Raw genomic sequence first — 144,179 nt, 5'->3', positions numbered from 1 at the left:
TGGAGCCATTCATTAGACAGCTTACACTGCCTCTCCTGTCTGCTGGGTAGCTGAGTATACATCACATCACACAACCGAAGAGTTTCACTGAATTACATCAAATAATTACTCAATAAACACTGTATTCACACATCTCTCTGTCTCACACACTCTCTCGCCAGCCAGTTGGTTGGTTAAATGAATTTTAAGCAAGTATCATCAGGAAACCACCACACTCCTCTATAAATCTATTTTAGTCAGGTCACCAAAGCCTCAGTGTGTGAGCTGCTTCCCGAAATGGTGAGGAGGTTTTCTTAGTTAGGGATGTGTTTCAGCTGATTAGACAGTAGCAAGTTAGTTCAAAGTGATGAATAGGATTTCAGTATATGAAATATCTATAATATATCTGTCCTAAATATATTGGAGTTTTATTCCTTGAATCCCATGGACTTCAAACACAACCAACAACTTCGGGCTTGTTTTTGTTCCTCTCTCCTGAAATGGTGACTCAATGCTATTCTCAGTGTATTTGTATTTAGTGGCCTGAGCAGGGTATTCAGCCTCCTGCATATGAGGCCCATTGTTGGCTGGTAAAGGCTGACGGCCGACACAGAGGCCCATTCCCCCCACATGCCTGCACACATATAATGGCCATTTCACAGCTCGTCTGGGGGTAATGGAGCCTGGCTGGGCCTACCGAGATGGATCACCCCCAGATGGGGATGAAATGGGTAATCTGGCAGAATTGACGACGCCTAGAGGTGCTTTTAGAGGACCTTGTGACCAAAGTTAGTTATTCAAACCCAAACCTCCTAATATACATAAGGATGGTGGCAGGTTTCAATTTTTTGTTAGGGTGTGTGATGCATATGTCTCTCTTCGTGCACATGTCGGTCCACTATAAAAAAACAGAAAATGCAAAGCTGAACTGACTCGTCATTTCAGTCACTGAGACCACAACATTACCTGAAGCTTTTGCTCCACTCACCCTTCTTTTTCAAACTCCACCAAAACACAACATGACTGTGCTGGTATTTCGACTGGACCTTTGAGGCGAGCGTCAGCCGACGTTATAAATGGCGTGTGGTGGATAATGTCAATACTCTGTGATTGGACTGAGACTGCTGAGTCGCTAAAGGTCAGGGAGGAGCACATTGCTGATTGTTTTCCAAAGACAGCCCATTGAAGTTTGTCTGATAGGGGTCATTTAGTTTAAGGCATGCTCAGAGGCTAAGTTATCAGTCTGTGTCATGCTCCCTTCTCTGGAACTGCTGCTAATTTAAAAAATAGATACGTTTGTCCTTGCTTCTTAGCCAACTTTTTCTTTACAAATGGTATTAATTTAATCAAAGTAGATCATTCAAATTAAACTGTCACAAATGAACAGGTTGTTTTTCTTCATTTGCTTGTAAAGTTAAAGGAGTTGTGCCATATAGGTAGGTAGCACCATAAAATGAATGGTGTTTTCTTTTATTTAAAGTCAATATCAAGCGGTTTTACTTAGTTGTTAATTACTATATTTATGAAGTAGAAACACTCCACATGTCTGTTATAAAGAACCAAGTGAACTCTCTTCAAATAAATAAGAAAGTGTATACTCCCAAGGAAATGAAATTGTGCAATTAGATCAGGTTAATTCCTTTATTTGTTGCCATGGAATACATCTGTCTTCGCTACCTCATCTCATATCCTCTTACAGCCTTTAAAGACGCTTTAATCTCAGCTGTCTTAATGTTCATTAAAACACATACACCACTCCAAACACATGTATGCTTCTATTATCGGCTGCTAGCCAAAGCTTTTAGGTCTAATTTCATTGACGATGCTCCTTTTGTGGTATGTCCATGAAAACTGATCTGAAAAACACAAGATGCAAATGTGGATAGTTGCTATCCTATCCACCCACATCATTTGGAGGGTTGCTGTATGCATGTGTGTTTGTGCAAGGTGCGTACATTTGCGCTCACGACACCCCTCGCCTCAGCGCCTCTTCAAAGGCATTGAGTGGTGCCCTTTGTGGCCCCCGCTCCCTCCCCTTTTACTCTCCCTTCTTTTGTCTTAGCGTTTCATATTTAATAGAGCTGGCTCAGAAACAGAGCAAGGATAGGTACCTGAGGCTGAGGGCGAAGGCCTACTGATGCCTGGGTGAAGTGTCTCCTCTCTCTCTCTCTCTTCCTGTTCCTTCCTGTCTCTATCTCGCTCTCCCCATGATCCTTTCAAGAGAAAATATGAGCAGCAGATCAAAGAGACCCACAATGACGTCCCCCTATTCTGTCCGTACAGCATGGTTGTTGAGTCCCCCCCTCCTCTGTATGCACAGACACACTTGCCTGCTTTTAAACAGGTGTCTTGACTGATAAGTGATATGCAGCCAGAGTGTCAAAGAGAGATGGAACACAAATTTAGGAGCTCTCCAGAACTGAGTGCAGACCCTCTGTTTCACCTTCATCTCTGCCCTTCTCTTCCTTTCTACCTATAGCACAGTTGAATTGAGGACACTTATTTTCATAGAGCTCATTTTGGAGGTAGAAGCATCTCAACTAAGCTTGCAAAAAGCAAGAAGAGTCTTCCAGGGTCTCTCTTTTTTTCCTACAGTGAGGTGATGAGAGCCCATTGGCATCTGTCAAACTATCTGGCTGATTTTATAGCTGGCTTTCAATCACCTGCCTTGTAAAGAACAAGAACACATGTTCCATATTGATCCTCAATCAATGATCAATTAAGCAAGCCATTTGTCCAATTAGAGCATAGGGTCCATCCGGACCATGGCTTATTTAGCCGTTTGATTGGAAGGGAGCAGGGGGAATGGATATGCTTGCATAATTGATCAGGACCAGGTCTTTAAACACTTATCTAAGTCAGATAGTGAGGCCAGGCAGGGTGCTGTTGGGGAAATCTGTGGTCTATCACAAGAATCAAATGTGTTTCCAAAGGAGGAGCCATAGCCTTCCAAAGGAGGCTATGGCTGGAGCAGATGTTACAGTAGACCAGTCTGATGTTTGTAGCATTAATTGGGGGTTACTTAGTTTAGCTTAGTGTCTTTTGTAGATGTAATAAAAGCACACATTGGGCAATTGTTCTTGATGGCACTGCCTTCTGTCACAGTGGTGGCTGTGGCAACAAATACTATATATAATAGTATATTATACTATTATATAGTAAATAACATAAACAACATATGTGTTGATTTTCCTGCTACTAACATTGTCTTAACAATTATCCCAGCACATATTCTGGCTCTCTTTTTTGTACATTTTAACATCATCCTGTTTATTTATTTATTTATATTTTTATGTAAAAGACAGAGTTTTGAGATCACTGATGGGTAAACTGAATTACTTACTAAAAATTCACAAAGCAATAAACAGCTTTGTCCCTGCCAGGTAGCTTTTTAATGTCCCAGGAAACACTTTCATTGTTATTTCAGCTCTGTGCCTACAGTGTTTCTGTTTGCTTGTGGTTCTGCATGCATTTGCAGTTTTATTATTTGGTTATGATGTGATATTATGCATATTCTTAAATTGCTGTGTATTGTCTTGGCCACAGTACACATGTTTATATCATAGGGTTCAACGTTGTTATGTTGCTGACATAAGTCCAAAGTAGGCGGATATTTATGTGGTGCTACAGGGCACTTATGGCCTCTTTTATTTCATGGCCAATTTAACATCATCAAATTAGAGGCCTATGACTTCAGTTACCTCTAACTACGAAACAATGTCTCTTGTTTTAAATGGGTCATTGGTCAAATTTGTTTAAAACCCAGCACTCACGAGGAGCTTGCCATTGCTGAGGTTGAATGTTTAGCTGGAAAGTCCTTTTATATTCTTTGATGTTCACTCTTCCTTTCTCTGTGATTGTTCTCTCTCCTCCTACAGTACTTACTGCCAAGGTGGCGCTCTCTTACCATCTCCACCCGGTACCACAAACTCTCTGAACCCTCATTCGCCTCCTCCTTCTCTTGCCACTTCTTTGGGTGGACAGAGATTGTTTATTTGGGTCAAATAGTCAGTTATCTCAGGGAAAAAAGAGGGGGTGTCTTCTAGCTCTGTCATCCCTTTTCCAAAATCCTCACCCTCCTTCTTTTTCTTTTCCACTTTTTTCCACCCCTGGCCCCTCCATTTTGGTTTTCAGCCATTTAACCAGTCAGCAACAATCAGAGCTGACAGAGTGATGGGAAACAATCGAGGCGGGGTCACTGGAGGGGTGACCTCACAGGGTTGGGGGTAGGGATCGAAGGGAGGCCCGGGCAAAAAACCGCCACCCCGGTGCAATGTCCCGCCTGGCTCTTTGTTGGAGTTGTCCAGTGAGAAAATGGGGACACTTTAGTTCTCCTCTGTATCCACTCTCCTTCACTATCGCCTTCTCATTTGCTCCTCCTGCACTCTTTTCTTGTTCCTCTGTGTTATCACCCAGAGCGGCAGAATGGAGGGGACAGACAGTTATAAAGTGAAGGACGGGCCACTTTTCCTCCGATATTTTCATCTTCCCTTTCTGTTGCACAGTGTCTGTGACTGCATGACACTCGGGTCATTGATTGACAGGAGGCGTGGAGGTGTGTGCGTGTGTCTGTATCTTTAGGAAGGGGTGGCGGGGGAAGCAAAGTGACTGCTTGTCTTTGTGCATGTCTGTCTGGACGCTTTTTTTAGTGGGGTGGGGGGGTGCGGTGTTGTGGGAGTTTTTCGAGACTGAAGTGGTGTGAGAGGGAGGAGGGTTGATGGTAGGTTGGGAGAGTCTAGGGGATGAAGTGTGAGGGTGAAGAGAGAGGAGGGGGTGGGGGGGTAGTTCATCCACTCATTCTCTCACCCTCTCCGTGACAGTTTGGAGGTTTCACACTTAGCTGCCCCTGCATTTGTTTGTCTGCACGCCTCGACCAGGTTCCCACGTGAAAGTGCGCTCTTACTGTCCTTGTGCACTCATCTGACCGTTGGGCATCACAGCAGTCAGAACCAGAGCTGAGATGGACATACTCAGACTGACAGCTGGGCCCAGGTCTGCAGACACAGGGCATACAGTAACTCAGAAGGACCCCCTCTGGTTCCCATGCTGCCAGCCTACTAGGTGAACCAAGGTGTTTTATTTGCATGTGTCTCAGGGACAAATTACACAGCATGTCATCTGCATACAAGTTATTATTATTATTATTATTATTATTATTATTATTATTGTTGTTGTTGTTATTATGTAGGTATACTCATTGAACTAATGTCTTAGTGGCACATTTTAATGCTCTGTCATTTTATTGTAGTAGTAATGTCTGGCAATTTGTTAAATAAATTACAGTCATTGTATGCATATCATTGCTTTATCTACTGGAAAATGTCAAACTCGGTTGACTTCATTCTCTCCAAATATCAAACTAATACACCGATACGCATAATTAGAGGTCATAGGCTGGCAATTAAAACAGTATCCCTTGTTCTCACTAGGCTCATCACAAATGTATGATAATTTAATAATTTTGCCACTGGTGTCATATATGGATGATTGATTAGCGATGGAGAGAAAGGGGAGAGAGATGGGTGGAGGCGAAGTGAAACGAGGCAGAGTGGGAGGGAAGGTGGGAGGGAAATGAGGGGGGAGTGAGGGATGAATTAGTGACGGGATGGAAGGAGAACAGGAGGGAAGAAAGGAGAAAGGGGATGGGGATGGTGGACCTGGGGGTAGGGGTGGGCGCATTCCTGGTGATTCAGCACGGTATAGACCAATGTGAGGGAGGGACGGCGAGTGGAAGGACAGAGGGTGGGATGGATGGATAGAAGGGACAGGAGGAGGGGTGACAGGGCTCCCCTCTAGCAAGTGCGGCGACAGGGACAGATGGCGTCCCTCGGCGGACAGAGTGAGTCCCAGTTTTCACCTGCGGCCCCATGGGAAAAATCCGCCTTCCTCACACATGCAGCCATACAAGAGGCCCTGGAATGCTTGTGCAACACTACAGCAAGATGAAGGATGTACTCGGAGGAGGGGGGTGAGGAGAAGGATGGAGGAGGCAGGCTGAGAAGCAGGTCAAGGGAACAGTGATATAGGATTGCCTGAGAAAACTTTAAGGGAGGAAATACTACAGTGGGAAAAGGAGGGATTAGAAGATTGTGAAAAGTAGAAATTGAAGGAAGCTATAAAAAGGAGGCAGTAAAAATCAATAAGCACAATGTTTGAAGAAAGGAAAGCAGCAGGGAAGGCTTCACACTGTGAAAACTATTTGACAGATACTTTCCGACAGACTGTTCAACACCCAGGCAGATGCCTCACGTTCTCTATCCCTTCACTTCCCTCCCTTCTAGGCCGTCATCTCCTTTCTCCCCGCCTTGTTTTCTTTCCTCTTCTTGCCCCGTCTTTCTCTCTCCCACTCCCTGACTGTTGGGTGATACAGATGGTGCTTTTGAGTACTGTGAATGGGGTCACACCGGGTCGGGAGGGGAGGGGGCGCAAGAGAGGACCAGACAATAATGTAACGATTTGGCCGCCCCCCCTTGGACCAGCAGGGCCGTGGAGGAGAGTGAAAGTAAACAATGGTCCGTAGCTGAGGGGGTCAGTGGGAGGGGAGAGAGAAAAGGGGAAAGGGGTTCGCAAGGGGGGTCAGTCTCCCAGGGTCTTGACGCAGGCCGCCGTTGGGAGGGGGTCGAAATGTGTGTGTTTGTGGGTGTACGACGTGCAAACATGCTGGCTGGAGGGGCGCATAGGTCACAAGATAGCAGCACTCCAGTCTTGGCATGTGGTCTGCGTATGTGAGTCTGTGTTTTGGAAACTCATTACTGCCCCAGTTCTTTAGCCTACTGCCTTTGTTGTTTGTAAGTTGTGTCTTGACATCCTGGAAGATATACCAACATTCCTTTAGAGTGCTTTCCAGCAAGGACAAATTGAAGAACAATTTTAGTCAGTTATGGCGGAGCTCACTTCAGGATATGAATATTGTCAAAATGTGCTCTTAGGACAGCAGAGTACAGTATGTCTGTACCCTAAACCTATAAATAATGCAGTGACAAAGGATATTACCCAACCTTCACTACTACACAACTGTTCTCTAAGTGTAAAACAGAATCGCTATATCAATATTTTTTTTTTGCCTTCAGCCTGAATATTCACAGAACATAGTAACTTCAATCAATGTTATTTCTGCTCTGTTTTGTCTTCTCCAAATTACGGAGATATACTGTATGACTCAGTAATAATCCTTCATATCTGTTATTAACCCAGATAAAGTTCACTTAATTGTAAAATTGCAAAAAACATTCAACCCTTTGAAATATTCCCAAAACTAACCAAATAATTGATATAAAAATACATACCAGTGGCCTACATATGTTGTAACATTTTTAAGGCCTAATTAAAAATGAAAAATACATACACATGAGTGTCGGCCTGGATATATATTCTACAGGATAGGACCTCGTTTACGTTGAGTGCTCACAACCATTTTACAATCAAATACTATATTTATAATTTATTTGTTTTTGTTATTATTGTGTGTGTGTTGGACACCATGTGATTAGAAAACTGTGTGTCAGATACTGTCAGATGTATTGGGGCAAAGATCTTTAATCTCCCTAGTCTCTCACTTTTCAAATTTTGCCATAGAAGAATGTCATTTTCATGGGCTTCATTCAATTCTTTATACTCGTTTTGTTTATCAGTTTCACATTATTGTAGTGAACTGTATATGTTGCCATATGTGCACTGGCAGCAAGTGCTGGAGTACAAATCAAAGGGATAGTGGAGTGTGACAGTTGACACATGGCTAAGCAGGCCTAAAGATGCTCCATTGATCTAATTGACTGGAGAGGCAGGAATCAATAGCAGTGATCAGCAGTCCCCCAAAGTCCAATAACTTGCACAATGACTTCACTTCTCCAGCTAGCCAGATGTTGGTCTTTTCAGCTGCATAAAGGCACTAATTTGACCTCTCCTCTCCTCTCCTCTCCTCTCCTCTCCTCTCCTCTCCTCTCCTCTCCTCTCCTCTCCTCTCCTCTCCTCTCCTCTCCTCTCCTCTCCTCTCCTCTCCTCTCCTCTCCATAAAATGAAATGCCATATGTGCACAATTCTATTTGTGGTATTATTTTAGTAGTCGGAGTTTATAAGATGCTTATAAGGATGATAGCCTTGTGTTTTGTTACGATACATTTTTTCATATATCATAAATGATATATGGATCTACAAGACACCTGGCTACAGCTTGCATAGCTTTTAAGAACAGGGAAAGAGACTAAAATTGTTTGTTGTATATACTCATGTAAACCTAGGACTTTTCCAATGACTGTGTGCAGGGGCTGATTTACTTTTAGAACTAGCCTTTTGTGGCCACCTAAAGAATTGCAGTTTTTGTCACTAGCTTCATTGTTCAACTCATGTTGTGGCTTGAATGTAATGATGTTCATTTACAAGTAAAGGTCCTGCACTTTACTTTCCTGCACATGACAAAAATCCATTTTGTTCTGTCAGACACATACATACACACAACTGGTAAACACCTCCTGCCATCTGAAAACACAATTTACACATAGCCTGTCCAGCCTCTCTACTTTCCATCTGTGGCTTTTGATTGACAGCTGCTGAGAAGTGGAAAGGGACTTTATGTGCAGAGATGAGAAGGTAGGCGGCAGGGGTCGAGTCCCCGGGCCCCAGGGGCTTGCTCCCCCCTCCTCCTCCTCCACATCTATTCCAGACCAAGGGGCCCATGCAGAGGGCCAAGAGATGCTGATCGGAAGCCTGCATTGTCTCTAAGGCCCTTGCATGTCAATGCTAAAATCTAAATAGTGCTGTGACAAAATGTAAACGACAGACATGCAGATGTCTGCTGGCAAGGTGTACACAGATATACCCATGGTGCATCAGGGTGTCTGTGTGTGCACATTTGCTTGGGACACATAAGACAAATAAACACACCCACACACTGCACACTACTCGCTGGAAACCACTCTGTTTACTACCACTCCTAAATCTGTCCCTCAGCTCTGAGCCAGGTGCAGTAAATGATGAGACTTTTAAGGGATGATTGCCTTGTAACTTGTAAGTGTGTGTGCATGTCTAAATGTGTGTGTGTGGTCTATTTTAGCCATTCTTAAGATACCATTGTTATATAGCCAAGTAATAATGTAATGAGCAGATTCTGTGGAAAGTGGAAATGTCCTTTAGGATTAGGGCTAGGTTTAGAAAAAGGATACATTCAGGGCTACATCTGACAAGGCTACACCTCAAAGGAATCAAATCAATTTTATGTTATTGTGTATTTTTCTCCATTTCTCTTGTTGGTGTTCCTTAACCTTTGCTCTTTGGTTTAGCCAGAGAGTTTATCATTCTTTACAAGTCTTCCAGTTGGTATAATTCATTTATTCATTATTATACAGACACATGTCAGCTCAGAGAAGGAATCTGTGTGGTGATGAAGTGAGTTTAAAGAAAGCAGCAAATAGAGGGTAAGAGACCTTTAACATAAAGGTAATTAAATTCTGGCAATTGCATTATCTTTGACCATTGGTATTTAATAGATGTGTGGTGCAAATGATTAACAACTTGAAGATTTTGAAGTTCACTTATAGCTGGTTCAATTGGACAATTAAACAATTTCTCTGTAACCCTAACATCTACTACCTTACTTTTGTGCCTGACTCAGAAGAACAATATTATCCGCTAAGAGAGGTAATCTTGTATCAGCGGGGCCCAGATATGTGCATGAATATTGCAGGAGGGTGGCTGCAATTGCAGCTGAGACAGCAGTACAGAATCTGTGCCCACTCAGTTTATCTCAGGAGGAAACAAGGAGACTTCTCAGCACCTGGTGAAACAACTGGATAAAAGTCATTACTCCAACTACTTGTCAGGATCAGTGTGGGAGGCGGACACAAGGGCGAAGACACAAGGCAGTTACTAATCAAAATAAGGTCTTTTATTAAAGAAAGAAACAGGAACTAAACAAAACACCAGCCCCTCAAAACAATCATAGCTGAACACGGAACAAACACAAAACCCAAAACAAGGAAACAAACCCCAAAAGAACACAGGATCATGACACTACCGCTGGCTCCCAATCAGATAAACCAGTTCTCTTCATTCATGGGTAAAGATCTAAGGTGGCAAATAATAACATGTAAAGAACCAGCTGAATCACAACACAACACTGACATTGTGGTGTTCTGATGTGTATTGCTTTAAAAAAAATCTTGCCCATGTGAAGAGATGATTTACAATGAAGGCCAGTGTCAACATGAAGAGAGCATACCAAGCAGTTCTCATTCAAGCTATTTTTCAACGTTATTTTAAACTAACAATGCATTCCAGTAAAGAGGACCTTTTTTTGTAAACTTTTGAAATGGTGGTTGACCAGTGGTTTGACCTTTAAAGCAACTTTAAACACAGTAGCTTTTGATCATGTACATACACTGAGTAAAAGTGAGTTATGGCCTTCAGTGTAGAATGGACGGATGTGCAGTGGGGCCATGGGCAAACCATGTGGAATTGTGTGCAGAGAGAAGCAATATAATGATGTGTGGATATTGCTGCTGAATGTCATGTCACTTGCTCCTTTTCCCTGTGAATACAGGTTAATCTCTTATTTTTCCTTTTTAAATACTTGCGGCAGTTTATTTTTGCACATATCTTGATGTGCCACATGTTCTTTAGGTGAGTCACACTCGTGCAGTTAGTTATTGTTGTTTGGCTAATAAAGACAAATGATTTGGTTTGTCTGTCTTAGTTCAAAGCTGTGCATATTTGAAGTAAAACTTTGCTGTTGAAAAGAAAACGTCAACATCCTGAATACATTGGGATTGTTACGCTCCTGCTGCAAACAAACACATGATCAGGGGTATTAATGTAAGAATAACAGTGGCAGCTAACAAAGCGAGGCAGTGTATGTGCATGTTTTTAAATCAGTAACGTTGCCGTTGCCAACAGCCTGTTGTTGCTATCCTTCTTGCTTAGAAATGTTTTACTTTGCTAGCTTTGGTTAATATTTTTCTTTCATGGACTCCCTGTGTGTGGGTCACAGCTTTTGATTAATGTCAAAATTGCTTGTGTAAACTTATCTTGTTGCTGCACTGAAACTCCACTAGTGGACACAGTACTTAGCACAGCATTGTTTTACTAGAAAACACTGTATTGTGATGCTGTAGCTCCTCATTCTTTTTATGAATTTAAAGACGAAATGAGAAAATTGAGAATTAGAGTTCACATTTTCACTTCTCACAGTTGGAAGAAGTCACAGTTGATGAGATGTGACAACTGATCATAGTACACAGCAGCTACTTTCTTGTATCAGAGACAATATTATGTATGTGTCTGTGTTACACCTGCAGGGCAAAGGAGACTAGGATATTGGTCTCATCTAAAGGAAGAGTTTTATAACAAGTAACAAAGACACAAAATTGGGTTAGAGTGATGGATGGCCAGCATATAATCTAACAATAATGAAACCAGTCAGATGTGTAAGTCACAATCTAATTTATGAACTGTCTTTTTCAATTATGCTGCATGCATTTGCAGACATACATTTACTGCTGTACAAAAGAGAGAATTTGAAGGACAAGTGTCAGGCCTGTCTAAACATTTTTATGATCTGAGTGGAGAGCCAGATAGCAAGGCAGGTAACATCTCACATTCTTCCTGGTGCAACATAGGCAGATAGATGTCTTTTCTAAATAAAAAAATGAAGAAACCTCCCAGGATAGATGCCATTTTTAACTCCAGACTCTCGAGGACTCTCAATACAGCAGGGAAAGTGTTTGACATTCTTTCTGCCAGATGCCAGGCCAGTCAACTGAAACCTGAAAAGGCTCGCTCGACTATGGCTGCTGGCATGTATGTAACTGTCAGACAACAAGTGTTGTCTAAACATCACGAACCATCCCATCAGCGCAATAGGCAGGAGTGTAAAAATGTTGCAGTGTTCTGAGGGATATAGAATGAACTTAGTAATCACAGACAGGTACCTGGAAAGTTGTAGTCACATATTGTATTGATTAAAGAAGAGAAATCAAAGTTTCTAAGTTTTTCTTTAGGTCCATGGAGAATACATTATTATTATTATTGTATGTTGAAGCATGGAAGAAACAGATATTTAACAGTTTCAAAAGTTTGAAATAATCTTTTTTGTATGTGAAAATTGCAAGTCAGCATTGTCAGCATTTGTGCAGTCACCTGCTAAGGGTGTGTAATGGAGGTCCCTGACAATAACATACAACTGGATCTGGAATGGTACATTTTGTAAGACATTACTTAAAATCTTCCAGGAAAATGTAACACAAGGTTTTTTTTTGGACCATGACCACATGATCCTGGGAGCGTTTTTCTCATTGAAGTGTGTTAGATTTTGTGAATTTGTGTTTTTCAAGATGATCTTTTCCTAACCCCTCACCCTGTTTTTAAAGCTTAACCTTACGCATTAGTTTTTTTTTATGGCAAATCTAGCAAGTTAATTGTGGGCAAAAACGAAGCTTAAGACGAAGCGTAAATGAAACAACTCCCAGCGTCAGGGGCCTCAGACCTCAGTCTCCTAAGTGAAAGTCCACTCCGTTGGATACCCATCCACCATCTTCAAACCACCAGTGTAGTCACACTTTTGTGGCTTTATTATTATATCAGCCCTTAAAACCATATGTTGAATTTCCGTGGCCCTGCAAAGCATTGTGGGAGAGTGACCTGCATACTTGCAAACATTTAGCTTACTGCTGGTGCAGTACCTTCTCACATATTCCTTGGTGATCAAGTGTCTCTGTCTTCGTCAAGGCTCACATGCAACATGTGGATAGAAAAAGACAAGCAAAGTGCACTGCAGCGCTGTATATCCTTGGTCAAGTTCTTCATCCCCCCTGGTTGAATCTCTGTGCTTTTAGTTTGCTGTGATTGGCAGCCACAAGAGCTTTATGAACACCCAGCTCTGTCAAAAAGGATGTGCAATTCACAATCTGGTTTTTGAGCAGCTTTGCCTGGCAACAAAGCTGAGAAAGAATCACACAGAGCGAAAACTCTGTGGGCTGATCCTACCCATCCTTCACCTCTCCGCTGAGCCTCAGAGAGAGTGACAGCAGTTATGTGCATATGTGGTGGCAGATTCTCTGTGTATTATTGGGGATTGTATTATATTACAAATGTGTGTGTCTGTGCTCGTGCATGTGTAAACTACAGGAGACATGTAAAGGATGTGAAGAGGTAGAGGTGCAGATGAAGAACACATGGGAGAGCAAGGAAAGCGACACTGAGAGGGAGAGTTGCAGGGCTTTATAATGGGGCACAGCAGACACCGGGCCTTGGCCCTAATTGATCTCTGGGTAGTGCAGAGGGCCCAGCCTCGGGGGCCACTGGAGGGGTCATTAGAATGCAAATATAACAGTGTGTTCTTGCTGCACACACTAGACGGACACACTGACAAAGGAGGGAGTGATAGAAAGAAGAGGGACAGGGGAAGTGAAGAAATGGAGTCTGCCTCTCCCTGTCATTCACTTTCTGATCTTTTTCCCGCCTTATTGTCCATTACCTGCTGTATAATATAGTATAAGTTTGTCTTTTGCCTCTATCTAAATATGCTGCTCTTTTGGTAAGATCTCACTTTGAGATTCTGGCTGACATTGAGCCAAGAGGATATATTTTATTAAAATAAAAAAAAAAAAAAAACAATTCAAGTGATGGGGTCCAAGGACTATGGGAGTTGTGGTTCTGGCATTATGAGCAAATGTTTAAATGCATATACCCCCCAAGGTCTTCAGGTGTTTTCGATTGTTGGAGCAGATCACAACAACTTTATAGAATTGTGATTCTATAGGTTGTGTGCCCTTAAATTGATTGTTTGGAAATGGTTAAGGAGTCAGAGTGTGAAATAATGTTTATTTAACAGGTGCATGCCAGATGCTGCATGCCAGATTTTGGTGTTTTGTCGGTCAGGGGTCAGAGGTTGTTGAATAGACATGAAAATCAATAAGATGCAGGTGATGGAGAATTCTGATATTAATATTCCACAGGTTTTTAGAATATACTGGTGCCTACTTTTAAAAATGGAATTTAATTACGCAGGTAATCCATGGGCCACATTTTAATAGATATATGTATAATTTTTGAAATGAAAAGGAGATGCTGGGTTGGAGACGATGGTCAAATAGATAAAAATGCAGATAAAGATGCACATCAGAATTGCATTTCTTTGTGGATAAAAGCAGCATCACTTTGTCATTAATGCTTATCGTCTTTTTTAGTAAAGAAAAAAAAACACAAAACAATCATGCACTTCCACTGAAACAAACCTAGACCTCTGCCCTTTTCAGAATGCATGCTGCTCATCCAAATGCTGGTGCCCCGCTCCTTGTACACATGTCTCTCATTATTTGTCTTTTTCATGTCTCCATTTTTTAAGACAAAAGCTGAGGATATCCATGGCAGGGGTTGGGGGCTGGGGGCCAGCAAGAGTGGGGATCGTTTTTTCATTCTCCCCTAATTGACGTGAACAGTTCTTTTGACCCTAATTAGCGCTCTGTAATCTCTCATTTGCATATCACAAAGGCAACATCATTTGCATATTTGTAAACGAGATGGGCCCTGCATCTGCATGCGTTCCCTTGTTTCCTTGTCTTTCTTCTTTGCCCCTCGCCTTTCTCTCTGTCTCTCTTTCTCCCTCACCATCTCTCTCTCTCTGCCTCACATGGGTACAATGCCAGCAAGTGGCAGCGACAACAGGGCAACATGCAGGCAGGGACAAGAGGCAGGCACTGGTTGCTTGGCACGAGTCTTGGCATGGCCGCTGACAGGGAGAAAACGAGGCAAAAGCGTTTGCAGGTGCATGGAAGTTAAGTTAAGGATGAACTAATGAGAAACAAAACTGGGTTGGGACAAAACATTTTGATAAGATGCTGGGTAAGGGGATGAGGAAGTGGAGAAGAAAAGCATGTGCAAATCACTGGCTTGGTATGTTTGTTACCTGCTTAAAAAGAGAAGGGCAACCAACCAAAAGCAATTCTGGGTGAACTGGCTACATTTGATTGACTGCTTATTTTCTGCTTTACTTTTCACAATAAATTCTTGCTTGTTCAATAGGTCAGTGCATTTACTAAAATACCTGTATCTCAAGGTGACATCAGTGGAATGCTTGGCCACATGTGGTCCACACAGTGAAGGTCTCTGTCCCCCTTTGCCCTTCACTGTTCTCCAGTTATACCAAAGATTTCACCTCCCAACAGCCAGTGACTTTGGCCTCCCTGTTTTTTGGCCGTAATAGGGACTGACATTGCTTAGCCTTCAGGTACACTGACATCTCTTTTTCTGTCTCCCTCTCACTCACTCCCTCTGACCGCTCTCCTCCTCCCCTTGTCAGTCTTGACCCCAGTGACGCAGTGCTCTATTACTATGGTAATGGGGGCTAATTGAATGGCCAAGGTGTAATGGAGAAGACAACACAGCCTACATTATGATAAGAAGCCTAGACAATAGCCCTGCGTCCAGGGTCACCACTCGCCAATAAGGTGGGCTTAAAGGGGGATAGATGTCCTACCTCCTTCCATTTTTCTGTTGCTCATGAAAATCCTGCATCTGCAAGATTTTAACCCCAGTGTTTATCATTCAGGATTGTCATAGAGTTACTCTGCTAGAGTCAAGGTTGTAGGCACAAAATGTAAGGTGCGAGTAGGTGTACTGTAGGTAGGTGAGATGTGCTGCGGCATTCTCTCATGGAGGGCGGAAAGGTGGATGTCCGCTCACGCAGGTGTGATGAAAAATGTAATGGGGACGAATTGTTGTTTTCCATCCCGGCTGCTGCGATGCCTGGGTGCTGGGGAAGTGAGCGGGCATTCATTTGCTCTCACTCTACGGGTCCTCTAATGTATTCAACAGGGAAAGGTACTCTGTCAAATGTAAAAGCGAGGGGGTCTGCTGGTATTGCCTTTTTTTGCATATGTGAGATCATCTCCTGATTGCTATATTTGGGACAATGTAGATCTAAATGTGGCATTTTCACCATTTTGACACTTAAATATTCACATGGAAATACACACCAGACATGCTATCAATGAAAGCATTGAAATAAGTAACCACATATTGCAGGGGTGGAATGAGAGAAAGAAAATTCTGTGCTAAAGAAGGGGCATGGCCAGGTGTAGTCAGATTGATCACAGGGCTCTTTTTCCAACACATTCTCATTCATTAATAAAGGAATAGGTTGATTGCTAATGATTTTAAAATGACATCTGATGGTGTGAGGTAGTTAGAAAACTGGCAATGTCTGAAAACAAGAGAGGTGAGGTCAGGAGTTCATGTTCTCTGAGCATTACTGAGCAAACTTCTCACATCTGCCACCAACCTCTGACATTTTCCAAGCAACCAAAACCACCATGGTCATGTCATCATATCAGTATTATTATGACCTGTGAAAATAGGCAATATTTTGAAACGGTTACATGTGTACATATGCACAGTGTGCATCAAACTCTGTGGAGTCAGCCAACCTTTTCTTGATTAGTGTTAGTCTCCTCTGGAGTCATATCCCACAGGTGCAAACTTGGAAAACTTGTCTTTGGAAACATTTTCTAGAGACTTGACTGAGATGACATTTGCAAGAACTGGTTTATAAAAATAGAAACAGTCAGGGATCGCCTGCTCCAAACAATGACAAACAAACAGACAAACAGCTCCATCTAAATAGGAAGCTTACATGTAAATCAATGGGTTACAGAGTCATGGCATCATCTTTTAAACCAAGATGTGTATGGTGAGACAAAGGAGTGTGTAAACAGAGTTAAGTTTTTGGAGGGTATTATATTATTTATTGGAAAATATGGTCCTAAGATTGGGAGCATGTATGTGCAGCTGTTTTATATTAAATCATGTATTCAAAACTGCACTGCCTGAGCCTTGTCATTTTAAACCTTAATTATCTCAACTATGATCTAAGGTTTGAGTGACGTGTATGCTTTGTTCTGATATGTAAAGATAGTGTTGGAGATAGTGACACTTAAAAATGTACATTTTGCAGTTTTCCATCAGTGGTAGATGTTGTAGAGGAGACCTCACCAAATATCTATCTTTCCTCATCTATCTATCGTTTGAAATGGATATGATTTGGCAAGCAATTAGAATCCCATTGATATATGTTACTTTGGAAGCTGTGGAAGAGCTGGTGTTTAGATAAGAAAGCTGGTTAATGGTAATGTGGGTCTTTAACAACATCTATTGCGTTTTTTTTTTCTTGAAAAGGAGAACAATATGGTGTTTAAGAACCATCTCTGTGAGATGGACCCACATTCATGTTCGTGAATAACATTAAAGAGAGCATGTGGAAGGGAGAGAGGGTTGCTCCCTTTGATATTGTGTATGTCCTGGAAATTGCATCGCCTCCACAATTAGCCTGGTGCAGTGTGTGAGTCTGTGTTTATATGTGTTCTTAAGCAGATAAAAGAAGAAGGTGAGAGATCAGAGAAGGCGGTGGTTTATTTGCGAGACCAAGCTGCTGCCCAACTCATGCAACCTGTTCTCCTTTGTTTTTCGGATAATAAATCTTCACCACCATCACCACTCCCCTTTTTATTTTACTAGAGATTGATCATTAGGCATCTGTTGCAAACCACAAGTGGCAAGATGTGCATATTAATATTAGTCTCTTCACTTGAATCGTCTTCACGCTGGTTAGTCAGGGTCAGGATAGTCACCAGGTCAGTCATCTAAAGATTTACTCTCGGTCACAGGCTGCTTTAATTTTTACTTTGATTAATTAGTCACCTGTTTCTTATAGTTTAACACTCCTTGACATAAACCAAATAGATGGATACAATTTTCAATGTACAAAATACTATTGTTTGCCTTTTTTGTTCTCATCATTACTGACTGAATTGCCACTCAAATCCGCAGCTTTTTACTCCCTCCCCCCACCCCTACGCCCTCTGCCAGTATGCCTCTCACCTTTAGCCACCCTCCACACTTTGTTGATGTGAAACTTCCCGACCTGAGAGACTCAGCGGCCATGCATAAAACATGTCATACACTGCTCGGGCTTCTACTCAGGGCTAACCATGTTTTCCTTTAGCATTTATACAAAGTGGTATCTTCTTTGACTTCTCGAACCCACAGAAACAACTTTCAGAAGTCAGGCTCTGCTTTGGCCTGTAGGTAAGTTAGAGAGAGGCGACAAAGCTTGTGTGAAATAATGACAGAGAGGTGGACAGAGGGGGGTTTACTTAAAAAACAGCCCCCCCCCTAACCAACACACACCTTTACAGACACACACATGCCCTGTGTGTGGTTCAAACCCCTGCTTCGTCACAGCAGCAGGGTCAAGTTGGTGGCATTTCCCAATCTCAGCACCACCCTGGTGAGAAGAGCATAAGTGAGGAAAAACAGAAAAATACAGAGATGAGAGTAGCCAGAGAGATGGAGGTGAAGATGAGGAATAGAAAGAAGAGAGGGAGTTGGCAAAGCCATTTGAGGCTATCTCCTGTCGGAGGTCTGGGCATTCACCACCTCTTTTCTCCACTCTCCACCTCCTCCTTGTCTTCATCGTGTTGCTGCTGTTTTTTTTTTCACCCCTGCTGAGGGCCGACTCACGCCCCCCTGCCTCAACCCCATATTGGATCTCAGTGGGTATTTTGTGCTTTTAAATGAATAGGCAAATGAGAAACGGGGTCCAATCGAAGTAGGGTGGGTAAGGGTAGAAGAGGGGGAAACAAGCAGCAGGGAAGCGGAGGCAATCGGGTCTCTGGGCGGAAACAGTAGCCCCCCACCCTTCACCCTAAACACTCCACACACAATCACACACATACACATGCACCCAAATGTCAGGGGTGGCTAAGAGCCTGGGGGAAGCCACCTTATTTCAATATGGCTTCCTGCCGGGTGCCCCTGATGCAGCAACTGGGAGACCCCCACTCCGGAACCTACTGATCTGTGATGAAAGCTGCCCCTGCATCCTCATCATCCTCTTCCAACTTCAAAATCCTATTCCGACTCCTCCAAATTGCTTATTGGTCTTTTTTGTCTCGGTACACTGCACCCTCTAAAAACTAAGACAATTGTTTGAGGTTACATTTTGCTGGCCCTGCCCTCATATATTCATATATTATCATATATTATGTAATGTGGTAATTGTCAAATGGACAAAGTATTATAATCCCACAGGCTGTAATTATTAAGATATTGTTTTCCTAACCTTATTGTTATAGCTATAGTGGATATTTACACATCCACAGTGCAAAAGTCTGTGTAAATTCATCACAAGCATGACTTCATGTTCCTATTAATATTTGTTGTAAGGCAGTTAATTTCAAAGACATACGTTGTGGCAAGGACTACAAATTATATTCAAGATTATTATGATACTAAAGTGCTTGAATTTAAATGAGCAAGAGGCAGGGTACACCCTAGAGATCCCAGACCCCACCAAATTACCAGATCACAGGGGCGACACACCTATGACCACGGCCAATTTAGAATCGCCAATTAATGTGGAAAGTGGGAGGAAGCTGTTGTACCTAGAGAATGTGTAAATATCCCAGCTAGCCTAGAAGCAGAAACCTTCTTGCTGTGTGGTGACAGTGCTTAACCACTGCACCACTCTATCGCCCCAAGGACATTTCACACCTTACATCTTACAGCTGCTCAAGAAACTTTTTCTGTATTTAGAAGCCAAAGTATCCAGGTATCCAGTTACTTTACAGCCCTTGCAGTGACCTCTCCATTAAACTGTCTACATTTAACCTTAGACTGTAGTGAAACACAAACCTGAAAAACAACAAATTTGTGATGGTCCAAATACTTACATATGATCTGAGCTGATGATTTGAGGTATGAGAAATAAGACATGAAGGTTGGAGTAGCTTGGTGAGCTGATGTACTACCAGACACACCTGCCATGGTGGTTTGGTTGAGCTGGTACAGAGGTCTCCAATAAGGTCCACTAAAATATTAATCCTTTCCCCTCCTTCAGCTGGAATGTGACACACACACTAACACACACACACTTGCATCAACACACACAGTAGCTCCCACTGGCTCCCGCACCAAGCCTGCAGAGGGCCCTGAAATATTAATGTACAAAGTAAATTAAAGCTGCAACAAAAAGAGATAGGGGTTTCTCTTTCTCTTCCTGTATATCTGACTGTCTCTTCTTTATGACTGGGAGAGGGGGTGGCAGTCAGTGGGTGGATGAATAGAGGAAAGGAGTAGGTGAGGAAGTGATAAAGGGAGCACGACAGGGCTAATGATGAAGGGCATAGAGAGGTTTGTGCTGTCACAAGTTTGGATGATATGGATGAGCTGGACGACTTTAAAACTTGCAGAGCTAGATGAGATGAGGAAGAGAAACTCATGTAAAGAGCAAAGACAAACATTGGAAGGGAAAAGAGACGAAGTTGAGAGGAAAGTTGAGAAAAGGGTTGAAGTTAGCTCAGTGTTGTTTTGAAAGGGTCTGGGGTCATGTATGCCAAAGCTGAGAAAGAGAATGAATTGAAGCAGGCTTGTTAGCATGTATATGCATACTTTGGCTCCTTGTTTGTGAATGTTGGCTCTTCTTGCCCTTTTGCCTGTAATAAACCTGGACTGTGAAACAAGCGAGAGGGCGGAAGCATCCTCAGACCCCCATGCTGACCCTCTTGACCTGTTGGACTGGTAGCTCATCAGACATCTATAATGTGTCTGAGAGAAAATATCACAAACACCTGCACACACACTGAAAATCACACCTGCTGAAAATCTACAAAGCCTGTCAGGTAACACAAACAGAAAGACACACTACTCTGGTACAAACATCCTCTCACTTACTTTTGTTCACACTGTTTCTTGTCTTTCAAACGCATACTCACACATACCATGGCCTCAGTTTCTAATGTACATTTCCATATTTGCTTGCCTGTACAGTATTTGCTAATCATACCTTGCCAAATGTACCAATCCCCAAACGTGTTCGCACAAAGACTAATCCTAACAGCCCCAAATTGCCCCCTGATCAAACACTTGCATATGGACATTGATGCAATCCATAAATCTTTCTTTGCCTCATTCTCTTTCTTTGTTACACAATCACACACACACACAAACACACGCTGAGCAGTAGCAGCAGCATAGACTTTATCTCCACCATCAATTTCCGCTTTCTGCATATGGCTGGAGCTGCTTATGCATGTGCCGTGGTGCTGTACTTTATCAAAGGGCCCGTCCTGGGCTTGAGGCCATGCATTATTAAACACAAGCCCCACACACACACACTCATACACTCACTCTCACTTTCACATACACACAACTAGGAAAGAGCTTGTTGCAAGGCCTGGCCAAACAGAGACATACACACACATACTCACTCCAGCATTTGCATTGACCAGGTGATGGGGGCACTCACGGCAGGAGCTTATTCAGAAATTCAGCTGGACACATAATTTAGCACAGATACTGTTATATATACATACATGGTGCATGAATTATATCTTACACAAATTAAACACTTGGGCATATGAACATATAGTTTTATTGTTCTGCAGTTACTCCTTTTCAGTAAGCAACATTTGCCGGGCTTGTTACCTTTAGTAATGAAGAAAATGGAGCAGAAACTTGTTCTGGTTGTGTTTGTCTGTGAGCTGTGTGATTATGCCAGGGAGATTAAATGAATAAAATACCTTGAACCCTTGTAAACACTGGTAAAGATTTATCAAATAGAATAAATCTGCTTTTTGGAAAGTGAAAGGGCCCTTGTTTGGTTTTGGATTATATTGCTGATGATTTTTTGATGGGAATACCAAGGCTGTGGCGGCCATTACTGCATTCTTGCATCAGCCGTTTATTACAGGCCATTAACACTGTAATATAGTGTGATATGTGCCTCTTTCTTTAACAGGTGTGAGAGTCAGCCAAGGTAAGCAGCTGTTGGGTCGCCCTCTCTCTCACCTCTCTTACCCCCTCTGTCTGAAAGAAACTGGAACACTTACAGCGTTTGTGGCAGGAAGTACCATAGGTGTATTAGTGTGTGTGTGTGTGTGTGTGTGTGTGTATGTGTGTGTTGCGATATCATACCCAGCCTCACCCAAACACTGACATGCCTAGCAGGTGTGTGAGGAGACTCTTGTGATCTTGGAGACCTTTCAAAGTTTGATATGCAGAGATTGGAATTTGATTTATTGCTTTATTGGTGGGTTTATATATCATTCAGAAAGAAGCTTCGCACCCATCTCATAGCAGAAGAAAGATTCCAACAAAGGAGCAGGTCGATCTCTTTGAACAAGAAATTATCAAAGAAAAAAATCCCCTTCTTTACCACCTCTGTCCTTATTGGTTATGATAAATTTCACCCAAAGGGCCACAGAACATAAATGGTTAGATACACGTTCCACACCAGACAAAGAACCCATAAAAATGATCATAACCTGTCCATTAGCTTTGCCAACTCTAAAGGACACTTTTGCCAGTTTTGAACTTGCTTCTACTTTAATCTAATGTCTCTGATTGGTTGTTTGTAGTAGCCAATGGCCATGGTTTTAAGGCAAAAAAGAATCCCACAGTTTATTTTCCCTCTGTTCTCTGTTTACTTAGAACATGTTTTATTCACCTTTTTACTCTAGAGACAGTTTTATGACAGCTCTATCTCCAGCAGCAATATGTCACTTTAATCCTGTTATTTTCGGTTGCACAGGTATATCCGTGCTAGCACACATAAAGGATGAATACCAGTATTTTGGCTACATTTGTTTTCAGTTTGACTTGAAGCTTAGTGGTTTAAATAATATAGCTGATGTGGAGACGGTGATGAAAGGTAATGTTTTTCGCTGTAATACAGTTGTATTCATGTGTTTACCGTACATGACCATTAGAGACTTCTCTGCTGTTCCTGCCAGTATCATCAGCTCCCTTCAGCGTTCCACCTTCCTCCTTATGTTCTAAGCTTTTGACTTTACAAAGATGCACCTTTCATGTGTGTGTTCATTACAGGGGTATTTTCCCCACAGAATCCCTGTTGCTGCCCGGATTCTTTGACAGCCCCTCAAAGATCAGAGCCGTTAAATCTAACATTAAAACCTTTTGGAATCATTAGTCAGTTCCTTGGCGTATCTGTGACTAAACTGGTAGTCTGTCTACAATCTGCAAAAAAAAACCTCAGACTGTATATGTTGTGTTTTCGTTAACTAGATGACTATGGTATAACCATTATAGGTTCACAGTTATGTGACAGAAAATAAAAAGACAAAAGAGAAAAACGAATTGCAGTGTTCCTGCAAGCATTTGTAAGAATAAAATAACACAGGTGGTAGTTATGTGTAGCAAAAACATACGGTGTAAAAGAAGAAATGAGTCATTTCTGGATGTGCTGCAGTTTTCCTCTGTATTTTTACTGATATTTCTGTTTAACCTGCAGAAATGACAGTCTCACTACTTCTGTCACAGACGATCCTCTCTGCAACCAATGTTTTATTTTATGGCACTGTGAAACAGTGGAGTTTTATTAATATTTAGCACAATTCCTGCACTTTAACAGAAAGTGTTAGGTATACTGATGAGCTCATATTGTGAGCATTCAACTCTGACCCTCGCAGCAAAGACATGAGAGTGGTCGCTCAGGGTGGAGGGAGCATACAGCTGTAAACCAGTGTGTATCGGTCATCAAGGTGACTGGAGCGCGGAGAGGGCAGCGGATGACCGCTGTGTTCTCCACCCCACATGTCTGTCACGCCTCGGACCACCGTCATGACCGTAGCCTTTGCAAATGAGGAGCACAGAGGTGATGGACAAAATGCATGAGGTGTGATGGGATAGAGTGTGAGAGGTAGAGGAATGCCGAGATGGAGGTGCAGCACAACACCTTCCAAACACGTCATGTATATTCAGGAAGCGAAGTGACTGCAAGGGCTTCCAAACCCTGCCATGTTCAAGAATGAGGCGTGGACATTTGGTGTCCCATTGCAACAAGAACATTTACAAGGATATGTTGTAGGTTATGACCCAAACTGAGATGCGTGTCCTCTACTGCAAAGTCATAGAGAACCAGAACACGGAGGAGTTGATAGGAATCACTTGTGCTCTTTATCAAGCTGCAGCTTCGATGTAGTGATGAACTACTTCTGATGGTGTGAGTCGAACACATCAAGGAAGGTTCACAGAGGTTGTTAGATTTTGGCATTCCTTCACCGTTTGTAGCTTCAGCTGTCAGGCTGGACTGCTGGGATGCGTCTGTGACCTGTGGCATCATGTAATGTGTTTGACAAGCATTTCCGCCCTGAGAGGCGCAGCATGGATTATGATTGCCAGCTTTTGCTAGCTCTGGCTCATCCCTCTATGGGGTGATGCTGGCTGAGTTTCCTCACTGGATCCCTGGCCAAATTTTCCAGTTTATCAGTTCCTCTTCCTTAGAATAATTAGATGTGTTATTACCCGACACGTTTTGCAACTTGCAAAATGATTTCAAGCACATATTGTTCATTTATTTTTTTTTTGGTTTATTTGTGTGTTATAATTGTTTTCAAGGTGCCTCTCAACCGTCACAGCTGACGGGTGACAAGCTAGAAGAGCAGTCTCACGCATTCTGTCTGCCTCATTGCACCCGCGCCCAGCCGCAACATGCTTGCTTACCCCAACAAAATGAAAAATCAATACGTGTCTCCCATCTTCCCATCTTTTGCAGGACAATTGACCCTGACACCATGATCTCTCAGTGTGAGTGATATTATTTCCACTAGATTGGACAAGAGATAAGAAGCACATTTCTCAACAGGCAAGTAGACCACCTCTGATGGCACCTCTCTGCCAGCGGCCAGCAAAGTCAATTGCAGGCCAGAGAACAGATAAATAGTTTGGCAGGTTTAGGGTGTTCAAGGGCCTGATTAAACACTTTTACTCTTGATTGTAAAAACTTCAACTTTCTGTTTAAAAAGGTTAACATTGCTCAAACCTTTAAGGTTTGCTTAATATATATATTTGCATTTAAGACATCATATCTTACTACCAGCGCATGAAGGCAGACAAACTTCCCCTCAGATGTACTTTTCTTCTGGATCTAGCTGAATTCCTCAGCATGCAATAACTCAGAGCCAGGGACACACAGGCTTCCTGCTGAGGTGTCGTGCTTTGAGCTCTCTCAAACACAGCCATGTTTTAATGTATCAAAATACACTCTGTCAGCACATTTCAGAAATTATGGGCTAGATTAAACGGCAACTTTGACCCACCTGTCAGAGGATACAAGCTTTTTTTGCTGAGAGAGATTAATGCTTTGCTCTAACATTTTCTCCTGAACCCCCCAGAATGTTAATCAGAACCCAAGAGCAGCAGTAAGGAGATTGGTCATTAGGTGAGGTGGAACACATTGATTTTTAATTTTGACATGCAAATTTGTTTGCCACCCTATTTGTACAGTAAGCTGACCTGCTTGTGTTCTTCTCAGCACTTCCTAGCATCATGGGATACTTTGTTTCAAAGTGAGTGATTAGTTTACTTTCCTGGCAAGTTGTGAGGAGGTAGTAGCTTTGTTTTCCATTTGTTTCATGCTACAAAAAAGGCAAATCTAATCATCTAAATTTGATTTAATGTTCTATCGACATAATGTTGCTGTAAATTCTAAAATGTATCTTAATTTTATAATTCAGATTTTCACATCTTTTCAAATTGCATATGTACAATTTCCAAATCTAGTCACCAAGCTTCAGAATAGAATTCGGCAAAACATAATTATGATATTTTATAAAAACATATGAACGGTATCAAATGTGGCTTCAGATAGTTGCTACCAGTAGATGTGCCTCTGCATAGCCAGCCCAGTGGACCCATTTTGAAAACCCAGTAAGAATGAAGTAAGAAGCCTGATGATGAAGATGGATATCTGACAGATAAGAAAGACAGCAGGTCAAAGTCATCAGGTCACAAACTTAACCCCATTTCTCAACTGACCATTTCTTGCCCTGAGTACTTCCTGAACCATGTGGACAGCAATCGATGCAGGCTGAAGAGGTGGCCATGTTTCTGACTCTAATCCCTACCTCCTTAACAGGACTGAGAAACAGGCCTGGAGGCAAGCCGGGATCAGGCCCCTCAGGAATAGTTTACCAGTGAGAGGAATAAACAAGAGCATAGAGGAAACAAAACAAAATGCTGGGAGTAGAGAGAAAATGAGAGGCTGTGTACAGGTCCAACTGATCCATTCAACTTCCCGCACACCTCTGACATCACTTGCTGTCTCTATAAAACACCTGCTGTGTGCAGGTTTCGTCTTTTACTTGACCAGATCTGCATCTGTTGTCTGGTTTGTGTCACTCCTTCTGTCTGCGGTAGCTGTGTCTGATTTGTACAGGTAAGGGGCATCTTTATCTTACACTACTCCTGAACCTTTCTTCCAGCCCCTAGTGTGCCTCTGCTTGCTTCATTGCACAGCCCGACAAGTTGTGGCAGCAGAGTGACTCTGCCTGCCACTGTGATAGTTGCTTAGAAGCATGTTAGCCACATCAGGGAAGCAGATAACTCACAAAACCTGCACTCTGTCAAGGCGCGTCACAAATTTAGCTCAGCACGCAAGAGCGCCTGTGGCAGTGTCAGGCGGAATTAGAAAAAAATTAAGACATCTATTCCAGAGACATCCAGTAGAAAGACAGAAAAAAAGAGAGACAGGCACCAGTAGATTGACATATTTGCCACATATTCATTTGAGCGTGTTCATGGGAGCACAAGTGGTGTCAGTGACAGCACTTTCTCACCTCAGTGACAGTGAAATAGGCGCTGTGATCAGTGCAGTGGAAGGCGCAGCATGGCGGAGTTGGATTAGCTGTGATAATATGATGACAGTAATTGAGCTTGTCATAATTGCTCAATCACTGAGCCTTTCCCCGGGGTCTGAGAGGCAACTGTTAGCACTATACAAGCCTTCATTACAGGGTTGTGATATCAGGATAATTCACTTACAGTAGGACGACTGGTGCAGAGATCATTTTGTGTGCGTTACCAGATTAGGCCACAGAAGATGAAACTGTAGCCGGGGATTTGTGATATAGATCGGCTGGACTAAAGAGTGATTGTTTTAAAAGTTTGTTGTATTGTAACATTGTACTGTGTCTTTATATTATATTACTGATCTAATCAGTGTTAATCGACTTAGTATCAATCAAAGGGCCATAAACAAGCACATCACACTGACCACATCTTTCACTGCCCCTCAAAGACAAAGGCAGAAGAGGATGAGATGGAGGGCAGCAAGGATGGGAGGAAGAGAAATATTGGGACAGAGAGGTGGTGACGACAGGACCACCTCACGGCTGAATTTACTGTCAGATTTTCTCCGCGAGACTCTGGACCCAAATCCCCCTTGCCACAAACGAGAGGACGAAGACGAGGGAAAAAAAAGAGGGAAATTGGAAAAAACAGCTGAGGGTGTAAATAATTCATGCAGACAATATGACTTTTTTATGTAAATTCAGTGCATTAACCCTCTATTATAATGATGGACGACAGATACGGGTGATGTTTCCTTGGTAAGAGCTAATGGATGACCATCATAAATTCACTGCACATTTTATTGTGTTGCCGGGAAAATTGTGCCTGCAGGCAACGTTGTTTACTTTTATGTCAGGGAGGAGGAGAAAAATCCCGCCGTCTTCAAAAGGAAAGAGGGGAAAAGAGAATGGGGAGTAAAAATAATGGGGCCCACACAGTGTGCCTTGTTCCATACCTTCTGCTATGTTTGGAGCAAGCGATTCCCCAACTGCCTCTGTGTGTGTTCTTCCTTCTGCTTATCCCTCTGCCTCTCCTTCTCCTCATCTTCTTCCTCCCCTCCAGCACTGTCTTCCTCAGAGAACAGCGGGGTCTAGTCGCATTAGCGGCGCTGCACTCCTCCACATCACTCCGATTACAGATTACTCGCTTTTGCCACTCTAGAAATTTGGGGAGGTAAAGGGACATCATTTTTCATTACTGTCTTCTGTGAGCAACATAGTACTTGCTGGGCAGTGTGTGTGCATGTGTGGCAGATGATCATAAGACATTTTTGAGCAGCAAACCCTTAAAACAAAGTTTCAGCCTTTACGAGATCAAAAAACACATAATTGATTAGCTTAAGTGACACTTGATAGTGTTTAAGACTGACTTGGAAGCGAATAAGTCTGACTTAGTTTTGCCACTTTAGTTGTTCGCTATTGATGAAAGAAAGAGAGCAGCACAGGCCTGATCAACGTCTGGTTAGCCAGTCTATCATTCCCCTTTCTGCCCTGTAGGCTGCCCCCAGGCCCTGCTCAAATCAACACCCTGCACTCCCCTCTCTCTCTCTCTCTCTCTCTCTCTCTCTCTCTCTGTTTCTCAATCTCTCTTTTCCTCCCTTCCCTTTCCTCCTCCTCTATCCCTACTCCCTCACCTCGCTCTCTTTCAACCCTTCCCTCCATCTCTGATTTATCTTGTAATATTGGCTCCTTAATTAACACTAGAACCGTATGTCTCATGTGTCTTGTTTTGGGTGGATTTTAGCATACCCCCCACACCCTCCCACAAACCTACTCCTCTTTTTTTTTCCTTGCGCCTGTTAGATAGAGTAGACTTGCTCAGAGCAAATTATTAACAACCAAAGAAAAAACTAACATACATAGTCTAGTTTTTAAAGGAATACAGTACATCGACTGTTTTACTCACAATAAAAATGAATAAGCCTGTTTAAAAGCATTTTTTTTTTCAAATCTGTGTACATTTACATTTATGCTTGATGTATATAATAATGGGTGAAAAAGGTAGATTGCCAGCACAAGGAAAAACACACAGATCCAGTATATCCACATTCTTGAGCGGCTGATGAAGAGGAGCAGCAGATGGTGGGAACCAGCTGTTTCATACGAAGCTGGCAGTGTGCACACATGGAGACACACACACACACACACATACACATCTGGGCCCCCTGCTCACCAGGCTCCCAGCTGGATCTTTATGAGGTCACTCTCACCTTCCCCAAGGACATCAAGTTACTCTCATTCACATGCGAGGCCACCTCAGCCACCCTGGCACTGTGGTACGGGTCGCACACCTGCATTACAATCCACCAGGATGCCAACTATATGGCTGACTTGCCAGCAGCTGCAACAAAAATCCACTGCCTGAAGCTGCACACCGCTTAAAAAATCCCACTCACACATACACACTGTCACACACAGCTAAATGGGCCAGCTAAGTGGTTAAAGCAGAAGTCATATATGTTGCCCTGAATAAGGGTGCCTTGCTAAACACATGATGATAATTACCACCCAGCTGCCTGGTGCCATGTGCCATAATAGGTCTTGCCTCTTCTCTGGTCCTCTGAGACTTTCCCTACCCGCACATTGCTAATTTCTCAATTTGTCCGCCACATTTCCTTTCTCATTTTACCATGCTTAACCTTTTCTGTTGGCTAATGTGGACCTTCTCAGCCTTTTTGTCAAATCTGGGCTAAAGTGATGCTTCCTAATGATTCACTATCCAGCTGTTATTCTGTAGACTCAAATGAAGAAACAGCAGCTCAGATCTCACAGGGGAATTCGATTAATAATGCCATGTACATAAGAAATTGATAAAGTGAATGAATAATATGCTTTGTTCATTGTGCAAACGGGCCTTGCTAGGTATTTAGTTGATTTTGTTTGTGCTTAGAAGTTCCATCCTGTGCCTCTGGCAAAGCAGACACTTTGTACAGTGAAGGACCACGTTACAGAGCCCAGTAAGTGTCTGGGGAGCCCATCTCCATTGCAATTGCTGGAGGAAAACCAAAGCTTGGCGTGGTTTCCCCTTTTGTTTGCGGGCACTTGGAGGGTGTTTATCTAGAAAAGAATAACAACTTGTTTTATTCATGTTGGGGATAGAAGACACTTTGCCCTCCTGAGAGAGGGGGCTGATGGGTATATGTGGAAGAGGGATAGTCACTTTTACAGTCTCATACACACATGTGCAAACACATTTGCCGTCATTTCCTCATAGTTTGGTGGAAAACTGATAAATTAATAAGTATAAGAACTATTATATTATATTATATTATATTATATTATATTATATTATATTATATTATATTATAAGTAACGCGATAACATGAGCTGTAACTGTTTACGACATTTCTTTCTTGTGCACTTACATGTAAAACCTTGTGTTATTAATTTACTCATTTTTAATTAAGAGACATTTCTGTCTGCCCTAACTGTTGAATCTGTCTGTGTTTGGCCAGCGCTTCTTAAGTCAGTGTAAAAAAAAAGCTTGTCGTGAAACATGACATGCTTGACATTTTAAAGCAGAGGACATCCGCCTCTGTTCTTGTAAAGCTTCACTCTCAGCGTGAGCGGTATTTAATCCGTGGCAATTAAAATATTAATCATCTTACTATTAATTAAGGGGTTAAGTGGTAGTTTCGGTTTTATTAGTGCTGCCATTTGGTAGTATAAGTGACAACCCTAATGGGGCCACTCTGAGAAAAAGACGGTAATTGGGTTTGGCAATTCCATTTCCACCACCGACCATCCTCTCACCCACCCGCAAGCCCATCAATAATTTATCTAATTACTGATATTGTGGCATGAGTCACTCTCAATTTAGGAGACAAACATGATTATTTAATAATAATAATGCTCCCAAACATATGCAATGTCTCCTGGCCAGCCTCACTTCCCTCAATTTTTAATGACTTGTTAACACAATGGGCAAAAGAGACCTCAAACAGCACAACAAAAGAAGTCCATCAGTGACCTTTACAGGCTAAATACCAAGAGGAAAATTACAATAATACAAGCTGCAAAATACAGAACCACCTCTTTCAATATGTGAGTGTGTGTGTTTATATTCGCTTTATTGAGAAATAGAAGCTGGAAATAGGAAATCTTTGGTAACCTTTCAGGAGAGGTCTTCAGGATTCAGAACTGCAACAAAAAGAAGAGGAGGGGGAGAGGGGCATCTGAATACTATCCACATCCCATAATGATCTCAATAATAACCCTGACAACACTCATGGACATAAAAATAGTGTGTGATATGGTGATATGAGTGCAAGTATATGTGTGTGTGCATGTGTGCGGTTGGCTTGGATTATGAGGAGCAGTAAAACACAGAGAAACTCAGTGAATATGCTGGAGGTAAATGAAGTCCCACGGGGGTAATATTCACCTCGCCATAATAATTCTGCCACTGTCAAAAGGCAGCTAGCTTTGCTGTAAGTGTGTGTGTGTGTGTATTTGTGTGCGTACTACTGAAACTAGCACACACTCTCTCTCTCTCTCTTTCCCCGCCTCTGCTTCGCAAGCCAAATCCAACTTCTCTTGTTCTTTTTCTGTCTCGGTGGCAAACTCGACAACTTGGAACTGCACCTCAGTAGTCAACTGAGGCAAGCAGGAGGAAGTAGTCATTCATCCAGTGTGTGTCAACCACAAGTTGACTATGAGAATGAGCAGGGAAGCAAAGCGATGTCTATTTCTGTCTCGGATGAGTGGGAATGGTCAGGGAGGAGAGCGCAGGCTTCCCACCGAGGGAGACACTGGGATTCATTGTGAGCTCCAGGGCTATAGGGAGCAGTGATCGGAAGGATGGATCTGTTGAATATATGTGGAAGTGTGTGTGTGTTCACTTGCACGTTTCCTCTGCACCCAAATGCAATGAATGGCACTCATTAGCCTCATGTTAGCCTTTGTTGCTGCAATGCCCTGCAGTTATGAGGTCACATACAAGGTCATGACTTGATTACATGGTAACACACTTGCTGACATTGGTGTGTAAGTAACACTTTCTTCCAACATCTTCCTTCTACCACAGTCTTTATCCACAATCTTCCATTTTCAATACTCTGATAGATCAAAAATCATTACACATATGCAAGTTTTCATTAGATGTCGGGTTGTATTGTTGTCTGGTAATTTATCAGACCAGAAGTAAAAATATTGTATTGGTCTTCTTAGACCTAAAAATGTTGACGCCATTTGGTCTTACTGATCCATCGCTCACTTCTTCTTGCCAAGCTGCCATAAAATTTATTGTTGATGTTTGTGGTCCACAGGGGTAAATCTAATGTATTTGGTGACCCTTGACCTTGCTTCATGTGCGATGATCATGCCAAAAATTCCACTTGCATTTTAGGAATATGTATGATATTGACTGAGCACATGCATGCTCTCTAGTGGACAATCCCTCTCCGTTATGACTGCATGAGATTTCCTCAGGCTGACTCTTTGGCCCAGTATTCGAAGTCCAGAGTATGTCTCTGGATGCTCTCATTCATCCAGGTCATAGTCTAAGAGTTTAAATCGAGGCAACTGGACTCATAGATTTTTTTTTTTTGAAAACCTTTCACTACTCGCCCGAGTGGCTTCTTCAGTTCTTAGTAGATCAATATTTTCAACATGTTTGTTCTTCAGTTTAGGCTGGCACGATACGCAGCCTCCAGAGGCCCTTATTCTTGTATGCTATATTTGTAAAAGAAGTGACTATGAAGTAATTTAAATCAATGCTGGGGAAGCCACTTAGAGGTAAAGTACAGTTTAACACTCCATCACAGCATATTAACATGTTTTAACAGTTTTATTAGTTTTTATGAGTGTAACCAGGGGTTTATGTGCTTGGGTGTGGATGGGCATGTGCTAGCAGGATGTATTGGTAAATGAAGTAAGCCTGTGTGTGTGTGTGTTGAGGCTGTTTAAAAAAAAAACAGGAATATATGTTATCTGTAGGTCTCTTACAAACTCATCCTGTAATTTTTAGACATATATATATATCTTTGTGTGTGTCTGTGTGTGTGTGTGTTTAGACCTGAACCTAAAGTCCTCTAACTCAGAGTGTCGGTGAAACAGAACCAAGTCTCTACCTAAAATTAGTCTCTGTGGGAAGACAAGAGACATTGCTAAGGCGTTTTCTTTTAGCTGGTTGGCCCAGCCCACAGCTGCCCAGCCACTGTCACACTGAGAAGCACATGTCATTGAAAGGAGACATTAATTGCCTTGGTGCTATGGCAGGATGCTCACTAGCCGAGCTCAGGTGCACCTTTGCTGCTGCCTTGCAAATGAGATGCAGAGTGTTGGCTACAGTACCTCCTTCCCGGGGATAATTGACCCTGGGGATCCGCCTTGCAGTCCACCCACCCTCCTACTTTCCTTGCCTACCTCCTCCTCTTCTTCACCTCCACCTCCTCTCTTCCCCCCTCCGTTGCCTCCACGAGAGCACAGGACACCTCCTGATTGGTTGGTAGTCAGCAATATGGGGTTGGCCCTTTGACCCACAGCCTCCCTTCCCTTTTTCTGTGCCGCTCCCTTTCTCTTCCTGTCTTGAGCTCCTTCGCAAGGGCATTCATGGTGATGTGGCTAGTGGAGACAAGAGTAGAGGGAGCTGCCTGACACGGTTATTGCCCAGGTCAAACTGCAACTTCCATAGGAGGTGGATGCCCCCCACCTTCTTTTTTTTTAGTGCCCCACCTCACTCACCCACTGCTTACTCATGTTGTTTTTGTTGTCGCAGCTCCAAGTTTTAATGAGGTAAGACTCTTTGCATACCGCTGTGTTACTGGCTGGACTTCAGTAGGCAGTGCTGGTTATTTACAGCTAAAGGTCTGTGCCGCTAAACCTTAATTGACCCATGCATCGCTAAATCACATATGGAAACCAAAGGCCCACCTGTGTACCTGGGACAGTGCTGTGTGTGTCATCCTGCTCCTTGCACATTCTGTTTGACTTTTATGTTGTTTGTTCTCTCCTCACACTGCTGCTTTCACATTTTCTTCTCTAACTGCCCCTCTTGATTGTTTGCCCTGTCCTCCTTTCAGTTTGGTCTCTCTCTTTGCTTTTCACCACACGGCAAAAGCAGTTAGCACACGCCTGGTAAGCCATTTGCAGGAAGCCTGCAGCAGAGATTGCAGCCTCTAGAGCATAATACACAAGGTGTGCCAGAGAATGACACTGTTAATCTTGAAGGATTACTTTCTCATGGTGCAATTTGTCACAGGAAAAGTCTATACTGTTTACGTATGTACTCTGTGCATATGCTCTGGCCTGTGTTTCTTTGCATCTGCTAATGTGCGTGTGTGCACTTGCGTTTGTGTAGGTGTTAAAATGTTGAAAAACTGATCAAGTGTAATTGAATAGTGGGCCATTTACTTAGATGTTTTTTTTTTTTTGCAGACATGTCTGTGCATGTTTTCACATGTCTGATTTAATCGTATATACAGGGGCATATGTGTGTTTCATCTATAGCCATTAACTGACTGGAAGCCCCCACTATGGTGGAGAGGCCAGCCATGGCAGAAGAGGGCTGTGCTCAGTGCATTTCATGCTTAATTCTGTGTCAATTAGTTGACTGCTACCTTCCCTCCAGCAAAAGAGCATGGAGAGAAACACAAGCCCACAGAAATCCTATGGCTTTGACAGGCGCAGTGTTCAATCATTTATCCCAAGGCCCGGGGCCACGGAGCACTGTCAACAAACATTCCATTGAAATCATATCAAGCCTCTTCTGTTCCCTCATTTTTGTACTCTCTCTGCTCTGCCTCTCACTCTTTCCATCTCCCTCTGCCTCTTTATCTTGCTTGTTCTTTACCCTCTGCTTCCTCTCTCAATGTGCTTTTACCCACCTTCGCTTTTCTTTCTGTCTTCCTCCTCACCCCTCACCCTCTAGGGTTTCTCGATCTCTGTAGCAGGGGTTTTAGTTCTCTTTTATAAGCCGCTGTGCCTCTTCCTCCCTCCCAGGACTTGGCAGCAGAGTGGTAATTTGTTAAGCTGTTCCCTGTTTGTGCTAGTTTCACACCCTTCACACTTGGCATGTAGTCAAGTTGTGGTCAGATCTCACGATGAGCATATATACCAAGATCACAGAAAAAAATAAATATATATATATTCAGCTTGAATTTGGTTCAGAGGACATTTTTACAAGGCATCGGTGGGTGAGTCATAAACATCAGGGACCACATATGAAGTGAAGCTGTAAATGCAAATGTACATAATAGCTCTTGACCCTTATCTTTTACATCGTAACCACATATACTTAAAACCTATATGCATACGTCTTTGCAAATGCTGTGGTTATCAGTATAGGTTGAAGTTGAAAGGAGACTTTGATCACAGCATGTGGCTGGATTGAAAATCTATGATCTAACAAATATTGAAGCTAAGCAGTGGTATCATGCACCGTGCCACTCTTCAGCTCACTCTGAAACTAATGAACCACTATAGACAACAATTAGAATATACAGTACACAGATTTCATGTTCATAAGCTATTCAAAAGAAAACAGGAATTAGGCTATTTGGAATGTGTCGGCCAATTAGCTTCGTACCCCCCCCTTTCTCCAGTTTTCCCCCCTCTTCGCTTTTGGCCCTGTGGAACTCTGGGAAATATGCTGATGCAGAATATTTTGCAGGTAAGGTGGACAGAGGCCAAATCTTAGTTTTTTTCTCGGCTTCCTCTGCTCTGGGCTACAAACACTGAAGCAAAGCAAGAGATAGACGAGGAAAAGGAGAGAAATCTTCCACTGCCTTGTCTCCCCTGAGCTTCCATCCCGAGAGGAACTCAACTCACCTGGGTATCTCTGTGGTGGAGAGTAATAAATAAATGTATTGGGTTAATTATTAAAGACAGCCTAAACGAAGATAGATACAATCCTCTGAAGGCATGGTGTTCCACAAGCTTGAACTCAGATGTTGTTGTGATTACTGCTTGTTTGTCCCACTGGTGGTCAGGAGACATATGCCTCAAGTATTCACACTTTTATTCTGTCATTTTAGACACATTCCTATATTTATCCTAATTTTATTGGCCCCATTTTGCTAATCCCACAAATACAAACAATACTTGCAATGAAGTAGACAATTCCTAAACATGATAGTAGGCAAAAAATTAACTACTTTCACCTGCAACAATGCCTCAAACATGAATCTGAAATGAACCTTGAACACATGACAACTCTTATAAAATGGATCAAAGGGCGTAACCGAATTGGGTCTTACTCAGTTCAGACTTGAGCCCTTTGAACAATGTTTGGTGGGTGCATTTTCTTACTCAGCACAAACTTAGCCACCCACAGTAAAAACATTGTGAAGCAGCCCTCATAAATCTAAACTTTTTCTTTGTCTTTTTCTTTTTAAAATCTTGATCGGTGTCAAAAATGAATTGTGGAGAAATGTTAAACAGAGATTACTTTGTTTATGCTAAGCAAAATGTGTGGGTTTTTTTTTCTTCTTTTCTTTGCACATGCTAGCCAAACAGCCAAAATCCTCCTCCGGCTATATTCAGGTCTACCTCCCATAGAAGGAGTGCCTTTTGACTTGACGCAGAAATCCAGAAGACAACAACAAGGCCCTTGTATGAGTCCCTGGACAAAGCCAAATTAATATTTAAAGATCATTACTAATGCCCTGAAGTAAGAAAGCAGAGACTAGGTAATTAATTGATTGAGCTGCGTGGTCCACAGAGAGATTAGACCGGATGAGTGTTGTTTATCTCTGTTGTTATTGAAGTATGTGCGATTGCTTTGAGCAAATGATTTCCTATTGAATGTAAAGAAGAGGGACACGGTACTGTATGTTTGACCTGTAAGGCAAATGCACCGAGTTCATGTTCTTGGAGTGATATAATCACGTGGGGATTAATTGTCCCCTGTGCTTTCCCACAGTAGTGTAAATTTACAGAAAAAAAATATTATACAGTGCAAAGTGGGTCTTGTAGACCTATTTTCACAAGCTTATACAACAAGTGGATGGATCCACAGCTGATAATTGCAGATGCACTTGGCAAGACAATAGGTTGTGTTCCACATCGTTTGGCTGACTTCCTGTATAAATTGCTGGATGTGTATACAGTGTCAGCGGAGTGCTAATTGTTGTTCGGCATTTTGATTTATCGCAGACACAAGCCAAGGAAGAACATAGGATGATGTTGCATTTGGCAGACTGTCTCCATTTCCCGGCAGCAAACCGACCAGTTTCTATTCCGCTTCCACACAAATAGAGTCATACTTTATATTTCATTTTTGCGTTTCGAGACGTTTTTATATCATAACGTTTACCTGACAATATTGTTACTTAACAGGTGGAAATTTAACTTAAAATTAAAAATAGTTTTTTTGGCCACTGATACTGATTTTTTTGGTGCTTCGCTTCAGTAGTATGACATAAAGCATTACAATCTAGCTTTTAAAAACTATTAAATTGTGACTTAATGGTGTCAAAAAGCTAAAATGTTTTTACTTACTCACGTAAGTCTGTAAGCAAGTGCACTTTAATATGCATGGAGGAATTTTAAAACTAGCTTTTTCAGTTTGAATCATATATTTCAAACATGGATATGAGTAGCATGTAGCAAATTATAGCAACAGTGGATATATGCAACATTTTACTCTTTTTCTGTCTGGATTCTTACAGCAAAGTAAATGTGAGAGGTGTCATAGGGAAACAAACAAATGTTTTGGGCAGCATTTTTGAATAAACTTTTCTAAGTTGCCCTAAATGTCCTTGGTTTAGAACACAAAAAGGTGTTCTTTCTTTCTCTCTTTCTTTTTTCTTTTTTCCCCCCAATTGAAAGCATCTTGTGAAAGGAGCATTGAAGAATCACCAGGTTTTTCACAAGTTTTTGGAAATGCCTGTCATGAATGAACATGGTGCTGTGTTCCAGTGCCAGCTGGCAGAAGAAGCCTAACACGTCCCAGAGATGAGCGAAGGGCCAGCTGGATGCTCGCCGAGAGCTTTAACATACTCCTCACCATTGCTGCAAACTCCATCAGCCCGTCCTGTTAACTGACAAAACACAACACTAATTGTGCATTAATCAGTGGGTTTAGTTACCCAATCCCATGAGCCCGTGGTGCGTTTCAGTGGTTGTGAAGCCAAAGTCTGATATTTGAGTTTCACTGTTCCAAGTTTCTCAGGAGACCTGATATTGGCTTGCTGTCTGGTGTGTGGTCAGTCAGTTTGTTAAACCTTTTGATGAGTATTTTTAATAAATGTAGGGTCAAGCCTCTCTCTTACATGATTTCAGGGTTAAACCTCTCATGTACTCTGTTTTTTTGTGACTCCAGTTCCCTTAAATAATAATACAGATTGAAAGCATTTACCCTAATTAATAATTTGCGAGTACAATAAGTGGCAAAGGTCAAACCATAGTCTTGTATGTAGAATAGTGAATGTGATGCAAATGAAAGCATTTAGCCTTTATTTGACTAAAAGACGCCTGACATACAGCAGGTCATGGCAGCATGATATAGACAGAAGTGTGAGAAAATGTTCATGACACAAACATTACTGACTGGTTTTGTGCTTTGCTCATTTTTCTGCTCGGGGCGGTAATCAATCATCAAGTCATTTATATCTCACTGGTGCTGAGTTCCTTTTATCAACTGCCAGACACCCTCAGCTGCACTGTGTTACTGAGGGCAGGTTTGTAGGCTCACTTTGTCAAAATTACCAGTATATAATAAGTCAAGTTCCTTTATCTACCTCTTTATCTTATGATGATGTTATGCACAATTAAAGGACATGGGCTTTTTGTAACTGCGGTTACCGAGAGGTTGGGATAGTGGGGGGGGGGGTTCAGGACACTAACTTCCTGAACATCTTTCTGTGAAACACAAACTGAAAATGAGACTTTACCAGCAACACTATTGTCATAATTTACCCTCGTTTCTGTCCTCTTGGGATGTTGAGATGCAGCATGTCTGGCCTGTCTCCTCTGTGGGTCAAAGCCGGCTGTGTCTGAGGTTGGTAAAGCACTGAGGAGTGTGTCTGTGTGTATATGTGTGTGTGAAAGAGGGGGGGGGCTTGAGTACGGGTGCATGCAGATGGTTCACAAGCCAACCTTTCAATTAGGCCCAGAGTATAAATATCCGTGGCTGATTGGAATGTGGCGGCTGCTGGCACAAAAGGCTCGGCTTGGCCCTGCTCCAGGACCCCGTCGCTCACTCACTCTCTCCATCATGTTGGAAGCCGCCCAAGGTTACTTCGTGATTGGACGCAATGATTTCTAACTCCTTGTGTGCATTGTGACCAGCCTCTTTTTTTTCCATCCTTGTTTTCTATCCTTCCTGTTTCAACTCCAGCCAGCTCCATAGCTAACTTTACATTTGAAAAAGGCCTTCAGTTGAACCCATTTGGAGGTTTGATGTCCCCTTTTTTTGTCCTTCATATTTTTTGTGTATAAACCCCATTTTGAAATCCCGATTCTAAATATGTTTTTAGCTTTGAATTTCTCCTATGTCATGTTGTTTATAAATATATATATTTCTGCCCATAGCGAGGGTTTGGGTTCCAGTCCAGCTCCTAATCTTATTTAGCTAATGCTGCAGGTGAACAGTCCCTGTATTCTGCCTGGGGAGGCCCTGTATATCCTTCACAGATTACAGGGATGAGCTTCCAGACAACTTATCCCTCCGTCCAAAAAGACTGTCACCGTAAGCTGTCTGAGAAATTATCCGCACACCCAGACACGTGGTTGTGAGGGTATGAAATGACAAAGCAGAAATGTTTTGGGAGAAGGATATGTTATCACTGTCGCAGAGCGATTTTGAATGTTGTGCGGTGCGCAGCCTGCAAATAGGATTGGAATGACTCTTGTTGCAAGGAAGCCATAAGCTGTGGTCTTTTTACTCTTGATTTTACTTTTAATATTTTGAGTTCAGGAACTTTTATACCATTATTATTATTTTTATTTTATTATTATTGTGTGTCACTAAAAATTGCCTCATTTGCAAAAAGATTTGTCATTTGTCCTTCACAGTTTCTCACAGCATACGCCCCACTAACAATATCATATGCCCTTTGTTAAGATTTCTCTTCTTTTATCCCTTCACCCCTCCTCTCTGTAACCCACCTACCCAAGCTGTGTCAGGGAAGCCCCCCAGTCTCTTATGCATCCCTCTGGAATCAGGAGAGATTAAAAATTAGGGGATTAGAATCCCATCCTAACCCTGTAATCCAACAAAACAATGCATTCTAACGTTGAGCAAGAGCTCTTGAGGCGTGGGTAAGTCCTTCATGTCAGTTATTCCTTATGGAAGGATTCCCTCGGAAAAGGCACACACTCCCTTTCAGTCTCAGACCCCAACCCCCTCTTTTTATGATCCAGGACGGTAATGAGGCAACATGGAAGATGGGACCTAATATCTGCTAATAGGGTCAATGGAATAAACTGTTTTATAAGGGTCACTGTTGGCACAAGGACGAAGAGGCTCCTAAACGCTCGCTTCCTCTGATGCTAGCTGTAACTGTGAGTTTTTTTTTACAACAATACAGTGTCAAGCAGTAATAATGATTCCGATAAGACTGGGGAGCCCTGGTGATGTAAGACAAGCGTAGGCTACTGAATTAAGGCCCTGTTTTAAATATGTCAGTGCCACGCTCAGGCTGAAGCTATAGCTGGCCATGGGATGCACTCCTTTAATTTCATCGCTCTGTCAGCTTTTATTAAAACCCATTTGTCACTAAGAGAGAGGGAGAAAACAAGAAGGAGAAATAAAAAAGTAGTGAAGGGGGCAGACGCCGGAGAGTGAGAGGGGAAAGAAGCGAAGAGAGAGAGAGAGAGAGAGATAAACAGAGTAAGAGATGTAGAGACAAAGAAGGGTGACTTTCCTGAGGTGCTAGATAACAGAAATTGTTGTTTTGAGGAGGGGCAAGTGTTGCGGGTGGTGTTGGTGGTGGGAGGGGGGCAGCAGGGATGAGTTGCCATCACCTTGGGGAGTGGGTCTTATAGGTGGAAGACAGGGGTGGCAGGGCGGAGTGGGAGGGTCTGAGGAGCTCAGCAGGAGTGATTAATGATGAATCTGGGATATAGTGGACCGATGGGACTCCCCATCCCCTTCTCCCGCTCATCCGCATTCCCCCCACCTCTTACCCAATCCCCCAGTCCTCGCCACCCCACCTTCATGCCCATTTGTAACTGTCTTGGGAGGGGCCATCAAGGACCTGCTGATGTGCCCACTCATTTTCCTGAAGACAAGAATGAGAAATGTGTCCAGAAATGTGTCATATCCAAATCCAGCTCTCTGGATTTCTCTTGGACGGCTACAGTTTATTAATGTCATTGACTCATGTCTAATTATTCTTCCACACTTGTTACAAGAGGAATTCCTTCAGATCTTAAGAATATGTTCAGACACACAGAATGACTCACAGGCTATTCAGCGTAAAATGAACATTTTGATGTTTCCTTTATTAAAATACAAACAGGATTACGTCCAAACTCTTGTCTTTCATTTTGAGGGTTTGAGGAAACCAGCATGTGCCGGAATTTGTTTTCACCAGGGACCAAGCTGAGGTTTCAGCCAGAGATTTAATGTGCCTGTGTTTGTGTGTGTGTGTGTGTGTGTGTGCACTTGTGCGTGCGCTCATATATGTGTGTGCTACAGTGTGTGGCATCCACTATTTTCTCACTCTGTCAAATAGCTTTGACTTGGCTCAGACTTCTGAAATGGCATCAAAGTGGCCCGTCGCCACATCTCAACCCCTTCCTCTGGTCCCTTACTCCCAGTCTTGTACCTCTAAACCCACGCACCCAGCACCTACAATCAAAAAGAAATTGAATGATTAATTATGTCTCCCGCCTTCTTCACAAAGTAAAAACATGAAAAATAAAAGACAAGAAAGGGCTTTCAGAAACACTTGTACAATGCTTTTTACGTTCTTCTGCGCTCGCCTCATTTCTCTCTTTCTAACTGAATAGTACATGATGGCACTTGACGGAGTAGAGGAGCAGGAAGAAAAGGAAAAGGCAGAGAGAGAAAGAGTGAGAGAGGGGAATAAAATCAAGTGTGACAACATATGAATTTCAAATTTCTGAGGAGACATCAAAGTGCGCCATCCGGGGTGTCTCTTCGACAAGGACACTTTCTGATTTTTAATTCCTTCCCCTGATCGTATCGCTGAGGCCCTAACGAAGAACGGAGGACCAACGCCAGAGAGTGGCATCAGGCAGCAAGAGATAGAGCAGTGAGGGAGGGTAGGATGAGGCGGATGAGGGGAAAGGGGGGTAGAGTAACTGAGGAGAGAGTAACTGAGATCAGAGGGGGTTAGAAGGAATAGATAGAGAAGGAGGAGGAAGGAGAGAAGAAAGGAGAGCCTCATCCAAACACAAGCGGCTGGGCCCTTTGTTGTCGAAGCGATCATAGCTCCTCTTTCATCAGACAGAGAGATGGAGAAGAGAGAGAGGAGAAGAGACACTGAGAGTGAGAGTGATCCACTCCTTTTTCCGCTGGGGTGACAGGGACATGGATAGAAGGAGGGCAACTTTTTTCACCCTTCGCACATATCACATCAAGGCCCTTCTTCCAAGGACTTATCATGTTGTGCACACTTTGAGAACAAAATGCTTACAAGTATGGCTGGGAGTGCATGTTAACCGTATGCTCACTTTAACTAGAAACAATATGTCTGTTTACACTCACTCGATTGACTATGTCAACACACTGTCAACACAAACTGGTGTACGCTGCTAATCGCTGGTCCTGTTCGCTCTTCCTCTGCTTTACAGTTCAGACGGCAGCTCATTGCAGCAGCAGTCTAATTGCCTGGGAGATTCTCAGCGGGAATGTGGCAGGCTTCTGGCATTGCCTTTCCTGGCAAAGCTGTGTGCCAGGGCTGCCACAGTGCCAGCATGCCCTGCCCAGCATCCACGCCAGGGGTCTCATAACCCAGAAGGATCCCCCATGATGTGTGCTCCCCACAATGCTTCTTTGGAAACGGATGGGAAACCCCAGGGAAGAAGCCGAAAGGTTGTAAAGGTCAGACCGCTGGCATATATTCACATGTAGTGCAATCTCGGGTATCTCTTACCTAGGCGCACACACACAGTTTCTTTCACTTGAGTGAATATCCCTTATAGACTTCTGTCTTACTCCTTTACACTGACATTTTTATATTTTATGAATAAGGACATACCATTTTTGATGTCCCATTGCCTTTATTGTACATGAGTAAAAATAAAAAACAGAAAATAACTCCTTGAAATCAGAGATTTTAAGGATCAGAGGTAGCAAGCTACCAAATGATTTGAGGGGTAATTTCTGTTTTTTAACAAGGAAACAAAACCAGTTGAACTGGAGCCATCAATCACAGGAGTTACACATCTGGATCAACACAGAGTGGAGGACAGAGCCGCAGGCAACAGCAGCAACACCCCTTAGATTTATAGTTATGTGAGCATCACCTGTACCAACACACTGTACATTATCTCTATGCTTAAACAAGTTCAAAGGAATCAAAATATAATGCCTATGCCAAAAGAGAAACCCCAGAAAAAAAATCATTCAACTGGGATTCAATGTAGAGTGCCAAATAAAAAATGACTTGTGTAAAATAAAATATATACATACACTAAAAGGCTGACAGGATATCTAAAGTAGTGGAGTGCACACATCTAGAGACATGCATCTATAAAATCATCTAAACAAACTTTTAACCAAATGGTAACATCCTGCAGTTTTAACAGCTCATGCCATGCAATCCACGCTGACACACACACACACTCACACTCACATGGGCCCCTCCTCGGTCATGGAGAGGGGTGCATGATGAAGCAGCTGGGAGACGTGGAGCCACAATGGCCCTTTAGGGCGAGACGGCCCTAATCCGTCCTGCGTCCGACAGCGTTAGTGAAAGGCGCCCTGTCAATCATAGCGTGGCACCCTCGGGTCTTAGAGATGGGCGTGCTCAGATGTAGGATTTACTGTACCCCCTCTTTTTTGTCTTATTAAAATCTCTTTGCAGACAGACACAGATACATGTGTGCCGCACCTTGTCTGTCACAGCTGAATAAGATATGTTTGTTTGTGAGCACATGAGTATGGGTGTTTATGAATGTGATTGAAGAGAGCAACACATTTCTAAATAATGCAAAATGATAAAGAAACAAACTGTAAGACCTCTAAAAATTCAGCATTAGACAGACTTTCATTCATATTTTTTATTTAGATTATTTTACAGTCATTACACAGTTAAATTACATATATCACACTTCACTTGTATGTACATATGATAAGAACAGTATCGATTCATAGGAACAGTTGTACATCAAGGAATTACATGCAGCCTATGTTAATGTTGGAGACAGCCATGTAGAAGCAGGAAATGGGTGATATAATTTTGGATATATTTCACAGGCCTGCTGTCGCCTAGCATGCCCACACACACACACACACACACACAGAGTAAACCGGTGGAGAGGCGACCATGCAGGCAAATAAAATGCATTGGCCAACACACATGCACAGATATACACACACAAACTCTAACACACACTCATACACACTGAAAGTAAACACTTATTTAGAGGTGTCAGACACTGCATGTAATATCCTCTGGCACAGTGGCTGTATGTGTGCATGTGTGCGTGTTGCAATGAGCCGTCAGCTGAGCTGAGCTGTGCACTGTCCGTTGCAGTTGGGTGATGGTGATCAAATCTAACAGACAGTGAGGACCAGAGCACGCTTTCTGCCTCAGAGACATAGAGAAAGAGAGAGAGAGAGCGCACCAAGACCGCCTCTGGCCACCATTATCTCTTCAGTGCATGACTGTGTCCATGTGAGTGTGACAGTGTGAAAAATAGTGTTTGTTTGTTTGCTTGTGTGTGTGTTTGTGTGTGTCAGTATTTGCTTGTTCACGTGTGTGCCTGTCAGTGGATCCGAATGAGTGTGTGTTCAGTGTGTTCATATTTGCTGTTCAATATGCTGAAGCCCATATAACTGACTAGGGGATAACTACTGAGCCAGATGACATAGCGGGAAGATACTTCTTCTCAGACCCTAATTCAACCCCTCCAGCCAGGGTTAAAGCTGCTTAAACTTAGCCCTGTTTCTCTCTCATGGTCGACCGCTTCATTCATTATAATTGGACAAAAGTGGACAAACTTCTCTCCAGCTAGACTTATCTCTTGTAAAATGAATTAAACCTCCTGCTACGAGGGGGCAGCAGAGAAGACCTCCAAAACAGCTGACTGAAAGGTTGTAGATGGCAACAAGGGATAGGCCTGAGGTGGGATCAATGGCTGAAATACACTGATTGTCTTAGTAGCGCCGATAGGATCAAGAAAAGTTGAACCGCCTCGATTTGTTTTGGGCACTTGACTATTATATATACACTGACACTGTGGCCTGCTGGCTCATAATAAACATTTGTGACAAACATTGGCTATTTATGGTGTGCTTACAGCTGAAAAAACAATCTTTAAATATCCTGCCAATTGAAAAACATATTTTTTTCAGTATCTTTAGTGACGTATATTAATGTATTTTTTGACATTGTGTCATGTTTTTAAAACTCAGTGTTCCACCTTAACGCTTGTTTTGCTGTCTCTAAAATGAAGAGACAAGAGGTTTATACAATAATGGACTTGTCTCTCCACCTCCCTATATACTTGTGTTTGCAGTGCAGGCATAACACAATAAAAATTGCCATAGGCGTCAGGATAATATTATTTTTTTAACTCTTTTTTTGTCTTTTTTTTTGTACCTTGACACGTCATATGCTCCTTTGTCTATTGGGACAAAGTTAATCAAACTAAATTCCATAAAGCAGTGAATAGTCCACTGTGGGATGTTACTAACAGAAAACAACCTAGAGCTGGGTTGGCCTAGAGACCCACATCATTTAACATGCTGCCAACACCATTCCGCTGCTGTAGCCGGAGCGCCCCACACACTCCATCCACACATCAGTCACCGCTTGCTGTGAGAGTACATGTGTGTGTGTGAGTGTGAGGGAGAAACAGAGATGAATGACCGTCTAATCACTCACACAATGCAGCTAGGCTCCCGTAATGAAAACCGTTGATAAGAAAAATTAACATAAAACCTAAGTGGTACAGAACGAGACAGTGGACATAAATAAAGAGGCCTCATGCCCCATAAATCTAATCCATAAACACAAATGTATTAGACAGACACACGTAACTTAGAGACTTCCTTGTTCTTGGCAGGAAGAAAAAAGACCCTAAAGCATATGTACACATATCTGCTTCATCCTCATTTTTTGCCAGTTCCTGCAGAGCTGGGTCCTCCACTCATAGCACGGTGCAGTAAGTTTTAATGGTAAATCAACAAAGGGCCGACATGAAAGAAAGGCTAGCTTTCCAGTTTGCAGGGTGAAGAATTATTCATCAGCACTGTAGTGTTGCACTGCAGGCGAAAATCCTGCAGCAGCGCTCCATTTTAATTGCCAGAAAATGACTGTAAATGATACAGAGAGAGAGGGAGAAGGGGGCAAAAAAAAAAGACAGAGCGAGAGAGAAAAGAAAAAGAGAGTCAGAATTGGAGGTATAAAGAACGGGCGGAAAAAAAGGACACCCCCACTACCAACAGCTGCCCCCCAAATTGAAGGCCATGGTGATAAAAAGCTATGTGGCAATCAGAGAAGTGGAGTGTCCCCCCAGCAGCCTAAAAGAGAGATAGTGAAGGGAGAGAAAAGAGGAGAGGAGGGTGAGGGGGAGTGCCATCAAAAAAGGAGTGGTGGGATTAGGTCTGAGAGAGAGTTTACTACGCTCTTTTTGTGCGCCGAACCTGCAGGATTAGAGATAACAAATGTTAGCCGAGGACGGGCACCTGCTGTGAGCCGGGAAGGAGGAGGAGGTGGAGAGGAGGAGAGAGGAGAGAAGCTAACCCACTAAAACAGCAGAATGGGCTTTTGTAGCCCCGTGCAGAATTAGAGGAAAAGAGGGCTGAAGGGGGGAGACAGAAGAGGATAAAGAGGGAGGGAGCAGAGGGGCGAAGAAGTGGATGGAACGGGTACAAAGTAAATTTGTAACTGTCAAACAGATGAAGAAGCTGAGATTTTGTGAAGGAGTAAACATTGAACTTGCTAATCTGTGAGCCTCAAAGCCTGCTCTACACACACTTTTCACCCATATGCATCTGTTTGGTTGAATTGTGTGGCCCCTGTAAATCCAAGATCAAACTTCAAATAAAAACTGAATAAAGCACAACACATTTTCTTACTTTTTAAAGTGTCTCAGCTCTTCTTCATCCTTCTTGCCATGTCCTAACTACCTTTCCGCCAACCTCCTCTCCATCTCTGTCCGCCCCCCTGCAGTGTTTGGGTGTGTGTGGCTGAAATTGCCGCTGGGGCCTTGGGACCTCCCTGCCTGCTCTCTGCAATGACCCCAGCCCAGGAAGCACTCAGACTGGTCAATCAACAATTAAAAGCCTGTCTGTAGCCACTAACTCAATTCAGCCACTCAGCTTAGTGCTCCGTTAGAGCTGAGGCACCCAGACAGAACCGAGACAGACTCAACAGCGTTGACCTCTCCTCCTGTCTCTCTCTCTCACAGACACAGTGGTCCAAGCTGGTGTGGTCACTCCTACACTGCCTTACCCATGTTTGAACCCCTCAGGGGTTAGGGTGTCTCGAACGAATTCTTTAAGCAGCAGTCCACTGGATGCACACATGACAAGAGACAGGAGCAATTTACCTCAAGGGCCCGGCCTGGACAAAAAGGTCACAACCTCTCGCTTATGAACGTCTTGGTACCTGCACTTCAACCTGAGGGTTTAACCCCGCTTAGTGTTCAATACAGAGTTTGACCTTTTCTTAGATCAGACTTAAGGCATTTACTGTAGTGGATTGTGGGTCAGGGTGTGTGTCTGTGTTGTGATGCACTGACAGGCGAACCATTTTTAAAATGAAATCAAATCTAAAAAGAGGGGACACAAACATATGGGTGTGAGCCTTCACTAACAGGATAACACTCCTTAACACACACACAGCCTAACGCTTCACTCACTCCGTATGTTTCTAGAATTTACTGTTTCATCATTCACTCACTGCTTGGGAAAAAAAAAGACTTGGAAATGTAATATAAAAACAAAAGCCAGCGAATAACTGCAGGGGCTGGTAAACGAAGCATAAAGACCCCGAGTGACCGAGGGGAATTATTTGGCTCCATTAAGCAGGCATTAACATGAATTACTATCTAATTAAAATTAAACAGCTCATTAATAACTTTGCGGTGGGGCCTTAGTGTGGAAGTTCTCTGGAGTGTGTGTGTGTCTGGAGTGTGTGTGTGTCTGGAGTGTGTGTGTGAGAGAGAGAGAAGCTGTGTTGTGTCGTGGCCAAGAGAGCAATCAAGTGGGATAAAACTAAGCAGCTGCCCCAAAGGAAAGTCAGGGCCTCTGAGAGCTCACCTGTGGAGACACACTCCTCTGTAAAAAGATGTTCTTCGACAAATAAAGTTAACTTTATCCACTGTTAAAATCTGCATCGGTAAAACACTGTTAAAATAAACGGACACCCCTGTGGTTCAGAGGTAAAGGTGCCAACGGTCCACCGTGTGGTTTACTGTGCATGCTGTTTGTTTTCTATCATCTCTGCATTTAGTATTTTTATAATTTACACTAATGAAATTTTGCTCACACGCAAACTTGTAGCGAAATGTGTAATTTGGATAAATGAATGTACATTTATGTACATCGTTTGAAGCCATAAATAGGTAAAACCTTGACCTTAAAGAAAAACATGTCCACTAACACACACACACGTGTCGTATCAGTATGTGTGTTACGCGACGACTCACTCCTGCCATGTCCTTTTGAGGTCGTGGCCTTCTTGTTGCCGAGCCGCCCAGCCTTTCCGGGTCAGGAGAGAAGAGAGAGAAAAAGAGAAACAGAGATGGTCACTGTCTGAATCACCGCGTTACCAGTTGACAACTTAAGAACAGGACACTGTGGAAAGGGGAGAATTGCAATTTTTAGGGTTGTTGCGTAACAGGTATACTTGCTGTGTATTGCCACAGTGTTCAACTGCAACCTATAACCTACACTGATTTTATTCTTCAAAAGTGCAGCATCAGCAATGGACAACCAAAAACTTCTGAGCCTATAAATCAGGTTTGTGAACATCCTCACACTTCCTGTATATTGATAGTAAAACCTCATCTTCCAAATCCTCGAGATTGTCCAAAGCAAAAACTCGACAATCTAGCAACAAAATAAGGTGAAGTAATAATGACAGATAGTCCTCAGAGATGCTGACTTAATAACAGAGAGAGAGGGAGGGATATGGAGTTAGTTCCCAAATGTATGCCTCTGCATGCATCAGCCACCCCCTCCACCTCTCCCAGCCCTTCTCCCTTCTCTTGGCCAGGAGCTGTTTACCTCTCTATCAGCGGTGCTCTCTAAAAGCAGGGACCCCATCCATATTCACCGGCCTCAAATTCCTCTGCTTATCTCCCCCCAACCCTTGAAAAACCTCCTCGTGTTCCCCTCTGCACATACATACATACATAAACACGTCTTTATGGAGGCAAGAGGCAAACGCACTGGGCCAGGAGGGGGTCGGGGATAAGGATCACCTTGAATTCAAAGCGGAGGATTGTGGGTCCTCGGCGGGCAGACGGACAGGCAACCAGGCACACAGGCTGAGGCTCACACACTAGTATGACACACAAACCACTAGACAGGTAGACTGAGTCTTTAGGCAGCAGCTCCAGATGTGTGCACCTGAGTCCATTAGTAATTCAGAGGATTTGGAACAGTGAGGTGTGATGCTTATGAAATTGTGTGTTGTGAGATGATGCATGTCATTAGGTGATAGGTGCATGTGGGGGATATGTGTCTGCAAGCGCGCGCGCGCACACACACACACACACACACACACACACACACACACACACACACACACACATTGGTGTGTCACTGTAGATCTATAATTGAATTTAAATTATGTTCAAATGTCAAAATAAGTGAGTCAAAAAAAGCTTTACTGACAGCAGAAAATCTGTTTTAGTCACTTTGGAAGTTATTGAGAAATCTAATTGGATTAGCTGTTATTTCCAGTATGAAGTGGACACATCAGTTAGGATGGAGGCTGCTTTGAAAGGGGGGGGGGAGCAGGAGACTGGCTGATAAGAACTAAAAGTACAAGTGAGGGCTCAAAGAGTGCTTGAGCAGAAGCGGAGACACATGGAGTAAGGGGGGACCGGTACCCTGTTCCTCTGCAAGCTGCGTTGTTTGGGGATTGAAGTTGGGAACTCTCTCCACTACTAATTGCGCGCCGGTGCTTTTCATGAATATTCATTCTGGCGTGTTCAGACCCCACCTAATTAGCCGAGAGATAGAAGAAGAAACTCGCACCTTTTACCACAAGAGAAGCGTTTTTCCCCCGTCGCATTCTCAGGGGGATGCTGGCAGAATAGCCCAAGTTCATTAGCCAAAAAAAGAAAGGGAAAAAGTTACCTGAAAAGCACGGGACGATTCGGTCTTCAAAATGGATGGGCAAACAAGTTTTTTTTTTTTACTACTGCATATTTAGTGCCTATTACGCATGTCTATCAAAAAAAGTGGAAACGAAATACAATTATCTGATTGAGTGAGTTGGTGGATATTATTCTACTCGCTGTAGTTGCGAGGTACATCACATGAATTTTAAAATCTAAACATAGCTTGTGGCAGGTCGAAGTGCTCCCCCTGGAATTGAGGAAGACTTGTATTAAACATCTAATATGAGGCCGCGGCTGTTTAAGGATGTGCTTTATTCCAGGTACTTGGGCACAATAAAACTTTATTTTGAAATTCAGTGATGGACTGTTCTCTGGAAAAAGTCTTCGAGTTTTTTAAAAACCGAAATCTCAAAATGTTTTGAGATAAATACGTGTTTTGCATTGTTTAATATAATTAGATATGATAGAAAAAACTGTATTAGTGTATTAGTTTTTAAAAATAGTTTTGTGCATCCTTACTGTAGGCCCACTGACACCAAGGCAGAGGGGAAATAAGAGGGTTAATTAAAGGGTCGATGGGGTCCTATTGGCTGAGTTGCGTCCTGACAATAACTGCTGCATATTAAGTAGATGAAGGAGGAAAGATTAACACGTGAGTGACTGAAAAAGAAAAAGGCCTCTAATCGCAATAAATAAGCTCTTAAATTAGAAGTACAGCATTTCCCCAAAATTAAATGTTATTTTGTTCAAATATGTTTTGGGAATTTTCATGACATGACATGACAGGAAATAAACCAGCGATAGAATCAAGAGTTCTGCCCCCAGTGTGACACAAAGAAGACTTATTTCTGACTTATAACTAAAAAAAAAGAGAAAAGAGAGAGGTCACCCAACTTCCTCGACACTCATGTGTGCGGTTCATACTCAGTGTGCCTCGTAATTTCTCTCTCTCTTTGTAAACTCCATCATATCGCCTTCATTTCCAGCCCTCTTCCTGTACGGCCTGTCATTCACCACTAAGTTCTGTGTGATCCCTTTCATCGAGCGCACCATGGAAACCTAGTGTGTCCTGGCAAAAATGCACCTCAGCGCACACAAGGCCATATTCTTTACAAAAAAAAGGGCCACAGCATCTGGATCTTTCTTTTTCAGCAGCTCCTCGCTGGCATGGCAAAGCACAAGACTGGGTCTGTGTGGCAGAAACCACTGCTTTTTATAGACTGGGGAAGACAAGAATGACTGAATAGCTAACGCATCTTCATTAACTGGGAGCTGCATGGAGCTCCGGTCTCCCCTTATAGCAGTGACACGCAGACCACTGGGGTCTCTCAGGAGTTTAAGGCGCAGAGAAAAGACACTGGGACAATAAGAAATGTCCTGGCTGGCTTTTCTCATTAGAGGAGCATTGTCCATCATTGTCATACGTCTTACTGTTATTTTTATCTAAATCTCACTGTATGTTTTTATCAACTTAACAAGAATTTAGTTCAATAAATGTAACTACAATGATTTTAATTCAGTTTTATGAGAAAATTACGCATTTTAAAATTGAGTTTTTTTCAGAATTAAGGTGAAACATGATAGCAGAGTTTCTTCAGATAAAGATATTAAATAATATCAGCATTAAAATGTCATCATAAATCTGAGAGTTTCTTACTGATAAATTGCTCTAAAATGACACGCGGATAACTCGCGAGGACTGTCTCCCACTCATTCCAAATAAATATATAAAGGATGGGTGGACAAAAACCACGCCTTTCAAGAGATGATGACGAGCACCTGTGACCCCGACAACATTTTCCACACACGCACACACACGCGCGCGCAACTACATTGTTAACGCCGCAGACAAGAGTACAGCAAGGACGCAGCCACGGCAGAAAGGAGACAACTTACCTTTTAGTCATGTAGTCCCGGATTAAAATGAACAGTGGAGTTGACTCGTCCTGTAAATAGAAAGAGAATAGTCGCATGGGGAAGATGACAACAGACAAACACGCGGCAGAGATAAAAAGGCAAAACATTGCTTTCAGGTAAATGATTAAAATGAGACTGTTGCGCCTGAAAAACCTTCCAAAAAAGCTCCTGTTTTAGAAGGAGCGGAACATGTGCCTGATTGCAGAGTTTTAGGCGAATGGAACGGGAGAGATGTAAGATTTGTTTAAAGCCCCGCATTTCCATTTAAGAACGTGATTGTGTTTGCAAAGATCCCTTTCAATCTTCGCATCCAGCCCCCCCTCTCTCTCTACCCCTCAGCGTCTCTGAGGCTGCTTTGCAATTCATAGAATTGGTAATTTGCTATTGGGACAAAACGTGAAGGGAAAAATAATCAGATCAACCGGGAGAGGTAGTGAGGAAGGAGCCAGGAGGAAGAAACACAAGGTTTCTCTCTCCAAGTTGGTGCTTAGTGAAATGCTTCAAGGGCTAAATGACATAAGAATACAGCCTGTTTTATTTTCTAAAATCTGTTAAATGTGAATTTCTAAATTAAATCAAATGTTTTATAATATGGTATAAATTATCAGATACGGCAGTCACTCTTTCAGGATGTGAAAATAAGACACTGAATGATGTGAATAAACTGTGTATAATATGTCACCCCTGTCACCTGCATGTGCATGTTTGATGGGGGATGGGGGGGGGGCATGGAAAGAAAGAGAGACAGAACGCATCTTGGCCTATCATAACTAAGTGGGTGGTGATGATGAGATCATACAACACTGAAAATTACCGAGACAATACAAATAAATGACAGACGCGGAGGCTTTGAAATGCTTTCAAATTTTCACACATTTACAACAGCATTCATAGAAACATCACATAGGCTTATTTACACGCCTCTTGTTGCGTGGGTGGCTTGCAGAGCTGGAGCATCGCACCTTATAATCTATTTAAAATGAGGAGCGCTATAATCATCAGTGACCTATTATAAAGGTGCACAGTGTGTGTCTGTAAGTGTGTGTGTGTTGTGGAGGGGAAGGGGGGAAGGGGGGGACTTCAAAAAGATCACCGTACTCCCCCACGTGGTTATTTGCAAAACAACCGATCCAAGCCTAATCAAACCCCGCTGCTGCAGCTCTGCTCACCTTACTTGGAGAGAATTGGAGGGGGAACCAAATGTAATGGATAGACAGGGACTGTGAGCAGGTCCGCGAAACGAGAGGCATCCCGTTAAAAACTCAAAGAGACATTTAATAAATAGAACATATGTTTTTATAACATATGTAAGCTCTGTGCATGGTGTGCGAAAAATGCAGTACACCATGCACTGAAACCCTGCGCCTATTGAATCTGTCCCTAGTGGGCTTGAATCGGAGAGGAGCCAATACAAGCGGAGGGGAGGCGTGTCTTCGCGCTTCCAAGACCTCCCAAAGCAGGTTGTTGCGTTTTGGCTCTAAAGCCTGGAGACCTCCGAAGTACTCGTCAGTTTTCAGTAGGAGCCATGGCGACAACAGCTCAGTATATTCCGCGGAATAACTCCTTACCGTCTAACCCGCTCATCCATCCGGATTCGGATAGGATGCACCAGGGGACGACCTACAGAGAGGTGCAGAAAATGATGCACCACGAGTACTTGCAAGGGCTTGCGGCTACCAACACGGGACACCCGATGAGCCTGACGCACCACCAGTGGCTGCCCACCTCCAACACCGACTGGTCCAGCGGCACCCACATCGGACAGCAGGAGCATAAAGCCAGCGTGCAGGCGAGCAGGGAGGACCTGAGCAGCGGCTTCCACCACAGATCTCACCTGGTGCACCAGCAGACGCAGAGTGGCCACCATGGCTCCTGGGCGCCCACCACAACGCACCACTTATCCCCGCTGTCCCCAGCATCCAACGGCCACCAGTCACTTGTCTACTCCCAGCCTGGATACACAAACCTCAACGCAATGCTGAGTCCCCAGCCCGGCACCCTGCACCATGGCATGCGGGACCCACTTCACGACGATTCGGGCAGCCACGACAACCAGATGGAGTCGCCCCAACAGGCGTTCAGTCACCACCAGGATCACTCGGACGAGGACGCGCCCAGCTCCGACGACCTGGAGCAGTTCGCCAAGCAGTTCAAACAGCGGCGGATCAAACTGGGCTTTACGCAGGCGGACGTGGGCTTGGCATTGGGCACCCTGTACGGAAACGTCTTTTCTCAGACCACTATCTGCAGGTTTGAGGCGCTGCAGCTCAGCTTCAAGAACATGTGCAAACTTAAGCCGCTCCTTAACAAGTGGCTGGAGGAGACAGACTCAAACACGGGCAGTCCCACCAATTTGGACAAGATTGCTGCGCAGGGCAGGAAACGAAAGAAGAGGACCTCCATTGAAGTGGGGGTGAAAGGGGCGCTGGAAAATCATTTCTTAAAATGCCCAAAGCCATCTGCTCACGAAATCAGCACTTTAGCCGACACTCTGCAGTTGGAAAAAGAGGTTGTCCGTGTTTGGTTTTGCAACAGAAGACAAAAAGAGAAAAGAATGACACCAGTGGGGGTCCCTCACCCGAATATGGAGGACGTATATTCCCAAGCAGATACCCCTCCTCGACACCACACACTACAGAGTCCTGTGCAGTGACTTTTTTCATGAACAATCCGAGCATTTCCGCGGGGCTAAAGAAAAAGGGAAAGGGACAATGGAGTTTACAGTATTTAAGTTTGGCTTTTGTTTTCTTCAGAGAAAAGAGACATGGAAGAGTTGAAAAGATCAGTTTTGCCTTTAGTATTCGGAGATGTCCAACAAATAGAAAGGAAAGAGAGAAAATGTTAAGAAAAAATCAAGAAGAAAAAAATATTCGTTTTACTGATTCTGTGCGCATTTAAAGTGAAACAAAGATCTTTATTTACCAAAATTATATGGAGGAGACATGCATATAAAGTAAAATTTGATATTCAATGGCTGCTCCAAAGGGGGAGAGTAATTAAATGTGGCAACTGAGCCCATCTCCTCCTGGTGTACCATGAACTGTTGGCGCTCACCAGAATGGGGTGGTTGCCTGAAAATGATCAACACTGGAAACGAATAGCCTACACTGAATGAACTTGCTTTTTTGTTTTCTTTTTTTCTTTTTCAGGCGTAAACTGATTAACCAGATTTCTGAATATTAGTGTATACTTTCTTCGTGTGTATACTTTAAGTGTGATGTTTTGGTTTGGAAATACTTTAACTTCAGTGTCTGTCTTTCTGCAGAGTGTCTCTATATGATTTCGTTTCATTATTTGCTATACTGTAACTCATAAGAGCAGCCTCCTCATTTTTTTTTAATCAGTGGGAGTTGATTGTGGAGAAGTGATGGAAAAATGTGTCACACACATAAATAACGTTAGACACATTTTAGAGAGGGGGAAAAAACCGACACTGTCCAGTGCAACAGGACGTCCAAGTTCTGACTGCATGCCTTAAAAATATTTAAAGCTTTGCAGCTGACCGCACCAGACACTACAAAGGACAATTCTAAACTCGCATTTTCTTCTTTTCTTCATGGGGGGGTTGATTGTTTTCAAATTATTGTTTTTTTTTTCTTTGCATGGAGCACTTATTCTTTCGTTAATATTATTATTATTGCAATTGTATGTCTGTTAATAAAATTGTGAGTGTAGTTGATTTCATTTAGGCTTTAAACACAACGGCCTGAATCCCATGTTTACAGGTTCCTTATCACCGCAGAGCGCTCTCAGCTCACAATGCTTACTGCCTGTCCTGTTGTATTCCAAACATTTCAAGAGAGATTGGTACAAATACGAAATGAAAAGTAATAACTCAGGTAACTTCAGTGCCCCATGTCGGAATATCACGCCTGTACATGTTATTTTTTAATTAATATTGTAATTTTATTTTATTTTGTTGTTGTTTTAAAAATCTGGTTAGACCGTTTCCTTTGTTCAACATACCCATTGTATTATACGAAAACGCTGGAATCGGAGAAAAGAAAAATAATAATTCTTAAAGGGTTAAAACGATGAAGGGATTTACTTTAGATATATTTATTTCCCCCCCACCCCCAAAAAAAACCTGTAAGGAAATGCGTTGTGTCATGTCAGTGTTGGACCAGTCCAAAAAGCCAACAGCTGTGCTATTCAATACAGACGAGGGAAACTTTTTTCTTTTTTCAGGAAAAAAAATAATAATAATAATGTTGATGATTAAAAAAAAAAGATTTTAGAGAAAATGTTGCCAGGATTATTTCCGATATGTAAATATGTCCAATATGTAAACATGTATTTGTTCTGAGATATTGTTTTTTTTTTGGTTTGTTTGTTTGTTTGTTTCTTTATTTCTTTCTTTCCGGGCAGTTTTGTACACTTACTAATTCCAAGAAGATATTTTAATATGATTTCATTTATGAATCTGACCATTTATATATATATATTTATTTCTTTAAAGTGTTTGGAGCTTTTTTGTTTAGCTCTGTTAATGGTTATGTTGCAGTGGATTACAGTATGTTTTTTATTTTCATGTTTTTTTTTGGTTTACTACATTGGTTGTATGTTACTTGCTAAATGTAGACTGCAAAGTCACATTTATATTTATGTTATAGTAATATTTTATTACTTACATAAAACATATATACAAGAAATGGTCTGTTGTCTTCATTAAGATCCAAACCACTCACAGTCCTTTGTTGCTGTCTTATTGTAGCATCAGCAGGCAAACAAGATAAACATGGTCATTAAAGTTTACTGCTGTTCAGTGTGCTGGGCATCGGGAGGTGGAGAGCACCCCATGTGCTCATTTTTAAATAGCAGTTATTCGTTATGTAACATGGGATCGTTTCAAATCAGAAGCTGTGTACATGTGCTGTTAAAGGGGAATAGACAACAGTATTTTACCTCAGGCATTCCCTGCTAGGTTCACAGTCTGTGACGTTGTTCACATCTTTGTGTAATCGCAGTATTAAATTGTGCAATATTAATAACGGAATTACTGTCTTTTCATTGAGTGGTTATTATTAGGCTTGTTGTTATTTAAAACGTTAATTTATTTAGAATAGCCACAAAAAAGAGAAAACTTCTATCATAATTATTCATTTATACATAAACCCATCACTTTATATGTTTTAAGCATCTCAGAGGCGAATTGTGACGAATCTTTGATCTGAGACGGAAGTGCCTGCAGGCAGAAAAAAGAAAGAAAAACACATATAAGATCAACATAAGCGGCAGGCCCCAAAGTTTCATAAGAGCAAAGATAGGCCTGGATTTAAAAGGCAACACATTTATACGTTATTTTGTGTCAATAAGAAACTTTCGATTTCCCTAAATCATAAATCACGGGTCAAACCGACACTGCCCATCGTCTTTACATTTTAAATTGTGCATGTGGTGTAATCCGCTGCAGCCCGCTGATTTTTCTCTCACCGCCACCTTTCACAGTGTCTTTTAAAAAAATGTCCCAAAATCGCATCAGGTTGAAGCAGTGAAATTCTACAGGAAGCGTACAAATTCTGCAGCACAGGAGTGAAACATGAAACTTTATTAGAATCAAGTGATTTCAAGTATTTCACATTTTTAAGCATTCTCAGTCAAAGTGGATTACAGTGAATGAACTAGAATAGCTGGAGTCAGTTCATAAAGAACATCGTTTCAAATGTGCTGGGTTGTGATGAATTTCTGCAGCATCTACATCCACAAATATTCGCCTTCTGTTTGCGTAAATTAGTTTTCTTGGAAAGATTTTTTTTGTTTGCGTCATTTGTGTAACTGTCATGCATAGCAAAAACGAAACTGGTTTAAACGGTTTAAACCTGCAGATTTATTTGTGTCGGCCGTTTGTGATGCATGTAAGACAAAAAAAAGCAGTGGCCGAGGTGGTCAAGCTGTGGGAGAGGAGGTGGAGGCCACGTTAAGGAGCAAACCCACGTAACAGCGAGTCACAGGCGCCCCCTGCTGGCGACACCGAGATGCTGCAACATCAAAGCAGTACCTCAAAGGTACAGAAAGATCAAACTGTTAGAATCATCAATATTATTTCACCTCTTGAGTGTGCATTACATTCAGCTTAAGCTGATTTGCCATCCTACACCTTAGAGGATGATAAAAAACAAAAACCTATCTGCAGCCTTGCACCCTGTAAAACTAATCCTGAACCTGTCTACCGCTTCTTGTGCGTAGTTTAGAGTCTTCAAGTTTACATGCGCACTGGCATTTTTATCAGCTATTTGTGATCTGGTTATGTTGTGTGTTGGGCTTATCCTAGTTTAAAACATGGATCAGGATTCAGAAGCTAGTGGCTGTATGTGAGAAATCAGGGTTCAAAATAATGATAAGGCACAACTCAAGAAAATGTTAACTTACTTATTGGATCCAGTTATGTGAAGTTTTTAGTGTATCAGGGATCAAACATCAGATAATGGGAGCTCAGACAGTGCAGAGCTTTGAAGAAACACGTTGTACGGAATGTTCAGAACACAGAGGAAGACCTTCAGAGGGGACATGGATGGAGAAACAGAAAGAGTCCATAGTTGGTCAGACATGAGAGACTGCAGTGACTCACACCAACTGTTATGTTTTGATGATATGCAATTTTTGTTCTGCACTGTATGGAGGGACATAACCTCCATTATGCTGTTAAATCAATAATACATGAGAAGAACTCATCACAAAACAGCAAAACCCGGCTATTTGACCCACAAATCAGCACAGTTCTCCTTCTTCTCCTCCTCTTTCGCCTCTCAGCAGTCTGCTCTCCTACACTGAGTGGGCCCTCAGCAGCACTTGCAGTAGGAGCTCCGAGCCTCGGCAGTGCCCGGGAACACCAATGCCTCCTTCATCAGGGAAGTATCGTCACACACAGGAGATGTGGATTAGTGATGATTAGCAGGGATTATGGCTGGTTAATGGTGGGAAAATACATTAGGAACCATTGGCTCTGGGAGGGGGAGGGGATTTCACTCACGCTAGCGGATTTGCATTGATCCACAGCAAATGAATGAGGATTAGCAGCATCAAGCTATCTGCCAACAGATAAATAACATTAAGCGTATTATACGCCAACGCCTGTTATTAATGACATTACAAACACCACTACAATGCTGGCAATTATGGAAATAATACAAGCGGCTGAATAATGTACTCGGCCGTGATTCTTGGGATTCCAGATCATCCTCATGTAGAGATGAGGGATGATGCAGGAGCCAAGCTTCTTATTGTCAAAGAAGCATGTAGATTCTGTGAACCACTGTCTTTTAGGGGGGTTATTGATGTGTAGTAAATCATTTCAGTGCTTTTTTAAAGGCCATTTATAAGAACAAGTTTTAGGTTACCAGGCTGTAAATTTTCATTTTAGTTGTCATCCATCCATCGTCTCGTCCAACAGGTGTGTAGCTTGCAAACCACCACTCAAAATGTTTTTTTTTTTCAGTTGTCTATTTATTAATAAGTAAGCTACAGAGAGTGTAGTGTGTCATTTTTTATCTGATATGACAGGCATGGAAAAAGACATTTTCCACTCTCTCAGGACAGTTTCTCCTTTGATATATAAGTATGTCTACGTTTATATTTTATGACAAGTTCATCATCACTAAGTAAGAGCCCAGAAGAGGCTCATTCTAACCATCAAACCCACATTTATAGCCTGACAGGTGAATGAGCCAGTAGCTTTCTTACTCCCCTATTACTATCTCTTCCTCTGGCCGGAGTTCTCCTCTCCTCCCATCACCATTTATGTAATAAATACTCCTCTCCCACAGTGAGTGGCAGAGAAAGGGAGGGGGGTTGGAGCCTGGAAAAAGAACAGAATAATGCATTTTTTCATCAAAAATTCCTTCTCTTCCCTCTACCTCAAGGTTTCCTCCTCTGAGCCACTTGAAAGATGGGCAACAATGTGGCCACACAGTGAACACCTAGTTACCATATGAAACACTCCAACAGTGGAGTGGAGGAGATGGCACAGGGAGAGGAGAAGTCTTGTGTTATTTATGATACTGGACCTTGTAGCTATATGGGTTCTCCCTTCATGTCTACTCCGAAGTATGGCCCCCATATGCGAAGGGATATAAGTGCAGCTTTAGAAAGTTACTCTCCCCTCCCCTTTGTATGCTTTTGCTTCTCACCCAGAGGTTTTGAAGAAGAGAAGTAGCCCGTCTCTCTCTTTCATGGCTTTGAGGGACATTTTATATCGCCTCAGGTGTCTGTCAGTGTGACTAACAGTTCTGAGAGAGGAGAACTAATATCTCAAGAACTTGCCTTCAGGCAGCCGTGCATAGATGTTACACTTGGTAGCATACAATGAGAAGAAAGTCATACTTGAGAGACATTCAGTAGCAGCAATTACTCCTAATTTACAGAGTTGGTTGGTGTTAAACAATGGCTGTGACAACCTTCCCGGCTGATAAAAACACAGCGATAAAAACAGGATAAATACCATCACATGTACTGCTCAAGCTGCCATCTTCCTGTAAGTTGTCTTATAAAAAGGTTGCCCAAGGAAATGTACTGTAGATTATTCATTATCCAGACAAAGCAGTAATAATAATGCATCTATGTTTTTTAAACATTAGCTTTTCAGGACTCGGAATCACACTGCACATCTGTTGAGGCAGACGTTTTAGATTTCTGCACAAGGTTGCAAAATTAATTGCACTCTGCCGAAAAGGACATAGCAGTCACATGTTAAAGGTTATCCCCCTCTCTTCCCCTTCAAGTCAGGCTTTTGTCGATTGGTGCAAAGCTGTTGCAATGTCTTTTGACTTCAATAACAAGGTTTACAGCAGAGAAGAGGTGAAGAAAAGAAAGGACGAGGCCTTGCAGTAAAAAACACACACTGTAAACAATAGGAAGGTCACCTAAACCTAGAGCATGCTGAGATGTTCAGGGCCTTCTTTCTATCAATGTATTCAAAAAGAAAAAAACATTGCTATTCAGAGTGCAAAAATGTATAGGGAGAGCACCTGAAAGACCATCTGTCTACATGCCCTGAGCAGCTCTTTTGTTTTTTAAGTAGATATATGGACCAGAGGAAAGGAAGTGCCAGCTTTGCTCCACACTTTGTGCCAGCTCTATAATCCAAACCTCAACATATTCTTTGGTGTCCTTTACCCATGACTGATCCTCCGTGTTATGCACGATGGAATGAATGTTATATTATGAACCCCTGCAAATTGGAGCCGGACAATAAACAGATCATCAAAGATGATCCCGCTGTCCCAGACAGTCGGCTTTGCCCTGCGATGCTGAGTTCAAAGGACGAAGATCGGTGGGCAAATGAGGGCTGCAGCTCGGCGCACAGTCAACCCCACAACAACAACAAAGATAAGGCTGATGGAAATAAGGATGGAGGAGAAGGGAGAGGGGGGAAAAAAATAAGGCAAGTAGGAGGGGGGAATAGAGACAGCACAGAGATGAAATGGAGACCTGCCACTGTGCTCAAGGACACCGCATGCCACCATGTAATTAGAAATGTACACAGATGATTTGGATGCAGCGATATGATTAGGCAAAGCAGTCCCCAGTCTTAGACCTAATCAGCTCTCTTCTGAGAGATACTCCACGACTGCTGCTGTGTGTGTGTGTAGTACAGTTATATACCCTGTACTACTCCTCTTCCTTCACTAAAAACTCTGAAAGGGTGCACTGCAAAAACCTGCACAAAGACACTAAGGCACATGAAGTTTGTCATGCAGAGAGGGAAATGACTTACAATGACACATGCATGTGTGTACATATATGTATATATAATAGAAAAGTAGAAAAACGTGGTACCGGAAGGATGAAGTATAAGATTAATGAAAGTATGTCACAAGTGGATAGTTGCAGAAGTTACCCAAGAATACCCTTAAATACCATATTATAGTCTACTTCTCTGGAGTCAGGCTCTAAACCAGTCAACACATTTTGAGGTCAACTTAACAAAAACACCAAAAAGCCCCACACATATGTGACCCGGAGCTGAAGGTGGGGACATGCACAAAGGAGGCGATGGTGTACAAAGACTACAAAATAATGAGCAGAGGCCAATTAAAAAGAGCTGCTGCTTCCACCTCTCCCTTTCTCCACCTCACTGTGTCTGTCCTTCTGTCTCTCCTCCTTCAGCGGCTTGTTATTGATCACCTTTAACCTCGTCTCTCAGTGGTGTCAAAACTACCATTTAGGCTCATCCCTAGGGCTAAGCGTGTGTCGATCGCACCCTGCCCCATTAATCATTACTGGGAGGAGGACTTGCGAGGCTTTGGCCTTCCCAAAGCGCAGAGGGAAGGCCTGGCTTTCACAGACGCATTTTGGCAGAGCCCAACCCCGTGCCCCCAGGGTCAGGGGTCATTGACGGTCCCATGGATTAGCACCCAGACACCCCCGCCAACCCTGGCTTCTCCAGCCAAACCACCTCCATTCCCCCACGGGCCTTGCAGCGGCACCCTTTTGATTTTTAAATAAGACAAAAGGTCAGTCATCGTACTGCCCTGTCTTCACAGTGATCGCATTCCCTGTACGTGACAGTTCTTCTTTATTCATGATGGATCCTAATTTCTGTCTTGTTGCTGCAAACTGAATGAATGATGAGCAAAGTTCTAAGGTGTGGGTGTAAAAAGGAAGTTCACAGAATTATACGGTCGAGAGAGTTTGTCAGCAGCATGAATGACTGGTGCTGTGGGCTACAGGGGACTATTGTTGTTAGCGTCTATCTCGTCGGCTATCTGTGTTGGCCTCACTCAAACTCCCCTTTACCTCCTCCTGAGCTGGAGGCGCCTCATCGCCTCAGTACATGGCTGCATATCAGCCAGATGCTGCATCCACACACAGCACTCCTCCTCCTCCTCTCTTCACTCCTTTCTTCATCCCCTCCCTGTGCTTTCTTCCTTATAGTCACTTTCCCCCTGTCTTTTTCCTTCCAATATGCCTCTCTCCGACAGTCCACCTGCTCTCCCTTCAGTGGCCACACTATTTAGAGTTACCCTCTGTAGACCCACAGTCAAGGGGACTAGGGATGAGGAGATGATGGGTAGAGGTGACAGGTCCTTTGTTGAAGGTAAAGACTCAGGACCCATGGGTAAGCAGGCAGAGGGCGTGGTAGGGGAATCTGTCACTCACTCACAGGATCTTGCGCAGATGTAGGATATTTTGTGTTTTTGTGTAAGTGTATACTGAAAGTAAAGGCATAATAATGTCTTTGTAATGTATTTCACATCCTTTAACAACCAAATGTTATTTCAGCTACAGTTATGTCAGAAAAATAAAATAAAAGTAACACTGTGACAGTAACCAAACGAAAACCTGTTATTTTGGTATGCAAGAAGAAAAACAATGAAATGGACTAGTATAAAAAATATGTCTTACTTTTTATACATAAAGTATGATAGCACAATTTCTTTAATATAGATGTTTTTCCCCATACCTTTATCAATTCATCACCCCTTTACACCTATCACATCTTTACATCAATCAGTTTGCTTTGCTTGCTTGAATATACAGATGAAAAGGATCCATTGATGTTGGGGGGAGGGTGGTGATGTGTAGCAGAGGGTATGGATTTGGTACCCATTGTTGGTAAAGGGTTCCCATGTGCCTCTCCACCACACCCACCTCCCACCCCCCTTCTCTGCAGGACAGCCCTGCCAGGGGGTGCAGGCATGGGACAGGACACTCTGCCACTGAAGGGATTAATTGGTGTGGCACTTCTTTGGTGCACACGGTCAAAGCAATTAAATGCTGGCCCTAGGCTTTGAGTTTGCTCTTACTAAACCAGTGACAAAGCAGCAAATTGCATACCTCTCTCTCTCCTCATGCCCACATATGAGTGCATATGCCAGTGAGATTAAACAAATTCTGTTGAAGCTGTGAAGATGTGGTAGCGTCAGAGCCACACATAATATACATGATGAAGAGTGAAGATTTTCAATGTACTCTTTTTTAATATGTGCTCTGTCCATACAATTTACCACATGTGGTATGTTTCTGCATGGACAATAGAATGTTAAAAGTGTAAGCAGGGTCTGTGATTTTCTCATCTCTGCTACTGTCTTTCTCACTCCCTGCAGCCGTCAATTAGTGTGCCTTGTGCTCTTTCACATGAGCCTCCCTTTCACCAAAGCCTTTGTTGTCTCCCCCCCATGTTTAAAGATTGAGAGAAGACGCAAGGCAGGTTACTGTAGCTTCTCTCTGGGGTGTTGGTTGCCCCTCTGTAAGCCTGCCGGGGCACTGTGGACCACAGACCACAGAGTCCACAGTGCTTTCAAACACGGGAGGGAGAAATGGGTCTGGCCAACTTTGGTCAGAGAAAAAAAAGGGCAGATACAGCATTACCAATAACTACTCAGAAAAGTCTTATGTCACAGAGATATATTGCATCTATACACATAATACAAAGTGTATATGATGAAGAGAATAAAAGTGAGAGAAATAAAAGATGAAGATGAAGGAAGCGAGACAGATGAGGAAGAAGTAGAAGAAGAACAAGAATCAATGAGGAGAGAAGATAAAGAAAAGATAGAGGTGCAGAAATTTGTGATAAGAAGAAAAGTTGAGATAAGAGGGGTAGACTATCACCCTCCTGTTGAAGATGTTTTACCTCTGTGTTTACTGTCGATATTCTGACTGCCAAAGTGTTTTCCAAATGCTTTAGTGGATAACTGACAGCTACATTCAAGGATTCAACTGGCTTATGTGATTATTCTGTTAAAAACATTTTAGCCCACAAAGACATTTAGGCAACCTTAGTCTGACAAATCAAGCCGTGTTCAAACCCAGACCTCCAGACACTGGGCTGGAGAGAGGGCCAGACTGCCTACCATCCATCACAGCCATCTGATCCTCCCTGCACTGTTGAAAGGACCACGGTTATCACTCACCCCTTGACACTGTCATCGACGTTTGCCCTTAGATGTGCACACATGTACACGCGCAAAGCCACCAAAGTGATGCACGTACAGACAATCTACAGCAACCAGTCCAAAATGTCTTGTCACCTCTTGTCATTCCCTTCATTGAACTCTCACTCTCATCACTATCATCAACCCTTATCATTCTTAAAAATGCCAACATGCTCAACAGATGGCTTCAACCCAATAAGACCATCACAAACGCCAGGTGACTCCTAGCAGGGACCAGCCTAGTTGGTTTGCAGTCTCAACAAGGAAACACTTATTTCCAGTCCAGGAAAACAGTTATGCAAAGCTAGTGTCAGCTTCGATCTAGACTGGTGGGGGGGCCTTTGTGCCGATCCGACTAGGAGCTGGGCGTTACAATAGCTTGTATTGTCCCACTGCCTCTCAGCTTTATTACATATGTATGTGTTGATTGCTGCAAAACAACAATGCTGGTGCATGGCATTAAGCAGTAACAATAACAGTGATGCTTGGCGCTCCTACTCAGCGTTGGATGTTTATCCAACAAACCTCTGTGTTTGACGCCCAGTACCCGATGGTGTGAAATACCAGCTGGGGAGCCAGTTTTGGAATACCATGAATGGGAAGTTTATAGAAGGCTTTCGTTCAGTGGAATTATGTTATTCTACCAGCTACAGTTACAGATCAGGGATGATAGTTACTCTCTGTGAAAATGGTACAGGCAAAAGGGAAAAGCCGAAGACTGAGGACCCCGCAAGATCTATACTGCGTAGATGTGGGAAATTGATACGGCATCTATGGTACAATGGACACATATGAGAAAGATCCATAGGCTCAAAGGTCACCTGGGCCACCCACGTCACTGTGGTGTAACAAGCCTGCGTGGAATGCTGAGGGGTCGTTCTGCTCGAAAACCTTGGGTTTGTCACCCACCCAGCCCTCCGAGCATCGTGACACACCCGAGAGGGCCAAGCAATGTGCCACCCCCGCCAGCACCCTGTTGTATCAGAGACCTCCCCACCCTTGGGACCCATTCACACAAAACCACACATGGGCGTATGCAGACAACAGCCATCTCTGATGCCCCAATGATTCTCTCTGCTGGCATTTAGCATGAGAAGTTTAGTGTGTGTGTGAATATATACGTGTGTTGGCATGTGTGTGACAGTGTGTGTGTGTGAGCAGCAGGGAAGAGGGTTTTGAGGTGACAAGAGCTGTGGTGCAGATGTCCACAGTGCTATTGGAGCCTCATGAATGGCAACTGTTGTGATGGTGACGGGGAAACGCGTTGGAGGCTTGGCCTACGCACTCCAGTCATCTGAATGGCTGGAATTCAACATGGTCGAAAAGACAAGCTCATGCGTGCAGATTGGAACAAAGTACCCTCTGTAGTACTTTTTTCTGCATCTCTGTCACTGACACTCTTTCTTCTTTGACTTTTAATTAGTCCTTTGAAAATATAGATGTTAATGTCAAATGTTCTTTGTGTTTGTGAGATGTATATACAAAAATATAGAAAACTGATTCATTAATAATAATAATACTAAACAAATGTATCAAGTAATTGTTAAAGGATGATGGTCAGACTATTTAAAACAAAGGCACAAGGATGACAGGAAGTCTATGCATAATTGATTTCAAGTGGAAATGTTATGATTGATCTATTGATTAGCTGTCTGGTGCTTCAGCCCTTTCTAACAGCAGACATACAGTTTCCCTCAGAGGACCCTGAAGCTGGGGAACACATACAAAACCTGGGCTCATCTATTCACCATATGACTATCAGGAGTATGAGCCCAAGGACTGACAGGATGAGGTCTGTCCTATTAAACATCTGTTCAGCCTGTCTAAGAAGCTGATGCTTAGTCCTGCAGACTCAGCGGCTGTTTTACAATTACTGTCAGATTATTAGTTCACATAATGTGAATGATTATCATTTGACAAAAAACAGATTGACTGTATGTGCATTATTTATATGAGAATATGTCTTGTACCTTTTCAATAACAAAATGCAGACAGTTTTTCTGTCAAAGCATTCAGCACCTGACAGTGGACAGCCAGACAACAGTGAAATCCTTTATCCTGACTTACAAACATAAATCACTGACCCCCACACAGAGAGGACAGATAGACTGTTAAAGTCCAACAAGAGGGACTGAGAAAAGGATTCTTGTTTGAAGCAGGAAGGGGTTATTGTTCACTAGATGCCAGTGCGTGGGCATCCAGGCACAGATTAGCTACAGGGAAACATTATCTCTCTGGGCCAGTTTACAAGACCCAGCCTGGCCAGGCCTGGCATATTTTGGCCATCTAGGTACTTTATGTTCTGAGTGGCTCTTTTCTCCCATAAGAACAAAGTGAAGGCTTGTTGGAGAAGCCCTAAGGGGTGAGTCCCCTGCTCTCCTCCCACCTCCTCTCCCCTTCTTGCCCCCGGACCAACTGCGCGGCTGCCGGAGTTCAAGCCTGGCCACGTGTTGGCCATTACACTCCCACAATGACCTTGTTGAGCTCAACATTTAGAGTCTCATAAAAACATTATTGTCCAACTCCTGGGATCATTTGTCCACTACCACAAAGGCTCAGAGAAAACCAAAATTTTAACCCCCTCAGGGTTTTTTTTTTTTTTGTGGAGGCGCATTTTTCAGATTCTGCCCCTTCTCTTCTCCACGCATCCACCCTCTCGGTACCACATTGCACCCACATTGACGTACTTCCCGGCGGTGCCTACGGGGTACTCCTACACCAGAACAATCAGATATGAAGAGGGCTGCATGTTCAGAATGCTGCCCTGTAAAATAGACATTTTATGTGTTGTACTCTCAAGGAGCAATACTAACAATAATATCCATTCTCGTCAACATCACCATGTCTGTTTTTCCCCTCTCTTCCTTTATTGACTTTTGCCTAGAAATGTTCCTGTTTGTCATCAAACTATCTGTCCATCCATCTAGCCTTTTTTTTCATATGCATAACTATGAACCCATAACAGCTTAAAGTCCCTAATGGTCATTTAGTCTCTAAATATGTCCATTCCACATCAGCTGGGTGCATGTACCTGCTGAGTGAATGGGCAAGGTCGTGCCAGCCTATTAGCCATATTAAAAACCAACCCATTATGGTAATTGGGGAGGTCTAATGCATGTACAGGTTGCTTAGCGCCCATGTATTAGCCCTGATAGATGACTTGGTGATTAGCATTGAAAGGTACATTGTAGTACATTGCTGCTTGCTTGCCTGGTGCTTCGTGTGCTCTGATCTCAATGTGGTGACCTCTACCGTGGACACTTAGGTCAGTCATGCACGCCACAGACCAAATGTTTGTTGCTGGGAATCGGAATGACTGCTTCTGGACAAGGACATTTGTTATTCATTGTGACAATGATAAATACTTGTGATTAATTTCCATTGACCAGAAAGATAAGATTAGAGTTAGAAAGGCACATGTTTTTTTCATCATTATATGAGCATATGCACATGGCTGTTAGATCCAATATAGAGCCTATATACTGGACTGAATACAGTCATATTCAGAAGATTTTTAAAAAAATATATCTTAGCTCTGCAAAGTAAATTATATTAATCATCAATACACAAAAATGCAAGTATCCTACAATTCAAAAGCAAAGACTTCTGTCAACACTCATTCTAATGACAGCGTTACACTACAAGTTTTTGATTTACAAACCCATAAGGGAAATGCTTTGCCTTAAGTATCCAAATCACATTTAATTAAATGTTACCATCTGTCCTGAACCAATGGCACCCACCCCAATCCTCATCTTACTCCCAATCCGGAGCTCCCATCCCCTGCTCTGTGAGCGGCCCTGACTGGGTCTCTCAGGGAAAGGAGCACGTTCTCCTTTCATCCCCTCTTAGAGGACAAACATCAGTCCCATCTTGCTTCCCATCCATATTCATGAGCCGCTTATAAATATCTGATAGCAGCCCTGCTACAGCTGTTTAGCTGGGAGAGCCACGTAAAACGCCTTGCAGAAACACAACACAAAAAAAACACACTCTCACTGTAGTGTGAATTTATGTATATTCATATGCATGTGCTTAAACATGTACTGTATTGTGTTTCTCTTTCACACACTTACAGTGGTCAAAGGCCAGATCTTGGGCTCTTCTAACAGTGGTTCTACCTGCGTGGACCCTTGATAGCATCGGCTCATTGCTGGGCTATTGCTCTCTCTTGTTCTCTCTCTCTCTCTCTCTCACTGGGCTTTAATTAAAGCGTAAGTGTGACTACAGAATGAGGGAGGAATCCTTAAGTGCCGTATTTACCTTCCCTCTGACAGGCCTCACGCTTATCAGTATGGCTAGAACACTGGAGCCGGGAGACAGGGACTTCTCAAAGGCCCGCGTAATCGCTAGGGTCCCACTCCCTCAACACACATATACACATGCATGCACACTTTCTGCATCTGAGCATCGCCTACCTTGTAACACCACTCTCCCTGTTTGATGCAGATGGAATACAAATGCTTCACGATGGTTCTCATCTGTTACAGAAATGTAAATTATTTAATGAAATATAGACTAAGGTCATAAAGTTGAGCTACAGCAGAATTTGTAAGACATTACACTAATACAGTCACGTTATTCATGCTGATTATTTGAGTATTTTACTCTTGTTTAAACATTTCACTTTCTCTGTACCCCTGGCTTTTTCCACTGAAAGATGTGACACTAGTTGTTTAGAAAAGTGAGGGTAAAAGCTCTATTGTCAACTGTACTTTCCTCCGTGGTTTAAATGTTTTTTTGTTTTTTTTCCCCACAAGAAATGCAGAAATTTCTGGACCATATTGGGAATAAGCTGTTTTTTAGGTGAGTAGGGTGGAGTTCAAATCCTCATTCTCCAATGGCAGCTTGTTGTGGGCTGGTGGATGTGCATTCCTCTTGTCAGCTTTCTACACTAAATCTCAATTTTTTATTGTAGTTGTTTCAGAGATCACTGCCGTACCTCCCTGTAATAGTAGGACCTTTACCAGCAGCACTCTCTGCGCATCCTAGAAAAAGAGGCCATCACCTTGCAAATGGATGTGTGGTTTAAATTGCTGGAGAAGTCTATCTCTTGACATGTGCTGAATCTGGGATTCTTGAGCCAAGGAGGAGTTCAAAGCCGACACCTTGGTCAGTTTGTGTCTGTTGTGGATAACTAGGCCTGTCTTTGGTGAATATCCAGCTCTGTGGCAATGTAACATAGAGTTATTTGTTGATCTATTAAGATCATGTAATGCATGTTCTCATAGTGTAGTAATGGTAAAAGGCCTTTAATGACAGGGTCATCTTCCGGACTCTGTCTATCACATTTAAATTCAGTAGCCCATTTCCTCACTATAAGGGAAGGAACTCATGGACCTCCTTAGATGATAGGTGCTTTGGTTAAGGCTGAGGAAGTGGACAAACACAGAAATCGGAAATCCCTTTAAAGATTGCATTTGTCATTTGGACAAAGCCTGCCAAGTGTTTTCCTTTTGTTTCTTGCTTTGATTTTAAGATGACCAGCTACTTTATATTGCACATGAAAGTAGTATTGATACCCACATCTGAGCTTATTTTATAAAATTTGAACTAAATCTTCTATTGTTTTTTTATTTCTATATTTTTAACCCTAATGTTTGATGATATATACATGAATAGGAGCCTTGCAGCCATTTACAATGCAGAATCCTTGGAAGAAAAAAACAAAAGGGCCCTTTTTTTCCCCCAAGGCTTCAGATTAGAAGGTTGATAAGAACACCTCCCTATCACTGTCTGCTAGTTTCCTAATCACATCCCAGCTACTGATACTGAGGCAGAAACACTGAATGTGAGAGGGAGCAAGAAAAAGAGAGAATGTGAGAGAGTCAGCTAAAGGCACAATCTTGGAAATCAAATGCCACAATCCACCACAGGCGTTCTACGCCACAGATACAGCGGCAGCATTCAAAGGTGACATTGCCATCAGTGGCACAAGTTTCCTGCTCTTTTAGGGATGTAGGAGCCACAAACTGCATTTCTGGAGGAACTTTTCTGGTGTGTCTCTTCTTTGCTTGTAATTTTTTTTTATTTACTGATACCTAACTGCTTCCATTCGCTCCTCTTCTCCTCCAACTCATTAGAAACATTAGAATTGCTGATGCCTGCAAGAAAACACAGTTTGCTTCAGTCTGAAGAATATCTTTGTTCTGTTTCCAATACAAATAGAAGGAGATTTAAATATTGCTCCTCTGGAGTGTGCCGAGCAGAGAGTCTGTGCATGTGAAGTTGAGCCACGATTGGTTGTGCATACGAAAGGATGAGATATTGTGTGAGCTGATATGTTTGTGTGTAACTGTATGTGTGTTCCCAGAGGGCATTTCTGTTCCTTGTGGGGAGTACATTTTAAGTGAACAATAGGCACTGCACCCTATGCAGCATAATACTACAGAACATCAACAGAAGGCACTCCTCAGATTTGTAAATAAATCTGGAATCCTGTTTGGTCCAAATTGTTGTCACATAGGTCAGACAACTTCAGAGGTTCAGAGGTATTATGAAATTACACTGCAAATGAGAGAGGTGAGGAGAAAACAAACAAAAGTAAATAGAAGGGGGAGAATTGAGTGTAAGCTAGTATGCCTTCCTCATTAGCCATGCAGAGCATCTTGGCTCCTCTCCCGCAACTCTCGGCTCATCATCGCCTGGGCCCTGGCTGCCAGCGCACCCCCACCTACATGAACCATCCCTCTCTGCCTCATCCCTCTATCCCTTCTTCCCTCCCTCCCCTTCCAGCCCCTATAATCACACCCGCAATCACAGCCCCTAATTAGGTTAATTAATTTGTATCAGCCCTTGTAGGGACTTGGCTGATGAGGCAGCCATAATAGCGTCAGCAACCCCTCCTTGCAAGAAAGAGAGAAAAAAAAAAGAAAAAGGGAAAAAGATCTGATGCAAGCCCGTCTGTGGCGAGACAGCGCTATAAAGCATGGGGTCACATTTACATCCCCACCCCCCCAAACCTCTCTCAGCTACAGCTTTTCTCCCCTCTAACCCCATCACATCCCTTCCCCCTGCTCTCTTCTTATTTCAATAGGGGTGACACTGACACCTAAATAGTGATATATAACCCATCATGTGACAATGTGTCATTGTGTCCACTGGAATGAAAACAACTCGTATAATGATAATTGAGTCTGCATCTTCCCAGTGACATACTTCCACGCACAGACAAATGTAGTGTTTTGCTTGTTTGTTTACACTTAAGCAGTCTGTCGTAGTGTTCCAAAAGTGTGTGTGTGTGTGTGGGGGGGGGGGGGGGGGGGGTGTGGTATGATAATGATTCTCTTGGCGGTTTGTCTCTGTAGACACCGATCGAAGCATCACATTACAATCAGCGGCCCTCATCGCCCTTCATCAGGCCACTGACGAACAAACTCTGATTAACACCCCCATCTGATTACTGCAATCACCGAGGCTAAAAACGCACAAGCACTGTCCCGCAGCATAGTGTGCGCTCACACACTCTCACACTCATTCTAACACGCCACTATTCGTACTAGTTAAAATGTGGCACATGTTGTCACAGTTACCGTTAAAGAGGTGCACATTAAGCAATGTTTGAGAGACAAAAAGGTGCACAGCAGGAGGACAGAGTCTGAAAGATTGAGGTAGGTTAAGATACCACTGCCATGATAATGGAGTGAAAATGAACACAGCTACAGTATTAAACTCAAGTTCAGTGTCCAGTGTGTGCGTGCTTGGTTTCAACACCTCACCCCTCCTCCTCGTATACATGAACTGAGTGCTTTCAATTGTGATGCAAGTAGACACTTGCATAAATATACATACACGCAATCTCTGGCAGACAATGACACCGAGAGGCTGCGAGACAAGGACAGATCCGGTAGTTAAAGCGTAATGAACACGTCCCCAAGGCACGCGCCTGGCATTCCCCTGAATGATGGACTGACAGTAATACCGGGGCAGATGGGTGCGCTCCACGCCCTGTTCAACGCCACACACACAAACACATACACACACACACATGTACACAACCTCCCCCTGGTCTATCCTGGCCCTCTCTCCTGCAGAGAGATACCCCCTGTAGGTCTGATGTGGAGGTTGGGGGCGTAGCAGGGGTGCTGTGTGTACGTGTATGTGTGTGTGTGTGTGCACCTAGAGGTGGGGTGCACATAGTATGAGGGCCCCTGTCATGATTTAGGCTCCCATGCAAATTTAATCAATTCAAGTACCTCTCGCCAGCTAGGGCTCATTAGCGGCAATTTAAAAAGGAGGCTCTGTGATCCCTACCTCATTGCAAGAGCCAGACATTCAACTCAGGCACACATGCATATACACACATACAAACATGCTAAGATACACATACTCGCACACAAATACACAAAAATGAATGCACGTCAGGGGCACTGTCAAGGCTGTAAAGATTTTCCTTGAGACATCTTCCCCCTGGCATGAAGAGAGACCCTGCCTGCACGCCAACCCTCCCCTCCTCTTCCTCTCTCTCTTCTGTCCCTCCTCTCTTCCCACTACTTCAAAAGCCCCATGACACCCGGCTTCAAGTTAAAGGAGCGAGGGATCCACAGATAAAGACTACCTCTCATCCCCCACCCCTCGCACTCAGAGATACCCTCCCAACACTCAAACCCCAGGCTACCTCTCTCTCCTCCCCACCTCTCCCTCTCTAGCTCTCTGTAATTGGGGGATCGATTAGTACTGTCCTTAACCATCCTTAACCCTGGCTCTGAATGCTGGCTTTGGAGCAGGGCAGAGATGTGGTGGTGAATGAGTTGGGTGGAAGTGCGGCACTTGTGTGTTTGTAGAGATCAAGTACCAGGTTAAACCAAGAGGGAACCAATTTGTATCTTGCATAATCTGATATAAAAAATGTAAACTCATAAACCCCTGTAAATTCTTCAGAAGTCTATCCCAGGGACTTCTGCCACCTGTCAGTACAGCCTTTTCAGAATTATTTTAGTAGATCAAATAATCAAAAGTAGTACTATATGTGTCAGAAAGGTTATTGATCTAATAGATGAGAATCTTAGAGCCACAGTGAAAAAAAGGATTTTTTAAACGCAAGTTCATTACAAATGTGACACTTTTTTACACTTTTTTATCCATGTCTGACAACTAAACTTAGAGAACAAAGATCTGTTGTTTTGTGCTCCCTCTTAACCAGTTTCTATATTTCAGGGTCAATGTCATGCCCTGCAGCTGTGTGACTACCCCACAGTACTCCATCTCCAACCCCCATTCCAAAAGTGATGATTCGTTAACAAACCTCAAGGGTCATTAACTTTAGAGATAGCTTATGGGGAGACAGGATGGCCTGCGCAAGTAGTCGAATGAATTACGAGGCTTTTGACAATAGAGGAATGTCTGTCTATATCTTTAAAATCAGAAGGTCAACCGCTGCCCACCCATGAGCCCTTCCACTGCACCCAGGCGTAAGAGTCCCCGTTGCTGGGGGGAATGAAAGGAGAGCTTGAGGAGGAACAGTGGCTCATCTGTGCCTGGGTTGCATAGTCGGATAGGGGTCCCGGAACTGCGCACACAGTGTTTTGACCCCTGGGCTTTCCTCAATGACCTCCACCCCCTCCGCTTATGGACGCAGGGCCCCCAGGGGTCCCGGTACACGCACGCTCTCTCACCAGTGTGACGCAGTAATGAAGAGGGCAGGGAGGGGAGGAGGGTGCAAGGCGGGAGAGAAGGAGAGTTGGCCGAGGCCGAAATTCACTGTTTCACAATTCACAATGTACCAATGTGACAAACGTGGAAATGCCACTGAAAAGGCCTCACAGGGCCTGTCCAAGCATGTGTGTATATATATTAATGTGTAACAATATCTAAAATGGCTTGTATGTGTGTAGAATCATTTAAATTGCTAAACTTGAACCTTTTAAAACCAGACCTTCGTATTGAGTTTTAAATAAGAGCACCATCACTCTTACCCTTTTTTGGCCCGTCTCAAGCTGTTGGCTCACCTTTGCTCTGGTCAGCAGTGTTTGGGCCAAGGCCTCTGGTTGCTCTCCCGCAGCCCCCTCCACCTCTCACTGTGCCTGGTGACACATTCGCCTGGCTACATCTGTCCCCTCTTCGCCTCCAGTGTCTCCCAGGAGAGGCTGATGGATGAGTCCTGTTTATGAAGCTGCTGCCACCACAATGATCAATCAAGCCCGGGTCAGTGCGATCTGCCGCTGGCAGACCTTTAGTCAGTTTCACAGTAAGGAAAGTAAACACACATAGGTACACATACTTAGTTGTACAGAGGTTGAATGAAAAATAAGACAGGGCTACATTTTTTACAGTCTAAATGTGATTGCATTACCTAAAATATGGGGCTTAGTGCAGTACAGCGGGGGCTAAGAGCAGAACTGGTGAGGCATCAGAGCAAATTACCTTAAAACTACATGGGCAAACTGGCACACACTGCACAATTATCCACACACTGTGTGTGTGTGTGTGTGTGTATGTCAGGCGGTCAGATGTGAGCGAGACATTTGGAGCTTTCGGGATGTTCTGCATTGTCATAACAGCTGTTTTTCCTGCTGTAATGATGGCCTGTCACTATACTGTAAACTTGACTGATTCAGTTATTAAATGATGGCCTGTGACAGCTTACACTGGCTCTGCTCTCTGGAGCTGTAACCATACAAGGTGTCACTACATAAGCACAGCTGCAGCTAATAAAATTAATAATGGGTCATTTTGATTAAACCGAGATAACGAGCAAGCATTGACAATGTCCTTATTATCAAAGCTTGCTACCTGTCACCTTTTATTATGCTTAAGTTTATTAGCTGCAGCTGTGTCTACCCTGCAGTGACACATGTGTGGGGTCGGTTATGAGACAGCAATCGGGTGTCCTTAAGAGGGTCTGCAGGTTACACTGAACCTGGCCTACATCTTACAGTCCAGCTGTGACAAGGCCTCTTATGTCATTGACTGTCAAGTTTACATACAAGTAACTTCTGCTATAAAGCTTAGCCTTTTATCAATGCCCCATGTTTTTTTTCACATTTCATATGGTGCACCAATGCCCCCTAGTGGTGTTACAAAAAAGCCACATCTTTTGCAAGGAATCACTGCAACCTGTTTTTTGACTTTTATTTGAAAGAAACTAAACACGTTAGATAAATATGTACAAAACTGTAAAGCTGTAATCAAAGCCATTCTTCTGGGTTTAAGTCCAACATTTTCCAAGTATCAGTTCTTTTTAATTCCACAGTATTCCTCCTCAGCGCTTCCTCTTGGTTTCAAACTTGTAGATAGCTGCAGCATTGGTTGTCTCCTTCTTTACCTTCACCTTTTTATTCTTGTCCTGGAGGAAGAGGGGAAAACAGCCATGAAGGCACTTCATAACACACCATCAGTGAAACACTTTGTGCTTGAGGTTCTCTTCCCAACCTGCAGGTCCTTGCGTGTCTGAATTTTCTGGCTGATGACAAACATTTTCTTTTCTCTGTCAATCCTTTGGGAAAGGATTTTATACTGGTGCTTCCTCTGTTTAGCCATTTTCTACAAATACAACAAAAAAAAACACTGAACACCAGAACTTTAAAATGATTAAAGCATGAACCTTTAGAAACCAGAACAGGACTATTCCATCAGTGTGTTGACAGACCTTTACACTGGGAGGATCTACAGCTCCCTGGATGCTCTTTGTTTCTAGTGTTTTCAGTGTCGGTCTGTTGAACACTCTGTCCACCAGCTCAGGAGCTGTGTCGAGGTGTTTTGCCAGGTTGAATGACTGCACTGAAGGAACAGGAAAAACAAAACTGTAAACACTTCTCATTTTTGTCCCAGCTATTAACACTGTCATGCAGGGCACATTTATTCTTCGAAGCACTCACCTTCCTTCTTTGTATCCACAAAATATGTGTGCTTGTTTTTTTGTTTGTTTTCTGCATCCAGAAGATGGAGCTCGCCTTTCAGCCGCTCAATTTTCTGAAAGCAAATAATACACAAAAAAAGTGTGTAATATAATATTTGGAACTGATGTAGTCAAGGAAAATGCTATAATCCCACCTAGTACCCTCAATAGCTTACGGACAGCACACCCAATCATATCACACGTGGTTTTAGAGAGTCCTTTCACATCATGTGATATTAATAAAATACCACCTATGCTCTAGTGCCCTACTTATGTGTAAAACAAACCCTTAATTATGTGCAATTCCATGGCAGAATGCACTCCCTGTAAAATAGCTTTGACACGGTCATAACATTATGAAACATTCATTCATCACCGCACACACCTTCGCTTCTGCGACCCTTTTCATCTCCATATATCTGATGTCCTGCGTCCTCATCACTTTCTTCTGTTCCTCCGTCACCTCAGTCTCTTCCTTGGCCTTTTTCATTACATGAACTCCATCCTGTCAACATGACACAAAGCAACAATAAATCATACAAAGGTATTGAGCAGTTGAGCAGAGTTAATGCTTCTCTAAATATGATCTTACCTGCAGTTTAGAGCTGATCATGTTAAAGTAAAACTCATCTGGGTTCTTTTCCAGGGCTTTCTTTCGGAGAGCAGCCAGAGTGTTTTGTTTCTTGTGATAGTCACTGTAACAAAAGTGACACATATTTTATCAGCAACGTTTGACATTAAGTGTTTTATTTGACAAAGTTTGTATTAACTTACTCTGCACGGAGTTTGTAGTCTTTCTTCTTCTCCAGCAAACCCAGATGTTTCCTGAAACCAGGCTGATCGAACAAAATGATACAAACATTATTTGTAGTTATTGCTGCGTGTTGTTACAATCTGTAATCATAGTTACAGTGCCTTAGCTAACAAGCTAGCTAGCTAACAAAACACAGCAAACCCACCTGAGATCTTTCATGGTGGTTTCTCTGTCGGGACTTCAGCGCTTTCCTGAACGACGACATGTTTAACAAATGTCCTCAAACGTAATTCCACGGACACAGAGAGAAACCAGACAACAAAAAGCGTTTTCTAACTTCCACTCTGCTGCTCCTGCTTCTTCAGGGCCGCTGCTGCTTCCCTGTGAGTTGGACACGTGGGTTCCTGTCGGTTTCATTTCTCTGCCGCAGATTCAACACGGAGCGAAAACACCACAAGAGTTACAACAACAAGCTAAAGGGCGGGTTTAGAGAGGTAAAATGTATTACATTAATAATTTGTAAATAAAATAAATTGTAACGCAATATAGCCCGCGTTTGTTTATTAATTGAAATGCTTTGGTTTTTACGTTGCGTGTTGTAGATTTACGTTTGAACAGAAGGGGGCGGTGTTGTATATTTTTTTAAATGTCCTGCAGCAGCATGTCTCCCTGACAGTGATATACAGGTTAGTGTTGGCTGTACAGAGGTTGGGAGGATTACTTTGGAAATGTGGTTTATTTACTGTTTATTGTTCCACAGCATGAAGTTATAGTAAAAACCAGTAAACAACATAAAAACTGAATGGCTCCAGAAAAGGCTCTGTTTTACAGCAGCATGAAATAAATAATTGTTTTAAAAAAACAATTACACATCAAGCATGTTGTAATAATTCTGAATGCATGATTTATGTGTAATGTAAAGTATTTTCACTGCCATGCATCATCTTAATGCTCTATGCAGCCCTGGTATTATAGTAATAAGTCACTTAGATGTGAGTGCATGGATGGAAATACAGTAACCTTTGAAGAACTTTAATAAGCCAATTTCCTTAACTATATTTCATATCTAATAACGTCATGTCATTCGAGTCAAAGCATTTAATACTTCATTTGGCTTTAAATATTCAGTACTACAACAATCGCATGATTACTGGCGAAGGGAAATGGGATTAATCATATTTATCCAAGTAGAAGATTGAGCTTTGATCGAGGCTTGGCACAACCAAGACCTACAACAAGTGAGCGTCAACTTTGCTGACTTCATATGCTTTGGCTGCACTGTTAATACACCAAATAGCTTTGGTCATTATAATGAGGGCCAGCTTTTGCCAGGGTGCACAGTTAACACTAATTGGTAACAAGTTTATGTTTTTCCAACATGAACATTTACTGCATGTTTCCGTTGAGGTTCCAAACCCTTACATTTGATTTATGTCCAGACCAACAGACCTAAAAGAGATTGCATGCAGTAGAAACTCTCTTTAAAAGTTCACACACACTCAATAAGGAAACAGCCATCTCATTCAAAGCCTTTTTAGCTATGAGACTGTGATGTTAGCTCACATACAAAGACTATATGAGGAGCTTCATTGCTTTTTTTCTCTCCTTTTGGAAACAAATGGCTGCAGGAACCCAGAAGATGAGGGGGTCACTGCTCTTCCCTGGGAGGAGAGACTATCCACTTCCTGACATGGTATTTTTGGGGCAAAGAGAGACAAAGACAAAGCCGCAACGGCACCAGTGCTCTAATCTCACCCAGACTCCCAACTCTCTGTGGATGTGAGAAGATGCCAGAGTGATATTCCACTAAACAGCCATTTTCCCCCATGCAAGCTCACTATCCCCCCACCGACCGCAAGGAATTTGTTTTATATGTGTGAGATTTGCCCGGCATGCAGAATGTTTTGCGGGTGATGAGACCTATGAATGGGATCAGTGTTTCCACATTATGTCACAGACTTGTTTATCAGTCTGATGGCTAATGACCCCAGTTCCTGTGAAGGTTTGAGGCTGAGACTGATTCGCACTCATCCACCAACATGTGTTTAACTATGCTAACGCAGACAGCAGCCAGGATTTACGGGTTAAATGTCTGCGTTCTGACTTGTTGAGATCCATGCTGTTTAATTCATGCGAGTATTTATCATTACAAGTGAACTGCCTGGTGAGTCACGGCAGGGGTAAATACTACTTTGGAAATCAGGGACTTGTAACAAGCTGATGCAAGAACAGGAGCACAAGAGCTTGTGGGTTTGTTCAGGGTCAACAACTGAGGAATGCCCTTGTGGGGCAGATGCTGAGCCGTTCAGTTTTCTAATATGACCCTGTAAAAATAACACTGCTGACATATTGTGAGACTGCTGCACTTGGGCTGAGCTCAGGACTTTGGTATGCCCCCCCCAACCATGGTTGGTCCTCATCTGCAGCGAAACGCCTGGCAAGCCTAGTTAAAAAATAAATAAAAATGGAGGAGCCAGGAGTTCCTCCAGTGGGACTGTTTGGTTGCATCTCCCAGAATTCAGTGGAGAAAGGAAATAACATTAGATGAATTCAGAGGTCATACTGTTAAATAAATAAATAAACTGTATACTACTACTTTTATTTTAGAGGATTTGAAAAGATGTAGTTTTTTCTTACATTTACTTCAGTTACTCATTACTTTCTAGATTAAAAATCTTTTTTAAAAAATAGTGATCTTACGATTTCACAACAATTCCAGCTTCACCTGCCTTTAGCTACATTTCCCCACTGAACCTGTCAAAGGGTTATAGACCTCAGCAGGGAAAATAGAGTGTGTGTGATTGTATAACTTTTGTGCACTTCCATCCAGGCACACGGACTGGAACTCCAAGGGGTGAAGAAGGATGTCAGTGAAAGTCATGGCCTGCTTTCTGGAGGTCCAACATGTTGACGTCCACAGAGGAGGTTCTGTAAGTGTAAATGTGGGAGGAGAGTCTTTGTGCATGAGGCCAAAAAACGTATCAATCACCCACATAATGTGACATATAATAAGGTCAAATTCATAGGGGGCAATCTTCTGCAGAGTTAACACATGTACTTGACCAACAATACAACAGTGTATTGTTACACTCAGCTTCTTGTGCTTGGCCCTTAGTACAGGGGTATAGGTGCTCTCCTGGGTGGGATTCTCACCATAGTCCCTTAACCACAAACTCTTGTAAAACAAAATTATCTACAATTATGGTGCTTACTTTCTCCGCTTGAGTTTTGAGAGCGTATATGGTGCCACGACTACTTTTACAGTCGAAACAGTCACGGCAGTGAAGTGGGGGCTTTTAGATGGTCTTTTAGATGATGTACACTTGAAGGGCTCTATAAACACACACACACAGACACACATACAGTTCCTACCTGGCATAAAGGTAAGAGAGACACATACTCTTACAAGCCATACCTACACATTACATAAGTGGGGCACTTAACAGTTTAAGTGCCATATTAGCCAGGTGCTGGGAGTCATGATGCTCATTAGAGTTAATGTCACTCAGATGTTCCTAATCCACACATCTAAAAAAGACTTAAGGGTTTACAGTGCAGCACTAATTTAAATTTCATTTAGCAGAGCATGACAGTCACTTGATACTTTATGATTACTGTTCACATGCTGCCTCAAAAAGTGTGTTTTAAAGTGCCCTTTTCACGAATATGTATTAAATTGTAAGATTTTTATTAGCCCCTTTTCTCATATAAAGGCTCATGCAGAGACTTTTTTGTGTGTTCTACTTGGTAAATTCAGTCAGTTAACCCCACTTAACCTTTTAACTTGTTTTTCAAAGCAGCAAAAAGAACTTCATGTGCTTCATGTACCAGGTAAGAAGAGATACACTTTACAAAGAAATAAACTGAAGGAGTCATCAGGGCATTGCTCCCATGATGCATTGACAGGCACATATCCTCTAATTTGTTGCACACGGTCTGACAGGGCCGCGCCTCAGAGTGTAAAATTAGAAATTATAATAAGGGGGTTGTGAGGAATCATTGCGGGGTCATGCCAGCGTGGATCACACTCTTTGAGTTGTCATAGGAACATGAAAAACAAGAGTCAGATGTCACAAACTATTTTTCATCTTCAAAAAACAATGACGATGAATCAGATGTATCTTTATTACTTAATTGCCCAGCGTTCAGGTGTCAAAGCACACAAACAAATGTGCAGGGATTAAATGCAACCACACAATATGCAATTTAGACAAGAAATTTAAGAAGTTAAGTATCATCTTTAATACTTTTTAAAATACTTGTATGTATGTTGTTTGGGTTTAAAGGTCCAGGCTTATAACGTGGAGCCCGGAATTTATTTATTGTACAGAGATGATCGACTTCTCTCATAATAAATCTCTTTATGAGGTGAGGTATTCAGATCATACAGAGATTAATTTGAGCCTGCTGTAACTTTGTTTTGAGATTAAGAACACCTTATGTTTATCATTCAAACTGGCCATGTAGATGTGTTTTTCTTATCTCCACAGTTTCTTCTGTGCAACATCAGTCTATAAACTTTCAAAATCAATTGTTGGTCAAACTCCTGCTTTAAGCCTAACCACACCACAGGAAGTGACTGGTGAGCTGGTTATCAATATAACAGGGTGGTGCTTATGTCAACAGTAGCTCAGTTAGGTGCTTACTGATTAATGTAATGACTCAAATGAACAGATGTAAGGTTGCTTCTATGAGTTACACTGTCACTCCCACTTGTTGAGTCATACCAAAAACGACCCATCAGGACTGCATGGAGAAAGGCTTTAAAATGGGGAAGTGTAATTTAACAGCTGGGTTGGTCCTTACCCTGTTTGGTAATGTTTTGTAAAGCTGACGCATTGTTTTATAGCAAGCCCAGAGTATAAAACTGAATGTACATGTATGTGCGCTCCTCATTGGCTGATTGATTGGTGGGCGTGGCCAAACGTCTCCGTTCAGAAATATATTAAGAAATAGAATAATTTTCGGAGTAAAGCAAACTCAAAGGGCCCTGCCTGTCCTCCCTGCACTCTGCTCCGCTCCCTGTTTGAAGTCGCTGGGTAGAGGGAGAGAAAGAGAAGAGGGGAGGGAGGAATGTTTTTTTTGGGGGGGCGGGATCTTGTGACTCACCAGCAACTTCCTCAGTAGTAGGACAAAAGTAGCCGGCAAGCTTCATCCCTTTTCGCCGCAGAGGTTTGACTAGAGTCAGAAGAAACACAAAAAGTTTCCCAGCTGCCGGGCGACGCTCCTGAGGAGACCGTCGGAGGAGCGATCAGACCCTGACCTGGTGTCCGCTGACAGACAGAGACTCAGAGGGAGGCTGCTCACCACTGTCAACTTGCAAAGGTGCCTCCAGACTTCAGACAGTACTCCTGGTAGGACTCTTTTTTTCCCTCTTATAGCTCGACTTTTTTTTCTTCTTCATAAAATCAGCTTTACAAACCAATGACAAAACACCTTTGAGTTTGGAGAACTGTTTAAAAGTGATTTATAATAAAACTGTATGCATATGATGACAAAGAATCAATGAAGTCTTCAAAGAACTTCAGATGTTGCAGTATTTGGGAAATAACTTAAGAAGGTGCCTGTTAGGTCACAGTTAACCAAGATCAACAATTTAAAAACAGTCCATTAATTCCTGATGTATTATTATTGTCATTGTTTGCAATAATGCTGAAGGTGGTAGTATAACGGTTTGTTGCACATCATGTGTGTTTCTTGTTTTTCTTTTTTCTCCTTTGTTGTTTTCTGTCACTCACACTGACTCAGGTCATCTATCTATCTATCTATCTATCTATCTATCTATCTATCTATCTATCTATCTATCTATCTATCTATCTATGGCAAAATGAACAACACCTCCTTTAGAGAAGGAACAGACTGTATTAGCTTGTGTGACCCACTGAACTGTGTCTAGGAGGGATTAAGGAACAACTGTTGTGTCACAGAAACTGAGCAATGTGTGAAGGCCTCAGCAAGCGAGGTCCATCAGGCTAAACTTGTCTCTTCTTCAGGAGGAAGTGGGGTATGGCAGTAGGCGTCTGGGATGTGTGTCTGTCTGTGCTGCAGCTTCTGGGTTTGCCTTGAATGTACATCACCATCACATCATAGCACATAGCATGTGGAGGTAGTAATGCAATTCGCATGATGATTGTTTGACATCTGGCCTGTTGCGTCACATGCACGCAGTGGAAAAGTGTTACAGAGTGACAAAAGGAAAATCTGATAACAAGCATTTGAATGCTCAAATAGACTAAAGGTCAGATACAGTGCATCACTAAAGCTTACTGTCAGGGCGATGCAAGGATAGAGGAGTATGTATGGAACCCTTTGATGGATCTTTAATATTCAGGTTTGATGATAAAAGGCTTGAAGTGAAAATTTAACACATAAAAAGAGTCCTGGATTCCTTGATCCCACAATAACAGTTTCTGATCAATGGGAAACAGCAGAATGAATTAGATTAGAATGATATTTATTGACACCACAACTGGTTACAAATACTGTTTAAATGGAAAAGGCTGGGATGGGTAAAGTAATGAGTCACCTGAAAAGTGCTCTGTATAACAGTAATGTATCTATGTGTTGTAGTATGTAAGTTCAAATGAGTCTGCAGAGCAGGGTGTGACCTGTCATGACCTGTGATAGAAATAGCAGCGAAACTTGTTGCAGAGTACAAGAAGTTCTCTTTGACTCTTTAATGTTGTGAAGGGGGCACTTCCCCTCTTAGCTCTTATCTAACCTGATTGTTGATTTGATTGTTGTCAATGCTACTATTCTGTTAGGTGTGATCATGATGAGTTAACCTAGAGTCGTTGCCATCAGTCCACTGTATGTGAGAGCTACTGCTGAAATCTTCCATGTATTTGAACTGGACGGCACTAAACCCTCTCATCACAACAGCAGAATTTACTCAAGCGCCTCTTTTCTGTCTGTAACAACAGCATTTACTCCTTGAAGGGATTTGAACTGTTGGGAATCATGCTGCGCTTTCACCACTGACAGGTTATTTTTAAATAAACTCTTTGTCACTGTAAAAAAAGCAGAAGTGAAGCCCTCACAGCCAAAAGCCAGTCATTCTGTCCTCTTTAGCATCTGGGAAGTTTGCCTTGACACAGCCTGTGGGCTATGTAATGTATTTGTTTGCTTTTTTCCTCTTCCTCTCTCCCTCTCTGTTTCATTGACCATGGTCACATTCTTCAGAGGTCTCAGTGTTTTCCAAAGGTTAGCCCCGCGTGGTGGTTGGACCCCGGCCAGCTCTAAACTGCAGTGGGACTGCAGCTAAATGACTCGGACTGGTTGTGGCTGGTTTTATGTGTTGGCACCATTTGAAACCAGTCCAGCGATAATGATGGAGGAATCGGCGGTCAAGTGTTTGCAGGTGGTTTAGGAGCAGAATTTAGATTTGTGTTGAGGTTGTTTTCTTTTGTCGTTATGCAGCTCTGTGGTGTTTCAGAGGGCACAGTGTATATTTTATCTCTAAGGCTACTTGCAAACATGTTGCAGGTCCGATTTTTAAGGTATGGATGCCTCCCTTCAGTTTGAAGGCTTGTTTATGGTTTGTTTGTTGTTGTTGTTGTTCATTTGGTACATTCCTCTTTATTTGAACATTCTGGTACAGCTATGGCGACGCATACCTTGCTTTGAAATTCTTAATTGATGTTCCACCAGAGTAAAACAATGCAGCCCAGTCCAGCTTTTAGCAGTTTACACTGATTAAAAAAATATCACATCTGTCTTACATGTGAGATCAAATATGCCAACCTTTAGTGTTAACAGAACCTTTCTGGCACTCTCATGTCCATCTGCCTTAGTGAGAAATCATGTAGATTCAGCTATACATTTTTCATATGTTTTTAATGTATTTTTGTGTTGACATCTTTCCCACTAGTAGTCAGTTTCCTCCTCAATAGGATGTGGGGGCACGTGGCTGGCTGCAGGAGTGTGTGGAAGTGACCTCAGGTTTCCTGTGCAGGGATGGCCAGGTGCTGTGGTGTTATTGTGAGGGTCTCACGACTTCCTCCATGGATGCTTTGTTGGTAAACGTCTGTAACTTGATCCCATGAGCCCAGGCCCCCGTGGGGATGTAACATGCCACCACCTCCCCTCGCAATCCAGTCACCGTGCTCCTCTACACTCTGCCACAGCGCTCTCTCCATGGGAGATTTCATGTAAAGAGAACATAAACTTTATATAGGCAGCTTAGGAGTGTGAAAGGTAACTGACTTTGTGCTAATGGGGTAATTACATTCCTCTAGGGATACAATTACCGGTCTATACCCTGTATTTACCTGCCGCTCTCAAAGAAAATGCTGTTTTTGGAGGAAATACCAAATTGTAAGAGCAGAATAGCAGAAGCCTCATAACTACACACTTACTAGTTTAATACAAACTAATTATAGGCCATGAAAGAACAGCGCTATGCTTAGCCTCACTCCACCATTCACTTTCACTCCTTTTGTGCTCCAGTTTCCCACATCTGTCTGTCATAATTATTGCACAATAAATGAATGGAGGCTGTTTTATCAGTGTATTCTCACATGAAACAGATGTTGTTTGGGTGCTGGAATCCTGTCGATTCACTGCTGCATCATCACACTGTGGCTTACGTTGGAGAGATGTGTGATTCAGACATGACTGGTTCCCTGCACCCTCCCCTGAAGGGAGGGTAGGGTCATGCAACGTTAGTGCGCGGCACAACACAAATAATTCACTCAGGGCTTGATAAAAGGAGTGCTATGTACAAATTGTGCAGTGGTCACCCACTCCCCCATCACAAACCTGCCTTGGTTTGTTCCTGGGAATGGGACCCAGATAAACCTGTTCCCTTTTCTTAGAACTCTCTCACCTCACCTGGTTGAATGAATCAAAAAACATCATGTCACAGATTGCTCAATAAATCTCACAAAACTCATAAATGGTTGTTACCCTGGAAAAACAGTACGATTTACACAGGAAGCAAATGTTGAAAGCCATATCAAGGCAAAGAGACGAGGGTGAGGGAAGCACACATTTAAAGTCTGCGGACAAATTGCAGTGGTTTTATCCAACTGGTAATGCAGTGTGTATTATAAATTCATATAACTAATGGTTATGTTGAGCTGTGGCTAAATCCTAGGACAACCTATGGTTAATGGAGACAGTTGTTGGAGAAGAATGTTGAGTGGGGAGAATGACTCCAGAGCTCAAGGTAATGTTATTCCACTCTGATGCTAAAAAAAGGAAAGAGCCAAGGCTTACGCTTCATTCTGTAGCACCACATCTTTGTATTGGGGATTTCTCCTGGATAATACTGAAGGGTTCTCTGGTCTGCTGACCATCTATTATCAAAGTTCCTGTCAATAATAGATCACTATTTAATTAAAAAAATAAGTCTAAAATAATCTAACATTAGTCATCAGCCTACGTAGAACCAATAAAGTGGTTTTCTTTCTATGAAACGGCAATGTCGTCATTCTTCCCACTGGATGTTCTTGTACTCAAGCATAATTGAGCAATAATTTGGGTGCATGTGGCAAGAAGTCCTTAACCCTGCAGCAGGCATCAAACAGGGGAACAATGCCTGAGGCTCAAAACGCCACCTTTCAAAACACCGTAACCCCCAGAGGGAGTGGGCTGTTAGCAGAGAATTTCTCCATAACAGCATAGCAGATGTTTCACCATGCCACTACTGCATCTCCACCTTCACCCCCAGCTGCTGGGGCAGTTGTGTCTTTATATGGCTTGTAATTTCAGTTTGTTGCAATGCCAACAGCACTGGTGTTGATTGCTTCCTAAATACTTAATATTGTTGGCTTCGACATCTGCAAAGAATTGAAGTCTGTTTTATGTTATGACACAGAAAGTCCAAGGCAGGTTTAGGTGTATGGCAAGTGTAGCACTTGTAGTGTATGAATATGCACAAATGTTCCCTTCGCGTTGCACAACTGTCTTACAGGAATGAACCACAAGGACCGACTTGTCAGAGAGCTTGGAAAGCTGTTACTTGTTCAGATTAGAAGTGTATTATCTTGCCTCTGATAAATAAAACACTGTTTATTTGGAGTGCAGCTGTGAGAGAGAGCATTCCCCTCACTCAAAGTAAACACTGTAAAAAAGCCTGCTCTGCATGATGAAACTAGCAAGTGTTAAAAAACGTGGCTTCTTACCCAGATCTTAGGCTATGTCTCCATCGTGGGTTTGTTTTTTCAATTGTAGCAGTAACAGGTATGCACACATGTATACTTTGTCTCACCCTCTCACTTTCGTCTCTGTAGGAGGGACAAAAGTCTGTGCAAAGGAGACAGGCTGAGACAAGCCAGACTTGCTACACACACAGAGGTGTGAGTGTACATCAGTCACTAAATTGAACTGTATATGACAGTTATGCCCTTTTCAAATACATACAGGAGAGTGCACTTAGCTCTGCTTGGACACACTATGGCACTAATTTGTAAAGCTGTCAAGTTGCATTGAATAGGCAAAGGAAGTGGGCTGGATGTTTCTTGGCCTCCTTTGCTTCCCTGTCTTCTCTCACCTTCATAGGATACTGACCGGCCCTCACACGGTGCTTTGGAGAAGCCATAAATGGCAGAAAGCATGTTTCGTGTGGCTATAAAAGGACGTCAGCTTCTCAGTGTGAAGATGGCAGTGATGTACGGCAGGGATGAGAAACACAGAGCTAAGGAGTGATACTGCAGCTTTTTAGCTGAAGTTAGGACATAGGATGAAAGGATGAAAGGGAGAGGATTGACCTGAGACTAACATTACCGCCTGCAGGTACATTCTGTCACTGTGGACGGACTCGGCTGTGTATACAGTACCTGATATAACTGGAGCAACTCTCCGTGTTTCCATTAATCTTTACACATTTCAACAAGTGTTTACCCTTATCACAACAAATGTACACAAGTGAAGGAACATGTTGTGACTTCCCTTGATGCATTTGCCTTCATTTCCCCTATGTAATTAAAGTACTTGAAAGTAGTACAGGGAGGTTGTTACGGTGAAGTACTGTTCTGTTTGACGGTGTGTTCACCACCATCAGATCATACTGAACTCAGGTGTTTGTAGTGATCAGAAACATAACTCTGTGCAGAGGGAGATGGTTTATATTTAACACATTTGGATGGATGAAACCTCTGTAACTTCTCCTGCAGGTCAGCACCAGACTCCTGAACGTCTGACTCCCGTTTAATCCAAATATTGAAAAGAGTAGAGTCTATGTAAGAATGAGGTTTGTGAAGCAATCTGGGTAAGATAACCTCTACCTGTCACTCAAAGTGAAGAAGACTTCCCAGCTTTCTCTTTTATGCTGGTTTGTGGTTTTGGTTCCTTTTGCAGGTAAAGAAAAAGTGTGTAGGTAGTTGACACACCAGTCTGCAGGTAATGCTGATCAGTTGTCACCTACCTACACACCTTTTCTTTACCAAACAAAAAAAGGTGCTTCTTTTTTTAGGTTAATGGCTGTAAAAACTGAGAAAGAACTGAAGGAAATGTAAACGTATTATAAACATTTAAATGCAATTAATATTCTTTTTGTAACGCATCACTGATACACTGCAACACTTTTAGATGTGACGTGTGAAGTGTGACGATAGTTTGTTATTTTCACAATGCACTGCACATTATTACATATTAAAAAAAATCACAAGCTGTTGCCGTATAGAGATTCTGTGTCTGAGCCACAGCTGGAAAAGCATAGATGGCTCACACAGAAAGGCTACAGTGCATGTGGTATAGCAATGCATATACAGATGGCAAAGTGAAGTAGAATAATAGCGACTTGCTGTGCTTTTGTAGCAATTTAATTACATCTGACTGGGAAAAATTACAGATGTCTGGACCTCATTGTCGTCAGCCTTAAAGAAATATATGTGGAAATATGTTTCCTTTTGCCAATCAAAACCTTTTATCTAGTGGAACATCACTAAAGAAACAGACATGTTATGTGTCCTCAGTCAGGTGTGGATTTCACTTACTGTTGTTCTGGTGGACGTTTTCTTATCTAAACCTTAGGAATTATTCTGTTGTTCTTCTCATCGGTCTGGAGAAAGCTGGAGAAATAATGTGACAGACAGACTCCCATTACGACTAACAGCTTGATGTACTGTATACGTCTCGGGCAGTCAGCCAAACCACCTACAGAGATGACCACGTAAGCAGCAACAAATGTAGCACATCTCTGCTACCAGTCTGCATACGTGACAGTCCGACCGAGTATCTGGATGCTCTTATATAATTAAAATTAACAGATTTTTTTCTTATGTTTGAACAATATTTGAGGCAACAAGCTCCACTTACAGCAGGGTTTTACATTTTTTTTCCACTTCACTGAACGCCATTCAAAACTGTACATTCTGTTTACTTCAGTCCTCACCAAGAGCCTGGCCAACATCACTAAGTTGTTTTCTTCTTGACTTGTCCTAAGGTCCACCATACGTTTGCAATTCCGTCAGCACTTTAATGGGCCTAAACATTCAGCTTCAAACAGAACCACATCCAATGTTGGCAATGGAAATTAGATCAATGGGTAAAATGCAGGCCAGACGGTGTGCAAAGCACAGAAGAGGGCCAATGACACAAGCAGCATGACCTCATCGTAGAAGTATTCAACCCCCCCTTAAAAACCCTCATCCCTCATCCCATTGCACTGTTTCTCAACACTGCTGAGTGGAAACTGTTTAATGATTGTTCAAAAAGAATGGAGAAGAAATTGTAGCAACATAACATGAGAGGTGATGGTGATCATGGGTCATACCATATCCCGCTGGTGGTCAGTGTGCCCCGGCTTTAACCTTCAGACTTGTGCCCCTGGATCCAACTGGTCCAATAATCAAGGCAGAGCCATACGTCTTGATAAATTACACAATGCATGACATACAGTCTTTACTTCATTGTTGAGGAGGCGTTCCTGCCAATAGGAGAACTGCACGGCTTCAGTTAGTTTTTTGTTTGTGTCTGTCTTGTGTTCAGCACCGTTCCTGAATCCCCTCATAAGCCAGGAATTCTCCTATATAGGAAACAGGAAAGCAGAATGAGGTCGGACAAGAATCGGGTGAGAGTCGTGGTTAATAGATTGAAAGAGATAGACATGTCTGCTTGGGAAGCAACATAATTCAGCCACACTATCAGTGTTTACCAAAGCACCTGTTTTCCCGTCTTCTCTCCATTTAACAACAGCTAGGACTTTGCATTTTATCACTGATAATGAATTAGGTGGAGAAGATGAATGGTGTTTTGCATGGCTGCATGATAAAGAGATCCCATGGTGTGACACTCTGAGATAAGGACCTGACGGATTGCAGCTCGTTTCTGGCAAAGTCAAGAAACTAGCTATAGGATTCCTGAACTTGCAGCTCTGCTCAAGACTTCAACAAACCTCAGATAAATCCACTATTGTCCATCAAAGTGCTTTCTCTTACACAGTGCTAATCAGTTTTATGTGAGTTCATGTTTACATCTTTCACTATCACTCCACTGCTCCTCTGCTCCACTGTGATGAGTGATTCAACACAGCATACACACTGCTAGGTTAGTACACAATTACATTCATCTGCCTATCCTGTTCTGACCCTGTGGTGCATGCAAAAGCTCAAAACACAAATGACAAGTAAGAGCTGGTAACACACAAAGGTGCAAGGTTGGATCTATACTAGAGGCAGCAGGGAAAAGGAGAAAAGGGTAAATGGGTGAGTGAGTGGGGGACGTGGGGAGCCGAGGGAGCCCCGGATGCATGGCAGCATGATTTATGGACACCTTTGAAGTAAGCTTACGGCTGCCACACGGCCCGCCTGCTGCATTTCAGAGCCGAGACGCTCTCCTGGCAGTGTGGAGAGTGGGATAAATGACCTTCAGGTTACTTGTGTACCACTCAAATATACACTTCCTGCTTTTGAACCCTACACACCAGTGTCTGTTTGGTTCACCAAAAACAAACGTGCCACTAGAACATTCAATAGACTTCGCTCCTCTGTGACCTATTAGAAGGTCAAAGCCAACAGGAGACTGACAGAGAGGAAAAGGAGGAGGTCCCCCTCCGGATCATAAAAACTGGGTCAGAAAAGAAATTCCAACACGGTTCTTTTTTTTGCAACAGCAGGCAGAATTATCAAGGCAACAGAAACTCCAGTATTCTCATCAGTGATGGCATCATTGCTTGAATTGGAATGAGGTGTATACTTGGCAGAAGTCAGTTCAAGTCTGATTGTTTGATCTTTATTCATATGTGAGTGAGGAAGCAGCAGATTATGAACATGAGAGGTATTACATTCAACAGGAAGTCTCCACAAAAATAAAAACTGGGTGTGTGTATGCAGCTGCTCGCGGTGTGTGTTCATTGTCTTCCTCCACGTTAGCTGCTGTGTTTATGTTTTGTTTGATCCCTCTGTCTACCCTCAGCTTTTCGTGTTCATGTGTGTGCATGCATAATACTACTATCGCTGTGTGACCACTTCTGTACGTGGCTGCAGGTGTGTCTGTGTCTCAGTGACTTTGTCTTTCTGTGGGAGTGTGTCAGTATGTTTAGACATAATATGCCTGTTTTTCATTCAGGCTGTGTGTTTGCAAATGTGTGTGTGTGTGTGTGTGACCTTCATTCTGAGAAGTCCCACAGATGGCTCTGTTTGGGGTAACAGGAAGAAGCACTGTGTGTGTGTGTGTGGGTGAGTTCTCATTGTTTTTGAGTGCCATGCTGCAGAATGGGGTCATTGCCTGGTAGGAAATGGACCTGCATTCAGTTCTCAGAGCGAATTCCACAGACATTATGTTTTTATGACAGGAAGATGGTTCATAGGGATGTTTCAGAGGTCATGTCCATTTTTAGAAGGTCGGTTTTAAGCTGTAGGATTTTTACTGTGTGGTGCACTTTTAGCAGTATACATTTAGAGTTCTAGGAATAGTCAGAAAGTCTAAAATCTGCCTGAACACTGCTAAATTTTGGATGTGTTAATGTGACACCTGAAATTTAGTTTTTTTGGCTCATCGCATCAAATTTTCACATTGCCACAGCATCCCTAATAAAAATGCTGGGTTGTGCCCTCAGTCAGAAACGTGTGCTCAACATCACTGCCAAGAGGTTTATGGTTCTGGAGAATGAGGGCACTGTTTACAAGTTGCCATGGAGACGTGTCTGCGAAAGGGGAAAAAAAATGGCTGCACATACTGGAAATGACTTCTAAGATATTCATCCCAGCTGGTTTACATTTGGCATGTGTCCCTCGTTTTTTTTAGTGTAATACTTTTTTTAAAAAATGAACCCGTCTTCTGAAAAGTCAAAGGGAGAGAGTGTTTTGGTTTGCTGCGGTTGTGAAAGATACTATAATGTGTGCAGCTGTTGCTAAGACCAATAGATTGTTCTTATACCTGTGAAAACCTTCCACTGACAGTGATTAGAAACATCCACCTGCTCACAACAGCATGCTGCATATTCATGTGTGGGGCTGTTGGGAGCTATGTTTAAACAAAGATGGGTATTAACCTCAGGGTCAGGTGCCATCACTGCAGCCACGAGCCACAAGTCTGAATGAGTTATAAATAATTGCTTGCAGTTGTGTGTACTTGCACAGTTGTGTGTGTGTGTGGCACGCTTAGATTGCAGAGTGTGTGGCTTTGTGTGAAACCTTAGCCCAGTTAAGTCCTTGATGTTCTGGCTAGTTGTGCTGACTCAGCAACATTGGAGGACCACCTGGGAATGACCAGGAGTCTGTAGGAGCCATTTTGTGTACTTTGTTTCTCAGTGACTAATAGCCACTGAACTATTAGAGGTCAGTAAGTCAAAATGGTGATGTCATTATGTGCTTTGTCACCACTTAGGTCATATTTGTTATACATTTTAAAATTGTACAAACACTCTATAGGAGACAGGAATTTAAGACTATGTTGGATCACATTGTAACCAGGATGATTTGATTGTGCATTCAATAAACAAAGGGAGCTGAGCGTTACTTCGATTCCCCTGAAAGTTTCTCCTTGTCACTCTCTTTCTTACATTTGCCCCTTCTGGGTCCTGTGAGAGTAAAGGAGCAGTTCCCTTTGTTACACCTGACAGGCAACATGGATTTACTTCAAAGAAGTAGGTTGCTTCCATTATGTTATGCTTTCAGAGCCTGACCATGCATCTGTAAACAGTATTTGGAGTTTCATGTGAAGGCCAAAATCTGAACTGTGCAACAGTTCACCAATGAAGACACAGACAAAACAGAAAGATAAAAGCATTAGAAATGTCACCTTTGGACTACAGCATTAAAGCATCTTCATTATTTTCTTTCTTTCTTACTCCTCTGTGGTCTGATTTCATGGTAAAAATGCCACAGCGATAAGTCAAAGGCACGAGTCTCAAATCCATATCAGGGCCTTTGTAAATAAAAGGAAATTTGACTCCTAATCCCACAGCTCTGAAAGTTTAAAGGTTTACCCATAGGAACGGCTCAGTATTTTCCACTGGGGTGAATTGAGCTGCAGAGTCTGCCTGGCCAGGCGGATCAGGTGGTGGAGATGTTGCCTACAAACTGTGGGTTAATGGTTCAATTCCCTTCATGCTGATGGGTCGTTGGGCAAGATTTGTGTGTATGAAAGGGTAGGCGTGAAGTAGTGTAAAGTGCTTTGAGTACCTTTAAGTGGTAGAAAAGTTCTATACTAGTACAGACCATTTACAGCCCGTGTATAAAATGATATTTCTGTTGAGCTTAGCTATTGCATCAGAAGGGCTCGTTCTGTCCTCTGCTCTGGAAGTTGATCTTGTGAAAACAACATCCTCTCATGGGACTTGCAAACCAGTATCTGAATCATACAGCTTTCAAGTACTACTTGTAAGTGTGCTGATCTGAGTGGAGACTCTTACACATGCTGAATAACAGTGTGAAGCAGGAATTTATTTATTCAAACAATATGCAGGTCCACAACTCTCAACAAAACAAAGCAGGTGTTGAGATGGCTCTCCACTAAACAGGCGTCAGATTTCAAAGGGATCCCCCATCCTCGGGATCACAGGGCTGAGGATGACAGGGAGGATGTGAAGATAGGAGGACAGTGACTAAGATAGCCATGTTTGGGCACAAATCTGCCATGGGAAACTTTGGAGTACGAGGGTTTCTGTGATTAATGACTGTTTGTTCAAAGAGAAATAATACACTAAATCCTCTCAAACTGCTGTACGAAGCCCCCCCATTAACCCTGCTCGACTTATTTACGCTAAAGCCGCCTCAAAGCACAGGGACCCAGAAAATGTCAGTGTTACCCTGTGATCTGTCAGCACTGTTCTTCAGTTTCCTTTGACTGTGTACAGTACACTTATCAGTTTTTTTTCCTGCAGGAGTCAACATTTATTTCATTTGTTTAATATTGGCTGTTTATCACACATTCTTTTTTGTTTCTGCATTCTTCACTGTCTTCTCCTCTCACCACACTGTTTACCACCTCAAAGTATATCCAAAGATCAAGCAGGCTGTCAAGAGTTTTTTTCGTGACAACTCTCACGATTTGCTTTTCCTCTTACCATCTAAACATTATCAGCAAATATAGCAGTGAAGAGAGAGAGGGAGAGGGAGAGCAACTTTTCTGGGATTCTGGAGGCAGTGTCTCTTAAAAAAACTCCACTGGCACACAGGAGTTAACTGCATACTTTCCACAATGCAAACCAGATGTGAAGCTCTAATGTATGGCAGCATTTTTTTTCTTCAAAGGAAGACAAATGTAGGCCAAAAATGTAGTGTTTTGGCCATCCGCTCACAGTGATATAAAAATAAATTCACATTCATTTCAGTTCCAATCTTTCCCGGGCGGTGGTTGGGGCAGTACTGTATGATTTAGAGTAATTGCAATGTTATTGTTTGGTGTTGGAGGAGTATTGTGGAACACTGGGATTGAGACAGGCTTGTGGAAGGGGCGAGATGACATGTGACACGACTGCATTTTCAGCTGCATTCTCCTTCTCAGAAGGTCTTGTCATCCATGTGCTCCTTGCTAGCACGTCCTCGAGCCTCCGTTTGCCAAGCGGCTGTCAAAACATGACAAATTTATGTTCAAAGTGCAGCTAAATGAACGTCAGTGCAGTGTGTGCTCGGCTTTTGTTTATCTTTTTTTTGTACAAACGTAAATCACCGTATCAAATCCTTTTAATAAACGACTCCAGAAGCTCTCCAGCCAGCTGATGTTCACTCACAGCTTTCCTCTAATACTGCTGTGGGTACCATGCAACAGAGTGAAGGCTAATATTAAAAGACATAAAGTCACTTGCATGGTCATTAAAAGTTGCCAAGAAGGGACAAATTACAAAGGCCATGGTGACATTTTCTGCTGCAGGTAGTCATTTCCCTCCTTTATGTTTATGATGCTGGCTTTGATTTGAGCCTTCTGTTGCCTCCCACTCCACACCGGGCGGTGTTTAAATGCTCAGGGACAATAACAGGTTAGCACTCCAGTGTCTGGTCCTGCAGCCTGTACTCTGTCGTCAAGTCTGACCCTGGCTCCCACAGAAGACCGGTCTCAGGTGTCCCTGCACCATGAGCCCCCCCCTTCCTCCTGCTAAAAAGACATTCAGTAGATGAAGCTTGTGTCAGTATAGCCTTGTAATCGTATGTAATGTGGGTGGCCTAGGGCCTTCTCTAATGTAAGACAGAGTAAAAACACTGGTTATTTACCAATAGTATCTCCACAGTGGCTGAGTGCAGACCCATCATATAAACTCTGATGACCGCAGATTGCTCAAAGCCATAAATGTTATGAGGATGATTGCAGTTCTGGTTTTTCTGGCTTACAATCAATGTCACATCTTAACTAAACAGCCTGATGTTTAACTAAACTGGCAGTGTAATGTGGTAGTTTTTTTGTTCTGGCATAACATTAAGAATTAAAATGTGTTTTTGTATTTCCAGAACCAGCACTGGTCAGCTTGTTTAAGTAAGCACATGTGTCTGTGAATGAGGGTCCAGCATTATCTCTAACTTCATGAGCAATTTCCTCTCCTTCCTGTGATAAGAATTATTGCCTCAGTGCGTCCTTTCAGTTACTGGACTTGATTTATCTGATTCAGTGAAAGCCAACAGGAAGAGCCAACAAACAGACTAATTTATAACAAATATACCCAAGTGTCTAACGCTTGTCGTTTAGGGTAGGAGATTTTGAAAAACTCAGTGAGAGTCAGACAGATTTCGAAAGTAAACACACGCCGCTTTCTCTCGGAGCTCACCCCAGAGCCACGCCTCCAATCACTTGGACGCACATTACCTGAAGACGAGCTGCGGTCTGTGACTTCGGCCATCATGCATGTACCTCTCTGGTGCGCGCAGAGCAGGAAGAGAGTGACAACCAGCCAAAACTCGTCCCGGAGGATTGGCTGATGTTTTTAGCGTTTTATAGCTTCCACAGATGATTAATATTCTTCGTTTTAATGCCGAACTAATGGGTTGCTGTCTTCCGATCAGAAGAGAAGTTACACTAACTTAACAAAAATTGCATCAGAATGAAATCTCCTACCCTACCTTAATTGCGGCCATTTACGTTCATGAAAATACTAAGTCATCTTGATGTGATTTAGGTCAAAGAGTGAATATTTGGATCTGGAAACTTCATACACACCCTAAATTCCAGACTCTCTTGCCATAAACTCAAGTTGTCGGCCATTAAAATCATTTTCATTGTGTTATTCATGCTATATTAGTCACCATATAGATTCTTCCATCCCCATCAGGCTTCATTTAAATGGCCCCAGGATTGTAGATTGAAATGAACTTTTGTGTGTTTTTGATATTGTGTTTTATTTTCGATATGCTCAACCAGGCCTTAAAATTATACACTTACGTGTCCAGTTCTGCACTTTTCCCCCCATGTCTAAGCCAGGCAGGGAGCTTTACTGTGTCTGGAAGATGTCCAGGCATCAGACAGGACACAATGTGATGGTGTGTGTTTATCCAAATGCAGCTGCTTCACTTTTTCTCTTTTTGATTTAAGACTTGTCGCTGGTTTTAGGTCCTGCTCCAGAATGCATTTTCCTCTAAATGTCACTTTCTTCTCTCTCTCTCTCTCTCTCTCTCTGTGTGTGTGTGTGTGTGTGTGTGTGTGTGTGTGTGCTTGATTCCATTTCTTCTCTGTCTCTGGGACATGTATAAAAGGAAACCTGCTGGACAACACAGTACTTCATCTGGTGTGCGTGCAGAAGGTCCAAGCAGTTAAAGGAGATGGAGTGGCTTTTGTAGCTGCTACTTTATAAAGTAAACCAGACCTTACTGTACATAGTAAAATCCACACTTGCTGAATTATCCACAAAGTGCACCAGTCACAACTGATCCATAAAAACACTGATCTGAGAAACACTGCAGTTTCTCTGTTTTTGTGTTTTTCTTTTGTTTTTGCGTCGCTGTAACTTTTGTATCACTTGGCACTGAACTAAGCCTTCATTGGCAGACTGGGATGGCATTTCCACCACCGGTCATGCTGTCTTATCACGGTGGCTGCAGTTGCACAATTTCCGCACTGTGACTTTTAAATGTTTTAGATATGACAGCCCTGCTTTAACTGTAGCCACAAAATGTGTTGTAATAAAAAAAAAGTTGGTTGTGGTCCCATGTCCACATGCTGTCAGGGACTGACAAAAACAACAAACCATTCCACTCCAAATATTCACTGAAAAACACATCATTGGTATCAGTGCCTCACAAGAGCCGGTTTCTGTTTAGTTTTTGGGAATAAGGTCATTTACTGTAAATTATTCTCTTGCTAATTTCAATACTGCAATAACAAACACAGATTTAATGCATTAACCTCTTTTTGAGCTTTGATTTAAGTTGTAAATTGTTAGCAGGACATGTTTAGTAAAAGAAATGCCACAACAGCTTTGTATAGTTAAACTAGATAACAGAACAGTATGTATTTTTTTTTCCTTAAAGGGACAGTTCAACTCAAAAATGTGGGTTGCTGAGTTTTGGAGTAATGGGCCCCTCTCTCCAATATAGACTATACTCAAGATCTTGTTCTGACTGATTCACGTGGAACTTATTTTCTTCCAAAGTGCAATTGGTAGATTTATCACCACCCAGAAGGCAGTAGACATCATTTGATGGTTTCCTTCCTGTGTAGTGATATGTTAGCCAGTTGTATAAAGTAGCTCCTACATGAAATTGCTGTAACACTTACAGTGTTGCTGGTACAGTGTATTTACCTGATTAGGTACAGTGGTACAACCTGTGTGACAACATATCATGTACTAGTATTGTACTTGCACAGTGTGTTTGTGCATGCGTGCACAAGTGCAACACTAATGCGTGACATGACATTACATGTTGTTACACAGTAACACACTGTACCAGCGACACTGTAAACTAAAGTGTTACCATGATTTTGTTGTCATGTGAGCCGGAGGTGGTCACTTGTTTGTACTCCGCTCTCCCCTGTAGCATGATGTCCAGCACTGTGTAGCTTTGGTAAATCGGATATGTTACAAACAGTCCTAACAGACAGCAGAGACAGAAGGGAGAGAGCTGGCTCATTTGTTCCCAGTAGGCTGTACGGACTGTTCATTTGAGCGTAAGCAAAGTTTGGGCTGGGGATTAACAGGCCTGCCTGTGGGACTGGGGTGAACAGGGTATCTGCTAGCCCTTCAGTAACCGACCATGACTATGTTGCCCAGCAACAGCATACAGTCCACTCACTGTTGTGCTGTGGTGTCCCACAGTCGGCCCTGAACTTGACCTCTTTATCCCAGTCAGGGAGGGCTGTGATGACTAGTGTAACATAACCTTGATGTTCCTCTGCTATCTTTATAGATGGATGTTTGAAAACAAGGTTCACCACAGTTCATGTGAGTCAAGATCTCAATGAAACATTAGGAATCTCTGTGAGTGTTGTCAAAAAGTTTGTGTGAATTTGATGATGCACTGTGGCAATACTTTGTTTTAAGCAGATGAATCAGCTCACAAAGAATGCTAATCTTTAGTCTTTCTCTCATGAGTTAAGAAAACAAGATGTCATTGACCCATGTAGATGCAATTATTATTCTATTCCCTGACCTACCTTTGAAAAATTGTAAACGTTTGAATGCATTAAATGGTGAACCCTGCTTGGCACAGATATATTATAAAATGAGGCAACATTTCAGGAGACATTGTGCTGTGTGTGGATACAGCAGTGATTCCCTTGACAAGCCCACACTTTTCCCAGGAGGGTGAATTCAGTCACAGCTTTGGTATTTGGGAACATTATTAAGCCAGAGTGGGGCTGTTAGTCACTGGGTTCTGGACATCGAGGAGATGGATTTCTGCCGGGAAGCAAGCATGAACATACGGGCGACCCAGATCTGACTGCATGGGACTTTAGTGGTGCCATCCATCTCAGGTGGAGGGCTGTGGGCTGTGGTTTAAACATCTGGGTTCAAATATTTGTCATGATGTCAGAGGACAAACTCTTTCTTTCCTTTCCTCTGCAGACTTTTTGGTACGTGGACATGTGGCGGAATACGTTTGAATTTGCTGAGGGTGATAGGCAGCCTGATTTGCTTTGGAAATTAAAACTGACATCAAACTTCACCACGCCGGCTTCCTGGATTTGTTAGTCATGCCTCATCTCGTTCCCTTACCTGGCAAGCAAAAGCAGCACATACTGTACCTACCTGGCACTGCAGATAACACTAAGGTCACAGTGCTCCTTCTCAGCCATATACTTTGTTGATCTAATCTTGACATTGTGGTTACGTGGGCTGATGGCAACCTCGCTGGAATTTTCTGATGGACGGTGTGTTAAATATACAGAACTGATCTTAAACACAGACTTGCAAGTTCAGCACCTTGCTGTACATTACACAGACTGCTTATTCTGATCTTGAGCCATAACCTCCAGATGGATACTATAATGTGAGATACTTGAGATGTATCTGTTCCATTCAGTCCAATAATGGAGCGATGTGGCAGATCTGTGACGTAAGACAGTGTACACACACACGGCCATGGGGGTGTCAAGCATTTACACTGTATAATTTATGTGTTAAGGTCACCAAAGAGGGTGAAAGTGTCTCTCCAGCTTGGGGAAGCAGTGTTATTGTGGCGGAAGGCCTGTCACTGGGTTATATATGAGCAGGTGACGTCTGTTGGATCTTGACTTTCTCACCCCAACTCATTACGAGCTTTTGTCTTGCAAAATGTCTGACACAGTTGAAACCTGAGAGCCTGGGACTAGTGTTTTCTTTGATGACTGCTCCTGTGTGATATTATTGTGTCACCCTGTGGGGGTGTGCTTACATGCCTCCTACATGCACTGTGTTATATGTGGGTGTAAGACAGGCAGCATACGGTCAGTTTGAAGTTTGATTGATTATTATATCAGCAGTGATTATTATTCCTGGGTGCTGGGAATGAGCAGCCAGCAGTGCAGCCTGCCAGAGGGCTGTATCACTTATCACCAGGCTTTCCTCCAAACCATGCTGTAATGTTTTGGCAACCCGATATTGTTGCTCTCACAATATTGTTTTGTCCCTTTGTTGTGTGCCCCATACTTGATCAAGGGGCCCCCATCGTACAGCAGAGACCATGCTCTGCATCTGCATATGCACATACTGCATCTTTATCCTGAAAGGAAGCCACGTGCTTAGAAGTCATGTTCAGACAGCGTCAGATGTTCTTTTTTTACACGCACTCTCAGGAGCTTAATGGGGTTTCTCTATGTGTTGGTGGTCCACGCTTCAATCCCAAAACGATCCAAGCCTTATAAATATTTACAGGTGTGTATGATGTGCCACTTTATTCCCATGTAGTCACAACAAAGGTTGCTTTAATCGGTGACATCTCCAAAAAGGTGTTTTCACTGAAAAAGCAAGTGACAGCTCCCTCTTCGGTGCCCTCCCTCTGCATATACCACACTTTCATCTCACAGCAGTAAATGTTAATAGGCATTTTGTACTGCCTTTCTCTCTTACACATACACTCCTTTCTTTCTTTCTTTCTCCTTCCACTTGCTCACACTTGCTCTGTGTGTTTTGTTTGAGCTGATCACCATGGCTGGTACACGTAGAAGTATTTACAACATAAATATTGGCAGTGAAAGTCTATACTGATGTCCAGCTGCTATGATGGAAAAGGTGACTGAATTCCAGGCTCTCCCTTCTTTGTCCTGCTCCCTGTTGTCCTCTCCTCTCTCTCTGTTTGTCCTGTGCTGACCTCACTGACTCCTTTCTGTTTTACAGATTTGGCAGAAAATCACAATGGCTGACCGATTCGACTGTGACAACTGCAAAGAATCTCTGTACGGTCGCAAGTACATCCAGTCAGATGACAGTCCCTACTGCATCCCCTGTTACGACAGCCTGTTCTCAAACACATGTGATGAGTGCAAAGAACTTATCGGCCATGACGCAAGAGTAAGGCATCCATTTGGACATGACCTGACATGCATGCAAGAGTAACAAATGGAATATATTCTGAATTGTGATTGGAAAAGATTCATGCTTTATAACCTGTTCTAGCTGGAGCGAATCCCACACATGATCTCTTTCTTCTTTCTTCCCACACTACCTACTAACATTAAACCACGTCAAATAACCAGTCCAATTAGCCATTTTTACTGTGTTTTGACATGGCCGTAGATAGCTAAAACAGAAGTTGTGTCTTGTTAATGACACATAATTCACTGTAAATGAGGCGTGTTCTATATATTTTGTGTGGCAAGACACCATAAAGGCTAATTTACCATGCAATTATGCACCCAATTTCCACATAAGCCAACGGACTAATTTTGTCTAAGATTGTAAAAATGCAGCATGAGGGAACGTCTCGCCACAATCAAGTTAAAATTTAATCTTCCCTTAATGGAAAACACTAACAAGAAGTGGATCATTTAAGCTGGTGGTGGAGTTTACAGACTGGGGCACGCCACAGTGTTTGATAGTTTGCTTAGCTAAAGAGGCCATAGAGCTATCGACTCCCTCAGGAGTAGTAAAAGATATACAAAGGCAGCATTTTCTTGGCTTAGTGCCCAGTGGAGGTCACTTCAGTGCCATCCCTGTAAGACCTTGTTAAAAAAGAAGCATGTAAATATAAGCAGACATTTCAAGTGTCGGTCTGACCCAGCACTCCTCTCTGCTCCTGTTGTAAACATTAACCCATGTTGATCGTACTTTAGATGACAGAGCTGTTCTGAATCTTTGAAACAAGTTGTAATTAATGTGGCACGTTTTACAACTGTATCAAATGACCTCCTTCTGTTCTGCTGCCAGGAGCTCTTCTATGAGGACCGACATTACCACGAACACTGCTTTCGCTGTTTCCGCTGCGATCGCTCATTGGCAGACGAGCCTTTCACCAGCCAGGATGATGCTCTGCTCTGCAATGACTGCTACTGTAATGAATTCTCTTCTAAGTGTGTAGCCTGCGACAAGATTGTCATGCCAGGTAAATCTGGAAATGCTACAGAGTTTTTTTTTGTACACAGGGACAGTATCCAATTCATGCATGTGAATTTGTTTACAGCATATCCTTACAGTGTCTTTTTTTTTTGTTTTCCATGTAGTTTACAAACTCAAATAAGCAGATGACGCTGGAAAATGATGACATGGCAAAGCACGGACACATGAAAAGTAGAAAGTATGAGATCAGGCAGATAGAGAAAGGAAAGAGGGTTTAGGGGGGAAAGGAGGCGAAAGCCAGGGTCTACGTTTTGAGCATCAGCCAGGGGTGAATATGACAGAGTAATTGCCAGTATGCTTGACTTGTTGTCTGTAAGTCAGACCCTCAATGCTGGCAAGCTTCCAGAAAACTGATGATAACGCGATAAGCCACTTACTGGAATCAGTGCAACTGTAGCAGCCTACGCTGACCAGGAAGACGGAGATTTGGACTTTTATTTCTCAGCAGATAAATCTGATGGTTTCTTATGGAGAGAGCATAGTACTTATATACTTTTCTGTTTATTAAAAGTATACATATACAGTGCTACAGACAGTAAAAGGCTTCAGCTTTGGTTTGGTTGTGACATGAGGAGAAAGTAACTTTACCCTGAAGGCCTGCAAACGGATAGCTCAGAAGCTGTAATTTGCCTGACAAGATTTTTCTGATAAACATTCCCACTCTCAGAGATGGTCAGCCAGATGTTGCATTGTTGTGCAGTCACAAACAATGGTCCTATTCTACACTGTGTGTACCCTGATGAACAAACAGCAGTTCTGTTGTCACTGTTCACTTTGTATTTTGAAACAACAGAGCAGAGTCCATACAGATCTGCAGTGTAAGGATGGAGCTACTTTGTGTTTATGTCTCTTTCTAACATGTGTTTGGTAATAATATTGACTTCTTCAGTCTGTTGAAATGACTGCATTCTACACTCAAGACATATACAGTGTGTCTTTGTGCAACCATGTTAGATGTTTTCAGCGCTCTTTAAACAAAAAAAAGACACCCCAGATTTGTCAAACATACATTCATAACAGATGATATTGTTCTTTTAGAGCCATACTAATTCCTGGAGGTCTTTGCAGCGGATTTGCTCATGTATTTGATTAGAGAACACCACAGCTCAGAGCCTGAAGCAGTACAGTGTTAGCAATCTGCACAACGCAGTAATGCAAAATGTCAGCTCCACACAAACCACTGCATCACTGTAGAGTAAACTAACCAGTATAATAAAAGACTCAACAGCTCGGGGATATAAGATGGATAGAATCGGGGACACAGAGAAGAAAATGGTATTATCCTTTTTTTTCTGAAAAAGTTTGCTGCCAGTTTCCAGCAGCAGAAGAAAAAGTGGGCCCTGTGGTATTTTCATTTAAAATAAAATATGCCGTAATGCAATTCATGTGTTTTATTTCCTAGTTCAATAAAACCATAAAGAAATACTCAAATGATCCTAACTGTCCTATTAGGACATGTGTAACTCACCCAGGATTAATCATCTTTTCTTCTTTCTAATGCAGGTACAAGAAAGCTGGAGTATGCAGGCTCCACATGGCACGAGGGCTGCTTCATCTGTCACAGCTGTGAACAACCCATTGGCTCCAAGTCCTTCATTCCTGACAAGGATGAGCACTACTGCGTGCCCTGCTACGAGGACAAGTTCGCTCCACGCTGTACACGCTGTAAAAAGGTCAGTATATCTGTCAAATATCTGCCAGCTACGTCCTTACCACACTATTTTTAGTTAGTAGAGTGAGAGACGTGAGCAGCATGAACGCTCTGCAGGAATGTGCACGGGAGATGATTTTAGAAGGATCTCTACATGACCTCTGACTTGTTTTAAAGACCCTGGCTAAAGGTGGCGTGACCTACCGGGATGAGCCGTGGCATAAGGAGTGTTTTGTGTGCACCAGCTGTAAGACACAGCTGGCAGGTCAACACTTCACCTCAAGAGACGACAGCCCTTACTGCCTCAAGTGCTTTGGCAACCTGTATGCCAAGAAGTGTGAGGCCTGCACCAAACCCATCACAGGCAAGATTACATCAGCATGATAATGTGTTGTGAATTTATTCTATTGTGATGCAGTGGCTCATTGTCATGGTAACTACTTAAACAGATAGCTAGACCCACAGGACACAGGAAAAACAAGAATATTTGATTTTAAGATGAACTGTGCCTTTACATCCATGGTCAGCCATCATACTTTGTTTCACTGTTCCTTTCTCTTAGGTTTTGGAGGTGGAAAGTACGTTTCATTTGAAGACCGCCAGTGGCATCAGCCATGTTTTACCTGCTCTCAGTGCTCCATTTCACTCGTGGGCGCTGGCTTTTTCCCCGAGGGTGACAAGATCCTGTGCCGTGACTGCCACAGCAGCCTATAGAGCAGCTATTTCCCATTCACCATTTCTCTTTTTGTTATAGCTTTTCAAGAACCCCAAGTCATTACCAAGGAAGGTAATACAGGCTAACACATGCTGCCTCAGGTCATTTTCCCATAAAGACATCCTATAACAGATTTTCTTCTGGGAGCTAGAACAAAAATCCAGTTTTGATGCTGGGTTGTTTGCATGAACCAAAAAAAATCATTTTGTTTATTGAGTGCCTTAACATACACACAACTTCAGGTTTAAAGTCCAGCTTTGAAGAAAACACTGATACAGTGTTTTGTGTTGACATTACAGTCGGTATTTTAATGGTGGCGTTACTGTTTTGATGCTCTTAAAACTGCAGTTTTATGCATTTTGAATGTTGCTTTTCCTCAATGTGCGTCTTGCTTTGTGCATCTTGAACAAGTTACTGTATATAATTTAAAAAAAGTAAAAAAAAAGAAAGAGAAAACCTGCTGATGATGCTTTCAGTGAGGTCAGACAGACACATTTCAGATACATTTCAAAGACACAAACCACTCCTTTTTTTAAAAAAATATCTGCTTATGTTGCAATATTCTATGTGTTATTTCAGTTTTTCATTTGATGTAATGAAACTTTTTTTATCATCATTGCTCAAAGAGCCAGCATTTATAACCCAAAAGAAGCTGAGAATAAAGTACATTACTGTTTTGCAGGAATATGCATGTCTTCATCTGCAGTGATTTGCCTCACTAATTATTGTGTTGCTGTTAATCCTGTCAGTGTTTTTATTTTCCACTGTTATAGTTTGTTACATGTATGTGAAAAATGATATTAAAAGAATACATCTATGAATTGCGTTATTTCAGCTTTGATGCTGGTAAGTCAGAGTTGGCAAATATACATGTTAAGATGGAAAAAAATGGGCCATTGAGATGACTCAATATGAACTTACTGTAAATCAGATGGCAATTAAAATGGCTGAACGGCTAGGTTTTATTTTTGAAGCCTTATTAAATAAATGTACACTGACTGAGCTGAGTTTATATATTCTGTGTGTCCTTGTGGTTGGAATGAAAGATCCATCACTGGTTTAAGAGCTCATGTGGGATTGTGTTTACTGTCTAAGCCAGAGAAAAACCCTTTGGTGCGTTTAAAACGGCTTTCTAGGAAAGATCGGTGTGTGTGTGTGTGTCTGTGTGAATCCAAGGGGAAGGGCATGAAAGACCGTGCATGTGTTGCAAGATACGGCAGAGTAAAAGGGAGAGTAAGTGCATATCTATCTGTGTCATACACTCCTGTTTATGCTGAGTCGACTGTTTCATTGCCTAGATGAGGCACGCATACACACACACACAGACCACCAGACACACTCTTCTGTCGGCGTTGGTGAAATGTCCTCCTCCCTGCCTCTGTTTCGGATTTTTTCACCAAAAAAGGAAATGGAAAACTCGTAGCTGCATGGGGGAGGGCGGGTGGACTGTTGGTGGAAGTGGAAGAGAAAAAACTGTGTGTGTGTGTGTGTGGGAGAGCAAAGGAGAGGGAGGATGTTCACATCTGGAGCTGCTCCATGGCACTTTCACCGGGGGGTCAGCTCCACGCACGGAGCCCCCTTTTGGATTTATTAGAAGGAGAGAGAGGCAGGGAAGTGACAGCTACAGCGGCAAGGGTCATCTGGTACACACACAGCAGGCTCATCATTTACAGTTAGCGAGAGAGAGATCTTCTGATTTGTCTTTGTTTTCACTGTCACATAAAGTGGAGGGCGAGTCTGAGGAAGCACAGCTTTCTGTTTGGCTGGAAGTCTCACACGCTCACTTCATACAAACAAATACGTAGCTGTTAAACATTTCACTCAAATGTCCACTGAAAAATAAACTGTGACTTTTATTTAGGATCTGAATGTGATAAAACAAACACAGGCAGACACAGCCGGACACCATCACCGAGAAGACACCCACATGTACACACACTTAACACAACCCAGTTCATGTTCATGGAGGCTGTGCATGTCTAAGTATGCAATATGCTGTGACTGGTGGTCCTTTGCATCACCTCTGTTCTCATGAGGTGATGCTACAGGACTGTTTGTCCTCATCAGTGTCATCTGAAGAGTAACTGGCAGGTAATGGGCATGTTTTAGGTGTGATGACAGTAGGAAGCATGAAAACAGCTTTCAATGATCTTTAGCAGCTTGTTGTGTTTCATTGATCTGATTGGTTGGAATCAGCTCATGACAGATGATGCTTCTGTGCAACAATCAGATTAATGGTCTCCTCAACAAGTCAATTGATTACACTCTTGTGTAATCATATCTTCATTATAATAATGTACCACCAATCCTGTGAGGAGTGGACATCAGTACAACATGAACAATGGCTTCTGAATAGTACAAATTTAGAGAGGCATGATCATTTTAATGGACTCAGATCCAAGAAAATCCCAGATGCCAGAAAAGTCAAATAAATGTGATGTGACTAAATAATTTCTTTTTCTCATTGGCTGCTTTCATATCTAATCAGATTTGTGTTGATGTCAAAGGCTTGATTGTTGATGTGTTGAGATTCAATCACATGGATTTTAGTGTAATACTATCATCAGGTTAATATGTTTGTGAAACAAAAACTAATCTCGTTTATTTCAGCATGCAACAAACTGTGGAGCCTGACTGAAATGTGGTGATTGGCAAAGATAATGTAATAAATCCATGTCATATTTAGCCTGTGCAGGTGCAGTGATCACAGTAGCTATTCCAGCTGAGGAAGGACCGAAGCCACATTCATCATGATGTGCTGAGCTGTGATTACATGTACCTATACATATACTATTATTATTTACAGCTAAAAAGCTGACCTGTACAGTTAGTCCTCTGCTCTACCAGCAATGAGAGATAACTCAGCACTGAGTGCATGTAAACACACCATCACTGTGAGCCTTCACACATTAAATGGGTTGAAACACAGATGCAGCAGCCTCAAATGAGGGTCAGCTTTGTGTCCAGGCTTCAGACATGAGCTGAGAGGTGGCCGGCTGTGGCTTGTTTTCAGTGTAGTTCCTGTTTCTTCCCCCCATGTTGCTTCTGATGTCCCCACCCAAGCTTCCAGATTAGACTGAGCAGAAACCTGAGATCTCATCCAGATGATCATCATTCAGATTAAATGTCAGATTCTGGATGACAGGTTTGTCTTTGTTGAACTCACCACACATCTACAATCGATGTTATTTGATGTATGGTACACAGCTAGCTGGTGTGCATGCTAACCCTGTAGTTTCTAATTAACAACACTAAATGCTTCTTTAAGCATAGATTTTTTTTCATTTGACTCTTGGGGTTTAAATTGTATTTATTAAAACTCTGTGATGTGACTTTGTGCATTAACTCTCCAGTAAACTCAGCAGAAGCCTGTGTGGCTGCATCAGTTGAACCTGGTCCTACAGAATAAATGTACTGCTGTGTTAGTCTTATTTAAAATAACCCCAGATGGGGTAACGTCGTTTTGTGTGGGTGGTTTGTTAATGTACAGCATACAGTATGTGATCACATTGATTTATTTTGAATTTGTCAGGGTGTGAACATAATCTTTTAACAAACACTGTTACAGGGCTGATCAATGTTGTCTTTGTTGTTAAATGATGTGCAATTGAATTTTCCACTGGTAGAAATGTGATTTTCGTATGTTGACCACGTTATGTGAGTACTTCATAAGATTACCCAGACATTCAAACACTTGAAATAGACTTAATGAGGTAATGAATGGAGAGGGATGAAGGAATGAGAACCCTCCTGCTTTTCATTTGCTTAAGATCAGTGCAAACACAATCAGAAAATGAACCTGTGAGTGTTGCAGCAACTTGAGGTCATGTCCCTTCTAGACAACATGAGTCAGTGTGTACAGTACATACTGTAGCTCATCAGCTTCATTTATCAGGAGATGGAAAAAAGATTTGATTATTTTTTTTTATTTAGCACCTGACACGCCTGGTAGGAGCAACAGTTGAATCAAAGGTGTCACACCTGTTGGTTGGAAACACACCTGTGCTGACTGATGAGGTGTGTGTATATGCTGAGGTGTGAGCAGCGCTCTTCCTTTAGCTAGCAACCAAAGAAAAGCTAAAGTTATTGGATGTGTTTTACGGCATGTTTGTTTATTAGTTAGGCCTCTAACTGTTTAACCTCTTTATCAATTTTACCACAGTGTGTCACAGGAAGTGTGTGTGTGTGTGTGTGTGTGTGTGTGTTGCCTAGTTATCAGCTGTGAGAGATGAGACTCATCACTGGGCCTTTGGTGTGTTTGTGTCTCTTTACAAGACAATAAACTGAATTTAATGTGTGTTATTGTGACTACTTTTAATTCCACTTCATTAAATATGTCTACACAAAGCATGAAGAAACGAAAAGAAAAGAAATGAGAGAAAAACTCCCACAAGCCCTCAGTAACATAACATTGTTTACTGAATGCAGTTCGAGGGGACTCTCTGAATAGTTTCCACAGTGGATCACGTTGCTGTCAGAGAGCTGCATGTTAAAGCTGGTGTGTACATCTCCACAGTTGCCTCCTTGTCTCTGCCGACATGTGCGTATTATTCAGTTCAGTGTCCACTTGACAAAGCGAGCTGGTCCACCGCAGTCACGTCTGCAGTTTGTAACCTCATCAGACGTGGGTTAACCCCAAACGTCTGTGAGATTATGCTCTCACTGGTAATTCAGCATACCTCGGTGACTGCTTAACTGCATGTTTGCTGCTGGAGATGTTGGAAAATAAGGTGATGACAGAAGCAAAATGAAATGAAGTTACAAATCATGATGGTTTAAGTCAAAGGCTAAGATGTGGCACCATCTTCACACACTGCTAACCGCTTTCTCACCTGTGTGGTTTTGACAGTGACCTTTTCCACAGAAAGCACACGCCACTGAAATTTGATGTTCTTGAATTATGTTGCAAGAGCTGACCAGAGATTGTTGAACTAGCCTACTTTAAATGTGTGAAGTGTAGACCTTAAAGAGTAATCCCTTTAGGAACCAGAGATTCTGCCAACATTTAAAGCTGCAAACACTCGCCGTCCTGGATGCTTTGAAGCCGGGAAAGCTCACTCATTTTTGAGCATACATGTAATGCGTACTTTGATGTGTTTCATAGACAATCTGGTAACTTGTCAGACAACAAACAACATAGGAATATATGTATGATGATGAAGTGTGATGAAGAATGATGAGTGTTGACAAGCAGCTGTGAGGTTGTATTCTAGGAATTGTGTTGCTTCCTGAATCTATTTTTGTAATTAAGATAAAGAAATGGAAACTTTGCGTAACATGCTGACATTTTAATAGTGTGTATAATGTTGCCAAAGAACTTTGAGTGTGTGAGACACACATTCATCTCCTTGTTATTTCTAAATGTATTCTCTTCCTTTGGCTGAAGCACCGTGATGTAGCAGCTGTAGTTGCTCACTGAAGGCCTGTGAAAGGAGTAAAGAGAAAAAAAAACATACATCTGTGTCCCAGGCTGACACTCCCGGGGCTGGTGCTTGTTGGCGAGGTTTGGGAGTCTGCCTCTGTGGCTTGGCCCGTGCTTTTGTCCTCTCCATTCACTCCCAGCTGAGGTCAAGGAGTTGTGCTTGTTTGTGGGAAGCTGCTTAGACTGTCTTGTAATGAGCGCTCACAGCAGGAAAACAAGGCCTTGTTTTTCCAGAGTTCAGGGTTGGATGTGTCCACAACGCTAATCCTCCCTCCGTTCAAAGCCCTTCCTGTCCTGAGGGCGTCTCAACACAACTTTTGGATGGCACCCTGACTGGTGTGAACTGTTTAATATTCTTATGTGACACCAAATGTGCAGTAAATGTTCTGTATGCAGTCAGCTTGCATTCCACACCCACGCTGCATTTCACACATTGGCTGCAAAATGTGTGAGTACACACAGTTTGTTTGTTCTGCTGCCATTTACTCCCTCTGCATACATTTTACACTTTTGAGGCTTTCATGTGGTTTTGGAACTATTAATGTGGGAGCGTAGGAATGTGATAAAGTCTTATAAAGAGAATCAGACTCGAACATCCTCGAGACACAAGAATACTACTAACATCTATTGTCTCGCTGTGGTTTTCGAGGTTTGTCCCAAGTGAAAACTATAAAGAATAAAATGGCACAAATGTACAGTGTGAAGTAGAAGTTTCTTCGTTTGCAGATTTTTTTTACCCTAGCTTAGCTTAAAGACTGTATTAGCAGCTGATCAGACATTGTGGCTGAATGATTCAGTGTTAGTTTAGTTGAGGATGGAAAAACAACTGTGTCGGGCAGTAACTGGTTTTGAGACAACAATGCGGTGCAGATCACAGCTCAGTGATCCTCCAGCGATTGTGTTGAGGTCAACAAGTAATTCCCCCGAAGAAGACAATGAAAGACGGATCCAACGAGCCAAATCTGTTGACAGGAAATGAAGAGCCTCTTGATTACTTTTCTGCTTCAGTGGGATTGAAGGTTGTCTACAAAAACATGCACTAGTGGAGGATGTGTTCCAGTCTGCGTATGGATTTATAAAACAGAGGGGTGAATTAAGGCTGAGCATGCACGTTTTTCTCTAACCATCAGTGTCAGATTCATATCTATACTGCTGCACGGCTTTCCATTTGGGAACTGCAGAGCTGGCAGTTGGGCAGCTGATTTGGAGCAGTTGTTTGGAGATGAGATGGCTGGAATGCAAAACATTTGAGGAGTGGATTGACTATGATTGACTGTAATTTAAAATGTCAGAAAGATTCAGCATTGAAACAAAGAGGGACGCTCTCCTGTTTTTTGTGAAGAAGAGGCCTGACTAACCTTTTTTTAGTTAAAAAAAATTATGGAATGAAAGGGGACAGCACAGAGAAAGGAATGTGCATCAAAAGGACAGAAAATAGAAGTCACACATCTGTGATTAAAGTTCAGTGTGTCTTATAGAAAACATGTTTCTTTTTTGTGATAATTTTAGTTTCATACACTTTAATTAGATTTTCAGTGAAGTAAAAATAAATTCATCATGTCATTTAAAATATTCCTCTGACGTTCAGTGCTGCCGAGAATTGTGACAATTAAGCCTGGTGTGGTTTAAATGTATTAAATGATTATCTTCTTTGCACACAACATTTAATGTAACCTCATAATACAGAAAACATGACAAAAAATGGCCATGTTCCCATTATGTCGTTTTTGTAAAGACATGTATGAATATACAGCACCCCCTGGTGGTTTTTTATGGTAGTTAAAAAGCAGATAACAACAACAACAACAACAACAATAATAATAATAATAATAATAATTGGGGAGTTTGATGGTTACAAAGATATGAACATAAACATTCCACTATGAAAATCTAGATTGCATTTCAATTGGACTGAAACTGAATGATCTGTTTAAAACAATAAATCATTTATGCTCATTTTGTATTAGGTTATTATAAGGATTAAGCATATTTCAGCCTCGTATAAACTTTCATTTTAAATTATTATTATTATTATAAATTATATATTTATTATTATTTTATTTATTTATTTATTTTTGACATCTATCCATTACAGTGAATCACTCACATTTTTCTAGTTAGTGATAGAATGATGGCTCAGGGGCACAGAAGTGATGAAAGTATATTAGTTTCTGAATGAGTACTGTTCTGCCCATGTCATACAGATTATGTCCAAAAGGGGGCACTACTTGTCAAGCATCATATCTGATCCTGAAAGCAACTTTTAAACTTATGGTCTCTTGTATCTGAACTTTCGTTTTGACCTTTTGTTCTTCAAGCTGGTCCATTTTGAGTTGGGTGATCTTGATAGAAATTAAACTTTTGTTTCTTCTTGAGAAAATCGAGTGATTTGTCAGAGTCAGCTACACAGCAGAGTTTCACTGTCTCTCTGAGCTGCTTGGTTTCCTGAGACTCTGATGTGACTCTGTAACATATATACTCACTATCTCAGGCCTGAGTTCCCTTTTAAGTGATGTCTGCCTTTTATCAGATGAAGATTTATCTTTCTCATAAAGGCTGTCGGCTTATACCAAAACATGAAATACTTCTGTTATTTTTGATTTAGCAGTCATGCTTTTATCGATATCTGCGGGTGAACAAACATGACAGCCTGTCAGTGTTGATGTACACTTCTCTGGAATATTTTTGAATCAAAGAGGACGTTTTCTCTTTGTAGATTTCCAGAATCCCCCTCTCAGATCCTGAGCCACAGAGAAAGAGAAAAGGGAGGCAGCAGGAAAGGACATTTGAGGATCTTCAGAGATGGAAATTATCATGGATCAGTAGGATTGCTGACGGGCCAATCTGCACAGGCTAATCTTTAGAAAGATGGAAGGCAGTTCAGTAGAGGCTGCGGTCCCTCACTGGTGATTCTGTGGCCTCATGTACCTCAGAGCTCCCAGTCACCAGGCCGAGGATGGAATATTTTTCAGAGATCTCTTCGAGTAGTGTGATAAATTGTGCTGAATTAAACCTAAAAATCTAAACAACTCAATGTGTTGATGTGACAACATTTCATCACGCTCCACAGTTAGATGACCCGAACACCTGAGCCAGCGCACCTTCAGATGCACACACAAGAAATGCTTGTCAAGCAAACTATGCAGAGCATTAGAAAGCAAAAAGACATTCAATTCTGTGGTAATCTTTTCTGTTGGTAGCCTTTTGTTTACATTTGGACCAAGAATTGTGCAGTTATGGCAACCCGAGATAGGTGGGGTGTTCCTTATTGATGTGATGCATTCCCTGGGGTCTGGCTTAAAAGCCAAACTAAAGTAATGAAATCATTCAGTGTTGAGGATCTTGGCAAATCGGGGGCACCCATATACTCCAAAGATTTACCATTCATTTCTCTTGGAAAACATGGGAGTGGGGAACAAGAGAGCGAAGAAAAAGAAAAAGAGAGTGGGAGGTGAGAGAGAGTTCCGTCCAATGGAGCCAGGGTAAGAATTTATGGTCAGGAAGAGCGATGAATGTGTAATTTACGGTGCATACTCTACCATTCCCCCTGCACTCCCCTTTGGTAATGAGAAACGGCTGTTTTGTTGTGAGGCCAATGCATGGTATACCCCCTCGCTTCTGGCTAGGACACACCATTAGTTTTTATTTCTGTCTCTGCTTTTACGACCCCTGCCCAGGCGCCAGCATTTGGCCAGTGATCGGGACCATCACACCATCTCAGGATCACCTCCCAAGATGGCTTCCTGAGGAAAACCAAACCATAACTACAGAAGGATTTTTAATTGGAGATTGTTAGCAACATATTCCCTGTGGAATATTTTTTTTTAATCTTTTTTTTTTAATCTTTTGGATGTCAGGGAATAGGAGATTGATTCAAAATAGTCCCACATGAGCAGCGCTGACCTTTCTTTCATGTGTTTGCTCAGTCTGTAAAATGAATAAATAATTACTGTTTTTGTTTTAGTAATAATAGTATTAATTTTGGTTTTGGCCATCATATGCATTGGTTATGGAACCTTACCCACCAACAGTAATCGCTTAAAACAAGGCAACATAGCTACAGTGAGGTTTGACAGACACTGAGCAGTGAGACAAAAAGCCCACCCAAAATGTGGACTGTCACTACAAGGAAGAGATCAAAGGCATTGCATTGTAAGATTATATTTTTGTTTGCTTGTTCCATTCCAAATAAGTGTGACTAAGCTGAGGATTTGTTTAAAACCATGAGACAGATTGTGTTTCTTGTTGTTCCAGTGAGTCAGTACGGTGTCCATTATCAACTAACAAAGAGGTAATGTAGAAGTAAACTTTAGAATACATATCTTATACTATCTTATTTTTCATTGCAGTCATGCTGCCACCACCATACAGCATTGATATACACTCCCCGATTGCCCTGATGGAAGATCACTTCTGTCAGATTGTTATGCAGTATCTCCAGTTGCCGATAGTGTGACCCTTTTCTGTTAGTTCACCAGCTATTCTCCCTTTGCAATCAAAGGCCATCATCTTGTTTGCCGACCTCGGTGATTTGGCTTTCTGGTGCCTGTTACTGGGTGTAATTTTAGTCTCTGGTTGGCAATGGTGGAAATTTTGTGAGGAATTGTCTCACGATCTGCCGAAAAAAAACGACATACTGTTGCTTGGCATGTTGGACCAAGCCTGGCTCTCATCAAGCCCAAGCAGTGTCATTACCCAGTGTGCTAAAGGCTTGGTCATTTAGAGTTTGTTGTGGGTAACTCCCAACGCATCCTTGTGAAAAAATGATAATATATATGCCAGATATAAATCATAACAGGACATATGGATATATTGCCTAAAATCATGGGGGTGATACAGGAAGGAGGCGGGTTGGGCATGGTAGGGGTATGTGCAACCTGTCGGAATTCCACTCAGGTTCCACCAAGGTTCGGGTCCCCCTGACACAGAGAGCTGTTTTGTTTTCACCTGCTGTTGAGTTTCATTTTTACCCACTGTCATCTTAAAACACACCAATTCATAACATTAAAGACATTTCACAAGAAAAACCTCTCCCGCTGCGCGATCGCCATTTTCAGCTACCATCTGTACGTGACCCCATGAACACATAGAGATGTGCTGAAATATTGATCTCAGCTCTGCGCCATGTGTACTGTTGTGTCATTTACTTGCAGTCATTTATAGTCATTTATCTGAAGTCGTCAGTGGTCTCCTACATCCACTCGGTGGTCTCCAGCGTCATCTTCTACGCTGTAGTGTGCTGGGGCAGCAGGATGAAGACGGCCGACACCAACAGACTCAACAAGCTCATTAGGAAGGCTGGCTCGGTGCTGGGAGTGGAGCTGGAGTCTGTGGTGGAGGTGACAGAGAGGAAAATACTGAGGAAACTCCTCAGTATTCGTAACAACACGTCTCACCCCCTGCACGACACACTGCTGTCCTACAGGAGCACATTCAGCGGTAGACTGAGACTACCGAGGAGCAGCACAGAACGCCACAGGAGGTCCTTCCTGCCAGTGGCCATCAGACTGTATAACTCCTCCCCTTTCTGTAGGGAGAAGCGCTAGATAATCATGTCAGGCATCACTGTCATTCCCTCCACTGGTCTTTATTATGTTTACTTAGCACCTTACATCTCCATATTTGTATCCATGTATCATATATTGTGCTCATACTGCGTACTGTACTCTTTTTTTGGATTATAGTGACACTTATACTTATACTCTGTACTTAACTGCATTTATTGTGACTTGATACCTCTGGCACAAGAATTTCCTTCGGGATTAATAAAGTTTTATCTTATCTTATCTTATCTTATCTGGCTTTTTAAAATTACCCGAAACATAATAACCACAAACGTTATTGACTTGAAAAATTCTGTATAGTCACTCAAAGAACTGAACTACATGTGCATATACTCTGAGCTGTGTCATGTATCTCACACACCTATCATCCCCCTTGTATACATGGCACTGTCTTAACTGTAAACAGTGGTGTGAAATCATGAAAAGAAAATCTAAATCATCTGACTTCAGATGCAAAATCAGTGTATGACTGACATGTCATCAGCATCATCTGAACTTTATTTAGCATTTCACAGAAAAAGCTATACATGATGATACTAATACTTCTTATGTTTGATGATAAACACATATTCAGTATCACAATCCATAGTATGAATGAGTAATGTAGAGTGTAACTTCTCCTGAAACTAATATCTTTTCTTAAACAAACAGACCCACGTGTGGTAAAGCCGGCTTTTGGATTATACATTTATCAAATGCTATGATTGTTCTGAAATATGAGCAGTAGGAACCATTACAGTTGTGCAAAATCTTCAGACCCTGTTGCAAACATACTGATTTACTGAACAGCTGATGATTTATGGCTTATATGATAGTTAGTGGCTTGTATTTACTGCATATTTGATACATCACTGTGCATTTACATTGTCCTCCATGTCTCTATTCCTTTACTCTATCAGTATTAACACATATGTGCAAACATCAACACACACATGTACAAACTACTTGACAACTTGAATCCATGCAGAAATGCATGTTAAAAACACAAACACACACACTTTAGGTAGACACACACACACACGCACATGCGACCTTGTACCATGCAAATTTCTGTGCAGAGATAATTTCAGATACAGACGACAACATTTAATTCAAACACTAAGCTATCAAATGGCAAGGAAGTGTGCTCCCACTAATCCTCCGCTATATATTCTCTTAGGCTTCTTTTGTACTGGATTCCCCTCTCAGCATGATATATATAAACAGCTCTGCAGCCACAAATGATTTCCAGTGCCTTTCTTTTTGTTTCATCTCACAACAGGAAATAAAGGTACCGAGACTTAATACTATTCAATGTCTTTACATCACGTACAGCGATTCTGCCACCTCTCACAGACAGGAAAACAAATGAAGAAAAAAACAAATCATCAACCAGCAGAGACTGAAGAAAAACCCTCCACTCATTATCAAGCCTCCAGCTTGACTGTCACGTTTAAAACACAGATTCTGTTCCCAGTTCACAAGTGACAGAGGGGCAGGTCCTGACACAAACCAAGACAACCACAACTCTGCACGTGGCTTTGCTGTCCAACAGTGATCCCTCACAGTCTTCAGAAAATCATTAAGACACAAGTCTCCTCCAGATATGTTCACCTACTTAAAAAGCTTCAGGAAACCTTTTGTGTCACAGCACACCTCCAGTTCTCTCTGCATCTCCTACAATGCAGAATAGCAGCATGAATCCATTCCTTCAGCACTAATCTTTGTCTGCGGCTGATGCTGCTGGGTGAGGCGCTGTCTGTGTTTGTCTTTCAGCCTCATCCAGCACATGTTCGAGTTTAGGTGACAGAGCTGGTCATGATGCTGGGAGCGGTCGTTGTCCTGTTGTGGCCTTTTCTCCGTTTCCCTCCTCCACCTCCACCTTCTCCACCTCTGCTGCCATCCTTGCCATCTCGTCCTCGTCCGCGTGTATTCTCTCTCTCTTTCCTGTTTGCATCATCTTGTCTGTCTCCCTTATTCTTTCGCTCTAAAAGGAGAATGCACAAACATCATGATTAGATTGAGGGATTTCTTGAAATAGTCGTATAAATAAGATATCTTCTATGAACTCATGAACTCTATGAATAGTAGACCACAGAGAATGTATCATGCAACCATAACGCAAGTGTAATATCTTGACAACAGTTTAACTGATTGCCTAGCACTGTATACACTTCTACTGTGGTCACAACCAACATTGCTATCCTAGTGGGCTGTAAAAGGAAGCTAGTGCAGTCAAGGCCTGCAGTTCCTTGAGTGGCCACTTGAGGTGGAATCCGAAAGTGAGTCAATCGCAAAACAGGAGAGAAATGATGCCTGTGTGTTAAATACTGCAGTTCAGCCAGTGGCCTCTGGGTGCTTAGATAGTGACAGCTGGAACCTCCATCTAAAACCATGCTAGAAAAGGGATCATCAGACCCAGTGCCTGATTTCAAACCAGTTTTGTCTCTTCAACCACCATCAACAAAAACTAACTGTTCAAACTTCTGCGACCCAAATATTTTTTCTTGCCATTTTGAAAAGTCTGAGGTCCATTATAGTCTTCCTGATGGGATGACAAAGTAAAACTAGAGCTGAACCACGTCTGGGCCTGTACTAGTACCAGCTCAGAACTCACACTGGTAGAGTGGAAATATCACAGAGTTTAATTTCTGTTTCCACAGCTGCTCGCTTGCTGTTCCTCAATCCCCCCCCCCCCCCCCCCCCCCCCCCCCCCCCCCGTACTGGATTCACACCTGTCACACATTTTAGGAGCTCTCTAGATACAAACTCTTCCCATAATGTGTTCAGAAAGGCGGGGAAGCTTAGATGTGACTGTACGAGCACTTAGGACACTGAAGTGGCATTTTTCAGTCACATAAATCCACTTTAAATTTACCTCTGGCATAATGAGTTAAACATAGTCAAGGGCCCAGTAATGGCTCATAACAGCATGAAGAGCTGTCACAAAGTGGAAATGGACATTGTGTATAGTGTCAGATGGCTATTGTTCAGGCAGCACTCAGAGGATCTGATTTTGTATATGTCAGAGAACATAGTTACGCTGGAGGGCGTTTGTTATGAACTTGAGCGTTGAGAGTGCTGAAAATTGAGTGAACACGTGCCAAGGGCTGGACAGTGTTCGCTACACAGTTGACAACAGGACTGCTTATGGCGCCACCGTATTTGTCTACTGCTACGCAGCAATAACTGTAGGTCTGTGTTTATCTTCCTACCAGCATTTTTAAACTTGTCGTACAAACAGTTATGTTTTTTTTTTTGGTTGGAGTGCAAACTAAAAGGCACAAAGGTATAACATTTCTCAAAGCCTCAACAAAAACACATTTCCACAAAGCCAGTAAAAATCATTACAAGGTGATGATGTAGGTTTGATGGAGTCAAATGCGGTCAGACCAACACAATAACATTTACTCAGGGCTGACCCATGCAGAGTCACAGTGAACACTAGAAGGCTCAGTCCCGCACAGTAGTGCACAAACAGGATCTTTTCTGAGAACCATTAGTGCCAAAATCATAAAAACATCACAAAACTCATTTGTTACGTTGGCTTGATTTATATAAGAAGATCCAGTCCAGTTCATCATTCATGTCATGAATCCATAAACATATTTCTGAGTTTTTATGGCAAGTATTCAAACAAATGCTTTAGCAGTCATATTTAATGAATGAGTGTGAAGCCGGGCTGAAGTGAGGGTCCTCAAACACACTCTGCATCATCTGATGTGCTTACTGTGTAAGGACTTAATTACTTCTCTAACAAATCACTAATGGAGCCAAGAGAGGGGGACTCCATCAGTTTATGACAGCCCTGATTGCACCTCCTCTCCATCCAAGCTAAACAATTTTTTTCCTGACAAATGCAATAACACATCCAGAAAATTCTGTTTTCGCGTGAGACCGTTTCATGGAGCTTCGGGAAAAAGTGGAAAAAAATTCACAGCCAAATCAACACAAAGCGTGAGATCTGCAGACCACTAAATCACTAATGTTATACAAGGTCTGCCCCCTGTGTTTTATGTAGCCAGCCTGCCAGCCAACTCCCACAGATGAATCCGCAGCTGCGCTCTTTTTTCTCAGTTTACCCACATGAACTAGCGCACCGAAGTCATGGTACCGTTACATATGAATTACCTCACTGAGAAGAGAGTCCGCTCCTCAGCATTTTGGCAGTGATATGCATCTTATTTTCAAACAGGTTCAAGCATTTAGCAGCAGAACGGAGGAAAAACAGAACCGAAAAAGCTCCTTAATGTCAACAGCCGTCCAGTTCACAATCCACAGAGCTTCTATGACTCATCACTTGTCAGATGAAACCTCACATATCAACCTTGCCTCTCTGATATGACCTATCGTTGCTCCAAGTTTTGAATTCTGGCAGCAGCGCAGCAGTTTTTATAGGGCAGTTTATAATATTTCACTGTTAATTATCCTGCAGATTTTTTTTTCCCCTGGATGCAGGCGTCAGTAAAATTGTTCCTTGTTTCTCAAACTGAGCTGTCCAGGCCTGTCCGCTGAAGAGCCCACTCCTCACTCAGCAGTGACATGTTCATACTAACTTTCTTTCCTTTGGACCACAGATCTATACAAGACAACGTCAGATCCTTCCTCTGCTCTTTACACCCACACCCCTAAAGGAACCTTTCAAGAGAGCGATGCTGGAATATGCAAACCTCCACCATGTTTACTCATATATATAAAGTCATGTCATCTGTTACATGTTGCAACATCTGTACTATTGCCAACACTGTGCAAATATTGTTACGCAACAATGCTGCTGTGCCTGAAATCCCCTAAGCGTGCCACTGTCCAATAAAGACTTTAAATACTGCTCGTTTGCCGTTCTCTAAGTCCTTGTAAATAAACCACACTTCCAGCCCCGGTGAAAATAGGCACATTATGCAAAGCATTATAATATAGGGGGACATTTAGAGGCAAACACATTTCCAAATGACTCTTCACTGCAGTTAAAGGCAACGATAATGTAAAATTCCAGGGTCTAACAGCTCCCTTTTTTATTCCTGTTTTTATACTCCGAGCACCACTTTTGATTTCTCTGCCTCACTATAAAGGATCAGAACATGTAAAGGCAAATAACTAGGATCATAGCTGTTTTAATCCATCATTTAACAGGCAAAAGCCACTAATAAGCAGCTATGAAAGCTGATAATGGCCAGTGACTGCTGAGAGTGACTGTTAACCTGCTGGAGAACAAGCTGCTGTGTGTGTGTGAAAAGAGCCCAAGCAAACATGTCATGGCCGTGTAAACCTTGCGCTTCAGCGGTCTTCAGAACAAATAGCTCTTTCCAGCTTCCTTGATCCTTGTCCAAATTCGCAGTGCGTAATGTCCGCCCTTCATCTGCTTGGCTCGCAGATGAAGTTTATTGTTTACATGTTGAAAAGTCAAGAGATTCGGTATCCTTCTGTGCTCTTTGCCAAACCAAACCCAATCAACACGCCGCAGGTCACAGACACACTAGCAGGAAGTCAGGCCTTTGAATGTAGAGTAATGGTTCTATCAGCCATCACATCAACTGTGGAGGCATTTAAAAAAAAAACATATGTGGCTTGTGTATTTGTTTTACCTCTCGCACAAGGCACCTTGGTCACAACACATTTCCTCCTCTCGGTCTCTGGAGCGCAGGTGTGTGAGGGCGCAGGGGCAGTGGAGTCATCCGGACTGTGAACCTGAGGTGGCGGTACACGAACCCGGGACTGGGAGCCTTTCTTAAATCCACATGTTTTGTTCTTCTTAATGCAGGAACCCCATTGGCTCCACTCACCCAGTTCACACTCTGAAGCACGCTGACCTGGGAACAGAAACAAATGTGAATGGTCCGCAGCTTAAAACTTCTCACATTTGTTTCACAGCCTCTCTGTCTGCTTTTCACAGCTCAGCAGTTCTAACTCAGGATAATGAGTTTAGGCAATTTAGAAATCTGAAAACAATTTTGCCTTTTTGATCTTTCACTAGTGAAGTACAGAGTGAGGAAGTTGCAAGGAACCTGAAAGTGCAACAAATTCTACGGTTGCTGAGTGTACTGTAGATAAGTCAGGTTTTGTGTTACATTTGTGGAGCTTTTAAAAGATGACTGCGGGCTCAGTTTTCAGTGCAAAGTCATGCACTGCATCCCTACGTACAGCCCAGTTCTTTGATTAGAAACTTTACAAACAAGCAAACAGAATTGGTGTAAATAACGTGTTGTCTTCAAGTACTTTTATTGCCCCCAATAGTGAGGAAGATGGGACTCCATGGTCTGTAGATAGGCTATTTACTGTTTTATTAGCCTCTACAAGCCACTTACTAGTCACACTGGGGAGTGCAGTGCAGTGAAATTCGTTTAATGTTTGTGCAAACTTTTCTTTTTGGTATTTTTTTAAATGTGTAGAATAAAGTGGTTTAGATAAAATATCGCAATTTGAAGCTTAGATAGTTTTCAGCCATGTGTCATGGATCAAGATTTAAACATTGGAAGGTGACAGTATGATGATTCCTTCTGATTCCTTTTTCTGCCCATAATGAACATTGTAACTTTTGTATTATCACCCCACCAAAAAGAATAATAATAATAATTAAAAAAAAGCTCACCGACACACTCCATGCTCTCATTGACGGTGCGCTGGCCCGGGGGGCAGCTGACGTAACATCGGCCACTGTGTGAATACAAGCCCTCCTTACATTTTGTGCAAAAATTGCGATTGAAACACGCTTCACAATTGTCTATTTTACATTCTGAAAAACACAGAAGAGACAAAAACACAGGAGAAAACAGAGTCAAAATGGATTAGTTCAGTTTAAAATCATGTTGATACATTGACTTGAAATGTTTGTTTTTGGTCGAGGACAAAAACTTATAGTGGAAACAAAACAAGTTTCTTCTAATAGAATATTCATTGTTCTAACTCAGAGTTCTCAAGAGAGAACGGGGACAGAGGGAACTTGATTTTTATTCCCTCGATTTATTAGAGATTAAATTACATGGGCTCTGTTTAGTGGGGGTGACTCTGTCCTTCTAAAAACACATGCACCACAGGCCTTGTTTGTTTGGAAGCCGGGTGTGAATAAGTACAGCCAGGAGTCTATCGTTACAGTGGGTTTCTTAAGAGTGGGCTTCTCCACAACTTAAGTTCATTAAAATCTACTCAAACCACCGATGGCTTGAAAATTAGTTAACAAAAACAGACATGGAATGATTTCGTTTCATCATTAAAGATGTATCCTGTTATAATAGTTCATTGCATCTGACAAAAACAGTCAAATTCGTTAAAGTTACGTTTTTTAGTCTTTTCATGTAAGATACACTCAGATCTAGACATGCTGTTCTAAACGTGTCTACTCTGCTGCTGGTCTGATGCCAAGATCAGAAATGATCTAACACTGAATCCCTCAGTGGGATCCATAATGTTCCTGCCTCCTGCTCCCAATTACTATTTTTAAGCCCCTGACAGCTAAATTTGACAGTACTGACATTTGTAGCCCTATAATGTAAGACAAATGTTGCTAACAAGACATTCTGGGATGACATGTATAAAGTCAGATGATTGGATAATAACCCAGGTTAGCCACTGAGGGCCTCCAAAAAGAATTTGCAGAGGAAAGTCAGCCCTCGCTGCAACAAAGAAGGAAAGAATGCTGCATCCCGAACAACACATACAAACGCAACAATCTAATATTTTTCACTAAAATATATACTGGATTTATAATATCCTATGAGGAGCAGGGTTATAACTTTTATCTGCATTGGGCTTATGAAACACTGATTTACATTTTCTATGATCTAACAAACCCTTTTGTGATGTCATCAAAAATAAAAACATTGATATAAATGCAGAACTATCCATACCTGCCTCATACAACCATAGGAAATATATGAGCTCAGACGTTTTCCTCAAACTTTTGGGAATCAAAAAATCTGAAGTCTGAATGGTTGGAAAATAGACATAGAGATGAATGTTTTAAGGCATTAATCATCTATGTAACAATGACTCAAAGCAATAAATGTGATTGAATGCCATTAAGCATGTGGTAATAATGTCAGAAGAAGTCAGCCCTCATTATCTTTTAAATTATTTTAAACTGACTGGAAAGATGATTAAGAGACATTTCACCCCAGCTCACAGAAAATTCTCCTTATCTGTTTCTCTGGAAACCACGTATGTAGACAGGTACAAGTAAAAGCATTACAAACACAGATTGTGACCTAGCATGAACCCAGAACACGAAGGCCAAATAGAAAACAAAGACATCCTCTTAAAAAAAACAGACGAACAACAATGCATTAGCACTGTTTTTGTTGGGATTTTGTTCCAATCCTGTTTTCTGCCCACACATAAGAGGAAACAGACAACAGGCGGAGCTGCTGGCACTGCTCAGCATAAAAGTGCAGGACCAGTGCCACACTAGAACCACTAAGGTTAGTAAGTCTGGTGAGTTTTTCACCAAAACAAGCCAAGCCTGCTAATAACAATAAGGAAGAGCAGTTTATTTAAAAATTATTTGGACATTCAGCAAATATTTTGCTGGGATTAACCCTGTTTTGTCTTTTTCCACTAAGAGAAAAGACTGCATCTTATCCACTAACAACCATATTATATGTTTACTGTTATAAGAGGGACTGTTAAGGTTAGGAAAAATGTCATACTCAAAATGGTTTAACCTTCTACTCAACGTGTATGTACAAATGTAAAGTGCCTACCCATCTTACTGATGTACCACTGACATCATATTTCACACAAAGTAAAACTCACGAGTGCATCGGTTGTTTCCCTCTGGGTTCCTCATGCCGAAGTATCCCACAGGACAGGAGGCGAGGCACACGCCTATCTGACGGATGTCATTACGCTCCAGGAAGATGAAGAGCTTGGGCTTACATTTAATGCAGCCATTATACTCAGAGCATCGGTCACAGCCTTTGGGGCAAGATGGTGGCCCCTCGGTGCTAACTGTGGAAACAAAAGTTAAACAGAGAGAAAGGAACAGTCACATCGATGTAGGTAACAGAACAGCATGCCGTACCATCACATAAAAACAGAAATTGTTTCCAACCACATATGAATTTTAATGAGGACATAAAAACTGGGATTTGTCGACATTGTCAAATTGCAGGCATTTCCACCGACAGTCATAAACATACCAGCACTTTACCATTCCAACAAATAGGGATTAAAGCTTCCAGCTTAATCTTAGGCCAAAAATCTTTGTTTGAACATTTACTCACTGTTTACTTCAAACAGATCCCTAACAGATTTTCAGTCAGAGAACGCAGGTTATTGGGGCTGACAGTCAACCAAGAGCCAGTCAGAATCAGGCAGCTAACACTCGGGTCAATCAAAAATGGTCTTGGCACCAGGTAATTTAAAAAGCTTTAATCTAACTGTACCAACCAGCAAATATCTGCAGTCGATGCATTTACGTTCCCCTTACATCTAATCCCAGGCTCAGACCTGAATCCAAAACGGCAAACACATGGCACACGCAAACGGCGATCTAAAGTGCACATCCTTTTTCTAGGAACCCCTCTGAGACAAAACAACAGTTGTCTGAACTGATATACAGTCCTGCACTATATCAGCTCTAAATATACATACTCTCATCCAGCAATCAATCTGCCGCCCTGCCTCCCAGAGATAAGTCAGAGGGTAAAAGTGTTAAAAGGGTTCTCACACGAACAGATGACCAGCAGCAGCCATGTCTTAATGCTTACTATCACTAAAAATGTTAAAAGTAATACTGGGCCTGAGCAGTAATCTTTAACTACAGCAGGGAGGAGTGCATAAATCCAAGAGTGTGATGTTGGAAACGGTTTTTGATTCAGGAGTGCATCAGAAATTAGGCAGTTTGTGTTGTCTGAGGCATACGGAACAATATGTTACAATCTGTGATGGTTTCAGTTTGATCTTTGCATGACACTGAATTCATTTAGAGAGGGAACGCTGGAAGCCTACGGGGAAGAAAACAAGTCCTCAGCTATTTGCCCACCAGGGGGGATGGTTGAAGGGAACTGATTCTGATTACATTAAAGACATTAAAAGCTGTAAATCAATAGTGTAAATTGCAAACATCTTTATCTGGAGAGGAAAAATCTAAACTGACTGACAGTGTGGAGGGAACTGGTGTTTATGGTGGCTCACCCCAATCCTTCTATCTTCATTAAAGTGCTGCAAGATGAACTATGACAGCATCAATAATGTGATTGTATAATTCAATACACTCAATTTAAATGACAAACAACAGCTCTTCCTTCCCAGAATGTGTGATTTTAATAACACCACATCTGTTACTGTGGCCAGTCATGGTATTATATGAATTCTGCTTCAGAGAGGTTGGGGTGAGCTTGGCATTGGCTGAAAGCTCCTCGTGTGTAGACGAAGAATTATTTCAAATCTGACAGTAACCCCGGCACGGAGTCTCTGAGGCTCAGAGACATATACTGCAAGTCGACCTGAGCGCCGTCTCTGTGGTTGCGTGAGGTCAGAAAAATGCTTACAACAATATCGGCAGCGTGATCCAACTGAGAGCTTAGAACTGTCAGGTACTTGTTCCATTATGTGCCCATAGAGCCAGCCGCAGAAAGAGGAATGGCTTTGCGAGTAAATCCATCAAAAAGCCCTCTATAAACAACCCTAATACCCATAAAAGTTTTACATAAACTGAGGGAGGCATAATCTTAAAAAGAGGAAGAAAGATGAACCATTCTGAGGAAACACTGAACCTCACATAACCCGCTTAGGAAAAACAAATATGAATGATGAGAAAATAAACAACATGTTATCTTTACTTTGCTCGTTAAATATTTATAAGACGTCCACCGCAGTAACTCAGACCGCAGAAACGAAAAGCAGCAGTGCAATGAAAGGAAAAACAGAGATCAAAACAAACTGACAAAGTGAGAACTCACCCCGTCTCTGCCTTCTCGCCTTGGAGAGCTTGAGAACATCGCTGTGACCCACGGAGCTGAGAAAGAACATTGCCAGTGCCACCAGTCCCAGCTGCATAGTCCCTGTTGCCTTGCCAGGCTATGCAGGGTCCCCCCCTGCAACCAGATGGATCAGGTGGGGGGGTCCCCCTTCCTCTGTGGGACAGGTGGATCCCTCTGCTGCTGAGATTGATAATTCCTCCTCACTCCTGCCTGTAGAACTGCTCTTGTCTCTGTCTGTCTGTCCCTCCCCCCAGTCTCTCTGTATCTTTCACTCTAGTGGCTGATGCATCCACAAGTCTGTGTAGTGGAGTGTGATGCTGCGGTTGCAATTCCAAACAAGCCCAGGGCACAACAAGCCATCGCGCTGGTGGTGGTACTGGCTGAGGGAGTGAACAGAGCTGGGCTGTAGGACAGAGGGGAAGGAAGGAGGGAGGGAAGGAGGGGAAGGTCACAGGGTTGTACAGAGGATGATGAGGAGGAGAGTGTTGAACTTCTAGCAGGTCAACCCATGAAGCTTGGTGTTTGCTGTCAGTGAGTGCCTGAGCCCACAATCATGTGCCCTGTCGAAAAAGGAGGCACAAAATCCACAAATAAGAGTCAGTCTGTTATTTGGTCTCAGGTAATATCCTATAGCATGTTATAGTTGTGAAAAAGTTACTACTGCACCTGTAGCCCCCAATTTGACCCCTCACAAAACTACTCTAAATACACATGTGAGAGGTATAAATCTTCTATTCTAACGATCAGCAAAAGAATAGATAAGCCAATATTTGTGTTTGATCTTTTCCAAAAACATTAAACTAACTTTTTTCCAAGATCAGTGTGTTGTCAGCAACATCTCAGTTCCAAACAGATGCATGAAGACCTCATCCACTGTAGTATGATACATACTTATACTGTACTGTATATACTCCTTAACATCAGAGGTCCCTAACCACATGACTAGCTAAATCAAATGATCAGTCACACAAAAAGGAAACCAAATACTCCAAACATTTTGGAGGTTATGACATTTCATGCTGTATTTGGCCCAGGATGACAAATTACACATGTTTGTCCTTTGGAAATATTATGAAGTCAGCTCACGGTGGGAAATGCAGCACACACATGCGCACTGATGGACTTTTTTTGTTTGTCGTATTTGGTGCCGAGATCTTTTTTAGATAGTGTCATGTGCAGCCTGTATTTACAGCTCTAGTGTGAAGAGGACACACAGAACATGTTAGTATCTGAACAATGGGAGGTCCTCCCGCGCAGCTCAATAAAGACAAAAAAGGACCATATTTGGCTGTTGAGTTGGTTGTGGCTCTGAATCACACTGAGGACAATGCCATTTGGTGTGTCTAAACATTCCAGCAGACAACTTTACATTCTTAAAGTATAAATCAAAAGGGACAAAATAACTGCATATTCATCTGAACTGAAGAGAAATATAACATAAGAGAATAATGATTATGCCTCACACCAAAAACACAAAACATAATTGTTCAATTTCTAAAAATCATATTTATTTTATTTATTTTTTCATTTTAATCCGATACGTATGGGTACAAGTGCATGTACCCATGCAGTACTCCAAATCTGTATTAAACATTTACATTATGAAAGAATCGCAAAGAACAAATCAGTTGAACAGTAGTGTTGTACAGAGTGACATATGACAAAGTCATGCATAAAAATCTTTATTTTAAAGAATACTAAAGGAAATTCCTTTTCTAATCATTACTGTTCCACAGCATTGCTTAACTTAGAGGCACTTGTATCCTTTCCTAAATGGGAAACAGTTCAGGCTCGCTCTGAGTTTATTTACTTCTTAACACTTAATGACTCACGATATCACTGACACCTCTCGGCAAAAGTCATATTTACAAGAAAGAGCCAAGACCGTGGTGCGGCCAGCCTTCTGCAGCACCTGTTTGTTCCTCAGAGAGAAAGATGGTGATTGGAGAACGTCAGACATGCTAAGTCTTTCTGGATCAGTTAAGAACACAAGCTTTTCCAGCTCTGAGTAACTCGAGGCATTTGCCAGAGACTCTTTCATAACCCAGCCTCCCACCATTCTGTGATACCTGCCAAAAGCCCACCTCAGCCCATCCATATGTGATTACACACACACACATGCACTGTGGAGATAAGAGACGGGGGATAGGCAGGACTCAGAGTGCAGTTTCTTCTCTGACTCCGTTGTCCCTGCTTTAGCATGCCACGCACAAACGGCCATTTGACTGGGCAACTGTGGCACCTGTAAGCTTTAAAAAGTTCTCTGTCTCTGCTCCCTCTTCCATTTAACTGTGTGTCACATTCAGCTGAGCCCAATGAAACTAAGCCCGACTCATGAAATAGTCAGGAGATTAAATTGCCTCCTTTGTAAGTCCTAAGTTTGATCTATCAATTATTCAAATGCTGAAAGGGAGCTCCCACACTGGGAATTTACTGAACTTGAGAAGGTGCCACAACTCTGAGCTCAGAGTTACAAATGCCTGTTGATGAACTTTATGCCTGTAACTCAACCTACTGGCAACAAAGATCATCTATATGTACCCTATGATGTGTGCAAGAACACCTCAATCACACACAGACTTTGTGAGAAGCAGAGTAACAGAGCCACAGTGTTGCACGCAAACCAACCAAACCCACAATGAAAAGCATAAGAGAGCCATAAAGAGATGATGCCAAAGGAAAAGGGATAATAAGGTGCTGACTGAGGTTATCCCTGATTTATCATCATCTTTATGAGAGCACTCAACAATATTTAATCTGAAGAGAACCCCCTGCAGCTTCCACAGTCGCCTCAGTCAGAGAGTTAAGAAGTTCAGGCAGTGAGGTCAAACGTGCAGCAATTCTTCCTTCAATCAAAGCAACGTGTACAGCGGGAGTCTGAGGGTTGATCCTGCACAAGTCAACTTTCCCCTTAGAGACTTACATGCTAGATTACAGCCATTTGCATTACACTTCTTGTCTGAAGTAAACTGCAGACAAACACAGACCTCCACAGCTGAGCAGTTTTTTGAGCAGCTGTCTCTTCCTTCCTTCCTTTTTCAAAATCTCAGTCATCCTAAGGCTGACATTTATGCAGACAGCATGTGTGTGTTTATAGATGGATATTATCATGGCATGGGGATAAACAGACGTAAACTCAACTCTAAAGTTTAAATCAGATTTTTTTGTTACACAGAGCACAGATTTTACAAAATATTTTACATAATTGTCCTAAAATATCTGGCTTCAAATTGGGCACTTCCACCAGAAATTTAAAATTGTAAAATAAATTACACACGCGAATAATAATAATAATAATAATAATAATAATGATATATTATATAGAAATAGAATAATATATTGTTAATCAACTCACCTGTACTTCGGAGTGCTCGTATACAGCTGTTCATTGAGCGGTCGGGACTCTGTTTCCTTTTTTATAAGGGAAAATCCGTTACTTGTTAGGTCACAAAGAACTCCTCCTACAGGATACCCCCAAGCAACTTTTCTCTGTCATCATTTAAAAAAAGAAAAAATATATTTTTAATGATCTGCAACAATGACGAAGCAGCTGCCTCCCGGGCAGGTTAAAGGATGCGCAAGACAGAGAGTGTGTAGTGGATTTCAAAGGAATTCCTCCAACATAGATGACATGAAATACACAGACAATCCGATGAAATACTGGGTCACTCTGACACAGTTTTTTTTTTCTCCTCCTCAGGGCGCACTCGTTTGCACTGACGCTCCTTCGGGGTGCGCTTTTTAAAATCCACGTTGCAGCTCGAACTGCATCCAACTCAGGCAAGTAGTTACAAAGCCGTGATATTTGCATCCAAAAGCCCAGCTCTGCCAGCGGGCATTACAGGCCACACCCCTTACATTTTCACTGAGAGATGAAAAACCTGCGGTGGACTTGTGTCAGTGTAGCTGTTTAACAGCAAACTCACACTTTTTCCTTTCATTACATGTCATCTGATGGACGGATCTTATGGGCCTTTCAATCTGTAGAGGGAAAACAATAGTAAAATGAATAAAATAAAATTAGCCTTTGAATTATTGGAGCATCTGTCACACATTATCAGAACTAAATTCATAGTTTACTGTGTGAGATTTATTTAATTTACTAAGATCAAAATGTGTATTCAGACAAAATCAACAGTATCTAACTGTAACTCTAAGAAAAACAGATATGGGACATTGGAATATGTATTATGAAACAGACTGTGAGTGCAAGTATGATACAGTTATACTTATTTATAACATATTTTAAGTTTAAAATACAGCTTATATTTGAATATATTTCTAATTCAGACAAAAATGAAGTAAAAAAAATCACAATATTCATGTCAACACTAAATCTGTATACATCTGCACAAGTAGGTGTTAGATGTCAGAACAGTCCCTGTTTCCTTGTTATCCAACAGGGGGCCATAAACAACAATTCTTGGAGATCATACAGAGCAGCATTCCTTGTTTTGAGACTAAGACATTCATCAACACTGTTACGATGAGAAGGACTACTGGATAAACACCAGCCACATTCAGTTAAACTTATCCCACTGAAGGATTTATCATGAGAGAGTTAAGTTACGGCACAGCCTGTTTGTTTTCTTCTCCGGTCGCCAAGAAATAAACAGAGACAGGAGCCCTGAAAACAACACATCATCACTTCATCTTTAAGGCGGCCGGTGATGCAGTCGTCAGGACTGAAAAACCACGACGAGGGTGTATGGGTTACATTCAATGCAATTTTCATGATTCTACCAGATAACTATATTTGTTTAGTCTTCGGAGCAGCAGAAGAATCCTTACCACGATGTTAACATTATGCATTAAGAATGTGAGTGACTTCTGATTTGACCATTATTCCTAAAGCGTTTTTAAGTCACTCTGACAGCCCGTTAAGTCATGAGGACAAATGCTGCCTGCCAAGAGGCAGCTCGGGGGAGCCCTAAAACAGAGCCAGACAGTCTTTTTTGTATCACTTGTAAGATGCTTATGCATGCAAATGTAGCAAAGTCGACTTTATTAAGGTCATAATTTCTGTCATAGCCTTAAAGCCAAGGGTAGTTATGGGCAATGTAATACCTCCAGGGTGGACTGCAGAGCAGCCAGTTTAAAGAGAGACCTGGGGATTAATGATGACTAATGATAGGTTTATGACTCCAACATTGTGACTGTGCAGAACAGCGAGAACATCAGAAAAAGATATGCAGATGTTCTTCATAGCCATCATCCAAAAATGAAACTAATACTATTGCCCTACTAAAAAAAATCAATAAAAAGAGCTGAGTTTAAAACCTTATAATACAGTATACTGCACTCAGTTGTTTAATATACACATTGTACAGCTTTTAAATAGAGTTACGTGCTGGGTTTGCTCTCTCACTTTAGATACTAGACACATATGACTCTGCTTTAAGTCTAATAATAGACTTTTATCCATCTCTTAGTGAAGCTCTCCTCTGCATTTCACTCTCTGTGCGTTTATATGCCAGTTGTGAATGCCATTAACACAGTAACACATTAACACCTTTATCTCCCTGTTTAAAGTGTCCTGGCATGACTGAAGTTACACTGCAACACATGAAAGCACATGCAAACAGATAAAACACCAACAACATATGTGCTGCAAACACGCACCTAGAGCACACACAATGCAATTAGCGCAAGAGACAACAGGAACATTTCTATAATCCTCCAAGTTAACAGATCTGACTGGAACTCTCAGTGGTTTGTTCTGTGTCTCCAACAAAAGCCTCAACACAGTGAGCCACTTACCCACCAATTTATTGAAAGGACCCCATCTGCACATCACAGTAAAAACAATACCACCGCTGACTGCAGATTCTGTGTAAAGAGGTCTGTTGTCCTACAAAGTATCTCTCAGGGCTCTCAGGGCACAGGCTAAGACCCCGTAGACTCCTATCCAGTGTCCATGTTTGATTCTCTTGGCAGACTTGTGTCACCTATATATACGGTGTCCACACTGTCTCGCCGACAGAGGACTATGAATGTGCCTGAAGTGTTTGAAGGACATTTGTTGTAATCCTGTTCACATTTGCTGCTGATTCAAATAATCTGACAGACTTTCTTTTTAGGATCCTTGGAAACGTCTACCTTGTTGTTTGGGCTGCTTGCATAACCTTTCATTATTTGCTTGTGTTCCTGTGCCTGTGTTATCCAATTGATATTCAGTTCCATTTCATTTCAATTTCTTAAGAAAACCTAATGTTAGTGTTGATTCTGTTTATGCAAGTGCACGCCCAAAACACTCTCAGTCTATTTTGTGTTTTTGTCTTTGTGTGTGTCTGTGTGTTGTACTATGAGGTAACTTGGCTTGATCAGCCTTGTTCTTGAGGCAGTTATTTCTCCCAACATGTTCAAACTAGACATTTCATGTAGGATGTGTCAAAGTAAATAAATGGTTTTGTTACGTATTTTGCGTGTGCCACATCGTTGGCAACATCACGTCTACAATTAGTCATCATGTTGTTTCTAAGTGCAAACAAACTGTACTTGCATTACACAGCACACAGACAAGCTTTTTAGATAATCTGATACAAGATTAAAGTAGCAACAGCATGGTGCAAACTATGTGTATAATGACCCCATTAAAACAGAATAACAATTCAAAAAAAATGATCATAAGGAACAAGGCAACATGATGGAAGCACTGTATGTACTTTCCAATGTATTATTCATTATCAAATCCATGCTTTTCATCACCATTTCATGTTCTTGGCAGCTTGAAGTTTAAATCAAATGTGGTGCACGTTACACAGAACAGCCAGTACCCACTGTCACCGACTGCCTTAACTTATCAAGATCTGGGATCTCATCTTAGCGTGTTTCTCATTTTTACATAAAAAACAGAGAACTATTATGTATTATCGTATTAATATTATTGTGATTTTCCATCGTGATATGTGTGAAATCGCTCATTAGTCATTGACTTAGCTGCACATGACTGGTTCATATGTGTTTTTGCTGGCTACTTGTCCACAATAAACACAATGACAAATATAAAACATAAAAGCTGCATTGTCATAATTGACTAATTTCACTATGTAGATGAGTTTTATCACTGAAGGACTTTTAAACAGCATAAGAAAACATTCAGAATAAAGGAAAAAAAAAAGAACAAGAAAAATGTGTGTTTGGAGATGTTGTCTGTCTCTCTGTCTATGTCTCCAGGCTAAGACCACATTATTGGACTGTCAGATGTACTAAAATAATCACAGGGTTCAGAGTTTTTGTGTTTGACAAATAGTAGAAGACAGAAAACTCTGTCTGTGGAATTTTAAAATAAAAGAGGGGAAAAAAGGGAAAAATGTCCTGAAATTTTGCCTTCTTGTTGACTTGGACAGAGTGATCCCTCCCAGGAGAGCAAACACTAGTTCCACTGCAGTGGCGATGGATGGATGCCTTATTATTGATCTAATAGTTGTGATCCAGCAAACAGGTGTGTGACACACATATGTGTATTCACATCACCTTTATGGATAAAACTATAACAAATGTTATTTTGTACAAAACACTGTTACATGCATATGAATGCATATGCATGTAAAATAAATTACTTCAGTTCAGTTACTTCAAGGGGGGACTCATCACCATGGCAACAATGATATAGCATACATATAGCATACCACAATTTACTTTAGTATCTGTGTACGTCTGTTCCTTGAGCACTCACACACTGCTTAAAGCAGGACACTTGTGTCATCCTTGTGTAGTGTTCAAAGTACAGACACAAATAAAACAGCAAAACTGTGAGGTATGTTTTGTGCCTCTGAGCTGGAAGTGAAACATCTGCTGTATAAAAGAGTGAGCCAGCACAGTGGAAAGCACCACACCAGGTATCTGACATGATGGCACTGCTCTTAATATGGAGGGTCAACATGCCCATTAAAAGCACAGCTTAGAGCATTACTCTGTTTGTAGTTTGTGATTGAGTAGAACAGGAGCAACGGCAGCATATGGAGGCGGTCTTCATAGTGGCTTTGTGGCTTGATCTTTGTGCTGCTTTTGACAATGAATTTGCCATAACAAAGTCGAATCTTCATAATCTCACTGCTAAAGAAGTGAAAGCATCCATATACATTTATAATTGGTCTGTGCTTTTCTAGAAGTGTTTGCCACGGCAACACACAGAGATGAAAGCGTCCAGCTTTGTCCCTCACAGAGCAGCAGGAAACCTTTAAGACAAAGCAGGATATGGCTGTGGGGTTTTGTTTGACTGCTGTTGGATCAATAGGTGACTACATCATTTGTTTGCACACAAAATGTTTAGCATTTTTTGAAACTCATTCCCTTCTTACATTAAAAGCCACATCAATAACTAACTAATCTGTACTATTTCTGAAGTGTATTTTTTGTATATCTTAAGAGCTTTAGTTTCAAAAATATTTCCTCCTTTGAACCTGAGACATTACGGTAATGTACTTCTGAAACCCTGTCAGAGCCATGTTTACTAAGTAGGGAACTCTTTCATTTTTGGACCTGCAGTACATGTATAAGCCATGTGAGCAGTCATAAACTTCATGCACACTGCAATTTATCACATCAATTTATTTTACATCAACATTATGATTAAGAACACTTAAATAAAAGCCATCCTGTCAACTGAATGGAAGATGTATGTGTAGCTCAAATGTTATGGGAAGCTTTTTCTTTGAAACTCTTCCCACTACTTGAAAATAAAGATTGATCACATTTGAAACAACGTGCCCAGAGAGTTAACCGCTGCCAACATGTGGTTGCCATATTGGTCCTCAAATGAGCAACCGGAATATCACCTTATTTTTATACACGCAAACCATGTGGTACTTGCTTTAAAAGGATGAGCAATGCCAACACCTCTACATCTTCTACATACTGGTCATACCTAAATCAGTGCTAAAGTGAGTATATCAATAATTATATAACTCAGTCGGTCTTTACTCTAATCGGTAAAGAGACACAATCCGTTGACCAGACACATTTCTGGTCAAATGTAAAAGTGCTTTTTAGCCCACAGTGCAATAGCCTCTTATTTTAGAAAGAGAAGTCTTATTCATTTATTTTAGATTCCCCATTGGAACGTCTTCTAGGATGACACATAAACATTTTGTGTTATTCTCAGACAATTTGAACCAGGTGAGCTGAGTGCTCTAAGATTTCAACTGAGAGAGAGAGGTCCCAAAGTAAACAAATGTAATTTACTCACTACAAAGGATTCTAAATATGCATCTGCAATCCGATCTCTGTGCGTATGATTCGAATTACAGTACAGATACAGGTTTTTTTTTGGTTGTTTTTTGGGGGGGCATTAGCTAACGTGAAGGACCAGGTGAAAGATGGTTTCATGTCATGAAGACTTCAGGTTTGAGCCAGAGAATGAAAGAGGTCTGCAAACACACGAGGCAAACATCTTTACTGCAGCAGATGTCTGCAGGATCCAGATGTAGACACTCACACTGCTTAAACTTCACAAAAGCACAACGTCCTTAGTGTCTGTGTTTTAGCAATAACAAAACACTGTGTTCCATTCTATCATAGACTCACTGTCCTACACAGGGCTCCCAGAAACCATTAATGTATTGATGCGGAAGAAAACATTTGATTCCAAATTGGACAACGGTGGCGGCTGCCTCCTTCAGTCTAAAACAACACGACATGAAGGATCCTGTGAGGCCACAGTCTGTTTAGCTGAGCTGTAAACAGATTCACAGGTTGTTCTTCTGTTGTGATTGTGACAGAGTAGCTGCTTGTTGGCTGCACTTGGAGATGCTTTCTGTGGACACTGGCTACGAAACTGTTCTCACCATTAATGCCTGTTAACAAACACATATCGATAATAACTATTAGACAGATTTTTTTTTTCATCTTACACCTCATTATTATTATAGACAACAAATATTTGACTTGTTTTTTCAGTGAAATACCTCACATGGAACTGTGTATAGCATGCAAATACAGGCACACATTCAGCTTTTTGCTGGTCATTCATTCAAGCCTTACTTTGACACAAAACACCGGAGCAGTAACTGGAGCAGGCACTTGGCCTTTAAGTGTTTGAATCAAATCGTTCTTTTCATACAACTCAAACTTCTCACTGTCATCACCCAACAGAAGACATCTGAAGCTATTTATAGCTCCTTGCTGGAGTGGCTTGAAGCCTTGCAAAATGGGACATTGTGTAATCTTGTGAGAATCAATTACTCTGAATAAATGTTATTGTCCTGCAGTCTTTGGATGAATAAATATGTTTTTGGCAGTTTAACTGTAGCAGTTAAACTAACTGCTACTTAACTGTAGCAGTTAAACTGCAGTTAAAATGTCTGGACAGGACAGATATTTAGCTTTCTTGGCTTCATTGTATCTCTATACAGCCGACCTATAGGAATCTACCTAAGCCTAAACACTTCAGTTACTTTCAAGCATGTATAACAGACTAATACTGGGGGGAAGTAATATGAGGAACCAGTGTTTGACACACCCAAAGCCAAGGCAAAGGTATTTTAAGGTGAGCATGGTCATGGAGGTCAGTGCCATAAACCTGTAGTTGTGAACTGGCAGGTGAACAGAAAGATGATCTATATTAGCCAGTAGAACATAAAACAATAGCTCTCAGGGATTTTATGCAAAATTGATGAAGGTACAGCTAATCATCGGTTAACATTTGCTCCATTGATCATAAAAAGAAACACGTGAACAGACAACTTGGCTGCTGGCTGTTGCCGAGATTCCAGACAGTCTCATATCACTAAATCTTGTTTTCATTTTCATACCCTCCAGACAACCAGCCTGAGACAATCCTCTGAGGGACGTTTACTTTATTTTATACTTTCATGTCTTTGGACTGGACTGAAGGCCAAATATATGTGAATATATGATATCACAGTTCTTTAGGAAAATAAAAAAGTTAAGATATTGTATAAACTCTTTATGGTCACTGTGGTCAGGATGGTTTTGAAGTGGCAGCAGTTCTGTCTGATAGCAAACTCAATATAGTCAAAATTAATTTAATATGTGACAGAATACTGCTGCTTCCAATTAAACCAGGAGCCAACATTAAGTCAGATTTTACTATGCCATATAACCAATTCTAGATAACCATAAAACAAATATGTCAGAAGGAATATGAGCCTATAATCACCATATTGGATAGGGTTTTAACAATGTCAACAAGTACATCTACAGTCTGCCTCCAAGTTTAGTTCTCTGTAACTGGGAACGCTGACACTGCTTTGTCTGTTGCAGGATTTGATTCAATAATCTGTAGAAGGATGTTGTTTCTTTTGGCTGCAGACAGAACCTGAAATTGCTTTTTTTAACAGTGCTGCTATGAAACATCCTAAAGCTTGACCTACATAAAAAAATAAATAAGAGATAAGAATAGAAATGCAAATTTGATGTTTTTAGATAGACCTCAGAAGATTTTAACTAATCTAAATCTAAAGATTGGGATCACCAGAAGAGGATCTAAGTGGATCCAGTGTTCTGTTGAGGTGCTTTGGATCAGGCACGGCCAGATGGCGTGGACAGATCGGAGCTGGCAAAGGTTGGTTATGACAAGAAGGTCAAGGCATGTCTCCTCCCTCCTGTTGCTTCCAAAATCTTCACTTTTTAGAAAATGGATAAATAGATAAAAAGATGCATGTGTTGGTGTCACAGTTAACTTCAAATATATATATATACAGCCACTGTTTTGTTAAGCTGTGTGTACAAAACATGCAACATATTAATATGTCAGTTTTGCCTTTATTAGGTTTAAGCTTCACTTTGTGTTCTATCTCTTTCTGTCTGCAGTCTCTCCCCCCCTCTCATCCCCTTTCTCTGCATGGTGCATGGATTACACAGCTCCACTCATGCTTCTTCTCTCTGACCGATTTTGTTTATGTTTCACTCAACCGCGATTCGCCTCCCACAGATGTTCTGGAACTGTCCAGGGTGTTAATCACAAGTAACGTCCTCCGTGGTGTAAAGGAGCCTGGCGTCGCTTCAACTCCAGGCTCCTCTATAAGGCTGGTGTGTTTTTCTCATCCAGGGGCTAATGAGTTCATTAACACTTTAAAAGGCGCCTCTCACAGCTGTTAAACTTGCACTGCACTGTCTAATTTAAAGGTACTTCCATCACTCATCAAAAAGTATACTTTTTGGCAAGCTTTTCTGTAATATGAATTAGATCTGTCAGGGCACACATTTTTACTACAGTTTCAACTTAAACTTAAACCAAGTACCCTAAAATAAATTGCCTAATTAAACTACCAACACATTCATATATTATCTGATTTATGTAAAAATACTAACAACACTATGAATACGTTTAGAAAGTGTAACCTAAAGTACATTTGCTGGGACCCCCTCTCTCAATGAAGAGAGCATGCGCGGGAGAGCACGCCCTCTGACCTCACTGTCGTCCACCATTTTTTTCTGCTTTTGTTGACAGACAGCAAGAGTGGCTGTCAGACGCAAAACCTATTGTGTGTTTTCAGTTTTTCTCTTCAGTAGGATTAATACCTTACAGTGCAATAATGTGCATGCCCTAACATACATGGACATGTGACGTGTGACAACCTTGAGAAGAAGTAACATTGAGCTTTGAGAGGTAAGCACAAAAGGAGGTTATACCAGTCATCATCTGGCTATAAGCTAATGGCTAAAACAACGTAGCTACGTGTTATGCTTGCTAATTTTCGCCACGTATTTTCCGATGTGCATTCTTCTGTCCGGTGGTGGGAGTGTGCTCAGCTGTGTGTGTGTCAATTCCGCCGTGCGCGATATCATCACAAATTTATTTGTCCATGGTAATTAATTAATGTAAAATTATACCTTTTGTTATAGCCCTTCAAGTCTATGTGAGAGTAATTACAATCAACTTGTACTTTTTTGTTTTACAGTTTTCTTTTTTAAGGTGGAATGACAAAATCTTGTGGATCACCACAAAGCCACTGCAGGTGAAGTTCCTGGCCCAGCTGGAGAGAAGCTTCTACAAATTGTCCAGAACAAAGGAGTGAAGGGAGAGAAGATAAAGAAGATCCTGGTGACAAAAGGTGCAGCAAAATGCAACTAATTTTACTATAGTAGAGAGGCTATTTCAAGATTTTATTCCATAATGGGATAAATATTCTCTTACAATATGACCTGTGCTTTAGTGTTTCAAGGAGTACCTGGTAAGTTTTGTTTTTCTATGTAGTTTAGGGCACTGTCACCTGTTACTTGTATTTGTTTTGAGCTGAGATATCCTGTATCTACATGTATCCAGAAATACGAAATAGAGTTCGTCAGCTTAACATAAATCTATAGAAAACCTCTCACAGGTGTGATCAAAGGGAGAATAGTGTCCATGCATTTGGTTTACTTGCATCACTGTTGTGCTGCTCATCAAAGAGCCTAGAGTTCTGAAATTATTCATACAAATCATGTTAGTTTCAGTGTTGAGAGCTGGATAAGCTGGATGGCTTGTAGAGTTGGACAGTTGGAAGACAAGAGCAGCTGTGGGATTTGAGAAAATGGGCTGCTTTGCTGCTTGACCAGAAACATGCAAGAAAACAACCTATAACTGGACAAAAACAGAATGTTTTCTTTAAATAAAATCCCCACTGGCATGGCCGGATGATGTCAGCTCAAAGACATTGGATTGCCTTGCGTGACTTGACAAAATTGTAGTCAGTTATGTAACCCCCACCCCTCCGTTAACTTGAACGGCAACCAGAAGCCACAGGTCTGATGCTCACCATGGTTTCTGTGAGCCATGCCTGGGAACTGCTCTCATTAGAGATGAACTGTGTTTCAGGGAACATTGAGGACACACGTCCATGGCTGTGGGAAATGTGGAAAGACCCCTCACAAAATAGATCTGCAGAGACATTTTGATGAAACTTCTGTAAAATCAATGTTTTTGATCAGAGAGCTTTCCAACAGACAGAGCAGTATTCCCACTCGGATTTGGTGCAGTCAAAAAAGAGAAAACATTTTGGAGACGTCCATGTATATTACAGCAGTTATTAGACTTGATATAAGACAAGATGGGGTCACGCATTAGGCCATGTGAAGACCACATCACACTAGCAGTGGGTGCATCTGATATTTTGGACCTTTTAGTGTGTGCGTCAAAAACACAGTTTTGTAAAAACACTTTTGTTGCAAGTAAAAATGCTGTTTAACAAATATTACTGCCGTACTTATTGCCCACAATATAAATCATAACAGCATGTAACTGTTTGAAGTCGGCTGTGGCGGATGTCTTGCACATTTCCAGCCATCATCAAATTGTAAAAACCACTGACACACCATAAATCTTTTATAGGGCTGCATCCAGATGAAATAAACACATCTGCAGCTATTAAAGGACTTTAACTTGTCACATATTGTCAATATCTTTGTTTTATATATATTTCTACCTGCTGTTAGTGGTGAATATATTAAATAGTATTTTTTTTTCAGCTGCCTTATTTGGTGAATTTCTCGCTACCATGTTTCCTAGTTCAGTGACTGTGGGAATCCCACATTTTGTTTTAATCCCACACAAAATAAGAACTGAAGAAAATCCACGTAAAAAATCACTTGTGTCAGCGGCCTTGTGTTCATTAAAGAATTGGCAGGACACAGTGGGGTGTTTCCCACTGGTGTGGATGCTTATAGTTAACTCTGGATAAGAAATATATCATCCTGAAGCACTTGAGATCTGTTTAGGGACCAGTTACTGGGATGGTGTTGCCAATTAAGACCTCCTTGATTTTTAACAGTGGGCGAGTATTAAAAGCTAAAATAATTGAATTTCTTGACTTTCTTTGGTCTTGGAGTAGAGCAATCGTGACAAAGTCTCCTTAATTCAGTCTCTCTGCCTGGACATTAAAAACAGGAATAATAATATGACTCACAGAAACAACCATAACAATACACAAAGTTGTTTATTGAAGTTGACACGAGATGATTAATTAGTAGCCAAATGTATTCCAACATGATCAACTCTCAGGAAAAAAAACATTGTGGTTTTAGACACGAACAGTTATCTTCATTCATTTTATTTTTGACGGGGCAATGTCAGTCGGTCCTTCCACCACTTCACATCAGAGTCAAAGTTTTATTTTTTTAGAATTATTGAATGACACGACATTCTGTTCACATTTTAATGATCTCCAGAAAGTAAATTGTAATGACTGTGGTGAGTCTTTTTGATGTAATAAAAATAGTTTGGCACAAAATTACATTCATTAATCTTTTGTCTTTGATCGTCACAGACTGTCCTTTAATTTCCCTTTATTAATTAATGTGACATTCTTGTGTCCCTGTTGGAAGGAAATCACGGAAAGGTTCTTGGTTAGTGAATAGACCAGCTTTGACCTCCAGGCTTGACTGAGCTTACATGAAACGTTGTTGTGTGTTGTTTGTATGTTACCTTGAATCCACCTATTACGCCATTAAGAATAGAATAATAGTCCCTCAAGGTTGTTCTCAAGGGAGCTCCTGAGTGGATAGATACTCAGAGAGAGTCCCACATGTTTGGTCTGAAGCCTTCTTGTGCTTTGGCAGCAGGGTCAGCTCCTCTGGCCTTATCAGCTATGGTCCACTTGATGTAGATTTAATTATCTGCCAGTATGCGCCCCAACAAATCTTTCAGCTTTTTGGTTTGGCCTGCCAAATACAAAAAAAACATGTTGTCGTTAGGCTTATATCATATCATGCATGTGTCGAATGTGTCCGTGCATCAAGTTCCAGCTGTGGCCTGTACAGAGCCATGTCGAAAGCATGTTTAAATACGACAAATCATATTCATAATACCAAATATATATAAGCTTTTTTCAGGACTGTAAAAAGGGCCTTAACTGTCAGAATTTCTTCTCCTGTGTAACAGCACCTGTGGAATTTGCACAATATTTCATTTGTCAGCTGTTAATCATAGGAAACACTTCCCCTACTCACGCTTTGTTGATAATGTGGTGATAAGGAATGAATTGTGGTACGGAAATGGCCCCTCTCATGAAGCAAAGAGATGTATGTGTTTGTGGAGCTGTGACTAACACTAATGCTTTTCTCTGATGTGGGGTGCAAACCTAAATTTGGGTTAAATGATTCCTCTCTTGTTGATAGTTATATTTTTCCTGTCTGTTCCTTTGTTTTCTGCGCCCACTGATCATCAGTGATAACTGAATTCCATGTTAAAACATGATAGATAATTAGTACATTGCACTCCAGTAGTGTTTAGTTTGTAAGACTGTAAAAATAAATGCATTTATGCACTGTGGCAGGAATATCCTGTACTATGCTAACCAGCAGACTGGGCATCAGACCATTCTTAACAACACAAGGTGAGGAGTCTCATCTGCCCTCCAATAAGAGAAGAGACCAACACAGCACTCTTTATAAGCCATGAAATTACATTTTACTGCTCCATGTAGCTCTTTTTTTGTATTAATATAATAAAATAAGCACTGTCGCTCTCTTTCAGAATGGAAAACAGTTTCAAGCCCCATGTTTTCTTTCTGTGATGAGGCTTTGCGTTTTAGGATCTCGAAATTGCAATAAAATGCATTTTAAAGTGCTTTTGTTTCAGTTTTCAGTCCAAGTGAAAGGATGTTTCTTTGCCTGAAACTGTGATCACATCTTTGAACAGGTCTGAAGGCAGCGCTGTGCAATTTACCTGCCTGCTGCATATACTTGACAACTTGTTAGGATTGGAGAGGCCATTGAAAACACATTCCAAAATAAACACATTTTTGTAAGTTAAGTCCTTGTCTCGGTTGTGCCAGGAACAGATGTCCAATCTGGCTGATGAATTGAAAACATCTGAAACAACTCTTTTAGCCTTAGTTCAATAAATACACTTTTCAACACATTTATAGGAAAAACACACCGGCACAGGCTTAACTTTTGTGGTAGCCTGTACCTGTGACCTGTAGGGTTTTATATCAAAGATTCCTCAATTATTTAGGACATTTAAATTGGTAAGTGTTTCTCCCTTTATTTTTAAAGACATTTTTGTGTCATGAACCAGAGCTCTGTTGCATTTTTTACTTGAGTTTTCTGGTTTATATAGTTTTTGCCTCTTAAGATTTTCCTTGTGTATCCTGTTTTATTTTGAAATGTATGTTTTACCTCTTCCTGTTTGTCCTGCCATTGTGATTGCTTGCCCCACCCTAAAGTGTTTTACCTGTTTTCCTTCAGGTATGTAAGTCCTGTGCTCCGCTTTGTCTTTGTCAGTTCGGCCTGTGTTTGTTGACGTCGTTGATTTCTCTGCTCTACTCCCGT

The 144,179-nt window shown here is 42.0% G+C and overlaps 4 protein-coding genes across 4 annotated transcripts; 2 read left to right on the top strand and 2 right to left on the bottom strand.

The window, feature by feature from the left end:
• The first annotated feature begins 53,430 nt into the window (after positions 1–53,430).
• pou3f1 (POU class 3 homeobox 1) lies at positions 53,431–56,330 on the top strand. Its single transcript, XM_028425378.1, has one exon. The coding sequence runs from the start codon at positions 53,434–53,436 to the stop codon at positions 54,559–54,561; it is 1,128 nt and encodes a 375-aa protein (XP_028281179.1). The 5' UTR covers positions 53,431–53,433; the 3' UTR covers positions 54,562–56,330.
• Positions 56,331–75,828: 19,498 nt separating this feature from the next.
• utp11 (UTP11 small subunit processome component) lies at positions 75,829–77,774 on the bottom strand. The gene is made up of 8 exons (XM_028425834.1): positions 77,579–77,774; positions 77,394–77,455; positions 77,212–77,314; positions 77,005–77,124; positions 76,600–76,693; positions 76,371–76,501; positions 76,154–76,264; positions 75,829–76,067 (listed from the first exon to the last, which is right to left on the bottom strand). Exons 1-8 carry the CDS (start codon positions 77,636–77,638, stop codon positions 75,984–75,986), a joined length of 765 nt encoding a protein of 254 aa, XP_028281635.1. The 5' UTR covers positions 77,639–77,774; the 3' UTR covers positions 75,829–75,983.
• A 4,561-nt stretch (positions 77,775–82,335) lies between these two features.
• On the top strand, positions 82,336–106,083 carry fhl3a (four and a half LIM domains 3a). The gene is made up of 6 exons (XM_028424939.1): positions 82,336–82,727; positions 101,498–101,671; positions 102,527–102,701; positions 104,219–104,388; positions 104,544–104,730; positions 104,929–106,083. The coding sequence occupies exons 2-6, from the start codon at positions 101,516–101,518 to the stop codon at positions 105,078–105,080; spliced, it is 840 nt and encodes a 279-aa protein (XP_028280740.1). The 5' UTR covers positions 82,336–82,727; positions 101,498–101,515; the 3' UTR covers positions 105,081–106,083.
• A 10,593-nt stretch (positions 106,084–116,676) lies between these two features.
• rspo1 (R-spondin 1) lies at positions 116,677–130,732 on the bottom strand. The gene is made up of 6 exons (XM_028426488.1): positions 130,318–130,732; positions 126,942–127,522; positions 124,792–124,986; positions 122,633–122,776; positions 121,629–121,853; positions 116,677–118,033 (listed from the first exon to the last, which is right to left on the bottom strand). Exons 2-6 carry the CDS (start codon positions 127,036–127,038, stop codon positions 117,846–117,848), a joined length of 849 nt encoding a protein of 282 aa, XP_028282289.1. The 5' UTR covers positions 127,039–127,522; positions 130,318–130,732; the 3' UTR covers positions 116,677–117,845.
• Between the last annotated feature and the right edge of the window lie 13,447 nt (positions 130,733–144,179).

Source organism: Parambassis ranga, chromosome 16 (assembly GCF_900634625.1).
Source record: "Parambassis ranga chromosome 16, fParRan2.1, whole genome shotgun sequence".
NCBI classification, from domain to species: Eukaryota; Metazoa; Chordata; class Actinopteri; family Ambassidae; genus Parambassis; species Parambassis ranga.
The sequence above is the reverse complement of the archived record's forward strand: the minus strand, read 5'-3'. Positions and strand labels throughout refer to the sequence as shown.

Excerpts from the sequence above, each read along its gene's own strand:
- pou3f1 (XM_028425378.1), top strand. The coding sequence starts at position 53,434 with ATGGCGACAACAGCTCAGTATATTCCGCGGAATAACTCCTTACCGTCT.
- utp11 (XM_028425834.1), bottom strand. The coding sequence starts at position 77,638 with ATGTCGTCGTTCAGGAAAGCGCTGAAGTCCCGACAGAGAAACCACCAT. Across the intron at positions 77,125-77,211 it reads TGATCAGCTCTAAACTGCAG|GATGGAGTTCATGTAATGAA; the intron begins GTAAGATCATAT and ends TCATGTTGACAG. Across the intron at positions 76,265-76,370 it reads TAGATCCTCCCAGTGTAAAG|AAAATGGCTAAACAGAGGAA; the intron begins GTCTGTCAACAC and ends TTGTATTTGTAG.
- fhl3a (XM_028424939.1), top strand. The coding sequence starts at position 101,516 with ATGGCTGACCGATTCGACTGTGACAACTGCAAAGAATCTCTGTACGGT. Across the intron at positions 101,672-102,526 it reads TTATCGGCCATGACGCAAGA|GAGCTCTTCTATGAGGACCG; the intron begins GTAAGGCATCCA and ends TTCTGCTGCCAG. Across the intron at positions 104,389-104,543 it reads GCTGTACACGCTGTAAAAAG|ACCCTGGCTAAAGGTGGCGT; the intron begins GTCAGTATATCT and ends CTTGTTTTAAAG.
- rspo1 (XM_028426488.1), bottom strand. The coding sequence starts at position 127,038 with ATGCAGCTGGGACTGGTGGCACTGGCAATGTTCTTTCTCAGCTCCGTG. Across the intron at positions 124,987-126,941 it reads GGCGAGAAGGCAGAGACGGG|TTAGCACCGAGGGGCCACCA; the intron begins GTGAGTTCTCAC and ends TTGTTTCCACAG. Across the intron at positions 122,777-124,791 it reads GGGAAACAACCGATGCACTC|AATGTAAAATAGACAATTGT; the intron begins GTGAGTTTTACT and ends TGTGTTTTTCAG.